At 43.5% G+C, this 144,179-nt stretch overlaps 1 protein-coding gene across 1 annotated transcript; it reads left to right on the top strand.

Moving 5' to 3' along the window:
- Positions 1–56,681: 56,681 nt before the first annotated feature.
- Positions 56,682–142,617, top strand: LOC141102895 (G-protein coupled receptor family C group 5 member D-like). Its single transcript, XM_073591931.1, has 2 exons — positions 56,682–56,712; positions 141,667–142,617. Exon 2 carries the CDS (start codon positions 141,691–141,693, stop codon positions 142,615–142,617), a length of 927 nt encoding a protein of 308 aa, XP_073448032.1. The 5' UTR covers positions 56,682–56,712; positions 141,667–141,690.
- Positions 142,618–144,179: the final 1,562 nt, after the last annotated feature.

Below are 144,179 nucleotides of genomic sequence, written 5' to 3'. Positions count from 1 at the left end.
ACTGTCTATAGTACTCAATGATACATTCCTAGAGGGTAAATTCAATTATATTTTTTACATTAGCTTTGGTTCTTGCCCCTTCCTTTACAAAACCAGTATGGGTATCGGGACAACTAGGTAGCCCACAAGTGTGCTTCAATTTTAGTTTTGGTAAAGGGGATAACTTTGTGGGAACCACCACCTGTAAGGAAGGTATAACCGTTAACCTTACCAATAAAACCCCCCAGCCTTTTTAATAACACCAATAGACCAGATTACATCTGTCGGAAGGAAGAGTGTGACGTTCAGACTGAGGGAATAATCCCCCAGTCTATCCTGTTACTACTTAGTGCACGTGACCGTCAGAGTTATTCCCCCTGTGTGACTCTAACTGGCCCTTACTAGTTCTTATGTGGTTCTACAGCTTATAAATTAATCCCCCCTAATGCAAGAGGTTCATGCATCCTGGTGAAACTCGTCCCAGCATCTCAGATTAAGACCCTTCTATTACAGGAAAAAATGGCTCTTGATTATCTGTTGGGGGGGGGGGGGGTCAAGGCAAAGCCAGAGCTATAGCTAGTGAAGGTTGGAATCCTTTTAAGGGTTTGGGAAACTTTGGGGATTTTTTATTTTCCATTGGATCTATTCCTTCTATATGCCGTGAGGTGCTCCTTTTGCCTGATTGGTCGAGTCAACAGAGCCCAAACAGATGACCACATCTTCCTCGCTGAAATGAGACACCCCGAAGGCCAACCCATGTACAAGACGCAGAGGATCCCAGACCGACTGGTCTTCCCTTTAGGTCATCCCTCCTAAAGAACAAAGTTTACAAGTTAAGCCATGTTTTTTTCTTTATGGACTGTAAAGACTGATTAATTTCCAGGTGTAAGAAGAAGATCAAGATTCATTGAGGAACACATGGGAGCATATGGCAAAAGAGGAGGGACTGTTGTAGAAATTTTATTAAGATGTATTCAATATGTATTGTCACAGTGCCTCCCAGTGTTAGTTCTACTTGCAGCTCGCTCATAAGAGCGAACCGGAGCGAACCGGCACCGGTGAAGGACCATTGGTAGTGAAAACCTCCCTGTGGATGGAGAGGTGTTTGCCCTGCAAAGATATGTCCACCGGAGAGGGCCCTTGCGTTATGCACAGATTAGATTGGTGAAGATTGCGGCTCGCTCATAAGAGCGAACCAGAGCGAACCGGCACTGGTAAAAGACCATTGGTAGTGAAAATCTCCCTGTGGATGGAGAAGTGTTCGCCCTGCAAAGATATGTCCACCAGCAAGATCCCCTGCATTATGCGCAGATTTGTTCCATTGGTGGGGATAGGTTCCCTCTGCAAAGACATTATCGGTTTGATACCTATCTGCTTTTATGCTTGTGTCTTTCTATGTGTCTGATCACCACGTGGAGAGACCATATCGTGTCCCTGCAGATAGCCTCACGTCCATAGGAACGGTAGTATAATCCAGCTACGCATTGTTCTCTGAACAATGCAGAATAAGGATTCACGCAAATGGTAGAAGCGGGAATGTGTGCGCAAGCTTGGTCGGAACAGCGTTCACGATTTCTTAGGTGCCAATCTCACTACATGTGGGTTTCTTTGTTGACTGTAGAAGCACAGTTTTTAAGTACAAATGGCGGGAAATTGTGAACACTGCTCTGCACAGACACGACCAGACACTCCCCTAGTCATTGTTCTGTTTGAATATACACATGTGTTTTCATTGGTTGACTTTATATATCACCTACTGTTTGAAGGAATACATGGGCTTTATTGGCTGAAGTTAATAGTCACCAAGCCCCTTTTGTACAGCTTGTACAACAGTGTAAATTTGCTGTCCCCTCAAAATAACTCAACACACAACCATTAATGTCTAAACCGCTGGCAACAAAAGTGAGTAAACCCCTAAGTGAAAATGTCCAAATTGGGCCCAAAGTGTCAAAGTGTGGTCACCATTATTTTCCAGCACTGCCTTAACTCTCCTGGGCATGGAGTTTACCAGAGCTTCACAGGTTGTCACTGGAGTCCTCTTCCACTCCTCCATGACGACATCACAGAGCTGGTGGATGTTAAAGACCTTGCACTCCTCCACCATCCGTTTGAGGATGCCCCACAGATGCTCAATAGGGTTTAGGTCTGAAGACATGCTTGGCCAGTCCATCACCTTTACCCTCAGCTTCTTTAACAAGGCAGTGGTCGTCTTGGAGGTGTGTTTGGGGTCGTTATCATGTTGGAATATTGGAATATTGCCCTGAGGCCCAGTCTCTGAAGGGAGGGGGTTAATGCTCTGCTTCAGTAAGTCACAGTACATGTTGGCATTCATGGTTCTCTCAATGAACTGTAGGTCCCCAGTTCCGGCAGCACTCATGAAGGCCCAGACCATGACACTCCCACCACCAAGCTTGATTATAGGCAATACACACTTGTCTTTGTACTCCTCATCTGGTTGCCACCACACACTCTTGACACCATCTGAACCAAATAAGTTTATCTTGGTCTCATCAGACCACAGGACATGGTTCCAGTAATCCATGTTTTTAGTCTGCTTGTCTTCAGCAAACTGTTTGCGGGCTTTCTTGTGCATCATCTTTAGAAGATGCTTTCTTCTGGGACGACAGCCATGCAGACCAATTTGATGCAGTGTGTGGCGTATGATCTGAGCAGTGATAGGCTGACCCCCCACCCCTTCAACCTCTGCAACAATGCTGGATATGACATGGAGCACGTGCACTCAACTTCTATGGTCGACCATGGCAAGGCCTGTTCTGAGTGGAACCTGTCCTGTTAAACCACAGTATGGTCTTGGCCACCATGCTGCAGCTCAGTTTCAGGGTCTTGGCAATCTTCTTATAGCCTAGGCCATCTTTATGTAGTGCAACAATTTTTTTTTTCAGATCCTCAGAGAGTTCTTTGCCATGAGGTGCCATTTTGAAATTCCAATGACCAGTATGAGAGAGTGAGAGTGATAACACCAAATTTAACACACCTGAGACCTTGTAACACTAATGAGTCACATGACACCGGGGAGGGAAAATGGCTAATTGGGCCCAATTTGGACATTTTGACTTAGGGGTGTACTCACTTTTGTTGCCAGTGGTTTAGACATTAATGGCTGTGTGTTGAGTTATTTTGAGGGGTCAGCAAATCTACACCGTTATACAAGCTGTACATTCACTACTTTACATTGTAGCAAAGTGTAATTTCTTCAGTGTTGTCACGTGAAAAGATATAATAAAATATTTACAAAAATGTGAGAGGTGTACTCACTTTTGTGGGATACTGTATATTGTGTTTTGACTTATATACCCATCTGCTCCATTTATCAAGTATCGCTCGATTATTTATTTTGGCTATTAATTGAAGGAAGGCTCCAATCAATTCTTATCTGTTATCTTTTAATGCACCCTATATTTAACTTGTAGGTTGTTCTAAGGCAGTTGTGGGTTCTGCTAACCAACTAGACCATACCCTTTCATATTTATTTGGACAACCCCTATTAAAATACATATCCTTATACAATGGTAAACTACTATTTACTAAATACTTCCAAAGGCCACTGAAGGAGGAGCTGGCTTTTTCCAGTTAAAATTATTGTAAAGCTTTGATTATAAAAAAATGAAAATAACAAACATGTCATACTTACCTTCACTGTGCAGCTCGTTTTGCACAGATTGGCCCCGAACACCGTCTTCTGGGGTCCCTCGACAGTTCTCGCAGCTCCTCCCCACATCAGATATGCCCTAGAAGAAGCGCTCTCCTGGGGGGTTACCTTGCGGGCGTGCTCCCGAGTCCATAATTTGGCGTCCATAGCCGCTAAATGTATAACTCGGCTCCGCCCCCCGGCACCCGTGTCATTGGGTTTGATTGACAGCAGCGGGAGCCAATGGCTGCGCTATTATTAATCTATCCAATCAAGAGCCGAGAACCCCGGGCAGAGGGACAGTGCGTCCCTGCCGGGTGAAATTCTGAGGCTCAGGAAGGTAAAACGGGGGGGGGGCGGTCACTGCCAGGTGTTTTGTGTTTTTTCACCTTAAGCACAGGATACATTAAGATGAAAAAACACAAGGGTTTACAATGTAATTGCCTTTCTAGCATAGAAAAGGAGCAAACTTATTTATGTTCTTTTTGCAATTGTGGGAATAATATTTCCAACTAGCCCCAACAAACAAATCTCCATATTTCATCTCAGAGTAACAGATGTGACTTCAGCAATCACCTTCAAAACCTCTAACCAAAACACAGCGATAGTGGGGCAAGTCCAAAATACATGAGTAAAATCTCCTGGGGAATAACCACATCACCAACACTCCTGAGAATGCATTGGACTCGTTTTATGTAACCTATATGGTGTGTAATACGCTCTATGAATTATTTTAAATTGTAGAATTCGATCTCTAAGAGAGACCAATACCTGAAAAGAAAACCCCCATACATCCTCCCATTCCCCTTCATCTAACTCCGGAATGTCTACCTTCTCATTTCAGGTAGCAACGCTGTAACAAGGTGATCATATAGACTTGAAATAGGTTTTTTTAAACAGCCTTGTTCTAAATTAGACTCTACAAATTAAAATGGGCCCTGAAAAAATTGACCATGAAGAGCATGAGAGCTGCATATATAAAAAAAATAACTCTCAGGAACAATACATTCTTTAAACGATTTCGTAAGTGATAATACCATTCCCTGGTGCATCACCTGGCCAACCGTTTTTACATTAAACTCAGCCCAGGCTCCTGCATCTGGGATAGAACCTAAGTGGGGCAACTGGGGATTACCCCACAAAGGGGTATCAAGAGATAGAGCCGACTTAGGATATTTTTCATAAATCAACCCCATCTTCCAGGCCCTAATAGTTGTTACCATCGAGGGAGTCAACTTATGTGATACTTTAAGCCCGCAGAATAAAAGTAATCGGATTACCTCAATAGAGTGGACTACCGCAGTTTTTAACATTGTAGAGGAATTATACTTATCTGGCTTTAGCATTTTGGCAACCATTGTGGGGAATTTCAAAATAAATATATACATTTTGGAAGAATCTTAATTTTTATTAAAAATATTCGACCCAATAATGATAAAGGCAATAAATAAAGAGACAATCCTATGAGACACCAATTCTTAGATGCTAAAACATAAATAAAATACTTAAAGCTGCTAGCGTTACACATGTCACATATATCGTGCAAAATAAATTATAAATATATATACGCTACGCTAAAAGGTATGTATAATGCCCCGTACACACGGTTGGACTTTGTTCGGACATTCCGACAACAAAATCCTAGGATTTTTTCCGAGGGATGTTGGCTCAAACTTGTTTTGCGTACACACGGTCGCACAAAGTTGTCGGAATTTCCGATCGCCAACCACGCGGTCACATACACCACGTACGACGAGACTAGAAAAGGCCAGTTCAGAACCAAGCGTGGCACCCTTTGGGCTCCTTTTGCTAATCCTGTGTTAGTAAAAGTTTGGTGAGAGACGATTCACGCTTTTTCAGACTCGTGGTTTTCAGATCGTTTTCTGCCGTTCAGTTTGTGCTTGTGGGTTTGTATCTGCTCTTCAGTGCGTGCAAGCAAGTACCATTGACTTGTCAGTGTGTTCTTGTGCGTTCGTTACTGTTTTTCAGGTCGCTCTTCACAGGCCTTGCTGTTCTTCAGTGCGTTCTGTTACTTCGTTCTGAGCAGCCGACCGTTTTCTAGCCATATTGCGTATGCGCACTCCTTGTAGAGTTCGTGCTGTGCAGGGGCTTGGTGTTGGGGTCCTGACCTTGACACAAGTCCAGTCCATGAACAGGGTGAGGAGGAGTTCATGGACCAAGAATTGGTTGCTTCAGCGTGACCAGTTCTCTCATATGCCTTTGCTCCGTGAGATCCGTGAGAATAATCCTGATGATTTCAGGAACTTTCTCAGGATGACGGACCCCGCATTTCACCGTCTGCTGGCTTTGCTGACCCCATATATCAGCAGGCAGGATACCTGCATGAGGCAAGCCATCACTCCGGAGCAGAGGCTTGTCGCTACCCTGCGGTACTTGGCGACGGGGAGAAGTCTGCAGGACTTGAAGTTCTCGACAGGCATCTCCCCCCAGGCTCTGGGTATCATTATCCCAGAGACCTGTTCTGCCATCATCCAGGTCCTGCAGAAGGAGTATATGAAGGTAAGATTTTAGTCCTTTAATATCACATTTTATTGTATTTAATGTTTGCTAATATCTTGTATTTCTTTCCTCATTCCCTAATTACCATGATTGGAATATGCTGTGAATGTCCCCTTTGTCCTCATGCATGCTGGATTTTTATGTAATTAATTTTTTAGGTCCTTCATACAGCTTGTCCTTCACTAACCTCCCCAGCATGCTCTACGGGCCCTATTTTCACCTCATGTAGTCACTTAAAACAATGTATTTTATCATCTCCATAGTAGTGCTTTACCCCAAACACCCCCTAAAATGTTTTGAAATGTTATTTTAACTTTAAATTCAGGCAGAGTGGCAGAGGCTTTTTTTTTGTGGTTTTCCCAAATCATTTTTAGTAACCCTCCCTCCCCCAACTGCTAAGTCAGCTGATCCCAATTCTCTATCTATCCTCAATCATCTATCTGATGACTTTGCCAAACCCATACACACTACACCCATCTCTTTAGTGGTCAGATTTATGGATGAATTCCCCAAAGCATGTAGTGCAAGGGCCTGCCTGTATACTTTCAAATGGTACTGTTTAAACTTTTTAGATCCTATTATTATCTTGATAGGTAATAGCAGAATGTCCAAATGTGCTCAAATGTGTACAGTGTGTATTTATATCTTTGTATTATGACATTTCTTACCTGTCCAGTGGGCTGCCAATAGTGTAACTAAGGAGGGGCTGTTCCAAGTAATACCCTGTATTTAGGCATTCATCTCTCAATGAAGTGGAGAGGGTTACCTGTCCAAGATTTCCCCACCCCCCATAATGTTAGAAATGGTCCATGAGAGGGGGGGGGGAATATGATAGGTGTACCTTATACTTTGGTGTTGTTAAATTCCCCTTAATAAATGCTATCTGGAGGTTGCCCCAGAATGTTTGTGCCTAATCTGCTTGCCATGTTTCTGAGCAAAAATATTAATTTTTATTTTTTTCCTCAACAGTTTCCTTCCATGCCACAGGAATGTGGCCTCCCACTTTGCCCAGAGGTGGGACTTTCCTAACTGCGGAGGGGAAATTGATGGGAAACACGTCCACATCATTCCACCACCCAACTCGGGGTCATACTATTTCAATTATAAGGGTTTCAATAATATTGTGATGTTGGCGGTGGTGTCGGCTAATTACGACTTCTTGTATGTGGATGTGGGGAAGAATGGCCAGATATCCGATGGTGGAGTCATCGCCCAGACGGAGTTCTACAGGCATCTCCAGAATGGTAGCTTGGACTTGCCAGCTCCAGAGGACAATGTGGAAGGACTCCCATTCGTGTTCGTTGCTGATGAAGCGTTTGCGCTGGGGGACCATCTTATGCGGCCATTCCCGATGAGGACCCTCACCCCGGAACAGAGGGTTTTTAACTACCGGCTGGCCAGAGCCCAAAGAGTGGTGGAGAACACATTTGGAATCCTGGCCAGCCGGTTCCGCCTATTTCTGACACCTATCCATATGGCAGAGTATAAACTTAATCATATAATCATGGCGTGCTGTATTCTCCATAATTTTTTACGGAAACATTTGGCCAACTATGCTGGCTCAGTTGGGCCTGAGGCCGGAGTGATACCTGAAACAACACTGACGGCGCTTGAAACCTGCCGTCCTGGCTTGCCCTCCCTGAGTGCCCGTGATGTCCGGTTACGATACCTGGAGTTCTTTGCGGGTAGGGGGGCCATCTATATGCCTGCAAATTTGTGAAGCCTTTTTCAAATAAAAAAGCAAAAAAAAGAAATTCTTTGTGGACATTTACTGCTTGTGTTTGTTTTAGCTGACCCTGACAGAAATGTGTTGAGTCCAGAAAATGGCGTGATTGTGTAATCTTATACAAAGCACTGTTGGCTGTTATTTACTAAAGGCGTATACACTTTTTATACTACAAGTGCTCTTGAAACTGCAATGAAAATGCTCTTGTAGTGCAAAGAGGATTTGCCCTTAGGAAATAACCACCATTTTCTCAGAAAACAGCAATTACATCACCACAAAAGTGTTGTAGCGTTGAGACAATAATCCACACATTCTTGATTAACAAACTTTTTAATACCTGCACAATCACATGTGCATTTAGAAACGTTTTTTAAAACAAACCAACATGATTGTTGTATAACAATTTTTGGGGTGGCATTATCAAAAATAGAAATGTCCATTTACGATAAAACAGGCCTGTGTAAAACCAACAAGAAAAACAAAAAACTTGAACTTACAAAGTTCACATTTGGTAAAACTTGAAGGCAATATCAGACATGAGTATTTAGGAACTGTGTTTGATATTGCGTTCAGATGGGGTCAAATCACCCCTTGAAAAGCCAAATTTTTAAGATGCACACCAATTTACGAATGTCAACATGTGCTAGCTGCCATCACGGGGGATCAAGGGATGTGTTTTGTGGGAGCAAGCCCTTCCTCACCGCTACTTTATTATTGAGGAAGGGGTTGCACCCCCAAAACGCGTCCATTGATCTCCCGTGATGGCAGATAGCACACGTTGGCACACTGTGTGCATCCTCCAAATTTGGCTTTTCGAAACATTGCTAAAAAATTTAAAACATTGTACCACACAAAAACAAAAGTGATTTTGTGGGGTTTTAAATTCACCCCAAAACATCAATGATGTTATTATTTTTTTGAATCACATCATTGATTTTTTTCTTGATGTTTTCCAATTCTAAATTACACCCTATGATCTCCCCGATCAGGATCTGGGCACTTTCTGATGTGAAAGGATCTTGATCCCTAACCTCACGATCACCTAAAAAGAGAGAAACCAAATAAAAACAGATATCAAAAATCTGCCAGCATCCATCTCTTACCTGAGTCTGTGGTCGCAGACACTCACCTGTTGTGGTGCCAATTTCCACCACATCTTCTTCCTCCTCCTGCTCCGCTTGTGTTGGGGGTATTTCACCTTCTTCCAGAGGTGGGGGGTCTCTGGTCTCCTTGGATGAGGGGTGTCCTCCGAGTCTTTTCTCCCCTATGTAAAACAAAAATGGTATAACTAGCACACAGATATTTGATGGCAGAACTATAAATAGGAAACATTGCTTGGAAGTGGGGTACAATTGTCAATTTTAGCAGAGTTCCAAGATGTCGCTTTTTTATTGTCCTTTGTCAAGTTTCAATACTTTACCTGTTTAGTACAAGCTTCACAGATGGAGCCCCCCCTATAGTATACACTGGAGCACCTGTGTGCCCCCCCTAATAAAAATGGTGTTCTTGTGTCCCACACTAGTGCTCCAGTGTCCAGATGTAAAAACAGCTGCTGAGTGTCCTCTCCTTACACAGAATCTAGTTTGCATTTCATTCTAGTAACAAACCCATCTACACAACCAAATATTTTGCATCCAAGTAGGCCCTAAAAAATGTAGGAAAATGCATATGGCCTAAACAATGGTGTTTTAGAGGGCGAAAAAAAAATGTTTGATACGAACGAATAATGGGCCCATGAACATTAAAATTGACATTTTAAACTGTACATTTAAGAAAAGCATATGGAGTAGCACGAACGTAATAAAGACAAAAAGAATAGGAACACAGCACAACTACTTACTTTTTTGCAGCACTCTCCGGATCTTTCGGTACTGCTCGGGCTCTCTTAATTTGAGGTCCGACCACCGCTTCCTTAGCTGATCTTTCGATCATCGTACCCCGAAATTCCTGTGCAGACTTTTGACCACTTTCGCCATGATCTTGGCCTTTCTGATATTGGGGTTGGGGTAAGGCCTATACTTTCCATCATAGTCGGCCCGCTTCAGGATGTCCACCATCTCCAACATCTCCCCAAAGGACATATTTGTGGCCTTAAATCTTCTCCTTCTGGATCGGGACGTTTCTGTCTCCGGGCTTTCCTCCTCCTCCTCCTCGTTGCTATAATTAGCACGCACCTGCTGTGACTCCGCCATGTGCTCTTCACCCACTGCGCCGAAAGAAAAGGGGCGGGGAATAGACTAGAAAGAACGTCAGGGGCAGGCGGAGTTACACGCATGCGCAGTGTGTATAAAGCGTAACACACGTGCGTATTACGTACGATCTGTGAGCGGAGGAAGGAGCATTGGATGCGCCGATCGTAAGAACAAAGGTAAGAGACAAACTTGTGCCTATACTGCTTCTAGATTGAGGCCTATATTGTAACAAGATTAGGAGAGTTTTGTCTGACATTAGGCTTTGTCTTGTGTTGTGTCTTGCAGTGAACATGGATATCTTATTACAAGATAATGACTTCATGTCAATATTCATTGACATGTTCAGGGAGCTGCCCTGTTTGTGGGAGATCAACCACCCACATTACAGGAACCAAAGAGGAAGGCAGCACTGGATCAATTGTTGGAAATTGTGAAGCAGGTGATCCCCACGGCAGACATCACATATTTGAAAATCTTAATTGGTGGCCTGAGGAGCACATATGTAAGGAAGCGCAAGAAAGTCCAGGATTCGCAGAGATCCGGAGCAGCAGATGACATCTATGTCCCCAGGATGTGGTACTATGACAGGCTGCATTTTCTGGCATGAATGAACCCAGGCCATCACTCTCCAGTCTTCCTTCCACGCTTCCTTCACCCCTGACTGAGGCTTCTGACGCCCAACCTGGGCCTTCCAGGCAACAACATGTGGAGGAGCCCAGCTTGAGCCAGGTATAGCATTCCTCTAAATAGTTCAGGTTGTCCAATCAATGATGTTAACTAGATGTTAGTTTGGAGTACTAATTTAGGATTGTGATTGATGATGCAAAAACTAAAACCATGTCCCTTTTTCATACACAGGGAAGTCTCAGCCAGGAGGTGGCCGGGCCGAGCCGGCTGCCTGATATGCCGGTCCCTCCCCAACACCTGGAAAGAGAAAGTGGCAGGAGGAGGAGTGCCCTAGAGGAGGCTGCCATAGGCCTCTTTTGGAGGGCTACAGAGGCCCTGGGAGCACCACACACCGTGGAGGAGGACATTGCTGCCATCATTGCCTCTAAAATGCAGAGGATGGAGGAGGGACAACAACTCATGTGTGAGTCGCTCATATTGGAGGCTCTTAATAAAGGTACGAGGGGCCAAATTACATCTCAGACACACCTTTGCGAACTCACAGATGGTCCTCCTCCTCCACCTGCAGGTCCTCCTCCTCCTCCTCCTTCTCCTCCAGGTCCTCCCAGTCCTCCTCCTCCTGCAGGTCCTACTCCACCTCCTGCCACATCTCCAAAAGCACAGCCACAGCCCGGAATGAAGCATGGAAGCAAGACCAGAAAGTGAGGACCCTGGATCCAGTTTGGTCGGCCAAAAGATGCAGCCTCTTGTGGTACCACAGCCTGGGGACACAGATGTCATCTGCTGCTTTCCGGATCTCTGGGACTTCTGGATCAGACTGGCCTCCCTTACATATGGACTCCTCAGGCCACCAATTTTGATGTTCAAGAATTGATGTCTGCCCTGGGGGTCCCAGGCTTCGCTAATTTCTCATGTTTATCCAGTGTTGCCTCTCTCTTTGTTTGGTTCTGAGCCCTTAATAAAGGAATTTTGGTTTGAATTATACTTGCCTATGTGTGTTTTACTTCAAAAAGGACAGTTGGTTTGTAAAGATTCAGGTACTTTTAAAAAATACAATGTGAAATTAACAAGGGACACCTACACCAAACAATCTCCTTGAGATTAAATAATAAAAGATATCAATGGTGTTGTGGTAACTTGACACACAAAACACACACAAAAATAGTCTGGAGTAAAACTAAAAATAACATTAAACAAAGATCAGCCTTGGAAAAAATACAAACATAAAATCTAAACCAAAAATGGCTTTAAATAAAAAAAAAGAAAACAAAAAAAAAAAAAAATTCTGTCAGATGTGACAAATAACAATATATTCAGGGAATCCCAAGAAAAAAACAAAAAAATAAGTTTGTGAGAAGTGTGTGTGAATATGAGCAGCAAAACTACTTAATTCTTGTCACATTATAAAGAAGAGAGTGCGCTGTATTAAACCATTTTTAACATTGCAGCGTGACGAAAGTGCTGTATCCAGTGCGAACGCTAATTTTACATGACCGAGCTGTTCCGTGTCGAAATTTCTTCTGAGCATGTGTGGCACTTTGTGCGTCGGAACAGGCCACACACGGTCGGAATTGACGCGATCGGATTTTGTTGTCGGAAAATTTTATATCCTGCTCTCAAACTTTGTGTGTCGAAAAATCCGATGGAAAATGTCTGATGGAGCCCACACACGGTCGGAATTTCCGACAACACGCTCCGATCGGACATTTTCCATCGGAAAATCCGACCGTGTGTACGGGGCATAAGAAGTGCACAGTAAATAATTGATCTCAAATTAAATAAATAATGAACCAGTGAATTATAAATATTAATACACATATATCATACTAGGGATATAGTTAAAGTGCCAAGTGCATAACTGTGTATTACAAGCCAAAAAATTAAATAAATAATAATAATAAAAAAAATTATATATATATATATCTATATATATATATATATAGATATATATATATAGATATATATATATCTATATATATATATATATAGATATATATATAGATATATGGATATATATGGATCTCAGGAAGGGCGTAAGCTGACTAGCCCGAAACGTAATCCATCCATCCATCCATATCTGAATCTACTCATGTCTGAAACTGTGTAAGCATTTGTTGCTTCTTGATATTGCTTGAAAGGATTATACTTGCTTTGTAAATCTCTCCTGAAGATATTGTGAAATAAAGCAAAGAAGTTTTTAAGTGCAGCAACCTCTTGGACTTTTTTTCTATATATAAGGTCGGTGGGAAGACCTGATTGCTGGCACTAAATTGTAAGCAGAGTGCGGTTCTCCTCTACAAGTGAATATATTTTCCCCTGGGAACAAGCACCAGCTACTATCAAGGAATCATTGCAAGGATGGCAACAGGTGGCTCGTACTCATTCTCTGAAACAGAGGCTTCAAGGATCTTCACTGACACCATGGGATCCAGGGATTTTCTGATCCAATCCTCCTCTATACAACTTACCAGCAAAATGGAGAAACTAATGCAAAGAGCCATCACCATGGAACTCCACGAGGTAACGTTAGCGGAATACTATAAGTTACAAATGATACCCAGAGGGCTGAGGGTTCTCTTTTCACAGAACAAGGACTTTAAAACCAAATTTGCCCAGATCCTCAATAAATGTTCCTTTGATATCATGACATTAACTGTGCAATTTTTGCAACAAGAGAGGACTCTCGTACAGCAGGAGATTGCTGAACTTGAAAGGCAGTTACAACAATGTTCTAATCAAGAGGAACTACAGGAATTCAAGAAAATTAATAATGATAAATTAGAAAGATTTCGCACCAATATTCAATTCCGTAAGCGTACAAAACTTGAACGAGATCGGGAAGATTATAAAAACGATCGTGTCTACAACTGGACTGATCCTACATATTACCATTCAAAGGGCTACAGAAAAATACAACGTAAAAATCTGGCTAGCTCAAACTCCTCTATGACTACTGGATCATCCACCAGTGTATCAACTACTCCTTTTTTACCAGGGAACCTGACCGAATCCGGACCAGGAGGGGCGGTCGGCGAACAAAGAAAAGACACAGCAGGGGGTGTAACCACCAGACGCCAGAACCGCCAGAGACACTAGATGAAAACCTGGTACATAACATTTCTTCTATTGTTTTGTCTAAAACTGAACTAAGTGTTTTGAATAAGGGTTTGGGCTTTTGCCCTAAAGAGAAAATGAATGATTTTGTACTTAAACAGGATTTATATAGATTTTTTAGACAACTAAGATTTAAAGCGTACTATTCAGATGTGTCCACTGCCACAACTAAAGAATTATCAAAATTATCAATCAAAAACATGGGTTTAAAACCAAAAAGCACTAAAGTACCACCCACTTCATGTGCTGCTGTAGAGGTATATATAGAGAAAGTGGAAAATGACATAAAAAAATTTTTGTGTGATAGAGATAAGAGAGACCATATACCTCACAATCTAAATAGAGATGAGATTGCAGCGTTAAACTCCTTGTCAGTCCGGCGTGATATCACTATCAAGCCGGCTGACAAGGGGGGAGCTATTGTGGTAATGGACACATCCATGTATGAAAATGAAGTTATGAAACATCTTAGTGATACTCTTACTACATAAAAACAACCTTAACTAAGGCAGTTAAACAAAAAATCATTGATGATGAAACTATGGAGTTTTTGATATGTGAATATCCGGTTACACCGGTACTATATATGTTACCAAAAATCCACAAAGACCCCAAAAATCCCCCGGGACGTCCCATTGTATCAGGGATGGAATCTGTGACAACACATCTAGCACAATACCTGGATAAGTGTCTGACACCATTGCTATTAAACACTAAATCATTTATAAGAGATACTACTGATTTTTTGTCAAAAATTCAAGATATAAACTTGTCACCGGATTCCATCCTGATATCATGGGACGTCTCTAGTTTATTTACTATTATTCCACATGATTTAGGAATAGAGGCAGGTCAGCGATTGTTAATTCAATCAGGCATCTATAAAACCGAACAAATTTAATTTCTGCTTGACCTTTTGAAAATTACTCTTGAGGAGAACTATTTTCTTTTCAGGGATACTCATTTCTTGCAACTGAACGGAGCAACGATGGGTTCAAATGTTGCACCCCCATATGCGAATTAATTTATGAATATGATAGAGACATCCTTTATTTATGTCAATGATTTATTTTTAAAACATTGCCAATGTTGATACAGATTTGTGGATGATATTTTCGCTATATGGGATGGTAACATGGAAAGCCTATACTTATTTGATAAATACATTAACTATTTAGTACCTGGATTAAAGTTTAACATTGAAATTGGTAAAAATTAGATCTCTTTTCTTGATACTCTACTTAAATTGAACAATGGGCAGATTACTACCGACTTATATGTGAAACCCACGGACCGTAACCAATTGCTACATTTTAATAGCTTTCATCCCCCAAACGTTTTTTCATCCATCCCAAAAAGTCAGATGATGAGGGTACAGCGGATCGTGAGCGACCCGCTGTGCCGTGATCAGAGACTTAATGAAATAAAAAACAAACTTACTAGTAGAAGATACCCACAAGCTTTAGTTAATATCGATTATCCTCATACAGATTATAAGAGACCACCCCAAAAGGAAAACAAGAGAATCCCCTTTATTATGCAGTACCATCCCTTCTCCAACAAAATCAACCAAATTGTCAAAAGATATTGGAATCTTTTAAGATCCAGTTACCCCATGGTACAGGAATTCTGGAATCCACCCATGCCCTCCTATAGAAAAGGTAGAACGATACGAGATCGATTGATTAAATCTGATCAACCTGTGGCTGCAGCAGCCAAACTAACCTTTCTAGGACCAAAAAATCTGGGATTGTATCCCTGTTTGTCATGCATACAATGTAACTCTATGATTAAAGGTAAATACTTTACACATCCACATAGGGGTTTTAATATCCCCATATGGGGTTACTATACATGCCAGTCTTCATATGTAATTTATGCCATAAAGTGCCCGTGCGGTTTAGTTTATGTAGGGGAGACTACACAAAAAATAAAAGACAGGATAGCGAGACATAAATACTCAATACGAGATAAATTAACCCAATTACCGTTGGCGAGACACTTTTTGGAATTTGGCCACAATGTATCACAATTAAAATATATGGTCCTAGAAGGGATTGAGAAAAATAGGAGGGGAGCAACCGTGAATTGAAAAAGAAAAAGAGAAGTATACTGGATACATTTTTTAAATACTATTGCTTCATATGGCTTAAATGTTGATTTGGATCTTTATTTATTTGTTTAATTGTTGGAATAAGCATTTAAAAGTAGCCAGATAAAATAACTTTATGATGGGGATATCTTTTTGTTTTTACTCATGAATGTACCATTTTCCTGCATTTTTATAGGTATTCTGAATATATTATAATGCGAGTGAGGAGAATGAGAGATTTGACACCTGCTGCTTATCCTTGCTTTAATGGCATGTTATAGAAACATATGCATATATAGATGTTAAATGGTATGCGATTTGAACTAATTAGCCATATTGATTCCATATGTGAAGTACTTCACTAAACCTGTATTTAAATGAATGATTGGAATGAAATCTTCAGATGTGTTTCAATGGATCTCAGGAAGGGCGTAAGCTGACTAGCCCGAAACGTAATCCATCCATCCATCCATATTTGAATCTACTCATGTCTGAAACTGTGTAAGCATTTGTTGCTTCTTGATATTGCTTGAAAGGATTATACTTGCTTTGTAAATCTCTCCTGAAGATATTGTGAAATAAAGCAAAGAAGTTTTTAAGTGCAGCAACCTCTTGGACTTTTTTTCTATATATAAGGTCGGTGGGAAGACCTGATTGCTGGCACTAAATTGTAAGCAGAGTGCGATTCTCCTCTACAAGTGAATATATATATATATATATATATATATATATATATATATATATATATATATATATATATATATATATTAATTAAAAAAGCAGCAATATATCAAAGTGCTTCTGTGCTTTCATATAGTGTCCAAATAAGTCAATAATGATCGCACTTTCATACAGTGTCCAAATATGTCAATGACCATGCTGAAAAACAATGCTGTAAGTGATTTAAATCATATAACAAAGTGCTCATGTGCATGTAAGTAGCGACCAGTTGCGTCACTAATCCAGTATTGATAAAGGTACGTGTAATCCAAAAGCTGTGATCCAAGCCGTGCTAAGGTGTCATCACTCAGGTGCCCCCCTTAGGTAATAAATGCTCACCTTGGAGCATGCGACTTTGCGATTAAGCTAAGTTAAAACACACATGTGAACCGCCTCTGGGCTCTATGATGGTATTGGGCTACTGGATTCCTCAGCATACACCAACCGGGATATGAAACAAGATGCCTGCCGTGCCGTCCTGACCCCTCCCCAACGCGTATCGATGCAGGGATTACTCATCTTCTTCAATCTGGAAAAAAAAGAAGCTTGGTATTTTCATATTGTAAATCTGACTTCACCCGGGATGTTAGAATGCGATCTCGGTCCTGATAATTTAACAGGCGAAGAAGAAAGGGATGGGGGGGGGGGCTGGTTTGGGGGCTGTTAAAGGGATTCTATGTGCTCATTCCACCACAAAGGTGGGTGACATATCTATAAGTTTCAACACGGTAATCAAAAGCTGTTCCGCAAATTCCACTGGTTTAGTACCCTCAACCAGCTCTGGCAAACCGAATATCCTAACGTTATTCCTCCTTAGGCGGCCCTCCGTATCCACTGCCTTCTCCTGCAATGCTCGAACCTGCATTTTGACTGTTGAAACACGGTCCTCCACCTCTGAAATCCTGCATCTAACTTTATCAAATTCCTGTTTTATTACATTAATTTCTATAACCAGAAGATCCATTTTAGTTGTAAGAGTCTCTTTCCATGCTTTAATGGCCTCAAGACTGTTTATTCTGGAAGGGGCACTCTCCAATCCATCCCCTGTTGCTGTCTGTGTACTAGCAGCCATGACTGCACGAGGAGACCTCGCTGTTTGTTTATTCCCTAAAGGAGAGGGACAGGGAGTACTTGCAGTTGTTCATGCAGAGCGCGGCTTACCTGGGGCCATCTAGAACTCCCAGCACAAGGATTCCCGGTCTCTACAACGATTGCAGGAGAGGATGGAGATGGTCAATGCTGCCTACTTCCACTCCATAGAGCCCCGCTCTCCTGGGATCTCGCCGCTCTGCCTACAGAGAGGCTCAGGACCAGCCGGAAGCCGAAGAGGAAAACCTCTGGGACACCTGACTGCGCCAGATCAAAGCCCGACCAGTCTAGTGTCTCTGCCACATGTGGGTCGGATCACCAGAGATCTCCCAGGGAGACCGACACTGTTCTCAGCCCTAAGGGAACAGGACAAACCTCCACAAAACCCCACTGGAAGTCAGGTACGAGCGGAGCTCCAGCTTTCAGGGTCCAACTTGCTCTCACATCTTAGTCATGCCCCCTATTTATTTCAACCATACTTACCTTGCAGCACATGTCTTTTGGAAGGGCAAATTACCATTTACTTTACCACTCATCATTGATCTTTAAAAGCTTAGTGTTATTTTCTTACTAATTTTCAACAAGTTTTTAATTTTCATGATTGAGAGTGTGAAGTTGATCTATTTTTTTTATATAACTCGCACTCTCAATTTCTCTCATTGAAAACATATTTCAACATAATATGTTCAAAGGTTGCCTACCCCTGCACTAGAGGGGGATCTTTTTTTGAATAAAGGAACACAAGAATACTTTCATAGTTTTACAATGTGCCCTAATTCACAAAATGATCTCGCTCTTATGCAATGTTACAAATTATTTACATTCCAGGGCTAAGGACATGACCTTTACACACTGAAACATTGTTCCCTAACTGCAAGTGTTTGGTCCCTTTCACACGAAGGGTCTGATGTGGTCCACCTGTCAGTTTTTTAGGAGGACCTGATCGGATGGTTTATTCACCTTTATAGACATAGAATGATAGATCCCTTTTTTTTTTTTTTTTTTAGTGAGCTGGATCGGACCGAAGGTAGGCAGGTGTAAACATACACAAGTCCATTTACACCCACTGGTCAGTGGAATCTATCCTTCTATGCCTAGGTGGATCAGATCGGAGGGCAGTTCAGCGTAAATGGACAATGGAGTCATTGAGTCTCTTTACTCCCCTTGTACTTTGCTAGTTTCCTGCTCTCTCCTAAGTGTAAACCAAATAGAAGGATACTAACGTCGCCTTGATCCACCTCCACCCATCTACTCTTTGCTAGTGCCTGCACCTCTTTGTCTCCACCCGCCTCTGTGCTGGCCCCTGCCGGCACCTGCCATGTACGTTCCTGGCTCTCCTTTAGTATGGAGGGACTTCTCAGTGCTGACAGTTGCTTCCCCAGATTCAGAACCTGGGCTTCCAGGGAAACAATGTGCTTAAATTTTGCACAACAGTATTCGCCCTCGATCGGATGATCAAGGAACGCATACATGCAGCAAGATGTACAAAGAGTCGCCTCTCCACACCCGCCGGGCATCGTACCTATTAAATTTAGTGAGGATTTGGGGATTTTACCCTGTCCAAATTACCTAACAGCTAGCTTCCTTGCACTAATACTCAAGACAATACACAGGTACACAACAAGACAATACACAGATGCACGTTGGCACCAATGACAAAGTCAGAGGCAGATGGAGTGTCCTAAAGAACGATTTTAGGGACTTATTAGCTAAATTGAGGAAAAGGACCTCCAAGGTAGTATTCTCAGGAATACTACCGGTACATCGAGCCAACCAGAAAGGCAGAGGGAGATTAGGGAAGTAAACAAGTGGCTGAAGAGCTGGTGTAGTAAGGAGGGGTTTGGGTTCCTGGAGGACTGGGCCGACTTCTCAGTCGGTAACTGGTACTATAGAAGGGACAGACTGCACCTAAATGAGGAGGGTGCAGATCTGCTGGGAATGAAGATGGCCAAAAAGTTAGAGGGGTTTTTAAACTAGGCGATGGGGGGGAGGGTCCAGAGACAGAGATAGCCAGCGCGGAAGATATTCCAGAGGGTAGTATTGGGGGCATTAGTGGTAGGTTAACCAAAGCACAAAAACACAAGTTGAGTATAGTAGGAAGTCCTAGTTGCAATCTCGAAACACCCAATACGAGGACAATATGCGACCGGTCTAAACTATGTGGCATGTTCACCAATGCCAGGAGCATGGCGGACAAGATGGGTGAACTAGAGATACTGTTGTACAAGGAGGATTTGGATTTTGTGGGAATTTCAGAGACCTGGTTCAACAGCTCTCATGATTGGCTGGCAAACATTCAAGGGTATACCCTATACCGCAAGGATAGAGAGGGTAAAAAAGGGGGAGGGGTATGCCTATATATCAAGAATAATGTACAAGTGAATGTGAGAGATGACATCACTGAGGGAGCTAGAGAGGAGGTGGAATCCTTATGGGTAGAGCTCCAAAGGGATGAAGCTAAGGGAAAATAATACTGGGAGTATGCTCTAGGCCCCCTAACCTGAGGGAGGAAGTGGAGACGGATCTCCTATCACAAATTGGATTAGCAGCAAGGATGGGAAGTGTTATCATAATGGGGGATTTTAATTATCCAGACATAGACTGGGCAGAGGGAACCGCGCATTCATTTAAGGCTCGCCAGTTCCTTAATGTCTTGCAGGACAATTTTATGGGTCAGATGGTAGATGCACCAACTAGAAATAAAACATTACTGGATCTACTGATTACCAACAATACAGACCTGATCACGGATGTGGAAATACGGGGCAATTTAGGTAACAGCGATCACAGTTCAATTAGTTTCAGTATAAATCACACAAATAGGAAACATAAAGGGAATACAAAGACACTGAATTTCAAGAGAGCCAACTTCCCTAAACTACAAACATTGCTAAAAGGCATAAATTGGGATAAAATATTAGGAACAAAGAATACGGAGGAGAGATGGGTTTGCTTTAAGAGCATATTAAATAAGGGCATTAGCCAATGTATCCCATTGGGTAATAAATTTAAAAGAGCGAACAAAAATCCTGGATGGCTTAACTCCAATGTAAAAATGCATATAAAAGCAAAGGAGAAGGCCTTCAAAAAATACAAGGTTGAGGGATCATCCTCAGCATTCAGACTTTATAAAGAATGCAACAAAAAATGTAAGGGTGCAATTAGGACGGCTAAGATAGAACATGAAAGACACATAGTGGAGGAGAGCAAAAAAAATCCCAAGAAATTCTTTAAGTATGTAAACAGTAAAAAAGGGAGGACAGACCATATTGGCCCCATAAAGAATGAGGAAGGACATCTGGTTACAAAGGATGGGGAGATGGCGAAGGTATTGAATTTATTCTTCTCCTCAGTCTTCACAAGTGAATCGGGGGGCTTCAGTAACCAAAACTGCAGTGTTTATCCTCATGACACAACACAGGAAGCACCTCCATGGTTAACAGAGGACAGAATTAAAATTAGACTTAAAATTAGACATTAATAAATCACCGGGACCAGATGGCTTGCATCCGAGGGTACTTAGGGAACTCAGTCAAGTGATTGCCAGACCGTTGTTCCTAATTTTTACAGAAAGTCTACTGACTGGAATGGTACCAGCTGATTGGAGAAAAGCCAATGTAGCACCAATATTTAAAGAGGGCCCAAAATACATCCCTGGGAATTACAGACCAGTTAGCCTAACATCAATAGTATGTAAACTCTTGGAGGGGATGATAAGGGACTATGTACAAGATTTTAGTAATAAGAACGGTATCATTAGCAGTAATCAGCATGGATTCAAGAAGAATCGTTCTTGCCAAACCAATCTATTAACCTTCTATGAGGAGGTGAGTTGCCATCTAGATAAAGGAAGGCCCGTAGACGTGGTGTATCTGGATTTTGCAAAAGCATTTGACACAGTTCCCCATAAACGTTTACTGTACAAAATAAGGTCCGTTGGCACGGACCATAAGGTGAGTACATGGATTGAAAACTGGCTACAAGGGCGAGTTCAGAGGGTGGTGATAAATGGGGAGTACTCAGAATGGTCAGGGGTTGGTAGTGGGGTTCCCCAGGGTTCTGTGCTGGGACCAATCCTATTTAATTTGTTCATAAACGACCTGGAGGATGGGATAAACAGTTCAATCTCTGTATTTGCAGACAATACTAAGCTAAGCAGGGCAATAACTTCTCCGCAGGATGTGGAAACCTTGCAAAAAGACCTGAACAAATTAATGGGGTGGGCGACTACATGGCAAATGAGGTTCAATGTAGAAAAATGTAAAATAATGCATTTGGGTGGCAAAAATGTGAATGCAATCTATACACTGGGGGGAGAACCTCTGGGGGAATCTAGGATGGAAAAGGACCTGGGGGTCCTAGTAGATGATAGGCTGAGCAATGGCATGCAATGCCAAGCTGCTGCTAACAAAGCAAACAGAATATTGGCATGCATTAAAAGGGGGATCAACTCCAGAGATAAAACGATAATTCTCCCACTCTACAAGGCTCTGGTCTGGCCGCACCTGGAGTATGCTGTCCAGTTCTGGGCACCAGTCCTCAGGAAGGATGTACTGGAAATGGAGCGAGTACAAAGAAGGGCAACAAAGCTAATAAAGGGTCTGGAGGATCTTAGTTATGAGGAAAGGTTGCGAGCACTGAACTTATTCTCTCTGGGGTAGAGACGCTTGAGAGGGGATATGATTTCAATTTACAAATACTGTACTGGTGACCCCACAATAGGGATAAAACTTTTTCGCAGAAGAGAGTTTAATAAGACTCGTGGCCACTCATTACAATTAGAAGAAAAGAGGTTTAAGCTTAAACTACGTAGAGGGTTCTTTACTGTAAGAGCGGCAAGGATGTGGAATTCCCTTCCACAGGTGGTGGTCTCAGCGGGGAGCATTGATAGCTTCAAGAAACTATTAGATAATCACCTGAATGACCGCAACATACAGGGATATACAATGTAATACTGACACATAATCACACACATAGGTTGGACTTGATGGACTTGTGTCTTTTTTCAACCTCACCTACTATGTAACTATGTAACTAACTACTGGTGATGGCCCACGTGGTGAATATAGAAGTTTTATGATACTCCTCATTACACAGTGGTGAATGTCAGGGGCAGATCCAGAGTCTAGTCTCGGGAGGGGCACTGCCAGAAAATACTTTTTTTTGCGGGCAATTTATCGGGGCAATGGCTGCTGTTGGCTCTTTCATCATCATTGCACCATGGTTGTTATGGTGTCAGGATGATTGAAGCGCATTATTTCTATTAATACATTGTAATGCAGAATCAGTGGGAGCCCCGAGTGCGTCACTTTCCACGTCAACCTGCCTTCAGATGCAGCTTATCACTTGCCACGTCCCTGCCACAAGCTGCGAATTGTCACTTGCCTGCCGCCAGATGCTGATTGTCACTTGCCACGTCACCTGCCACATGTTGCTGATTGTCACTTTCCACACATTGCAGATTACACTTGCCACGTCACCTGCCACACATTGCAGATCACACTTGCCATGTCACCTGCCACACATTGCGGATTATACTTGCCACGTCACCTGCCACACATTGGGGATTACACTTGTCACTTCACCTGCCACATGTTGCTGATTGTCACTTGCCACGTCACCTGCCACACATTGCGGATTACACTTGTCACATCACTTGCCACATGTTGCTGATTGTCACATCACCTGCCACATGTTGCTTATTGTCGTTTGCCTGCTAAGGTGCAGATTGTCAGAGTGAAAGCAGGCAGCAGAGAGATGAGATCTCTCTGCTGCCCATGGCTGTACAGTGAGGGCGGAACTGCAGTGATGCAGGGCGGGCAGTGAGATGATGTCATCTCTCTGCTCCCCACCCGTCGGCTCACTGACTGGCCAGTCTCTCCGCTCACCTGTGGACCGGCTCGCCCCCTCACTTGATGTCTGCCCTGCATGCCTGCACACCTGGTCGACCCCCCCTCACTCATCCATCGATCTGCCCGCTCAGGCTCTCTCTCACCTGCCGATCCCCACTGACTGGCCCGCCTGCTCGTTAACCACACTCGCCCTCCCGCCCGCGCACTCGTCCGCTGACTGGCCTGCCAATCACAAATTTCTCGGAGTGGGCAATTGCCCCATTGCCCCCCCTGGATCCGTCCCTGGTGGATGTCACCTTTTGATTGGGACTGTTGTTTTCATACATGCACATTTTAAATGGATTTATAATTTATATGTACTTTTTTCACATACGTTTTTCACTTTATCAGCCAGCGTGTTTTCCATTGTTTATGATTGTATGTATGTCGGCACAGTGCTGTATATGTTTTTGCAAACATATATTCATGTATATAAGCACAAGTGTTTATGTGATTTAATTGACATGTATATTTTTCACCTTGATAATTTATTTTCAGTTGATTTTTTTTAGAGCCACACACTTTTGTTTCCCAATTTGGTAAGGAGTATGCTTGAGATTTTTTGTCTTTTAGGATTCTTTCAGCTCCAAGATAATGCTTACTGCCTACTGAAAACAGATCTGTGGTGGATTGCTTTTCAGAGGGTGGTAGAGAAGCAGTTTACAGGCAATTCAGGAGGTGGTACTAGCACCTCCTGAACACATCTGAACACCTGTGTTGCTGTTATTTTTTTATTGCTGAATGACAATTTTACATTGCAGGACCACACCGCAACTGTGAGCTCAGTATTCAGTTCACGGTTGTGGTGTGACCTCATTATATACAATGGGCAAGTTTGACAATTCAGGTCCATGGCATGTGTACAGCCCTGCCCAGCTTTTATGTTACAGTTCAGGTGGGCAGCTGGGGGCAGTAAAACTGCAGCTCAGCTGTTCATTTTAAACGCTCCCTGGCCACCCTTCTGAAAGAGCTGTTACTTAATATTTAGTATCCCAACATAATTAGCTCCTCCCTAACATAGCTGCTCTGTCTCCCTCAGAGCTACACAGAGTTTCTTCGTCAAATGTACCCCACAGAGCCCCCACCCTTCCAGCTCTCCTCCTCCTTTCATACTACCACCAAATCAGTCCTTCTTAGATTTAGAAAGACACATAGGCATTTTTTTACTTCCAGTAACACCATGGATGCAGGGACAGGTTTTTCTTCCAGTGACAACACCGTGTACACAGTGGGGTCACTGGGGGGGCAGAGGGGGCCTGACCCCCCAACATTATACTGTGCCCCCCAATTAAAATGATTGGCACGGCAATTAGAAAGCGATGCTCTGTGTGTCTCTCCCTCCCCCTCCTGTAGGCTCTGCTAGAGGGATAGAGACACACAGAGCATTGCCCTGCCGATCATCCTCCCTGTCCTGTTGTGTAAACTTTGCAGTCCGGGTCTCCTGCTTGTCATAATGACAGCAGGCACAGCCAGCTTGAGCAGCAGCGCTTCCACACCTAAGCCTGCCCCTGTGTGTGTGCAAAACAACATCTCCAACCTGTGCAGGGCTGGAGGATGTTCCAGTGTCCCGACTCCCGACCATCAAAGGGAGGGGGGATATTTTAATCTCATCTCAGTGTTAGCCAATAATGCTTTGTCCATGCTGCCCCTCCAACCCTCCACATTTTGACTTCAGTTCCAGGAAGAAAAAGCCAGAATCCTCAGCTTGCTAGCACCCATGTGAGTTTTTTTTTCTTTATGTTTACTTCACAGAGGGGGAGAAGGAGGTTCTGCAGCAGCAGGGACACTGGCACAGGCACAGATTCGTACTTTTAGTGCAGGTGATGGAGGGAGAGGGGAACAGGACCAGCATTCTCTTATCTATTCATGTCATGTATTTACTCTGGCCAGAGGCGGCTCTAGACTTTGTGAGGCCTTAGGCAGAACGTAGACATGAGGCCCCACTAACTCCCATAATGGGAAAAATAATATATGTGATAAAAATTAACTGTATAAATGCATATATTAACAGCCTTAAATCCTACGAACTCACAGTTTCTATAATTTTCTCTGACCAATTATTCTTTATTCAAATATCATTAAACATAGGATATCTCTCATATACACACACACACACTTACTCATTATCCTCGGTGCTGTCTCTTAAATGTGAAATAAATTTGTCAACAAGGCCAACAGGGCCTAGGCCAACAGGGTCTGGGACCTGTTGGCCTAGGCCAAGACACAGCACTGAGACAGGGTACAGACCATAAGACAGACAGGGCACTGGGGACAGACCGTGAGACAGACAGGGTACTGGGGACAGACCGTGAGACAGACAGGGTACTGGGGACAGACCGTGAGACAGACAGGGTACTGGGGACAGACCGTGAGACAGACAGGGTACTGGGGACAGACCGTGAGACAGAGAGGGTGCTGGGGACAGACCGTGAGACAGACTGGGTGCTGGGGACAGACCGTGAGACAGACAGGGTACTGGGGACAGACCGTGAGACAGAGAGGGTACTGGGGATAGACAGGTTACTGGGGACAGACAGGGTACTGGGGATCGACAGGGTGCTGGGGACAGACCGTATGACAGACAGGGTGCTGGGGACAGACCGTGAGACAGACAGGGTGCTGGGGACAGACCGTGAAACAGACAGGGTGCTGGGGACAGACCGTGAGACAGACAGGGTACTGGGGACAGACAGGGTACTGGGGACAGACAGGGCACTGGGGACAGACAGGGTACTGGGGAGTGGGGATAGACAGGGTAAAGACCATGACCATGAGACCATAGAAGACAGGGTAACGTACAGACAGTATTTAGTAGAGATGTGAGTGTACAGTACACTATACCTGCTCCTCGGTCCCCTATCCTTCTAAAGGCAGCATGAGAAGCTGGACAGGTGATGTTTCTTTAAGCTCCCTGCAGGCTGCAGTGCAATCTGGGAGTTGTAGTCTCTGCACAGCACAGGCACCAGAGGGATAAGTCTGTTGTCTGCGCTGTGAAAAACTAAAAGTCCCGCCGCCATGCACTAGGGGGGACAGGCTAAGAGGACAGCGCCGCGGCGGTGGAGCATGCTATTGGAGGATGCAGCCTGAGCCGAGAGACTCAGAGTCATCAGCTCACACAGGCGGCGCCGGCGTCAGTCGTGCAGCGCTCGGCTCGCTCACCCCACTGGCTTGCATGTTCACAACACGGTCACGGGGGTTATTTCCTTGCACTCCCGAGTCCCATCTTGTCAGGCAAATTAGGCAGCCGTGGCCCACGAGGCCCTTGTGGGGGCGAGGCCTAAGGCAATCGCCTAATTTGCCTAATTAAAGAGCCGCCTCTGACTCTGGCATTATACCACCTAACTGGCACTACTGTATATCACCTAACCTGGCAGCTGGCACTACTTTATACCACCTAACCTGGCACTACTGTATATCACCTAACCTGGCAGCTGGCACTTCTGTATACCACCTAACCTGGCACTACTGTATATCGCCTGGCAGCTGGCACTACTGTATACCACCTAACCTGGCACTACTGTATACCACCTAGCCTGGCACTACTATATACCACCTAACCTGGCACTATTGTATACCACCTAACCTGGCACTACTGTATATCACCTAGCCTGCCAGCTAGCACTACTGTAAACCACCTAACCTGGCAACTGGCACTACTGTATATCACCTAGCCTGGCAGCTGGCACAACTATATACGACCTAATATGGAACTATTGTATACCACCTAACCTGGCACTACTGTATATCACCTAGCCTGGCACTACTGTATATCACCTAGCCTGGCACTACTGTATATCACCTAACCTAGCAGCTGGCACTACTGTATACCACCTAACCTGGCACTACTGTATATCACCTAACCTGGCACTACTGTATATCACCTAGCAGGGCACTGCTCTATACCACCTAACCTGGCACTACTGTATACCACCTAACCTGGCACTACTGTATACCACCTAACCTGGCACTACTGTATATCACCTAACCTGACACTGCTGTATATCACCTATACTGGTACTGCTGTATACCACCTAACGTGGCACTGCTGTATACCACCCAGCCTGGCACTGCTGTATATCACTTAACCTAGCACTACTGTATACCACCTAGCCTGGCACTACTGTATATCACCTAGCCTGGCACTACTGTATATCACCTAACCTGGCACTACCGTATATCACCTAACCTGGCTTTATAACACCTAACATGGCACTACTGTATATTACCTAACCTTGCTCTATATCACCTAGCCTGGCACTATATCACCTAACCTGACGCTACTGTATATCAGCTAACCTGGCACTGTATCACCCTAACCTACCAGTATACTACCCTAACATCACTTGACATTGACGCGCGTTGCGCTGCCTGTCCATCTGGGGGGGGGGTTGCCAGATATAGGATCCACTGCAGGTGCCAATTTTGAAAAACATTTATAATTTTCCTTCCACTTCACAATTATGTGCCACTTTATATAATGTGAAGAAATTAAACTAAAAAAACTGCGCCCTCCTTGAGTCCCCACCTACTGCGCTCAAAGCTGAAAAAAAGGGGATGTTATACCCCTGTGAGAGAAATTAGTGTAATTATAAAATATAAGTGATTCTATAAAGTTTATCCAAAGCAGCCACCTTAAATGTAAAAACTGGAAAAACTCTATTGATATACAGAAAACCAACAAAAGTCCCTGTCAATCAATATAAGTGGCGCTAATATCAGTGATGACACCACCTGGTGTTCAAAATATTGAACCCTATGTGCTATGATGTTCTAGTGATATTGCGATAATTAAATCAGTGTACCATACACAGAACAATCTATACCAAAAGTTAAATCAACAGTGGAAACATATTGCGTGATAATTGCATATACCATACACAGAACAATCTATACCAAAAATTGTATTAAAAGTGAAAGAATATAAAAAGAACTATAAACATTTCATCCATGAAGAGTCCATAGAAAGAACACCGTGAGAAAAGTGTGCGGTTTTCTGAAAATGTCCACCAGTTCACTCAGTGCTCACTCGGTGAGTGTTGATTTCAAAGGGAGAGGAATCACTGGCACTGAGTGAACTGGTGGACATTTTCAGAAAACCGCACACTTTTCTCACGGTGTTCTTTCTATGGACTCTTCATGGATGAAATGTTTATAGTTCTTTTTATATTCTTTCACTTTTGATACAATTTTTGGTATAGATTGTTCTGTGTATGGTATATGCAATTATCACGCAATCTGTTTCCACTGTTGATTTAACTTTTGGTATAGATTGTTCTGTGTATGGTACACTGATTTAATTATCACGCAATATCACTAGAACATCATAGCACATAGGGTTCAATATTTTGAACACCAGGTGGTGTTATCACTGATATTAGCCCCACTTATATTGATTGACAGGGACTTTTGTTGGGTTTCTGTATATCAATAGAGTTTTTCCATGTGCCACTTTATGTTGGTCTATCACATTAAATCCCAATAAAAGACATTTACTTGAGTGCGCATGCACGTGGCGCCATGATCAGTCATGCACTGACCGAGCTCCGCACATCTCCGGCCTAAAAGCTTCAGAAACAGCGATAAGGAACAATCGGTGCACCACCAGACCGGCAGCCTGTGGTTCGGGAGCGGACCATGCAGCGGAGGGCGGCGGGGAACAACACCAACAAGTGAAAGTCCTCCCAGCAAACCCGAATGACCCGCCCCTCCCAGGCCCAGCAGCAGTCTCCCCAGGCCAAGATGGCACCAGGGAAGGGAGACACGGTGCACGGCAGCTCGCAGACCCAGCAGCCGACTCCACAGACCGGGCGGGAAGAAGCAGGGAGGGGGAGAAACAGGCCGCGGCAGTCCACAAGCCCATCAACAGATCTCTTGGGCAGCTCAACAGTCTGGTTAAGGAGCCGTGGAGAAAGTCAGTCCCCTGAATCAGCAGCGGCCCCCTCAGACCAAGATGACATCTAGGACGGGAGACACAACACGAGGAGGAGGCCAGACCCAGGGAACCGCGCCACCCTGCCCAGGTATCACATTACAAGCTGATGTCCACAGGGACCCCTTCTCATCCCAGGAAGGGCCTCCCTCCCCACAGAGTGAGCATCCACAGCTGTCTCCCTTGTCAGGCTCCCCAGACAGGGCCTTGCTGTTCTCAGACTCCCCAGCCTCCTCCACAGACAGGCAAATATCTGAACTTGCTGAAATGGCCCTGAGTCAAAATAGCTCTGTGTTTTCTCAGCCACCTGCCCCTGCCCCTGCCACCACATACTCAGGAGACACAGTTCTTCTAGCTAGATTTTCTGCTCTGCTGCAACAGGAACTGTCCAAAGCCTGCACCATTATCACTACTGGCATTGAAGGATGACTTCCAAAACATAGGGGAGAGGTTGGACATAATTGAGTCCAAAATGGATGGTATGGTGAAACAAGTGAACCAAAATTCTATAATGATTATGTCCCTACAGCACCAACTAGACCAAGCGAATGCAAAGATTGAGCACTTGGAAAACAGGTCTAGGAGGTACAACTTTCGCGTACGGGGCCTCCCGGAGTCAGAAGTGGACCTGGAAGAATCGATACATGCCCTAATGACGCAATTGATACCGGACATCTCCCCTCACCAGCTAGAACTAGACAGGGTAAAAAAAAAAATCACAAAGAGTACCGCGCTGTCAAAAAAAACGTGAAAAAGTAGCCAACACGACAATGTAAATAAAATGGTCAAAAAAAGGAGGGGACAGTGACATAAATATACAGTAAATAAAGTGACATATGACCAGTATAAAGATAAAATACATGTCCATATGTGATGAAAAGGGACCACATATAATGGTCAATCCCTGTGGTGAGTGATCCAAAACAAGCATGTGACGATCATTAAAATCTTGAGCAGACATCAAAGTGAATGGGGAATAACCATGAAAAGACCACCACTGAAAGTACTAGTCTCTTACCAGAAAGATTGGACTTGTATAGTCAGATCAGATGCCTGATCAGATGGGGTCAGATGATGCCTGTTTAGGCGAAACGCGTAATTATTTCTTGCTGGTCCACAGTTATTGTCTCTTTTTCAAGCGCTTGTATTCCTATTGGCAAATATAAGTGTAATAGCTATGATTTTATCTGGAATAAATATCCTATACAGTATTACGCTATGCGCCCTATCTCTTTCCTTTATCTATGGTTTGGCTGATTTGCATCTGCATGTAAGCTTTGTCTACTCTGCTGAATTCAACGGAACATCCATTCAGACGCTGTATTGCATACATTGAATTGGTGCCTCATTGGTTACCTTCCAAGCTTGATTGGCTTGTCAGGTGTACACCTGTACAAGTCCAATCTTTCTGGACCAAAATGGCAAAGGCTTTTCAGCAATACAACAAAATGGGGACGACATCTTACTCTTACAGGAGACGCATTTTTCACGGACCTCAGCCCCAAAATATTTAAATGCAAGATACCCGACAGTTTGCCTGTCTAACGGACTAGATAAAAAATGGGGAGTAGCTATATGCATTGCCAAACGGGTCCCTTTCACACCCACTAATGTAATAAGGGATAAGGAGGGCCGTTGCATCATGGCAGCTGGGAAGATTAATGATAGTGCGGTCACCTTTCTCTCCTATTACGCCCCCAATGTGGGCCAATTACATTTTTTTTGCACGATGCTAGAAGTAATAATGCCTCACATTGTAGGTCATGTGGTGTTCGGTGGGGATAGCAACACCTCCCTAGACCAGATTTTGGATAGGTCTGATCCTGGGAGGTCGATCCTGAAACATACCCCAAAACAGAGTAGTGAAATAGCACGTTTACTACATAGCTATGATCGAATTGATCTCTGGAGAGACGCTCATCCCACCACTAGAGACTTCACGTTTTATTCGCACGTACACAAAACATACTCGCGCATTGACCGTCTGCTCACACTGCCCCCCTTGCTTCCGTATATTTAGTCGACTAAAATAGTTCCCATGGCATGGTCAGACCATTCCTCGATCCAAGTCGTTTTAACAGACCTATGGTCTAAACCACGACCGTCTTTTTTGGTGATTAAGCGAATACTTATTAAGCGACCCTATTATTGCCAAAGAAGTAGAAACGACCCTACAACAATATTTCCAGGACAACCCCTCCTCGGCCTCCCCTCCAACTATGGTTTGGGCAGCCCATAAGGCCACGATACGCGGTAAACTATTACAATTAGCTACTAGAGTCAAACAGGAACGAGAACAAACGATCCAACAACAGGAGGGAGAGCTACTCCGTCTCACGCGAGAACAAAATAACAACCCACATCTGGATCTTAGGAACCAGATTGATGTAGCGAGAATGGCCCTAAATCTGAGTCTCACAACAAAAGCGGAAAGATGGGCTAGCCATCGATATTACACATTGGGGGACAAGTCTAACAAACTATTAGCAAGGAAGCTCACTCCAAGACCATTTAACCCTGCACCCCCCAAATTGAGATTACAGAATGGCCAAACTAAATAAAATCCTCAGCTTATATTACAGGAATTCTTCACATTTTACTCTAAACTCTACGACTCCCCAAAAGACTTCAGTGCGAATAAGGCAGAGGAATTTTTGCAGGACATACACTATCTAGTGACCATGCAGAGATTATGGAAGCAGAGTTTACAGCAAATGAAATAGTAGCGGCTATTAAATCCCTAAATCCGTCAAAGTCACTGGGTCCGGATGGATTCTTTGGCCACTATTACTGCAAGTACACCGAAATTCTGGTTTTGCATCTCTGCTCCTTCTACAATGAACTGAGAAAGGGCTCCCCTTTACCACCACACGAGAACAGGGCCTTTATACATGTTATACCCAAGCCAAATAAGGACCACAGGGACTGCGCGAATTACCGCCCTATTTCGCTAATAAACATCGACCTTAAATTACTGACAAAGATATTAACCACTCGTTCTTATCTAAATATATCCATCCAGACCAGACAGGGTTCGTTCCCAATAGACAAGCCCCGGATCAGACCAGACGCATCATTGACATTATATCTGTTTTAAATTCAGGCTGGGATGGAGGAGGCCAGAGAGGTGCATTGCTGGTCTCATTAGACCTACATAAAGCGTTTGACTCCCTATCCTGGGACTATCTTTTGTTCATTCTAAATAAGTACGGGTTTGGTTCGCACTTCCTGACCATGCTTAAAACAATATATAGCGCTCCCACAGCAAACCTTGTAGTTAAGGGCTACCAGTCACAAAACATACGCAGAGGGACCATCAGGGCTGTCCTCCTTATTGTTCATTTTGGCTTTGGAGCCACTGGACATCAAAATTTGCGAACATCCAGATATATTGGGTGTTAACTGCGGAGGTCGCGAACATAAGTGCATGATGTTCACAGATGATATTTTGCTGCTCCTCTCCTCCCCAGTCACCTCTTTGCCTAACCTACATGTGGTACTAAGACACTTTACGGCATTTACAGGGTTGAGAGTAAATCACTCTAAATCTTAGGCACTTAATGTTTCCTTACAAACACATATAGTCCAAGTTCTGCAAAGCTCTTTCTCCTTTAAATGGCAGAATGAGATCTTACCATACTTGGGTATCTCTCTGACTCCCACCCTTACCACGCTATATAAACATAATTATCCCCCACTATTTAAAAAACTATTAGAGGATCTTAACAGATGGTCAAATAACCCCCCATCGTGGTTCGGCCGGTTGTACTCAGTCAAAATGACCGTTTTACCAAAAGTGCTGTATTTGTTCAGGACCCTTCCGATAACAATAGTAGGAAAAGATCTCCAGAAGTTTCAGGCAAAATTGTTAGGCTATATATGGGGACACAAGAGACCCAGGGTGAACAGACGAACATTGTATGCGCCGAAATTGAGAGGAGGCCTTGGAATGCCCGATTTGCTTAAGTATTACCACGCGGCACAATTATCCCAACTAATCTGATTTCAGACGCGACAGCCCAGACCAATCTGGATGTCATTGGAGTCCTCCCTATACTCAGATAGCGAGATTAGCCACTTGTGGATGTGGATGAAAGGGAAAGATAGACTGATCTTACTGTGCCCGACCTTATCCTTTTCTCTAAATTTATGGGATCTGCTAGTAACTACTTACAAATTTAAATCCCAGCACATCCCTTTGGCCCCACTGTTTAATAACCCCTTATTCACCCCGGGTCTCCATCCCCAAGACTTTTCATGGTGGACTAACAAAGGCTTGCTACGAATAGCGGATCTCTGTGATCACAGAGTTGCTTTGTCGAAATCAGCCCTACAGGAAAAACATAGCCTCCCAAATTTGGAATTCTTTCGCTACACTCAGCGCATTTCTTGGCGACACTGAATCGCACTTCCGACCTTACCAATTTCACTTCAATGGAAAACCTCTGTAGGACTTTCGACAAACACACCGGCCACATCTCACAGATTTATGGTATTTTATCCTCGGCTCCTCCAAAGTTGTTTTATATGCATAAATGGCACCAAGATATGGACACTAACTTAGAAATGGAGGAGTGGAGCAAAATAATACAAAACGCATCTAAATCACTTATTAATACTTCTCTGATAGAGGCAAACTATAAAGTTTTGATGAGGTGGTACATGATCCCAGCTCGGGTAGCAACCTTTGTCCCAGGGGCATTCCCGCGGTGCTCTAGAGGATGTAACACGGACGGCACCATGTATCATACTTGGTGGACGTATCCGAAAGTGAGACGGTTCTGGATACGCACGTATAACTTTATATACTCTTTGACCCAAGTGAACCTCCTTAAGTCACCTCTGCATGCATTGTTGGGACACCCAGTGAAGAGGACATCAAAACCAATGCAAAGACTTATAACCTTTATATTTGTCGTAGCAAGAATATCTATAGCCAAATCTTGGAGGTCCCCTACCATCCCTTTTTACCTACTGAAACATAAACTATCATGGATAATGGTGAATGAAGGCCTATCAGCAATTCTAAATGACAAGGTCACTTGGTTTAATAAAATATGGGACCTCTGGATCAAGTATCTCACAACTACATAACGAGTTGACCTGACCTGGCACTAGAGGATCTTCCTCCAGGACTGGAGTGCATCCCTTTCCCTACCTTCTACCCCTTGTTTTCTTTTTTTTTTTTTTTCATTTATTTCACTATCTCTGTTCCTTCCTCTTCTTTCTTTCTTTTTTTTTTTGCTACTTCAGCGAATTGATTGAGAGGTTTAAATCACCATTTATAGCTCATTTTTATCCCATCTCATTATCGTCACATCATAGTAGCATGGCCTTTACTTTTTTTTAATTTTACTATTTTAAAATTCTTTGTTTATTCTTTACAAAAATGCAAAACACTCAACCAAAGCTAACCCATAGTATGCTACTTAGGATCCCATCCCAACCCCCCCCCCCCTCATTCTGCAGTGATGTTTCGGATGAAAACATACATTCATTACAAGAACAGCTCTGCAAATCTCCCTGTTTTTTTAAAGAATATCCACTTCGCCCACTTATCTCTATCCGAGTCTGCTTCTACCTCTGGCCCAATATCTTCAACCTCAACCGCCTCTAAGATATAGGTTTCATTAACCCTTATTAACCAATCTCGAATGTTCTCTTCTTTCTTTCTGATTGAATTTGACATTGCGTGGATTCTTGTACCATATATGGTCCTTGAGCCCACATAGAAGTTCAGTTAGTGAGTTGCAAGTTTGGTTCAGTTTTGACCCTAATAGGTGAATGATGCAATATACAAACTTCAGTGTATAAAGGTTTAACAGTTATGTAACTGACCTTCAATGTCTTGTTTGTGTACAATTATTTTTTCACCTACAATGACAAATGCTATATATACATACTGTATTTAGCGGCGTATAACACGCACTTTTTTTCCCCTTAAAATCAGGGGAAAATCGCGGGTGCGTGTTATACGCCAATCCCCCCCGCTGATTGTGCGGAGTGAGCGCCGGCCGCCGATATACATACATAGCCGAGTGTACTCGGCTAGGCTCGGCTATCTCCGCTCACAGTCACGCCCAGTCCCGCCCTATGATGAACATAACACAGGGACTGGGCGTGACTGTGAGCGGAGCTAGCCGAACCTAGCCGAGTACACGCTCACAGTCGCGCCCAGTCCTGCCATTGGACCTGTGTTATGTCCATCATAGGGCGGGACTGGGCGGGACTACTAGAGGAGCCGAGAGGAGCCGAGGACCGGCTTTGTGTATCTCGGAGCTGGAGGCGCCATTTTCAAACTGCAGTGACACTGACAAGTCACTGAAGTTTAACTGCAGCCTGGGCAAGGCTGCAAATGTCACTAACAAGGCTGCAGATGGACACTGATAAGGCTGCAAATGACACTGGCAAGGCTGCAAAGGCTGCAAATGACACTTGCAAGGCTGTAAATGACACTGACAAGGCTGCAAATGACACTGGACAAGCATGAAGATGGACGCTGTGCAAGGCTGCAGATGGACACTGATAAGGCTGTATTGATGGACATTTAAATGTAAGTTTTTTTCCTTAAAAAGTTTTTTTCCTTAAAATTCCCTCCTAAACTTGGGGTGCGGGTTATACGCCGGCGCGTGTTATACGCCGATAAATACGGTATATAATTTTTATGGTTGGCCCCCCTACTTTTGTACCTGTCCCCCCATGTGCCCCCCCTAAATATGAAAGCTGGAGACACCACTGCACCTACACAGGGCTATTTTTCCTTACAGTGATACCACTGACACCAAAGGCACAAGGAAATTTTTTCCTTTTAGTAATACCACCGAGGCATGGACATTTTTTCCTTGCACTAATTTCAGGGCATTTTTTTCTACATCAATATCAGCCGCATATTTTACTGCGGGATAGAAGGCTACGTATGTTTTGGAGCAGAGTTCTACATTCTACACACTACCACATCCATATCATCAACTGCTCCCCTCAACTCCCCCCCAACAGAAAGAAGTGGCTGCTGGCTTTCCTCTCCCGCCAGCTACTGTGGGCACACAGGGCAATATTCAGGATGGAGAGCAGGGAAGGGGCCACCCTTATTTCAAGCCAAACCCAAACACTGTAGTGGCGTGTGGATTTTTTTTTTGTCTTATACAAAACAAATGGAAAAAAATGAAGTACAAAGAGATGTAAAACCTGTATAACCTTTTTAAAAATCTTGCTGCACCAAAACACATGGTGTTTTGTTACCATACGTTTTGCTGCAGGTGAATGAGTGCAAAAGCAAGCGGTGTGGTTGTGCCATTAAGACTTAAAGTTACCACTGCACACCTGCAAAAGGGCTGTGTGTGTGTTTGTGCATTGCAGGAATGCACACAATTATGCGCACATTCCTGCAACGCAAAAATTTCTACCTAGAGCAGTGGTAATAAGGGCCAGTTGTTAACATTTTCTTCCAGCTGAGGTCCTAATAATTGCTCTCTAATATAACATAAAAGTAGGCCAACCACATCCATATTTCAAGTACAAGAAAATAGAACCACCTTACATAAGGTGTCCCCATCAGAGTACCCCCCTTACATCTGGTGTCCCCATCAGTGTACCCCCCTTACATCTGATGTCCCCATCAGAGTACCCCCTTACATCTGGTGTCTCCATCAGAGTGCCTCCTTACATCTGGCGTCCCCATCAGAGTCCCCCCTTACATCTGGTGTCCATACTTACATCAGGTGTCCCCACTAGAGCCCCCCCTGGCATCAGGTGTCCCCACCAGAACCCTTCCTTACATCAGGTGTCCCCAGCAGAACCCTCCCTTACATGAGGTGTCCCCACCAGAACCCTCCCTTACATGAGGTGTCCCCACCAGAGCCCCCCTTACATGAGGTGTCCCCACCAGAGCCCCCTTTACATGAGGTGTCCCCACCAGAGCCCCCTTTACATGAGGTGTCCCTACCAGAGCCCCCTTTACATGAGGTGTCCCCACCAGAGTCCCTCCTTACATGAGGTGTCCCCACCAAAGCCCCCTTTTACATCGGATGTCCCAATCAGAGCCCCCCCGATATCAGGTGTCTCCACCAGCGCCCCCCCTTACATCTGTTGTCCCTCCTTGCATCAGGTGTCACCAGAGCCCCCCTTACATCAGGTGTCTCCACCAGAGCCCCCCTTACATCAGATGTGTCCAATAGATTGCTTCTTTAAATCAGATGTCCCCACCAGAGCCCCCCCTTACATGAAGTGTTCCCACCAGAGCTCCCCTTACATCAGACATCCCCACCAGAGCCCCCTTACATCAGGTGTCCCCACCAGAGCCCCCCGTACATCAGGTATCCACACCAGAGTCACCTTATATCAGGTGTCCCCACCAGAGCCCCTCTTACATCTGGTGTCCCCACCAGAGTCACCCCTTACATCAGATGTGCCCAATATATTGCTTCCTTACATTAGGTGTGCCTCCATGCATCAGAGTTGCCCCCTTTCCCCCTGTACTCACAGATCACTAACTATAAAGAAGCTCCTCATGTCTATCTCCAGTTTTCACACAGTTCATCCTCATTCCTCGGCAGTGCCGCTAAGAGTTCTTAGTTGGTGTTGGCTCTCTATTGCCCCCTGCAGGCTGGAGGGAGGAGAACACCTAATTCTCTCTCGAACTATGAGCCATGGTTTGGTGTGAATAATGTGTTCGGTTTTTAGACGGACTAAAAAACGGACACATGATTCAAAACCTGGACTGTCTGGGTGAATCTGGACAGGTGGCAACCCTATTTACCGGTCTCTTCCTTTAGTGAATAAACGCAGTGAGTGTTCAATTACTCACTGTGTTCGTCTATGACTGAAGCAAAGTAAACTGTGTTTACTATGCTTCAGTTTATGAAAAAACAGCAGTTTCTGTCTCCTGTTCATTCATCCTGCAGTGGAGTTGGGGCTGCAGAAAAAAGAATTAAAGATTCTGTGTCCTCAATTCCTTTATCTGTCTCAAAAGGTGAGATGTCAGGGGTCTGTTTATTTCACCCAAGCCCCCTTAACAGTGTTGTAAAAAAAAAAGAAAAAAAAAAAAAAAAAAACAAATTGTAAAAAAAAAAGTGTAAAAAATCATTTAAAAAAATTGTTTTTTAAAAAAATATAAACAATAATTTTAAAAATTAGGGGTCGTTTACATGGGTTCTCTGGTGAGGGCGAGTGCCCCCGAATACACACTGTCTGTGTTTGGGCTTGTACACCTGCACCAAAACACCTGTTAAATTAGGACCTGCGGCTGTGTTTATACAGCTGCTGCATCCCAAGTAGGGATGGGCAAACGGTTCGGCCCGAGCATAAGTTTTCGGCGAGTAGCCAAACAAACGGGTAGTTGGACCGTTTGTTTGCCCCCCTAACCGACCACATTGCATTGCGACACTGAACAGTGCATTGCAAGCCCTGATTGGCTGAAGCAGTGAAAGCTTCAGCCAATCAGGGCACAGAGCACTGTCAGAGTCATGATTGGACACTGTCATCATGACTTTATCCAATCAATGGCAGCCATTTTCAGTGTGATTTCGGCATGGAGAGAGATAGAACAGGGCTATGTTCAGTGCTATTAGTTAGTTAGTGTGCTATACTGTGCTATTTTGCTTCAATTGTCAGTGTAGAATATTAGTTTAGTGTCAGTCTAGGGATAGTGTGAGTGTAGTGAGGAGGACCATCTTTCAGCTTTGCATAGTGTGCATCTAGAGTAGGGACAGCTCAGATGGTTTCAGTGTAGTGTAGTGAGACCCTGTCATTCATACATACATTAGTGTAGAGTAGGGACAGCTCATATAGTTTCAGTGTAGTGTAGTGAGACCGTGTCAGTAATCTTTACATTAGTGTATAGCTAGAGTAGGGACAGTTCAGATAGCATCAGTGTTGTGATGGTTGAACAGCGTCTATTTGATTGCGTTTCTACCAGTTTAACGCCATTTACTTCTGTGTGCGTTACTGCCAGTTTAAAGCCATATAGTTGTGTGTGCGTTACTGCCAGTTTAACGCCATATAGCTTTGTGCATTACTGCCAGTTTAACGCCATATAGCTTTGTGCATTACTGCCAGTTTAAAGCCATTTACTTCTGTGTGTGTTACTGCCAGTTTAACGCCATATAGTTTTGTGCGATACTGGCAGTTTAATGCCATTTACTTCTGTGTGCATTTCTGCTAGTTTAACGCCATATAGTTCTGTGTGTGCGTTACTGTGTGCATTACTGCCAGTTTAACGCCATGTAGTTCTGTGTGTGTTACTGCTAGTTTAACGCCATGTAGTTCTGTGCATCACTGTATGTTTGGCACATTATATTGCAGTATATTATAGTGTATCTGTGGAGTGTGTCTGTGTAGTGTGAGTACTCAAATTAAAGTGCACCAATTAAAGTGCACCAAACACCTCTTTACATTGATTAAAGTGCATATACGTACAGATTTCAACTTCTTCTTTACATTTGCTTATAAGCACCGCCCCCTCCCTCCCAATAGTGTCTGGGAGGACAACAAGGAGAGGCAGACATTCCCTTGGCACTGTAAGGGGGCCAGCAACAAATGTGTCCACAGGCAAAGGTGGACGTGGTGGTCAGTCCTCAGGCAGGGTATAATTTCCTCTGTTTAGTGAGTTTGCCCATGCTATCCAGCCACAGCATACAGAGAAGGTTTTGGACTGGCTTACTAAACCTTCCTCATCCTCATCCTCTGTCATGCAAGCAGAGACAAGTGTGCAGTCCCCTGTAGTTGCCAGAGTGGATAAACCTGCCTCTTTGTCCACATCTATTCCTGGCATAGCCCCAACATCAGCCATTGAGGAGTCAGCTGAGTTATTTGATGACAGCATCAGCCACTTGCTCCTTGATGATGCCCAGCCATTACTGGATTCAGATTTTGGTTCTGAGGTTGAGGATGACAGGAACATGAGCCTAGAGAAGAACACTGGTAGACAAATTGGCATTCATGTTCCCTAAGCTGCAGCGTATTGCCAAGTTGTCTCCAGTGGTAATGAGGAAGATGGAAGAGATGGAGATGATGATGATGAGGTCAGTGATGTGACTTGGGTGCCAGATAGAGCAGAGGAGGAAACTGAAGGTGAGGAGGCACAACCCCATGGAGGCCGACATCAAGAAAGAGTAGAGAGCAGCTACCCTATTCCATCACATTCTGCAGCTGTTATCTCCCGGCCCACTCCCCAAAACTCAGCTGTCTGGGCCTTTTTCAACACATCTGCAGCAGATCGCACTGTTGCTATCTGCAAACTTTGTCTCAGGCACATCAAACGTGGCAAAAACACCAACCACTTGGGTACCACATGCATAACAAGGCATTTAACGTCCAACCACTCAGCCCATTGGCAAGAGCACCTAAAAGCCACACAAAAGGGGCACAAATCTGTCCCTCCTCCTCCTTACCCACTTCAGTCTGTCCCTGCTATACCGAGTTATTACTTCTCAACAGCCTCCACTGACAGGGATGATGGTATAGCACAGGGTGTCCCAGGTCCTAGCAGCACATCTGCCAGCAGCACACCACCAGCTGTAGACTGTAGCTGACAAATTTCTCTGCCCCATCTGCTGCAGTGGGAAAAAAATACAGTCCCCGCCACCCACATGCCCAGCGTCTAAATGCAAGCTTGTCAACTCTCCAACTTCTGCCTTTCAGCCTGGTGGCCCCCTTCTCTGAATTTGCACAATGTGCTGTACCACAATGGCAGGTTCCCAGTCGCTACTATATTTCACGCAAGGCTGTTCCATCTCTTTACCATCACGTGGAAGGGAATGCTCTGGCATCGTTGGGCAAGGCAGTCAGCTGTAAAATTTTCCTTACTGCTGACACATGGTCCAGCAAGCATGGGCAGGGATGATATATTTTTTTCACAGCACACAGGGTAACGCTGCTTGCAACTCGAAAGGATGCAGGACAGGGCTCGGTGCTGCAGCCAGACCTGTGAGCTCTACCCTCTCCTCCTCCTCAGCCACCTCTATGCCCTCCGCTGCAGAAATGTCCTATGAACATCAGGTACCCCCTAAGCGTTCAAAGGGCTATTCCCAGAGTCAGGCTAAAAGGTGCCATGCAGTGCTTCAGCTGGTGTTTTTAGGGGACAGGAACTACACCAGAGCAGAGATTTTTGCAGCTCTGCAGGGACAGGCCCAGAGGTGGTTCAAACCATGCCAACTGGAGCCAGGAATGGTGGTGTATGATAATTGTTCATATCTCCTGTCCGCCCTTAGACAGGGAAAGTCGACACATGTGCCATGCCTGGCACATGTCCTCAATTTGGTGGTGCAGCATTTCCTAAATACATACCCAGGATTGCAAGAGTGCTAAAGCTGGCCAGAAGAGCCTGTAGCCATTTCAGGTGGTCATACACAGCCAGTGCTCGGTTGGCTGAAATTCAGCGGGAAATCCACCTCCCTGTAAACCGCCTGATTTGTGACATGCCCACCAGGTGGAACTCGACTTTGTCAATGCTGCAGCGACTATACATGCAGCAGACGTCCCTCAATGAGTACCTGTGTGAATACGGTACGATGACAGGCTCAGGCCGCCTCGGCTTTTTTTCCCACACCAATGGCTGATCATTAAGGATGCATGCACTGTATTGTCATCATTTGAGGAGGCCACAGGGATGGTGAGCCATGACAGTGCATGCATCAGTGACACAATCCCTGTTGTGTTCCAGCTGGAGCAGACTTTGCATGGCATTATGGACAGGGCACTGGAGGCAGAGCAACAGGAGGAAGAGGAGGCCTTTTCTCTCAAGGCCCACTTCATCCAGACACCATCATTCCTATGTCACAGAACACACAGGAGGAGAAAGGGGAGGAGGATGAGGAGAAGTATTCTGGCACTTTCATAGGCTTCAAAGAAGAGGAAGACATGTGTCAACCTGTAAGCGATGCCTTTCCAAAAGCAGGACCCTTGGGAGTAGTATGTGGCTGGTAGGAGGAAGTTCCAGATGCTGTCATCCTGAGTGAACCCGAGGAGTCTGCTTCTCAAGCCTTGGCAAATTTCAGGCGCATGGGCATCCTCTTGCTTCAAAGCTTACGAAAAGAACCAAGAATACATGGCATAAAGGAGAAGGATGGCTACTGGTTGGCAACCCTCCTTGACCACTGTTATAAGGGGAAGGTCTCAGAACTCATCCCATCCCCACAGAGAGTGCAGAAGATAAAATCTCTTGAGGACACTTTAAAGAGGATTTTATTGAACGTATTTCCTGACTCCAAGTAGGTTACAGTGTCGTGGAAAACTTCCTCCTGAGTCTTCTGTTGGTCAAGAGAGGAGAGTTGGAGAAGGCATCTGCCTAAGTGAGGCATTTCAGAATTTTTTTAGTCCTCGTCGCCCAGGGCTGTCAGCTTCCACATCCCATCAGCAGCGTCTACATCACATCCTTTTGGGCAGGAGCACCCCTCATCAGTGCCTCTCATTAGCATCCACCTGTGTCATAGGTTGAGACCTTGAGTTCTCCCATATAGAGGAGTGTATGGCTCCCATGGTTCAGAGAAGCAGGATCTCCCAGTCTATGGATAGCATAGGACCCACTAAACATGGGGTACTTTGTCGCAATAAGTGGGCTTAAGCACCATATAGCAATATGGTGTGACCAAATCCCCATATTTTTTGATAATGTTTTTTGAAAAGTTCTAGGTGTTTTAAATAGCCTTGCAGGAGGTAAATGTATTTTTTGCATGTGTGCACTGTAATATTTTGTTCTGCATCACATGGTGGACGATTACCTCAGGGCCAAAACAGAGACGGAGAGCTTTCCAGCTGATGATCCACTGACTTACTGGGTCATGAGAATAGACCACTGGCCAGAACTTGCCCAGTATGCTATTGAGTTGTTGGGCTGCCCTGCATCCAGCGTGCTTTCAGAATGGGCATTCAGTGCTGCAGGAGGTTTTGTTACTGATCATAGAACGCGTCTGTCCACAGACTCCGTGGACCGTTTGACTTTTATAAAAATGAATCAGTCCTGGATTACCAGCTATGAAGCCCCTGATGCCAATGTCACTGATTAAGTCTTTTTGGGATGTGGAATCTCTGCAGGACTCCAAGGCTGCCTAGCTTTGAGGGTGTTCAATCATTTCATCTTGAAGAATGTTTTTGGTATAGGTTTCATGGGCACAATTAACACCCAAAAAACAATTTTTCAGCACCTGTTTGACAGGTGCATATCATTGCAATTTTTTTTTACTTCATCAAAAGCACCTCTATAGGGTTACGGTGGGAAGGCGCCCCCGACACCCAAAGAGTACATTTTCTGCACCTGTTTGACAGGTGCATATCATTGCAACTTCTTACAGCAAGGCCAATTCTTGCTTTCATTAAGATTACCTCTATAGGGTTACGGTGACTCACACCTATTCTAATGCCCCGTACACACGATCAGAAATGCCGCCAGCAAAACTCAGATGAGATCTTTTCGTCGGAAAATGCGACCGTGTGTATGCTCCATCGGCCTTTTGCTGGCGGAATTCTAGCCAGCAAAAGATTGTGAGCAGGTTCTCTACTCTTCAGTCGGAAAAAGTTCCTAGCCAAAAATGCGATTGTCTGTATGCAATTTCGACGCGCAAAAAACGATGCATGCTCAGAATCAAGTACGAGACAGAAGCACTCGGTCTGGTAAAACTAGCGTTCATAATGGAGAGCACATTCGTCACGCTGCAAATTATTGGATCTTTTAATGCAACGCATTCTTTTGTTCTTTATAATGCTAGAATAATTAATTTGTTTTGCTGCTTTCACACAGAGTTATGAGAAACGTATTTCTTTATTATTTCTCGTGATCTCATGAATAATCCTTTTTGTTTTTAAAGCCATATCTCCATAATAATGTTTAGAATTATTTTTTATAGTCATCTTTTTTATTTTTAATCAAGATCTCCTGTTTCTTGGATTATTTTTAAATTAGCTTCTAGTGATCTCCATAATTTTTTTTTTTTTGGTGTGTCAAGTTTCCACAACATTTATTATCTTGTATTTTTATAAGGTTCAAGGAGGTTGGTTGGTGTCCCTTGTTAATTTGACATTGTATTTTGGAAATGTACCTGCCTACTCACAAACAAACTGTCCTTTTTGAAGAAAAACACATAGGCAAGTATTTTCATATTAAAAAAATCTCCATTTATTCTGGCTCATAATAACAAAATAAAAAGGAAGGCAACGCTGGAGAAACTGCTTGTATTTGCAAAGCCTTTGGCCCCCAGGGCAGACATCAACTCTTTGTAAATTAAAATTGGTAGCCTGAGAAGTCCATATAATAGTGAGCACAATCTGGTCCAAGACTCGCAGAGATCAGGAACAGCAGCAGATGACATGTAGGAAGCGGGCGTAGGCCCACTGTGTTGCGTTTGTTACAATGTGATTTTTTTTTTTATTAATCAGACTTACGATACATGGGACATAACATTACACAATAGTGGTTGGTCAAAGAGATAGTCAGTTTTTGGCTTGTGTAGATTTCTCAAACAAATGCTGTTTTATACAATGGGGGTAAATGTCATTGTTGTATTCAATTGACAGTTCAATTAACAGGCTATTGTCTCTATAGCTACAGTAAACAAGTAAGAAATGTACTTTTCTGAGGTTCTTTCAGCTTTCAAACTGAAAGAATGACTGTTAGATTACTGTCAGGTGTTGGCTTGATTAGACAATGGGTACATAGATGCAGTTTTCAACAGTCCATTGTTTCTACAGCTACAGTAAACAGGCATGTTTTCTGTTGTTTGGTAACTATGGCAAACAGCCTGACACATAAAAGGGGGTGAGTAGGGACACACACACACCATCATGCTGTAACATCTGACGCCACTCATGATAGAAGAAACTTGCCTGATGCTCCAGGAGAATCGTTGCCAATGGAGATCATGAACATACAGTAACAGAAGATAAGTAACCTCTAAGTGTATTTGTACTATTATAGACGATAGGCTGTTCAGTTTGCTAGGCATTTTGCTTGTTATAGATATCTGTCAGTCTTGTATTGTATTCCTAATATTGTAATAGTTTTTGTATGTACAGCATCTTTATTAGGGATGAGCCGAACACCCCCCCGTTCGGTTCGCACCAGAACATGCGAACAGGAAAAAAGTTCGTTCGAACACGCGAACACCGTTAAAGTCTATGGGACACGAACATGAGTAATCAAAAGTGCTAATTTTAAAGGCTTATATGCAAGTTATTGTCATAAAAAGTATTTGGGGACCTGGGTCCTGCCCCAGGGGACATGGATCAATGCAAAAAAAAGTTTTAAAAACGGCTGTTTTTCGGGAGCAGTGATTTTAATAATGCTTAAAGTGAAACAATAAAAGTGTAATATCCCTTTAAATTTCGTACCTGGGGGGTGTCTATGGTATGCCTGTAAAGGGGCGCATGTTTCCCGTGTTTAGAACAGTCTGACAGCAAAATGACATTTCAAAGGAAAAAAAGTCATTTAAAACTACTCGCGGCTATTAATGCATTGCCGGTCTGACAACACACATAGAAGTTCATTGATAAAAACGGGGGGAATTCCCCACAGGGGAACCCCGAACCAAAATTAAAAAAAAAATGACGTGGGCGGTCCCCCTAAATTCCATACCAGGCCCTTCAGGTCTGGTATGGATATTAAGGGGAACCCCGGCCAAAATTTAAAAAAAAATGACGTGGGGGGTCCCCCTAAATTCCATACCAGACCCTTCAGGTCTGGTATAGATTTTAAGGGGAATCCCGCGCCAAAATTAAAAAAAAAAATGCATGGGGTCCCCCCAAAAATCCATACCAGACCCTTATCCGAGCACGCAACCTGGCAGGCTGCAGGAAAAGAGGGGGGGACGAGAGAGCGGCCCCCCTCCTGAACTGTACCAGGCCACATGCTCTCAACATTGGGAGGGTGCTTCGGGGTAGCCCCCCAAAACACCTTGTCCCCATGTTGATGAGGACAAGGGCCTCATCCCCACAACCCTGGCCGGTGGTTGTGGGGGTCTGCAGGCAGGGGGCTTATCGGAATCTGGAAGCCCCCTTTAACAAGGGGACCCCCAGATCCGCCCCCCCCGTGTGAAATGGTAAGGGCCTACCATTTCACTAAAAAACTGTCAAAGATGTTAAAAATGGCAAGAGACAGTTTTTGACAATTCCTTTATTTAAATGCTTCTTCTTTCTTCTATCTTCCTTCATCTTCTTCTTCTTCTTCTGGTTCTTCTGGTTCTTCCTCCGGTGTTCTCGTCCAGCATCTCCTCCGCGGCGTCTTCTTCCCTTCTTCTCCTCGGGCCGCTCCACATCCATGGCATGGAGGGAGGCTCCCGCTCTTCTCTTCATCTTCTTCTCTTCTTCATCTTCTTCTCTTCTTCATCTTCTTCTCCGGGCCGCTCCGCATCCATGGCATGGAGGGAGGCTCCTGCTGTGTGACGCTTCTCCTCTTCTGACGGTTCTTAAATAATGGGGGGCGGGGCCACCCGGTGACCCCGCCCCCCTCTGACGCACGGTGACATGACGGGACTTCCCTGTGATGTCACGGGGAATGCCACAGGGAAGTCCCGTCATGTCCCGTGCGTCAGAGGAGGGCGGGGTCACCAGGTGGCCCCGCCCCCCATTATTTAAGAACCGTCAGAAGAGGAGAAGCGTCACACAGCGGGAGCCTCCCATGCCATGGATGCGGAGCGGCCCAGAGAAGAAGATGAAAAAGAGAAGAAGATGAACAAGAGAAGAAGATGAAGAGAAGAGCGGGAGCCTCCCTTCATGCCATGGATGCGGAGCGGCCCGAGGAGAAGAAGGGAAAAAGACGCCACGGAGGAGATGCTGGATGAGAACACCGGAGGAAGAACCAGAAGAACCAGAAGAACCAGAAGAAGAAGAAGATGATAGAAGAAAGAAGAAAGAAGAAGCATTTAAATAAAGGAATTGTCAAAAACTGTCTCTTGTCATTTTTAACATTTTTGACAGTTTTTTAGTGAAATGGTAGTGGTACTTTTTTACCCCCTTACCATTTCACACAGGGGGGAGGGCCGGGATCTGGGGGTCCCCTTTTTAAAGGGGGCTTCCAGATTCCGATAAGCCCCCCGCCCGCAGACCCCCACAACCACCGGCCAGGGTTGTGGGGATGAGGCCCTTGTTTGGCTACCCCAAAGCACCCTCCCAATGTTCAGGGCATGTGGCCTGGTACGGTTAAGGAGGGGGGGCGCTCTCTCATCCCCCCTCTTTTCCTGCAGCCTGCCAGGTTGCGTGCTCGGATAAGGGTCTGGTATGGATTTTTGGGGGGACCCCAGGCCGTTTTATTTTAAATTTTGGCCGGGGTTCCCCTTAATATCCATACCAGACCTGAAGGGCCTGGTATGGAATTTAGGGGGAACCCCCACGTCATTTTTTTTTTTTTAATTTTGGCCGGGGTTCCCCTTAATATCCATACCAGACCTGAAGGGCCTGGTATGGAATTTAGGGGGACCCCCACGTCATTTTTTTTTAAATTTTGGTTCGGGGTTCCCCTGTGGGGAATTCCCATGCCGTTTTTATCAATGAACTTCTGTGTGGACCGGCAATGCATTAATAGCTGCGAGTAGTTTTAAATGACTTTTTTTCCTTTGAAATGTCATTTTGCTATCAGACTGTTCTAAACACGGGAAACATGCGCCCCTTTACAGGCATACTATAGACACTCCCCAGGTGTGAAATTTAAAGGGATATTACACTTTTATTGTTTCACTTTAAGCATTATTAAAATCACTGCTCCCGAAAAAACGGCCTATCTGATTTTTTTCCTGTTATCAGTAAGCGTAGTAAGTGCCTGCACTTTCTTTTCAAAACGCTGGTTTTGAGTTTGTTTCACGTATTCAGCCACAGTCCGGTCACAGGTCCTAGGCTATGACACGCATGCTTTTCCCACGGGGATGCGGGGCAAGGCACAGCAGGAGTATTTGGGGGTTGAGGGGGGTGGTGTTTTCATCATGGACTTAATAAGGCTGCTTATTTTATTTTAAATTTTGGCCGGGGTTCCCCTTAATATCCATACCAGACCTGAAGGGCCTGGTATGGAATTTAGGGGGAACCCCCACGTCATTTTTTTTTTTTTAATTTTGGCCGGGGTTCCCCTTAATATCCATACCAGACCTGAAGGGCCTGGTATGGAATTTAGGGGGACCCCCACGTCATTTTTTTTTAAATTTTGGTTCGGGGTTCCCCTGTGGGGAATTCCCATGCCGTTTTTATCAATGAACTTCTGTGTGGACCGGCAATGCATTAATAGCTGCGAGTAGTTTTAAATGACTTTTTTTCCTTTGAAATGTCATTTTGCTATCAGACTGTTCTAAACACGGGAAACATGCGCCCCTTTACAGGCATACTATAGACACTCCCCAGGTGTGAAATTTAAAGGGATATTACACTTTTATTGTTTCACTTTAAGCATTATTAAAATCACTGCTCCCGAAAAAACGGCCTATCTGATTTTTTTCCTGTTATCAGTAAGCGTAGTAAGTGCCTGCACTTTCTTTTCAAAACGCTGGTTTTGAGTTTGTTTCACGTATTCAGCCACAGTCCGGTCACAGGTCCTAGGCTATGACACGCATGCTTTTCCCACGGGGATGCGGGGCAAGGCACAGCAGGAGTATTTGGGGGTTGAGGGGGGTGGTGTTTTCATCATGGACTTAATAAGGCTGCTTAGTATCCAGGGCCACATGAGGGTTGGGTTGGCAGAGGGTTTCCCATACGCCTTTTTCACTTGGTTATTGTCACTTTGTTGCTCAACTGTTGGGCCTCTTCCTGTGTTTGTTCAGTCTAGACGGCTTCATTCACAGTTTGTGTCACCTATTGGCCCAGCTCGCATCCCGCCATGTTAGGTGGGAGGGACTCTCAAGGCAAATGCCAGGTTCCACCTGGACACCCCAAATTTTAGCTTGGCGGGGGGCACACAGTACACGGTGTCCGGACTTCCTTCACCAGGAGGTCCCTCATTGTCTGCTTCTACACAATCTCACTTGGCTCAGTTATGTGGCTGTTTCATTTCAGAAGCTGTTTTATACATCTCCTGGCTGTGTTCCGTAAGGGTAGTTTTGGTATGTTCATGTTCCTTTTTGTTCTTTAGTTTTGTTTCTGCATATCGCCAAGCTTTCTCTGCGTGACTATCAGGACCCGGGGTTTTCTTTTCTTCTTGGTTCCAGCGTGTTTGAGGTAGGTGTTGCTATTGTTACCTTGGGCTACACTGCAGTCACAACAGGGCTGGGTTCGTTTCACTCATAAGTTTCATGGCTTACTCCATCACTTGTTGCCTATCACGTTTATAGGTATGAACGGATTGAGACGATCGTTTTTAATTGACTTGTGCGGTGACAAGTCCCCTCATCCGTTACACACACGTCATACGTCTTGTCATTTCACTACTCTCATATCTTTCCTGACACGGTCTTCAGGTATCCGGGGCTTGAGAGTACATTTTTAATTACTGGCTACGCCTCAGGTGACTCGGCCTCTTTCCTTTTCACTTACTGACACCTTTTCAGTCCATTTTCTACATGTATGTCACAAGCTTATCTACTTGCACCAAAAAAAAAAAAAAGAAAAGGGGGTTATCTTTTCTTAGATTTATCACTCGCTCACCATTTCGGCGGGTCACAAACTGTTACTTTTGCAGTCCTGTCATGTTGTTTGACTAACCCTCAATCACTTATGTCAATTAGGTCATGTCTCGGGCGGCAGAAATAGAGGATTTTGCATCCGCCCCTTCTTCCCAGGCTGGAGGTTCCAAACACGGCAGCACACCCTCTCTGAAGTCCTGGACCATTCCCAGATTAATGGCTGAACTTCAGCGCATGGGTATCTCTTACCCGGCTTCAGCATGCAAGCTGGAACTTTTTAGACTCTTGTTTCCCAGTGCTTCAGGCACCACTCCTGAGCAGATTACCCTTCGTTCAGTCGGCATCCCTCACCCTTATCCACTCCTCTCTAAGTGTATTGGCAACATCTTTTCAGGAGTTACGAGCCAGGGTGGAGATCTTGGAAATCCCTCCTTGTCTGGCCCCAGTAGCACCTGCTGTTCCCGGCATGTCAGCAGTCCCCGTGTTACCCTTAGTGGTTCCGGTAGCCTCAGGTAAAACCACTAGATCACTATCAATCACTCCAGCCCATTTAATCCCTGCTAGTATCAAAAAAGACATTTTGGATGGTAAGGATGTTAATTTAGCCTCCCTTTTGATTGCAGCTCATGACAATAAGTCGTGTGCGTGTGGCGATGTCTCGGTGGTGGTCAAAACCAGGGACCACAGGCTCAGTCGCAAACTGCCCATTCCTGATTTCGTTCTGGCATTTAGCATCTTCAGGAATGTTATTTGCTCAGTTAGTCCTCAAAGGAGGGAGGAGCTTGATCTCTATCTGTATGCCGTAGTGGAGTTGGGTCAAAAATATAATTGGCCTTTTATGACTACCATTGGTCCTTTTCTGCTAAAGCTGCGGCTGTGTTTGCTCAGCACCAGGTGATAACCGACTGGAGTAACATCGATACCGAACTTTTTTGTCGCCATTTTGCCAGTTTAAGGTCTCCTGTTTGCACCACATGCCAGTCTTCTGTACATACATCTTACTGGTGCCCCCTCATGGGACCCCCTGCCCCCTCATGGCGCCCTCTAGTTTATTGCCAACCCCGGGCCTTTCAACTTCCTTCGATATACTTGTCCGCCCCATTCAATTTCTGGGTAAATCACAGATATGTAATAACTTCAACCAGGGTTCATGCAACTACAGCCAGTGTCGCCTCCTGCATGTCTATGCCAGCTGCTATAGGGCTCATCCCAAATCGGCTTGTTTACTTAAACAGGGAAAGTCTTCATGACTAAGCTGCGTCAATGTTTCTTTTTTACAGGCCTGTTTGGCGTCCCATGCTTCCCCCACACTATGTCAATTTTTGGTGGAGGGTTTCACGCAGGTTTTCATACAGGCTTCATCACGTTACCTCAGGGCACTTTTGAATGTAAGAATTTGTTATCCTCAGGCACAGACATGGAGGCTGTGGATCGGCTGCTCCAATCTGAGCTGGACAAGGGTTTTGTCATTGGGCCTTTCTCCACACCTCCTTTTCATAAGTGGAGGGTCAACCCCCTTGGCTTGGTCACAGGAAAATTTTCAAATAAATTACGATTGATCTACAATTTGTCAGCTCCTCATTGTTCACATGTGCCTAGTTTAATTTCTTTAGTTCCATCGGAGGAATTTTCGCTCAAGTATGCATCTGTGGATCTAGCTATCCAGCGCATCATCTGCATAGGTAGGAATGCTTGGCTGTCCAAAGCTGACAATTCGGAAGCTTACAATCTTCTCCCTATTCAGCCTGCTCTCTGGCAGTGGCATGGGACTAAGTGGAGGGGGCGTACTATTTTGCTACTAAACTCACATTTGGGTCTAAAAGTAGTCCTTGGCTTTTCAATGTGTTTGCTGATGCGCTCAATTGGATCCTCACACAGAGGGTACTTTGTCAGGAGGTCATACATTATCTAGATGATTACCTCCTGATTGAGAGTTCAGGCCCTGCACCCTCAGATCTACAGAAACTGGTGGCTGTGTTTTCTGGTCTTGACGTCCCATTGGCAAGCGAGAAGATGGAAGGCCCAGCTACCACTCTGACCTTTTTGGGAATCATGCTAGATTCTCGGACCATGCAGGCTAGCTTGCCAGCAGATAAGTTGGCCAGAATCCAGGAAAGATTTACAGTCACTTCTGGGCATGTTGAACTTAGCCATGAGGATCATTCCTCAGGGCAGGTCTTTCATTTCCGGTTGCTGGCTTTGCTACCCACAGCCCCTGACTCTGATTCCAGGGTTAAGTTAGATTGAGCAGCTTTGTCTGACCTATGCATGTGGGATGAGTCCCTCCACCATTGGAACAGCGTTTCCATGTTTATTCCAGCAGTTTCAATGTCTTCTCTACAGGTTGTCACTGATGCCGCAGCCTCCAGAGGCTATGCGGCCATCTTTGACACACATTGGCTGGCAGGTCCATGGCCGGACGAATGTCGTACGATTCCCAGGTTTTTTCAGACATGTGCGTTATTTGAGTTCTACCCCATAGTGGCTGCAGCCCAGGTGTGGGGGCATTTATGGGCAGGTAACACTGTAATATGTTTCACAGACAATCAGGCAATCTCAGAAATCATTAATAAGGGTAGATCTGGTTCATTGCACATAATGCCTTTCATACGCAGGCTCATCTGGTTATCACTACAGTTTAGGTTCCACATACACTGCAGTTTTATTAGTGGTGTGAAGAATTCAGCAGCAGACGCTCTATCCCGTTTTGATTTCTCATCCTTTTTCCATCAGGTTCCGGATGCAGACGTCTCTGCCCCGTCCTCGCATTTCTCGCTCCTGAGGATGGATTAAATACACATTAGGCAGGCACATTAGGGTTGATCGACAGGTCGATGTCTGTCAACACTAGGAGGGCTTACAGCACAGCCTGGAAAACTTTTCAGACTTTTCAAACTTTGTACCTTAGGTCGAATTGCTTTGATAGTCAATACATTTTGGCTTTTGTGGCGTACTGTCATTCTCAACTTAAACTATCTCACAGTACAATCAAGGGTTACTTGGCAGGTGTCCAACATTTCATTTCTCTACAATATCCCGGTAGACCTTCGATGTTTGCAGCTCATTCTGTCAAAGCTATCCTTAGGGGTATTCAGAAAAGCAACCATCCAGGCCCCAATAACAGGCTTCCTATCTCGGGGCACATTTTCCGAGCCTTGTCGGAAATGTTGTCTAGGTCTCCTTTTGGGCAGCTACCTAGTCTGGTCCTGAAAGCAGCAATATATTTAGCCTTTTATGGTTTTCTTAGACCGGGGGAGTTTGCTCGTACTGGAGCAAACTCGTACAAACTCGTACACTGTCCGGTCAGTTAGTCAGGTATCCTGACCATTTCCTGTTACACCTGGATGCATGTAAAATACAGCAAACTGGGGCTGGTACTGATATCAGGTATTTCAAGGTCAAGGCTGGTTGGTGCCCAGTTTCAGTCTTAGATCTACTCTTGGCCCAGTTGTCAGACCCAGGGATAGTCCTCTTTTGCCATTTAACGGGGCCCCTCTCACCTCGGCACTTTTCATTAAGCACTGCCGCACCCTCTTAGGAAATCTGGGGTTGAATCCCAAGTCCTACTCAGGTCATTCTTTCAGGATAGGGGCAGCTTCCGCGGCCTCGCGCCAGGGGATCCCTGTTCACGTCATCAAAATGTTAGGCAGGTGGAGGTCATCATGCAACTCCAGGTACATCCTGGAGCCACTCATGGAGATGTCTCAAGCATTTCTTCATTTGGCTGATTCATTTTTATTTTTGTTTCAATAAACTTCCTTTGCATATTCATCCTACTGTCTTTTGTTTTTGCTCCCTTTTAGGCATTACTGACCTCGTGACCACGGCACACCCCAGGTCACCTTTTCAGCTTTCTTCTGTTTCCTTTCCCCTAGTTACCACAAGAGTCTCTGAGTACAAATATGTCCCCAGGCTGTGGACATAGTGTAGTGTTGAGTTAGGCCCAGGGGTCGAGTCCTGTGGGAACGCATGGGAATGGCGTTCCTGTACTTTTTCCGTAGCATGAACGCCGTTCCCGTTAGCAGCCAGGTCCTGCAGGAGGGATGCAATCAGTGAGGTGCCACAGATTGCGGGGGCGTGTCAAGCTGGCACTGCTCAGGGGTGCCCACCGAGCCACACATCCCCACATGTGGAGAAAGCAGCTGGGCTGCTCCTTCAGTGAAAACTACCTAGCTGCCCTATGACCGTGAGGGGGGAAGGAGCTGCGATGGATCCCGATCTCATCGCCTGTTGCTGCCTTACCAGGAAAAAAGTGAGTGCTCGCCCGTGCAGCAGCCTCCCTGTGTGCCTGAATAGGAGGAGTGGCGGGGGCAGCGGCATATAGAGGAATTGATCTTTCCATATTCCTCCTGCAACCGGTGAATGCCTGCTTCTCCTCCTCTCCTTCTGGCAGGCATTCAGCGGCTGCAAGAGGAATTTGGAAAGATCAATTGCTCTATATGCCGCTGCCCCCGCATTTCCTCCTATCCATCTTCTTTTGCTGCCCCCCCATGCTCTTCAGCTCCCCCAGTGTTCTCTGCCCCCCTGAGCTCCCTTCCCCCCAGGGCTATCCAGTTCCCCCCAGTGCTCTCCACCCCCTGTGCTCCCTTTCCCCCCCCGTGCTCCCCCAAGTGCTATCCAGACCCCCCAACACTCTCCAGTTCCCCCAGTACCCTTCAGGCTCCACAGTGATCCCTCCCTCCCTGCTATCCTGTTCCTACCCCCAATGCTATCCTGTTCCTACCCCCCATGCTATCCCGTTCCCCCCCAGTGCTCTCCAGTTTCCCCCCCAGGTTCTCCAGTTCCCTCCAGTACTCTCCATCTTCTCCAGTGATCTTCGGTGCACCCGTGTTCTCCGCCCCCTGTGCTCCCTTTCCCCCCCATGCTCCCTCCCCCAGTGCTATCCAGTTCCCCCCAGTTCTATCCACCCCCTGCTCTCCACCCCCCCGCGCTCTCCAATCCCCGGTGCTCTCCAGCCACCGTATTGCTCTCCAGACCCCTCCAATGTTCTCCAGTTCCCCCAGTACCCTTCGGGCTCCTCCAGTGCTCTCCGATCCCCAGTGCTCTCCGATCCCCAGTGCTCTCCTCCAGCCCCTGTGGTGCTCTCCAGACCCCCCAGTGCTCTTCTATCATTTTTGTTTGCAGTCTCTGACCATCTCTTGTATCATGTCCGCACACTCTCTGAGCATCTCTTGTATCATGTCCGCACACTCTCTGAGCATCTCTTGTATCATGTCCGCACACTCTGACCATCTCATGTTCTATGTCTGCAGTCTCTGACCATCTCCTGTAGTATGTCCACAGTCTCTGACCATCTCCTGTACTATGTCTGCAGTCTTTGACCATCTCCTGTATCATGTCTGCAGTCTCTGACCTTCTCCTGTATCATGTCTGCAGTCTCTGACCATCTCCTGTATCATGTCTGAATTGTGAAAATGGATGAGGATGACTCTGGGTGGGGATGAGAGTTACATTGCAGAGAGCCTCTTCACTATGTACCTCTCATCCCCACTCATCCTCATCCATTTTCACAATGCAACTCCTTCATCCTCATCCCCACCCAGCAACATCCATCCATCTCCACAATGTATCCCCATCCCCACCCAGAATCATTCATCCCTCTCCAGGATTCTGGGTGGGGATGGGGATACATTGTAGAGAGGGATGGATGATGCTGGGCAGGGATGGGGATACATTGTGGAGAGGGATGGAGATAATTCTGGGTGGGGATGGGGATACATTGTGGAGAGGGATGGATGATGCTGGGCAGGGATGGGGATACATTGTGGAGAGGGATGTATGGTGCTGGGAGGGGATACATTGTGGAGAGGGTTGGATGTTGCTGGGTGTGGATGGGGATACATTGTGGAAAGGGATGTGGATAATTTTGGGCAGGGATGGGGATACATTTATTTTTTTAGAGGTGGGGGTGGAATCTTGGGTGAGTTCCCACACTTTTTTTCCCAGGACTTGACCCCTGGTTAGGCCTGTGCAGCTGCGCCCTTGCCCCCCACTTCAGGGCACACCATGCAGGGCTCTTAAAGAAACCTGGGGCTTCCATAGCATTGGGCCTGCGCGGCTCGGCCCTTTCACCTCAGGGCGCAAGCTGATGCATGGCCCTTCAAAGGCCCACCAAATTTCTCAGCACAAAGCCCATGATGCTCTTAATCCAGCCATGCTCACTGCTTGCTTTATTTATTCCTATGGCTAGGCCATGTGTATCTAGACATCTGGAACTGCCATGAGTATGGACCTACCCAAAAGATTGAATGGAGCAAGTTGATAAAGGATGCAGCCAGGCCTTGTTTGTGTTCCTGGGCAGTACCAGACAGCAAGGCTCTTTAGAGCAGAGCTACTGAGGAAACAGGGTGGATTACTAAAGCCCAGCTGAAGTTGTCCTTTCAATAGTGATTTAAAAAAAAAATTGAACATTAATGTTCAGTTATTTATTTATTTTTTTTTTATGTTTGAGTGTAATGACGCAGAAGCTGAGAATCTGTGATCCATTAAATCTATGTTTCGTACTTTCAACATTTCCTTCCCAATATTATGGAGCAGTCAGACAAGTCCAGGTGTGTCTCTTTTTTATTATTTTCATACACACCCTTTTTGTGTGACAGAATCTCTGCAACAGATTACTAGAATTATCATGTTAAGCAGAACAAAAGAATACTAACAAGGTGAGTGATATGATAGACAAGCTCTGGAATAAAAAAATGAGATAAGATGCTTTGGAACTGTACTTACAAAAAATGCATATACCGGTAGATGCATTACACATTTTTTTTAGCATGTTTGTATATGTATGTGTGTGTATATATATATATATATATATATATATATATATATATTTTACATATTCTATGTATGTATAGATGATTATGTACTGTTGTAATATTTACTCTACTCTAGCTTTAACAGGGCCTCTCCATATTAGGATCAGTGTATTAACCCCATCCTGTTCCAGACTGAATGACCTCCTAATATGCACCCCTGTCAGAAAACGTTAAATCGTTTCTACTGCAAAATGGTTTACTTAGTTTTAGATTGAACGATGAGCCCCTGTCAGGCTTTTTGTCAGACATAAATTGCTGTCTGTGGACCCCTGTCACTGAAAGTCACGTTAAATCCAAAATTTTGAGTTGTTACCCAAGCAAGTTTAGTAGGGAAATCGCTTAATGCCATGTACACACGGTCGGACTTTCCGACGGAACATGTGAGATCGGAGCTTGTTGTCGGAAATTCTGACCGTGTGTGGGCTCCATCTGACTCTTTCCATCGGAATTTCCGACACACAAAGTTTGAGAGCAGGCTATAAAATTTTCCGACAACAAAATCTGTTTGCGTAAATTTCGACCATGTGTGAACAATTCCGACACACAAAGTGCCACGCATGCTCAGAATAAATTAAGAGACGAAAGCTATTGGCAACTGCCCCGTTTATAGTCCAAACGTACATGTTTTACGTCACCGCGTTCAGAACGATCGGATTTTCCGACAACTTTGTGCGATCGTGTGTTTGCAAAACAACTTTGAGCCAACATCCGTCAGAAAAAATCCATGGATTTTGTTGTCGGAATGTCCAATCAATGTCCGATCGTGTGTTCAGGGCATTACTCTGGTGATAACTGTGCAACAGTTAATTTACCTCACTTTGAGGAGATTTCTTCTCATGTCCTGTTGTGGCTATATGACAGAATGTGAAGGGTAATCTCCCCAATAATTGACAGGTAGCAGAAAAAAACTGCCAGAGGTTTTCACCATCCCCTATTCTGTCTAAATAAAAATGTTTTAGCTTAGGTATACAGTACACAGTCTTTAGATATATATAGTTTATTTTTCAATCTGTGCATTCTACTACTGTATGTAATCTATATAATATATATAATTATATAATTTTGTTTTAAAATTTTTATTGTACATTTTGCAATGGCACAGAACAAAAAAGCAGTCGGTGAATACAAATGAGTATGGTATATTTGACAGTTAACCATTTATGCATGCAAAAACAAGCAAGCAATTGTGCTAAACCATAATCTTCTCTGTTGCATGTGCAGGAATCAAACTTGTGCATCACTTGTGGAGCTATATGTTAGGATATGTGCTAAGGTGCAATGGATATCTAATAGACTGGATTGGCAGAGATTAAAAAGAATGTAATGTCATAGTTTAGGATAGATGAATATTTTATAGCTAGTGCTGAAAGCATATAACTTAGGTCCTGTCACAACTGGTTGACAAACCACAAGTAAATATAGGAAGAAAAAAAAAACATAACAAAATTAGTGAGAACCTCTAATTATTGTGGCAGATAACACAATACTCTTTGGTGCGTCATTTTGCCAGGTATGGTCAGAAGTCTGTTTTTAATTTGCCCAGTGTGTTTGTGAAATTGGTTGTTCTATAACATTCAGTATATTTGAAAGTGGACATCAGTTGGGTAATTTTAGTAGTATATTGTGTTTTCTCCATTAACTTCTGTGGGTGGAATATGTCACAGTCTATTATAGTCTACTGAAGAAGCATCTAGTATAGGTACATTTTTAACCTCTACTACAGTAAGGAGCAGTGTTGCTTGTCAATTTCTTCATTATGGAATAATGAGCAGTCAAGAGACAAATATGAGACTATTTTTATGTAATTTGGACTGCTGTAGAATTGAAGTGTCCTTAATGCTAAAACATAGCAGGAAGATATCTTTCAAAATATTCTTATTATCCAAGGAATGTTATCACTTGATTCAGGAAAGCGAATATGGTGGGACAGGACCAAAGGCAGTGAGCTAGGGTTGGTTGGTTGAAAACACGTTTTGGCACTTGGAGTATAAAGCAGTGATGTTTTTAAGTAAGAGAAGGAAAGTAGGATTTCTGCAGGAGTCCTGAGTTTATTATTTTATTATAGCCATCTGGTAGCTTGTTCACAAGGTCATTGGTTGGGAAAATCTTATTTCAGTATGTAAATTGGAATTCGCTACTGACTTTGTAAAAAGGCTATTCAGTTGTGTATATAGTATAGAGATATAGAAAGTGTAGCTTTAGATCAAATGATCAAAGACGTTTGTTTTAAAGGTCTCCTGCCTCCCTCGTCCACAAGATTTCACATATACTACCTTCAGGTAACAGGTTAAGAAATACTGAAAAGGGATGATATACTCTTGAACAAGTGCTTGGAAAGTCTTGTGTATGTAGGTCTCATCACAAAAGAGATTAACAATTTTTGTAGAGCCTTTGTTACCTGATTGCTTATGCTACATGGTCCATACTTTGAGGAAACATAGGTTTGCCTTGAGTATAATAAACACTGAAAAGGGATGATATACTTTTGGACAAGTGCTTGCAAAGTCTTGCGTATGTTGGTCTCTTCACGAAAGAGATTAACAATTTTTGTAGAGCCTCTTTATTGCCTGATTGCTTATGCTACATGGTCCATACTTTGAGGAAACATAGGGTTGCCTTGAATCGCAAGTATCTAGAAATATGTGGTGGGAAACCCATTTTTCTTTTGGCATATGTAATGCACCTATTGTAGTGTCCCTGAAGATTAGATTGTTCTGACCAAGTCCTAGTGTGATGAACTGCAACTGATGGTGCTTTGGCTGTTGACGTAATTTCCGCTGTAGTGGAATGAATGCTGGTTCCTTGTGGGTAGCAGGTACAGCAGCGTTTCACTACAAGGTTACAGGCTGGTCATTCTGGGTGCTGGACAGGTAGTTTTAAATGTGAGTTTACATTTGTATGCTTTTAGAATTTTAATAAAAAGTTGGTAAGCGATGAGTCTTCTTCCTGGTCTGTATCTTCTCTTGGGTTCAGTGGAGCAAATGAGAGCTTCCTGGTGATCAGCTCTGTGAGTTTGTTGGTGCAATAGAGGAGGTGATCGACTGATGGAGCAGATGGTTTTCTTTCTTTCTAACTAAAGGTGGAGAATAACAGGCGGAGTATGATTGGAGAGTGTGAACACTATTCACAAAAGCTTAGTTAGACCTTCTTAACATTTCTGCTTTGTGAGTGAGCTTATCAATGGGAAGAGGTGCAAAAAGACAATAAAGTGTTCATTTTCTTTGGAAGAAGTTGGAATTGAATAAACACAATACTTTTGAATGGACAATTTTTGCACTTTGATATTAGGTAATTTTAGTGGTTGTTTAGCACTGAGTGGCACTTTTAACACTTTAGCACTTATTTGACAATAGCACAGTGATGAGGTTCATATTTGTTAGAAATTCTGTATATAGCCCTACAGAACAGACAGTGCACAGTCCACATGGGCTTTTTTGCTTAACTGCAGATAGGAAACAGGAACTTTATTATCACAGAAAGGACATAGGGTTTAACCCTAAAAACTTATAAACACTGCCATATACTGGTTGAAAAATGTATCTCTACTAAATACTGATGTACAGTAGTTGTTGCACAAAAATACATGAACAATGTTTTCCAACACCCCCACTCAACTTCTTATATTAGTCCCATTTCGGATCACAGTTTTACAAATCTGTTTCTTGTAAGCGTTTTTCTCAAAGCTTCTGATCCACTTTTGTTTCTCATCCCATGAATCTAGCTCTGGTTTTAATGCTATGCGAGCAACATAGGACAGACTTTTGGCTGGGATGACTTTATTGCTTCTGGTGGATTTCCTGATTGAAGCCTCTTGTGGCCTGGTTTCTTCTTTTACAGCATTTGGATTGTCTGCGTTAATTTATATTTCTGTGTCACTTTGTTGCTTATCTTGATGTTACACTGCTGTGGAATTTCCCTTAGTTTGAAGTGTTTGCGTTAGTTTATGAAATTTTTAACACATTGAAGTTCCATCGACAATTACACTTCTATTGATGGTTACCTTTTTTGTGTCTTGGTGTAGAATTCTCTATTCCTTTTGAGATTCACTGTACCCCACAAGTACACCTTCCTTTGCACAAACATCCCATTTTGTACATTTTTCTTTTGGGATGTGCACATAGGCTTTGCTTCCAAAAAGTTCAAGATGGTTCAAATTCAGGACCTTTGCATTCCACAGTTCATATGGAGTTTTCTCAGTTGATTTTCCTGGTAGTCAATTTTGGAAATACTGTAGAATGTGGTCATAATTGCCCCCCCCCCCCCCAGAATGTTGTTGGCTTATCTGCATCAAATAGCATGGTTCTTCCACTCTCACATAGGGTACGGTTCACTATTTCTGCAACCTCATTTTGTTCTGGGTTGTATGGTACAGTAGTTTGAAACATTATGCCATGCTTTCTGAGAATTCCCTGTGTGTTATCACCTCTATATTCAGTTCCATTGTCTGCGCAATACAGAAGGCAATTTGTCAAATTTGTTTCTTACTTGAGCCAAATACTGTTCACGTTTCTCTGGTGCTTTACTTTTCTTTCATAACAGATAAAATGTAGTATACCTGAAGTAATCTTCTATAAAAGCAAGAAAATACCTCTCAATTTTTCCATTGGACTGCAAAGATCTGAATGCATTAAGTCCAGAGGATTCTTAGCTCTGCTGTTACTCTGCTTTGGAAAGGCTTTAATTGCCATTTTTTATACAGCTGTTGCATTTCATTGTTTGATCACATGGACTAGTTTTCATTCCACTTGCATAGTCATTCTCAGTTTATTTCTTTACTGCTGTATGTCAGGACTTCTGTTCCCAAATCATCTGTGCCATGTGTGAATGCAGTTTGAATGTTTTTCCTTCTTGGCAGTATTAACCACCTCATTGCAGTTCAGCTGATACAGTTCATCTGTAATTTTAGCCTTTGCAAGTAAGAGCTCCCCTTTTATGATGGCACATCTGTCATCTTGGAAGGTCACTACGTTGCCTTGTTTTTGGAGCTTATTGACTGCCAAATGATTTGTTTCAAGAGCAGGGACACAGAGGACATTTTTCACAGGTATCTTTCAGGTGACACTCTGAGAAATAGGTTAGTAAAGAAATATGAGAGGAAACGTATGCGATACCACTTTAAATATTTAACAAAGATATCAAGGTGTTTAAGTAGCTGCTCACAAACGTTCTATGTGTCCTCACATGTACAGATTACATTTCAGTGTTTTAATGTGGAGCTTAAGTGTATAATAACTCAGCGGAACCGTATACTTAAATGTGTTATACTAATAATTCATACATATATACAGTGTAAATTCCAATGAATATACCACAAATATTATAAAATGGATATATCACAATTTTATATATATATATATATATATATATATATATATATATATATATATATATTACAAGATAAATAAAAACAAAAGTGCTCCTTATAACTTGTGCAATATTATTCTGTTACCAACCCTACTGGGGGTTGATACTGCTATTCCAGTGCTGCAAATTAAAGTGCAAAATGCTTATGTGCAAAATGACAAATAACTATGAATAAATAAAAAGCCCCGTTTTCCAATATTATCAGTATATTTAAATACAGTTGGGTCACTGAGAGTCCATCACCACGATTATCAACTTGCTTAGAGAAGAATATCCAACACAAGTGAACTCCTTATATCCAACAATAGTAAATATTCACCACACTGTGCTCTGCCCTTGTGCTAATGTGGCAGCTCGCCTCCAATATAGACCCACATTCTCATACAGGTCTATAACGCCTCTTAACAAAAATCCTCCTAGGTATTTGGATCTACCGTATGTACACCAGGTACCTCCACTCCTGCTCCTCTTCACTTTATATCCTGCAGCAGCATTCATACAAATGAGAAAAATGGTCACGTCTGATATTACTGAGTCAGCTGCATCACCCTCTCCCTGCAAACATCAGGGAAACGTCAGTTTGCAGGGAATAGGAGGACGCAGCTAATTCAGTAATATCAGATGTAAAATTTTTTTCCCATGTATATGAAAACTTCTACGGTGGAGAGGAGCAGGAGCGGAGGTACATACGGGAGATCAAAATACCCAGGAGGATTTTTTGTTACCAAATGTTATAGACCTGTATGAGAATATGTAGTGACCTTCTCTAAGCAAGTTGAAAATTGTGGTGATTGATACTCAGACACTGGGGGTAATTTACTATAGCGCCAATATATGATCCTGCAGTCCCGGATAATAGCACCCAATTAAGGCCAATTAGGACTTAAACTCTCAGAAACCTACATGCAAATGGAAAGTCGTGCTATTGCCTGTGAATATGCCTGTCGGATCAGCACATAAGGGAATAGTGGAAGTCAATGGGGCTCGAACCTGCAAAATCCAAAGTTCTCACTGAAGGCTTGTATGCAAGTTCTTTGCCATAAAAAGTGTATGGGGACCCGGGTACTGCCCCAGGGGACATGTAACAATTGACATTTGTTTTCTAAACAGCCATTTTTTCAGGAGCAGTGATTTTAATAATGCTTAAAAGTGAAACAATAAAAATGAAAAATTCCTTTAAATATCGTGCCTGGGGGTCCTCTTAGTCTGCCTGTAAAGTAATGCATCTGGACGATGTGCGGAACATTGCTGCAGCAAAATGACATTTCTAAAGGAAAAAATGTCATTCAAAATTGCTTGCAGATACAATGTATTGCCGGGTGCCGGCAATATAGATTAAAAATCAAGGAAAAAAAATGGTGTGCGCCCCCCCCCCCGGTTCATACCAGGCCCTTCTAAGGGGAACTCCACGCCAAAATTTAAAACAAAAATGGCGTGGGTCCCCCCCAAAATCCATACCAGACCCTTATCTGAGCAAGCAGCCATGGCAGGTCAGGAAAGGGGGGGGGGCGAGCGAGCACCCCCCCCTGAACCGTACCAGCCTGCTTGCCCTCAACATTGGGAGGGTACTTTGGGGTCCCCAAAGGGCCTCAACCCCACAACCACTTGCCCGGTGGTTGTGGGGGTCTGCGGGCGGGGGGCTTATCAGAATCTGTAAGCACCCTTTAACAAGGTTCTCGCCCCCCATGTGAATAGGTTTCGGGTACATTGTACCCCTACCCATTCACCAAAAACAGTAATGAAATGTGACAAAAGACAATAGCTGGTTTTTGACAATTCCTTTATTAAAAATGTCTTCTTCTTCCCCCCGCTTCTTCCTCCATCTTCCTGTGGTCTTCCTTCAGTCTTCTCCATCTTCCTCCGGTCTTCTCCATCGTCCTCTGGCTTCTTCTTTCCCCGCTTCGTCCTCTGGTCTTCTTTCTCCACCGCCGCTCCTGCTGAAGATTAAAAAAACGAACCTCCTCCGATGCCGCGATGATGTCATTCTGAGACACCGCTCCTTGTGACTTCACCGCCCGCGCCATGATGGGTCCGTGATGTCACTAAGGGGGGTCTCCGACTGATGTCATCCGGTGGCCATGCCCCATAGTTATATATGAAATCTGCGCTATGGAAGCAGACAGATCGGCTGGCCACAGCTTCACAGGAGGGTTGTTATTTTCATGTTCAGCGGGAGCGGCAGCGGAGGAATAAGAAGAAGACCGGAAGAAGAAGCGGGGGAAAAAGAAGCAGGAGGAAGATGGAGAAGACTGGAAGAAGAATCAATTCAAATGGGGGGAGCAGGATCTTCCAGATTCCGATAAGCCCTCCGCCCGCAGACCCCCACAACCACCGGGCAAGGATTGTGGGGATGAGGCCCTTGTCCCCATCAACATGGAGACAACGTGTTTTGGGGGGACCCCAAAGCACCCTCTCAATGTCGAGGGGAAGTGGCCTGGTATGGTTCAAGAGGGGGGGCGCTGGCTTGTCCCCCCCTTCCTGGCCTGCCATGGCTGCTTGCTCGGATAAGCATCTGGTATGGATTTTTTTTGGGGGGGGACCCAACGCCATTTTTTTTACATTTTGGCATGGGGTTCCCCTTAAAATCCTGACCAGACCTGAAGGACCTGTCATGTCATATTTCTATTACAAGGGATGTTTACATCCCTTGTAATAGGAATAAAAGTGAAAAAATGTAAAAAGAAAGCATCAGAAAAATTAAAGTAAAATTAACAATAATTTATTTTTTTAAGTGCCCATTGTCCCTGCGTGCTCGCTCGCAGAAGGGAACGCACACATAACTCGCGCCCGCATATGTAAATGGTGTTCAAACCACACATGTGAGGTATCGCTGCGAACGTTAGAGTGAGAGCAATACTTTTAGCACTAGACCTCCCCTGTAAATCAAAACATGTAACCTGTAAAAAAACGTAAAGCGTCACCTATGGGGAGTTTCAAGTACCGAAGTTTGGCGCCATTCCACGAGCGTAAGCAATTTTTAAGCGAGACATGCTAGATATCAATTTACTCTGCGTAACATCGTCTTTCACATTATACAAAAAAATTGGACTAACCTTACTATTTTTAGTTTTTTTTTTAAAAACGTGTTTGAAAAATTGCTGCGCAAATACCGGGCGAGATAAAAAGTTTCAACGACCGCCATTTTATTTTCTAGTGTCTCTGCTTAAAAAACATATAATGTTTGGCTGTTCTGTGTAATTTTCTAGCAAAAAAATTATAATTTTTACATGTAGGAGAGAAATGTAAAATTTGGCCTGGGTAGCAAGCGGTTAATCATTCACCTGGGGTGGCATCTTTATTTTTAACATAGTGTTCCATATTTCAATAAGCCCCTGTCCAAAGACCATGTTACCCACCACAACACATTTGTGGGGAAGAGACCCATGTGCTCCCAACATTGGAACAAGCTGCCTTGTCAATACAGGTGTTTGGAAGCTGGCAGTGCGTTGAGGATGTCAGGGGGTAGGGTGTTAGCAAGGTGGCAGTGGGGTGCCAGGTGTGATGAACATGAGGCTGACAGGGGGTAGGGTGCTGGCAAGGTTGCAAGGTGTGATGAACATGAGGCTGACAGGGGGTAGGGTGTTGGCAAGGTTTGATGAAGATGGGGATAAGGATGACAGGGGTGGGGTGTTAGCAAGGTTGCAGTGGAGAGAGTGAGAGAGAGAACACATTTTGGCCCAATCTGTATTATTTACAAATTTAGAAATTGGGAAACAAATGTATTGTTAAAAGTTTAGAACTATCTACTACCTCAATATGCATGTCTGCAGGCTGTAACTGATGCTATGGAGAGGTCAAAAAAGAACACTGCAAAAACATGTACAGTGTTATCTCATTTATGGGAATCACTGCCTTTTGAAATCCACTACAGTCCTCATGCTTTTATGGGAGGCAGATCATCCATCAATCAAGATGTGACATCCCACCTACTGTGTTCCTTTTTAGTTACTGGGCATGGAGGAGGAGGGAGGGAATGGACTGTCATTTAGGATCTATATACATGCCCAAATGTATAATGTCAATACCATGTGACCTGAACAGTTCAATTGAAACAGGAAATGTTCTCTACAGCAATAGAGACCAAACTGAGCATGTGCAGCAGGACTACCCTCACTGTGTCTTATCTGGACTTGTCCAGAGTGACAGTGCAGGAAGGGGAGGATCTGTGCATACAGGATCAAAGAGCCTTTTTACACAATGCAGAGGATTAACCACTTAAGTTCCACAGTGAGTATAACAAGCATGCTATTCTGCATATACAGACTGATTTTACTGTTGTGGATTTAGTAACACTTTAACCCCCCAGCACATTATATATTTTCTGAAAGCAGAGGCTCTTCAGAATAAGAAGATGATAGTTGCAAATTTTTATGTCACATGATATTTGCTCAACTCAACATTAATAAATGCAAATGTTCAGGAAAAAATATAATAAAATGAATTTTAGTGCAAACACACAATATAATACTCTTTTTGTAAAATTTAACAACAAAAGGTTGAGTAAATAAATACCAAACATGGCAAGTCTGAAAAACCGTGTGCGCCCATGATATTGCAAGAAACTACGGTAACCAAAAATCCCCAACCTTTTTGTTGCCAGAGCTGTTTTTGAATTTTTTGCACACATGCTTAAACAATCATTTTAGGCCTGACGATTACATAAAACCCCCAAAACAGTATATGTTTTCTGAATGCAGACACCCTAGAGAATAAAATAGCGGTAGTTCCAATTTTTTATGTCACACAATATTGCCCCAAAGATCTACGAAACACAAAATGTCGGTAAAAAATACACTAAAGTTAATTGTAGAGAACACTAAAGGAATAAATTACCAAATTTTTTGTAAATGATAAAAGATGAGGTTGCACCGAGTAAATAAATACCCAAAATGTCAAACCTTAAATTTGCATATGTCTGTGAAATGGCAACCAACTTCAGTACCCTAAATTTTCCCTAGGAGAAGTTTTAAAAGTCCCCTATAGGTTATCAATTTAGCATTACAGAGGAGGTCTGGTGCTAGAAATATTGCTCTTACTCCAGCGTGTGCGGTGATATGTAACATGTATATCACAATTGACCTTTTCATGCGTAGGCGCCTATGACGCATCTGTTTAAGTTTGCACGTGCATGTATGTGGGGGTGGGGGGTCCTCAAACATTTTTTAGGGAGGATTTTATGTGCTTGGGTGCAACTTTAACCACTTAAGCCCCGGACCATTTTGCTGGCCAAAGACCAGAGCACTTTTTGCGATTCGGCACTGTGTTGCTTTAACTGACAATTGCGCGGTTGTTCGACATGACTCCCAAACAAAATTGACGTCTTTTTTTTCCCACAAATAGAGCTTTCTTTTGGTGGTATTTGATCACCTCTGCGGTTTTTATTTTTTGCGCTATAAACAAAAGAATAGCGAGAATTTTGAAAAAAACGCATTATTTTTTGCTCTTTGCTATAATAAATATCCCCCAAAAATATATAAAAAAACATTTTTTTTCCTCAGTTTAGGCTGATACGTACTCTTCCACATATTTTTGTTTATTGATGGGTTTGCGCAAAAGTTATAGCGTCTACAAAATAGGGGATAGTTTTATGGCATTTTTATTAATATTTTTTTTTTTTACTAGTAATGACGGCGATCAGCGATTTTTATTGTGACTGGGACATTATGGCAGACACGTCGTACAATTTTGGTGAAGGGGTTAACACTAGGTGGTGCTGTAGGGGTTAAGTGTATCCTAGGGATGTGTTCTAACTGTAGGGGGGACGGGCTAGATGTGACACATCACTGATCATAGCTCCCGATCACAGCGAGCTAAGATCAGTGACACTGTCACTAGGAAGAACGGGGAGATGCTTGTTTACATTAGCATCTCCCCGTTCTTCCTCTCCGCGAGACGATCGCGGGTATCCACGCAGACATCCAGTCCGCCGGACCCGTGACCCGACTCACAGAGCTCCCGGCCAGCGCGCGCGATGGCACGGTGGCAAAATCAAAGGGACATACAGGTACGCCCATTTGCCAGCCGTGCCATTCTGCCATCGGCATGCGCCAGTCGGGAACCGGTTCATTTTTTACAATTTAAAAGGAAAACATTTTTTACTTTTTGCTGACAGGCTCCCTTTAATGAGAAATCCAGGGTCTAAAAAGACCCTGGATGTCTCCGCTGTGTGCCACTGAATGTAATGCAAATTGCATTGCATTACATTCTGTTGTGGATTAACAACTTCAATACAGGGCACTTAGACACCTTCCTGCCCAGACCAATTTTCAGCTTTCAGTGCTGTCGCAGTTTGAATGACAATTGCGCGGTCATGCTACACTGTACCCAAACTAAATTTTTATCATTTTATTCCCACAAATAGAGCTTTCTTTTGGTGGTATTTGATCACCTCTGCGGTTTTTATTTTTTGCTAAACAAATAAATAAAGACCGAAAATTTTGAAAAAAATAAAAGTTTTGCTTTTGTTTCTGTTAAAAAAAATTGTAAATAAGTAAGTTTTCTCTTTCACTGATGGGCACTGATAAGGTGGCACTGACAGGCACTGATATGGCGGCACCGATGAGGTGGCACCAATGAGCGGGCACTGACGATGGGCACTGGTAGGCGGCACTGATGGGTGGCACTCATATGCAGCACTGATGGGCACTGATAGGCGGCACTGATGGGCACTGATGGGTGGCACTGGTTGGCACTGATGGGCACTGATAGGCGACACTGATGGGCAATGAAAGGCGGCACTGCTGGGCACTGATAGGGTAGCGCTGATAGGCGGCACTGATGGGCACTGATATGTGGCACTGATGGGCACTGATATGTGGCACTGATACGCAATACCGATATGAGGCACTGATGGGCATCCCTGGTGGCAATGGCAGTGGTAGGCATTGAAGTGGGCACTGACTGGCAGCTGTCTGGGCACAGATTGGCAGCTACCAGGGCACACAGTGGCATTTCCCTGGTGGTCTAGGGGGCATACCTGGTGGTCCAGTGTGGATCGCTCCCCTGACACAGACCCCCCCCTGTCAGGAGAGCAGCCGATCGGCTCTCCTCTACTCGCGTCTGTCAGGCGCGAGTGAGGAAAAGCCGATCACCGGCTCTTCCTATTTACATCGTGATCAGCCGTGATTGGACACGGCTGATCACGTGGTAAAGAGTCTCCGTCAGAGACTCTTTACCTAGATCGGTGCTGCGGGGTGTCAGACTGACACCCCGCAACAACGATCGCCACGATGCGCGCCCCTGGGGGCGCAGCGGCTCAATATCCTGCGGACGTCATATGACGTCCAGTCAGGATTTTGAAACCACTTTGCCGCCGTCATTCTGCTATATGGCGGGCGGCACGTGGTTAAATAAAGCTTCTCCTATAAGCAAGTAATTCCATGCACTAATAAGCACAATCATAGCTTTCTTGAATAATAATGCCGGGAAAGCACACTTGTTTATCTCCAAGTAACACAGACAGATGCTGGTATCACGTTGAGCTTAGCAAAATCCTGCCATAGAATGCTCTACTGATTTTTATACTGTAAACATAAATAACAAAGGAAGGTGGTGGCTTCAGAATCAGCCAGACAATTGTATTCTTTCAAAAGAACCAATCACACACATGTATATATTCATAAAGAATTCCAGTAGTGACGTGTGCAGATGGTTGCGTGCAGAGCCATGCGGCAAGCGTCTTGTGAGACACAAAGGGGCTGATTTACTAAGAACAGTGCGTTGCGCCGGTTCATACCTTATTTGGTGCGCTGGATATATCATTGATTGGGAGTGTGAACCGGCGCACGCAGACGCACAACGCGATAATAAATATGTAAACGGCAACTGGTGGCAGGGTCACTGCTGTTTTCTCATTGATAATAGTGCACGCCCATCTCATTGGTGTGTCTTGTTAGGCAATTAGTAGGTGTTCTCACTTAATTAACCCTTTTGATGCTAATCTCATTCCTATTACTTCTAATATATCTTTGAAATGTTTTTTTTTCTATTTTTACACAAATATTTCAATACATTACAAAGAACAGAAAGGTGTTTCTAAACCCAAAAAAATAATATTTTTAGATCTTGATCTTTAAAAGTGACCATACACTGCAATCTTAAAAAAAATAGACACATTAGATTAGGCAAGAGCCTGTTTGATTTCCAAAAATTTGAATTAATTGTTCAAGTGCGTATACCTATTTTGCAGAAATATCAAGTTGTACAGAGATTGGACAATCAGATTGCATAGTGCATGACCATCTTAAGTGCCAAATTTGGAATGTAGATGTGCCATGACCCACTTGTATTTTCACAAGTGGACACAAGAACCTACATCTATAGTTACATATTTGTGCAGCACAGTGGTGTAGTGGTTAGCATTTTCACCTAGCAGCAAAAAGGGTTGCTGATTTAAACCCCGCCCGCGATACCATCTTACTGGAGTTTGCATGTTCTCCCTGTGCCTGCGTGGGTTTCCTCCAGGTACTCTGGTTTCCTCCCACAATCTAAACACATGCTGTAAATTGGATCCTGTCTAAATTGGCACTAATATGTATGAATGTGTGTTAGGCACCCACACAAACACCACCCCATGTTAAAAAATTTTTCTTAATGTGCAAATAAGGATCATCTCTTCCTCAGAGAACTTTGCAGCAGTACAAGCAACTTCCTGTAGGGGCGTGATGTCATTCTGGCCACCGCTTTCCGAGAACTACATATGCGCATACCTGTGCGCACACAGCAGTTGCGCATCTCACATACACAGCGGTCGCGCATCTAGATGCATTTGGCGCATCTAGCTGCAGAAACCCAATTTTTATGGAAATTAATAGTAAAGCAAATGCAGATTTCCAGGACTGGACTAACAAATGTTTCTAGTGAAAGGCAACTGGTGGCTTCTATTAAACAAGATCTAAATGGGCCATTGACATGCATCACAGTTGTACTTAGAAATGAGTTTTTGCAAAGTTAAACTAAATGAAATCCTCTTATTTTTGCTTGGGGATAGAGTGCAGAGGCATTAGAAGTCTTGTCAGTTTTTGGGGATGTCTGCACCCCTGATAGGGTGAAGACACCTCCCAAATGTTGCCACTTTATCCTTCAAATTTATTCACTTCCTGTCATATAGCCAAACCGAAAGTGAGGGTAAAACCCTACCAATGTCTTTCCTTGGGGACACACAAGTCAATATAAATAGCTTCCCTATTAGGTAAATTGCACTCTAGCATTTTGCTCTGTACATCCCAAATTATTAGGTATCTTGGACTTTGGGGTTTATTTACTAAAGGCAAATCCACTTTGCATTACAAGTGCGGTTTGGTGGAGATCCGAAGGGGGGCATGCAAGGAAAAAAAAAAAACACCATCTTTGCTTCTACATGATTGGGATGTTAAAATCACAAGTGCTTCACCTCAGATTTTCAATGACTAGACTTGTATTGCAGAGTGGATTTGCCTTTAATAAACACAAAAATACCTAAGAATTTGGGTGTACACAACAAAGTGCTAGACTGCAATTTGCCTAATGGGGACACTAGTTAGATTGACCTGTGTGTCCCCAAGGAAAAGCATTGGTAGGGTTTTACCCTCACTTCCTGTTTGGCCATGTGAGAGGAAGTGAAGCCAATTTTAAGAAAAGGGACACAATGCCCAACCTAAAAAAAAAAGACAAGCAGGGGTTCTAACACTCGGTTTCCCTCAAATACCCAAAATTAGAATAGGATTGGCTTGAGCTAGATTTTAGTTCAGTGCTCTAAATCAGTGCTTCTCAACCCTGTCCTCAAGTACCCCCAACAGGCCATGTTTACAGGTTTTCCTTCATCTTGCACAGGTGCTTTAAATCAGTCAATGGCTTGGTATTTTGGACAGCTATTTTAGCCAAGATAAAATTCCCAAAACGTGTCCTGTCAGGGGTACTTGAGAACTGAGACTGAGAACCACTGCGCTAAAATGAAAAATTGAATACTTACCTCTCTGTAATTTCTTTCCTGGTGCCTATCCATGCATATGCTACCATGAAGGCACTAGGAAAGTAACTTAGACAAATCACACATTTTTGGGATTTGCCATGCTAATCAGCCTAGTTAAGCTGCAGCTGGGAAATGTGTTGCATGAAAAGTAACAAAAAACACAAAACATAAAAATTTTATTGGTCAATAAAACAGGACTTGGAAAAGAGCAAGGAAAGAAAAAAAACAAAAAAAACACATGTATGTTAATTTGAGACACTAACAGAATATGGGTAACATGAGTTAAAAGGAGTGCGCCCACAAATGGATATTTATGAGCCCCCGTTCACACCTATGCGAATTAGATGCGGCTTACAATGCATCCAATTCGCAGGACATTTTAAAATACATTCATTTGAATGTATCTGGTTCACATATGTGCGTTGCATTCGCACTGTGCATTGCACAAAAAACGTGTGCGGTTTCTGGGCATTGTGCTACGAATTACAAGCCCATTATCTTCTATGGGAACGCATCTGATTCGCAGATGCATTCTGTTCTGAACATGAATTCTCTCCTTCTCCTCACTACACCTCCCCCCTCTCCCTGCTCACTGATCCGCAGCTAAAACACAGGAGGAACCTCTGAACAACTGATTTTTATCTTCCCAGTGAAACCTGAGCTTCAATTCGCACCGCACATGTGTGAACCCAGCCTTAAGGATTTAAACATTAGTCACATCTTGAGAACATTTTTGCAAAATAATGTAGCACAGACAATTAAATCAAAGGGAACGACCTACAAATGACACACATTGACAACAAATATATTTCATGGGAAAATATCACCCACCCAAAAAAATACAATAAATTAGAGTAAAAAAAAAACTTGCTTGAAAACACATCTGTTTTGCAAAGACATAACAAACAAAATACAAAGAGAAAATACACGTTGTTACAAACTCGATAAGGACACCCAAATGTACTCTTGCTGGCCACACACACAAAATCTTGCCTCTTTTCAGAGCAAGGTAAAGAATGCTATCTGCAAGCTTTATATAACATAGGTTTGTGTGCTAATGAGGCAATTTGAAACACATGCACAGTCCATGAAACACACAAAATGCAAGTTCACCCAATGTAGAGACAGAACTTCAAAGTGGGTACACCTGTTAAAGGATGTCCTTAAATTACTAACCCAAAAAACAGTCTCTGAGCATGCCTAGAAACATCCAAGTGCTGTTCACACACAAAAAGCACAAAAAAACCCCTAAAGTCCATGAGCATGCCCAGACCAAACCAAATGCATTTCACACACCAAAAGGCACAGGAAAATAAGCAAAGTCTGAGCATGCCCAGACCAACCCAAATGCAGCTAGCACAAAATAAGCCACCCCCCCCTGCCCAAAATTAAACACATCATAATTACGGTTAAGAAAAAAGAAGGTGGAAAAAAGTACTGAAAAATATGAAAAAATGGGAATCCGTCAGGATAGAAATTTAGTAGTACTCACCACACATATTAAAGGGGGTGTGATCAAAAAACTATATATGAAGGAAAAATAATAATAATAATAATAAAAAAAAATAAAAAACTAAATTACCAAGGCACACCAAACAGAGTAAACTACAAAAAGGTTTTATTAGCTATACAAAGCTGAACACAGAAAAATGTGTACACAACCACCCCTAAAAGGCAGATATGGTGGGAATACCGGTAAAGGGAATCCCACCAATCTGTCTAAACCCTCCCTGTAAACAGTATATGATCCCTCATAGAAAAGCGAGGAAGCCCGCAGGCGGGGGAGGTTCCTCCCTACTCCAATAAGTAGCACACCCCTATAGCACCTATGAAACCCCTTACTACCTGAGATTACAGGCTAAACCATACAGTTCCTGAGGGGACAGCGTGATAATGCAAATGCACTGTTTACTTCCGCGATGCACGCTCCCGCGAGCTCGCATCGGGGAAATTCTGCGCTGGCCGTGTCCCTTGGACACAGCCAGTCACAGATCGCCGTAAACAGCTAATCACAGCAGCCGTTTACAGCGCAATCGTAGCTTCCAATGAGAGATGATCTCAAGTGTAAACATATGAGATCATCTCTCATTGCCGGCTCTCTCTCCTCACACAGAGACAGTGTGTGAGGAGAGAGAGGATCTGTGATAAATCGTGAGTGCCAACCTTTAGTAGAAACACACATCAGAGCCCAACAGTGCCCATACAGTGCCACATCAGTGCCACAGTGCTCATTACTGTTGGTGTCACAGTGCCATCTGTCAGTGCCATCTGTCATCAGTGCCATCTGTCAGTGCCATCTGTCGTCAGTGCCATCTGTCAGTGTCACCTGCCACATCAGTGCCACCTGTCAGTGTCACCTGCCACATCAGTGCCACGTTTCATCAGTGCCACATCAGTGCCATGTGTCATCAGTGCCACATCTGTGCCATGTGTCATCAGTGCCACATCAGTGCCACGTATCAGTGCCATCCATCAGTGCCATCTGTCACCAGTGCCATCTGCCATTGTCACCTGTCATCAGTGCCACGTATCAGTGCCATCTGTCGTCAGTGCCATCTGTCATCAGTGCCACCTGTCAGTGTCACCTGCCACATCAGTGCCATCTGTCTGTCACCTGCCACATCAGTGTCACCTGTCAGTGTCACCTACCACATCAGTGTCACGTGTCATCAGTGCCATCTATCACCAGTGCAATCTGCCAGTGTCACGTGTCATCAGTGCCACATATCAGTGCCATTTGTCATCACTAAGAATGTCACAAAGATTATTTTTAGCCGAGGAGGCATACAATATTCTTGCGGCCGACGAGAGCAACGGGGAGCCCTCCCTGCTTTGGATTCCTATTCAGATTCTGAGTCTAATGTGGACTACGAGCCTGTCCTAAGCAGTGGTACACTGACAGCCTCAGAGGAGGAGGATGAGAGTCCGCCCGCCAGACGAAGGCGTACTGGTGAGGAGGCAGTCCCATCCACCAGCACTGCAATGCCATCCACCAGTACTGCAATGCCATCCACCAGCACCGCAGTGCCATGCACCAGCACCGCAGTGCCATCCACCAGCACCGCAGTACCTCGGCAAAGGCCACATACCAGTGGGGTGTCACCTCAGTCCCAAATGGTTAGGTCCCATGCCAGCCTTCCCTATTCCGTTCAGAACCCCTTATGGCTTCCTCCTAATTCAGGAGAAGCTAAAATTCCCCCTTTCGCTGCCCAGCCAGGAGTCCAGGTGGACACAGAAAATTTTTCATCAATAGATTTTTTCAACCTTATTTTTACTGAGGACATGCTTGCATCAATTGTGGCCCAGTGCAACCTATATGCCCAACAATTTATAGCAAGTAACCCAACGTCCTATTATGCCCGTCCTTACGAGTGGAGAGCCCTAACAGTGGAGGAGTTTAACATTTTTTTGGGTCTCACATTCTGTATGGGACTGACCAAAAAAAAGTGTTACGTTCCTATTGGTCTACTCTCCCCATCCACCACATGCCCATCTTTTCCTAAGTGATGCCCAGGACCAGATATCTCATGATTATGAGATTCCTACACTACAATGATAATACCCAGTGCCCTCCCCGAAACGACCCAAATTTTGACAAGCTTTATAAAATTTGGCCACTACTAAAATATTTTTCTGATATCTTCCCCCGGTTGTTTACCCCAAACCAACACATATGCGTGGATGAGTCCCTTGTCAAATTTACTGGCAGGTTGGGCATAAAACAATTTATTCCCACCAAAAGGGCACGCTATGGGGTGAAAATGTATAAATTGTGCGACAGCTACAGGGTATACCTATGCCTTCATGGTATATGAAGGGAAGGACACCCAGCTACATCCCTCTAATTGCCCAGAATACATTGGATCGAGTGGGAAAGTCGTTTGGGTACTCATAAACCCACTCCTAGAAAAAGGCTACCATTTGTATGTGGACAATTTTTACACTAGTTTGCCCCTGTTCCGCAACCTTCACAGCAAGAAGACTCCAGCATGTGGCACCGTAAGGAGGAACCACAAGGGCTTTCCTCAAAGCCTCGTCAACAAGAAGCTAAGAAGAGGGGAGACGGCGAGTTTACAGAATGAGGAAATTCTGGCAGTGAAGTGGAGGGACAGAAGGGACGTCTACGTGCTTTCATCAATCCACAATAATACCATCGTGGAGATAACAAGGAGGAATGACCGAATCCAAAAGCCAACATGTATCCACGAATACAACATGTTTATGGGGGGTGTCGACTTCAGCGACCAGATGCTCGAACCCTACCTTTCCACGAGACGAACATACCAGTGGTATAAAAAAGTCTCAATTTATTTATTTAATTTGGCCATATACAACAGCTATGTTATTTATCACAAATCCACTGCAAGCCCCAAATCCTTCCTTGGCTACTAGGAGGAAATCATCACTGCCCTTGTATTCCCAAATGGCCCACCAGAAACCATTCGATCCGATGTGATTAGTAGACTCTCCGAACGCCACTTTCCCAAAAAAATCCCCCCCAGACCAACAGGCCAAAATGGCAGAAGAATGCCGGGTGTGCACCAAAAGAGGAGTGAGAAGAGTCACCACTTTTTATTGTCCCCAATGTCCTTCCCAACCAGGCCTCTGCATAGTTGACTGTTTCCGCCGTTACCATACTTCACTAAATTATTAGTGAAGTATGGTAAACATAACCCTCACTTCCTGCCATTTATGTTCACACCCCATATGCCTCTACTTGCTCTGTAACTGACCCTGGCTTGTTATTCGACCACGCTTCTGCCTACCGATTCTGTTCATATCTCTGCCTGATCTGGAACTGACCCTGGCTTGTTATTCGACCACGCTTCTGCCTACCGATTCTGTACATACCTCTGCCTGATCTGGAACTGACCCTGGACTGTTTGACCATCCTTTTTGCCTGCCTCTTGGACTGATTTTGTACCCTGCCACTGGTCTAGTGGGATTCATAACACAGGGGTCTCACATATGTGAGGGGCTCCAGAATTGTTTTTCTAGATGAAGAAAACCTTTTTTTTTGTTTTCTCATTCCTAGATTAGGGTCTGGAGACTCGGAGGCTTCAAAGAGATTTCGGTGGGAGAAGCCTCTACCCCTGTCCCCATTCTGTCCTGAACGAGGCCCTACTTCTGCCTGCTGCCTGTCGCATGAACTGACCACACCACATGGATGAACCATGTTCCTGCCTACTACCAGGATCAATATTTTGGCACTGCTGACAATCTCTGCCTGCACTGACCCTGGAATGTATATGGACAGTATCCCTGCGTGCTGCCTGTACTGACTATGGACAGTGTTCCTGCCTGTTGCCTGGACAATTGTGTTCGCTTTTGCTGACCAAGTCCCTGCCTGCTGCTTGGACCAGTGCTATGCTCCTGTGGACAACTGTGCTACTAAAACCACAGGTAATCTTTTTTTTACCCTTTGCTCAGCAGAATGTATTTTGGGGTGTAATTCTTGGTATATGCATGCTATGTGTCCCTAGAACACCTGACAGTGTTCCTTGTATGTGGCCAGGCTGTGTAAAAGTCTCACACATGTGGTATCGCCATACTCAGGAGGAGTAGCAGAATGTATTTTGGGGTGTCATTTTTGCTATGTACATGCTACGTGTTGGAAATATCTTATAAATGGACAACTTTGTGTAAAAAAAAAATGCGTTTTCATTTTTTTCCACATTTTCCAAAAACTTCTGGAAAAAAATGAACCGTTCAAAAGACTCATTATGCCTCATAGATTATACGTTGGGGTGTTAGCTTTCCAAAATGGGGTCATTTTGTGGGCGTTTCCATTGTCCTGGTGCTCCAGGGCCTTCAAAAGTGTAATAGGTGGTTAACAAGTTAGATGTGTCATTTATGCTCCTAGAACACTTGATGGTGCTCCCTGCATGTTGGGCCTCTCTATGTGGCTAGGCTGTGAAAAAGCCCCACATATGTGGTATTGTAATACTCAGGAGGAGTAGAAGAATGTAAATGTATTTTGGGGCATCATTTGTGGTATACACATGCCATGTGAGAGAAATAGCCTATTACAATGACAATTTTGTGGGAGGAAAAAAAAAAAATCTTCATTTTGTAAAGAATTGTGGGAAAAAATCTAAATCCTCACCATGCATCTTACTGAATACCTTGGAATGTCTAATTTCAAAAAAGGGGTCATTTGGGGGGTATTTGTACTGTCCTGAGTTGTTCAGGTCACAAGAAATGAGATAGGCCACCAGTACATCAGCTGTGATCAATTTTTTATGATTTGCACCACAACTTGTAGACTCTATAACTTTCACACAGATCAAATAATATCCACTAATTTTGGTTATTTTTACCAAAGATATGTAGCAGTATAAATTGTGGGCAAAATTTATGAAGAAAAATTAATAATTTGCAAAATTTTATCACAGAAACAAAGAAAAATTTGTTTTTTTTTCAAAATTTTCAGTCTTATTTCATTTATAGCGCAAAAAATAAAAAACCCAGAGGTGATCAAATACCACCAAAAGAAAGCTCTATTTGTATGAAAAAAAGGACACAAAAATCATTTGGGTACAGTATTACATGACTGAGTAATTGTCATTCAAATTGTGAGAGCACTGAAAGATGAAAATTGGTCTGGTCACGAGGGGGGTTTAAGTGCCCCCTAATTAAGTGTAATTAAAACCAGGTGCTACCCACCCTTCAACCAAGTAACTATGTGATAAACATAGACAGACCTATTTTAAAAAAAAGATTCCTCTGAAGTGATGTGCCACTCATACATACAAATAACATAATATCATTTCTAAATCCCTTGGAATATGATAGAAGCAAGAGTAATGAATAAAAAGATTGAAATCATGAATGATGCCTAGAAAGATCCCAGAGAAACAGTGTCTGTATAAAGACATAAACATTATGTTCTTACTGACTACAATGATAGTTGAATGTGGAGAGATATAGCTATACGTGGGACAAATGGGAAACATGTGGATTGATTCTGAGATGCTGGATCCTCCACCTACATCAGCCCTAGCTAATAAATCACAGAGGTTCCCTAGTTCCCTAGTTTTACTAATAACAAATACCTACAGATGATTTTGGAGGCAACTACAGATGATATAAGAACCATTAGATGGGACAAGATAGAACCAACTACTGACAATCTCTCACTCAATGATAGGAAGGCTCTTCAAGAGTTAAAAACCCTACCTAACTGTATTATAAAACCTAGTGACAAGGGGATTATGATAGAAACAAGAGTAATGAATAGTTCCAATCGAAGCAAATCACCCATTGCAATGTATGGGTGAATGCATATTCAATCTTCACAAAGAGGGGAGTGTCCAGCTGCACAAAAACGCTCACTGATACCCAAATGGATTCCAATGCATGTAATGTGCGACTATAGGCACCCCGATCTCCTGTGATTCGATTGTAAGCAAACGATTGGAAAACTATGGGGTGTTCCAGACAGATTCTACACATCATTGGATAGCTATGTACTGACGGACCGACATACAGATAGATGCTGATATATCACCTATATACGCCGACCATTTCTCCCACCAAGGCATTTAACTTTCACTACCATTAATGCATATAGTATCATCAAAATGTGTGTGCACTTTTAAAGAGTATCAATAGTTTAGCTAAACCCTTATCTGCTATTCCCGTTATACATCCACTTAGTTAGCCCGAAAGGGCACATATTTCTGTAATCACTATTGTAGACACGTGCCCATCAATACACAGATAGTGTTGTACAATCCAGGACAGATCAATACATTTATTCAATCTATGCAGCTAGTTCTTAGTAGGGAGAATAGGGGTATAGCTACCATTGATAGAATGCAGAAACGAAAAACAGAGAACAGGTAAAAAGACAAACAGAGAGTACAGTGATGAGGGGGGGCTGTAGTTTAAAGAATCCCTAAAGAAAGCACTGTAAGGACATATCTATATTTACCCCCCTAGGGGTCATTGAATTTAATAAGAAGATCCATTTGGCCTCTTTTTGCAATAGCATTTTATCCCAGTCTCCTATCCTATTTGATATCTCAAGTTTGTGGATAATCATACATTTGAGACCCATTGGTTTGGCTCCATGGTGGTCTCTAAAGTGAATTGCTACCGGAGATTTATCATCCTTGGTACATATGCTGGAGATATGTTCACCCAGTCTTTTTCTAAACTCTCTTATTGTTTTCCCTACGTAAATCTTCCCGCAGGGACAAACAATTTAGTAAACAACATACATTGCGGAACAATTCACAAATGGTTTTATCTTGAATTCTTGTTTTCCAGTGGAATCCCTAAATGTGTTAGTTTTCATAACAAATTTGCATACCGAGCAATGCCCACAGGCATACATGCCTTCCATTTGTGGGATGAACGATAATTTGGATTGACTTTTAATTTTGTTCTTCTGAGTGTACTCACTATGAACCAACGCATCACCTATTGTAGGTGCTCGTTTTGCTATCAGATTAGGTCAGGGCCCCAAAATGTGTTTTAACTTATTGTCAAGCATAAGCAAATGCCAATGCCTGCCTAGTAGATTTTTCAAATGATTCCAGTGGGTGCCATATGTAGTCACCAGTCCTATTCTCTCTTGTGGGGTTCTGTTGGTTTCTTCCTCGTCCTGCTCTAGTCCCAAAATGGTTTCCCTCCGCTTTCTCTGCGCTTTAAATTTAGCTTGTTTGATAATGGAGTTGGGGTATCCCCTTCTCCTAAATCTAAGGGTCAAGTCCTTGCTTTCCGTTTGGAAATCCCTGTAATTGGAGCAGTTCCTGCGAATCCGCAGGAACTGACCCACTGGGATCCCCCTAATAAGGGGCCAGGGATGATGGCTGGTGGCATGGAGGAGGGTATTCCCGGCTGTAGGTTTTCTGAATGTGCTTGTCACAATTCTACCATTCTTCTTGCGAATCAGTAGGTCCAAAAATTCAATTTGATTTCTGTCATTCTTATAGGTGACAAAGATATTTCTGGTGTTGTTATTGAGTTCATTGATAAATGTCTCAAACTCCAAGACAGTACCCCTCCACACACCAGAACATCATCAATAAATCTTACTCAAAGGGCAACATGTTTAAGGAAGGCTGGGTGCTGATAAACCTCTTCTTTCTCCCACCAGCCTAAATGTAAGCATGCATAAGATGGGGCGCAGGATGCTCCCATTGCTACTCTGTGTTTTTGTCGGTAAAATTTTCCTTCAAAGATGAAATAATTATTATTAAGGACCAACTCCAATAATTCTATTAGAAATTCATTATGGGGACCTGCCAGTGGGTGTCTAGTATCCAACCATTGGGATACTGCATGTATCCCCACTGAGTGGGGAATCGATGAATATAAGGATTCCACATCTATACCTACCAATAAACAATCATCAGAGATCTCCATATTATTTAATTTTTGTAGTATATCAGCGGAGCCCTGTACGAAAGAGGGTAATTCCCTAACCAGATGTTTAATTCTCTGGTCAATATATCTACCAACTTTTTCAGGGGGTCCCCCTACCCCCGATACAATGGGTCTCCCGGGGGGGTTTTTAAGATGTTTGTGAACTTTTGGTGTGATATAAAAAGTTGGTATATTATATTAAATAATTTGCAAAATAAAGAATTCTTTTTGGTTAAGTAACCCAACTTCCTGAGCGTTGCTTAAGCGATAGTTGATTTCATCAACCAATATAGGGAAGGGATTGTCTGGCCATCTCTCATAGCAACTATTATCATTTAGTTGCCTATAAACTTCCTCCAAATAATCACTTTCAGACCATAAAACTACATTTCCACCCTTGTCACTAGGTTTTATAATACAGTTAGGTAGGGTTTTTAACTCTTGAAGAGCCTTCCTATCATTGAGTGAGAGATTGCCAGTAGTTGGTTCTATCTTGTCCCATCTAATGGTTCGTATATCATCTGTAGTTGCCTCCAAAATCATCTGTAGGTATTTGTTATTAGTGAAACTAGGGAACCTCTGTGATTTATTAACTATGCCTGATGTAGGTGGAGGATCAGGCATCTCAGAATCAATCCACATGTTTCCCATTTGTCCCACGTATAGCTATATCTCTCCACATTCAACTATCATTGTAGTCAGTAAGAACATAATGTTTATGTCTTTATACAGACACTGTATCTCTGGGATCTTTCTAGGCATCATTCATGATGTCAATCTTTTTATTCATTACTCTTGTTTCTATCATATTCCAAGGGATTTAGAAATTATATTATGTTATTTGTATGTATGAGCGGCACATGGTTACTTGGTTGAAGGGTGGGTAGCACCTGGTTTTAATTACACTTAATCATGGGTGATCTTGTAGCTCCCTTATTTAAACAGACAATGACTGACCAATCCCCAAGCTCTGAAGAAGTTCCATGAAGTAAGGGAACATAACATGTAAGCTGTTTTATGCTGGGAGAGCACCTCCGCCATGCACCCCCCCCCCCCCCCCCCCGCAGCCTACACTGATATATGGAATCGGGGTACTGAACCGCTACCTGACGTATCTATTTGGACACAAATCCATATTTTTCTCAACTAATTGCCATGGATCAGACCAGCAGCAGGTGTCACGGAATGGAACATAGCCCAGTTGATCAGCTAAGCAGCTCAGGTGAGGAGGCACCTATGCTTTGCTTTTAAATATGGACATATTGGAACGTTGTTTGGATATACATACCATACAGATCTGCATCAAGGTCATTTATCTCGGAGGGACATCCATGTTAATCTACCATCAGTGAGTAACCCTGGCTTTTTTGAATATACCCTTGTCTGCACTTATGCTAGCTACAATATAAGGAGGACATACAGCTATCAATTGTTTAATGGAATTGTGTCCTCATCTAGCATCCATTCAGCTGTGAAGACATACTGTCTTATAATAGACTCCTCAGCATATGGGTATAGTGCATATCTATTTACTCACATGTCCCCATTTGTGTGGTTACACATTGTTTTCATATCCAGCGGCAAACGTTATGCTGGACATCTGTTATATCCTTGTCTAAAATAACACAGGAAGAGAACTTTGGATTGACTTACATCTCAGGATACTAATTTCTACCAGGCGGAATCAGGCCCCTCTGTTTTCTCCTATATTATAGCATTTCATCATACATTTTTTTTGTCCTTCCATTGTGTTTTTTTTTGTTTCTGTCCAGTTTGTTCCTATTTTTTACCACCCATCTCTCCTTTTGACTGACTGATGGGCTGCTGATACCATGGCTAGCTATTGAGCTGTTTGTGTCTGGGAACAGCGTGAACACTTAGTGCATTTGCATTATCACCCTGTCCCCTCAGGAACTGTATGGTTTAGCCTGTAATCTCAGGTAGTAGGGGGTTTCATAGGTGCTATAGGGGTGTGCTACTTATTGGGGTAGGGAGGAACCTCCCCCGCATGCGGGCTTCCTCGCTTTTCTATGAGGGACCATATACTGTTTACAGGGAGGGTTTAGACAGATTGGTGGGATTCCCTTTACCGGTATTCCCACCATATCTGCCTTTTAGGGGTGGTTGTGTACACATTTTTCTGTGTTTAGCTTTGTATAGCTAATAAAACCATTTAGTAGTTTACTCTGTTTGATGTGCCTTGGTCATTTAGTTTTTTATTTTTTCTTCGGAAAAAAGTTCTGGACTGCATCAAAAACACATCAAAAACTTATCATAAACGCACTGGATAGCATCAAAAATGCACATGCATCTGGACTGCGTTTCTATGGAGTGAACTAGCTCTAAAGCTAGTTACTTGGGGGGGGGGGGGGTGTTACTCTGCCTGTAAAGTGGTGCATCTGTAGCATGCATCCAAAATGCTGTTTCAAAGATGTATGGCTTTAGAGAAAACATAAAAATCAACATTGCAGCTGCAAGATTTTAACACAAAACCAAAAATAGCCTGCCCCCCAATACATACAAGGCCATTTGGGGCTGTAAAGGCTTAAAATGAGAACCCCCACATGAAAAATACCACCTCGAAATCAAAAACTATTATGCCCCTCCCATGCACTAACAAACCCCTAGCCAAACACACAGCAAGCCAGCCCATGAAAGGGGGTGTATGCTTGGGAGCAGAAGGGGCTCAGGCACCCCAAAAGTCAACCACCTTGTTCCCATATTCAGGGGGACAATGGCCTCTTCGACACAACCCTAGGCTGGGGTTGTGGGGGGCTGCAGACAGGGGGGCTTTACAGAATGTAGAAAGCCCCTTTAAACTAGTGTGTACAAGGTGCTTTGTGGTTGGTATTGGGCTGAGCCCAACATGCCCCAAAGGCAGCCAGCTATGTTGAGTGCATGTGGTCTTGAATGGTTTGGGAGGGAGTTGGGCGATCGCTCTTCTATCCCCTTTCCTAGCTGGCCCCGTTGTTTGCTCTGAAAGATGTGGTTTGGATTGGTGAAGGCAGCTCACAGCCTTTGGAGATTGGAGAATGGAGTGTGGAGTTCCCCTTTAAAAGCAAAAGCTAGCTACAAAGAATTATATGCATTAGAAGGGGGAGACAAGAGCATTGGAGTGTAGAGTTCCCCTTTAAAAGCAAAAGCTAGCTACAAAGAATTATATGCATTAGAAGGGGGAGACAAGAGCATTGGAGTGTAGAGTTCCCCTTTAAAAGCAAAAGCTAGCCCAAGGAAATCATATGCATTACAGGGGGAAGGTTAAATGCCCTTTTAGGCAGAGCTAGAGGGGCGAGAGTCTTTTTTCATAATTTTAACAAGGTACATGTCACATGTTGGCAACATACCATGCTAACATGACCTGTGTGCAAATATCCTTAAAAAAAAAAAAACACATAAAAGTGAACCAGCATAAAAAAAAAAAATGTCAAGTTTAGACGTGTGACCGTTCAACCCACGCAAATGCATTTACGTTGCTTGACATTTACTAAGATTTTGCCGGCGCAGTGAGCCAACGCATTTGAACAAGCACAAATGCCCCTTGCGCATGCGCAGTGCATAAATTGACCTCACACAGTTCTAAACGTACTTGCAGGCACAGCAGGCGAACGATATGGGCCGTTTGCCCCAAATTCATGTGGTGCGTCACGGCCCATAATTAACTGTGGCCTCACAGTGCATTGCTGGCTGATGATTGGCCAAGCATGCACTATGACCCGCATGCTTGGCCAATCACAGCGCCGTCAGTAGAGAGAGCTGTAATTGCCCGAAGCCAGGGTGGATTTGGCCAATTATGGCTCAGGGAGTTTAGAACACGCCCCACACTATATAAGGCCGCCTGCATGGCGGCCCTGTGTAGTGTGTTCCGGCGTGCTGAGAGATAGAGAGAGAGAGAGACAGTGTCATTTCATTTGAGTTAGCTAGATTAGGCAGGACAGTCAGTCAGTTAGCTGCACTTACAGTGTATATATGTGCATCCCAGGTGTTGTGTGTGTGTATATATATATATATATATATATATATATATATATATATATATATATATACACACTGTATTCAGTTTAGCTAGATCCGTTCCTGTTATCTTCCTACCGACAGGCAGGCTTGTCTTGTTACAGTATTTACAGCTACCTGAAGAAAATTGCTGGTGTTCTTTTGATCCTATTAGTACCACAGTCAGGCAGCTACTAAAGCTACATGTTAGTTTAGTGCGACCTCTGCACAGTGTTCAGCTAAAGCTACAAGTTAGTGTAGTGCATCCTCTGAACAGCGTTCATCTAAAGCTACATGTTAGTGTAGTGCGTCCTCCTCACAGTGTTCAGCTAAAACTACAAGTTAGTGTAGTGCGTCCTCCTCACAGTGTTCATCTAAAGCTACAAGTTAGTGTAGTGCGTCCTCCTCACAGTGTTCAGCTAAAACTACAAGTTAGTGTAGTGCGTCCTCCTCACAGTGTTCATCTAAAGCTACAAGTTAGTGTAGTGCGTCCTCCTCACAGTGTTCAGCTAAAACTACAAGTTATTGTAGTGCGTCCTCTGAACAGTGTTCAGCTAAAGCTACAAGTTAGTTTAGTGCGACCTCTGCACAGTGTTCAGCTAAAGCTACAAGTTAGTGTAATGTGTCCTCTGAACAGTGTTCAGCTAAAGCTACCTGTAGAAGGTCGGTGGTGTTTTCCTGATCCTATCACTACCGCAGGCAGCTAAAATATTTACACGTTAGTGTAGTGCGACCTCTGCACAGTGTTCAGCTAAAGCTACCTGTAGAAGGTTGGTGGTGTTTTTCTGATCCTATCACTACTGCAGGCAGCTAAAATATTTACACGTTAGTACAGTGCGACCTCTGCACAGTGTTCAGCTAAAGCTACCTGTAGAAGGTTGGTGGTGTTCTCATACTGTAGGCAGGCAGTTGATTTTGCTAGCTGCAGTATCAATATAAATATATATATATATATATATATATATATATATATATATATATATATATATATATATATATATATATATATATATCCCAGCTTAGTGCAGCTACAGGCCATTAGTATGTCTGGAAGGCCAACAAGGAGAGGCAGACAGTCACAAGCCGATAAAAGAGGGCAAGCAGGCTCTGTGTCTATAGGCAACGGTGCTGGTCATGGAGACGGTGCATCCTCATCAGCACATGGCCGTGGGACACGCTTGGCCTTTTTTTCGGCAGCTGGCCGTGTTGAGCCGCAACATGCGGAAGACTTGGTTGAGTGGATGACCAAGCTGTCCTCAACCTCCTCATCCTCCCTCACCCATGCTCAGGGTACTTTGGCAAAGCGGCTGCCAACACGGCCTCTTCCCTTGGCTCAATGGCATCAGTGACTCCTTCCCTAGCCCCACCATGTCCTCCTGGGGAGTCCCTTGAACTGTTTGACCACAGTGTTGGGTACATGCTCCAGGAGGATGCCCAGCGTTTAGAAGGCTCTGATGATGATACTGAGCTAGATGAAGGCAGTAACGTGAGCACGGACAGAGGGGGTGTCCAAGAAGGACAGCAATCTGGTAGTCATGCTCCCCCTGCTGCAGCATACTGCCAGGTTTGCTCCCTCCAGTGATGAGGAGGGAGGGGATGATGAGGTCACTGACTCAACGTGGGTGCCTGATAGGAGAGAGGAGGAGGAGGCACATCACCAACGAGGCAGGATGCCCTCCAGGGGCCAGCCTAAGGGCAGCACACTGACTGCATCACACCGCAAAGCTCCGCATGTACAGGGCTCTGCTGTCTCTGCGCATTATTCCAAAAGTTCTTTGGTGTGGGCCTTTTTTGAGACGAGTGCATCATATCGCACCGCTGCTATTTGCAACATATGTCTCAAGTGTATCTCGCTTGGCCAAAACTTCTCCCGCTTGGGCACCACATGCTTGACCAGACATATGTTGACCTACCATGCAGTTCGTTGGCAAGCGTATCTAAAAGACCCACACCAAAGAATAAAGAGGACCTCTCCTTGCTCCTCATCAGCTGAGATCTCCAACCCCACTATACCTTCAATCCTCTGAGACCTGCACTGAGAGGAATGAAGGTGTAGAATTAGGTGTGTCACAGTCAAGTACTTGTGGGCAATCTGCTTTCGGTACACCGACGTCAGATTGTACAAGGCAAATTTCCCTGCCCCAGCTGCTGCACCGCCGAAAGAAGTTCGCTCCCAGCCATCCACATGCCCAGCGGTTGAATTCTAGCTTGGCAAAATTGCTAGCACTTCAACTGCTACCTTTTCAGTTGGTAGACTCTGCCCCCTTCCGTGAGTTTGTGGAATGTGCGTTTCCTCAGTGGCAAGTACCCAAACGCCACTTTTTCTCACAGAAGGTGATTCCGGCTCTCTACCAGCATGTGGAAGGCAATGTCTTGGCCTCGCTGGACAGGGCGGTCAGCGGTAAGGTGCATATTACTGCTGACTCATGGTCCAGCAGCCATGGACAGGGACGTTACCTAAGTTTCATGGCGCATTGGATCACTCTGCTGGCAGCTGGGAAGGATGCAGGACAAGGTGCAGTAGTGTTGGAGGTTGTTCCGCCACCACACCTCCAAAATGCCACTACTAATGATTGTGACACACCTCTCTCCTCCACCCCCTCCTCTTCTTCTTCCTCCATGGCCTCTTCCTGTGCTTTGTCCTCGGAACCAGCGGTGCTCCGTAGCCATTCAAAGGGCTACGCAAGTACACAGGCCAAAAGATGCCATGCGGTGCTTGAGCTGGTGTGCTTGAGGGACAGGAGCCACACTGGGGCAGAGGTTCTGTCAGCTCTGCAGGGGCAGGTTCAGAGGTGGTTGACGCCATGCTAACTTAAGGCAGGAATGGTGGTTTGCGACAATGGCACCAACCTCCTCTCCGCCCGCCGACAGGGACAACTGACCCATGTGCCCTGTTTGGCTCATGTCCTTAACTTGGTGGTGCAGCGGTTCTTGGGCAGGTACCCGGGCTTACAGGATGTCCTGAGGCAGGCCAGGAAAGTCTGTGTGCATTTCCGCCGGTCATATAATGCCAGTGCTCGGCTGGCAGACCTCCAAAAGGGATTTAACCTGCCCAAGAACCGCCTAATCTGTGACATGCCCACCAGGTGGAACTCAACGTTGGCCATGCTGCAGCGGCTGCACATGCAGCAGAGGGCCATCAATGAGTACCTGTGCGACTATGGCACAGGACAGGGTCAGGGGAGCTTGGTTTTTTTCCCCACGCCAGTGGGCCATGATCAGGGATGCATGCCCTGTCCTGTCACCATTTGAGGAGGCCACGAGGATGGTGAGCTGTGACAGTGCATGCATCAGTGACACTGTCCCCCTTGTCCACCTGTTGGAGCACAGGCTGCGTGGAATAATGGACAGGGCACTTGAGGCAGAACAGAGGCAGGAAGAGGAGGACTTCCTTCGCTCTCAAGGCCCCCTTTATCCAGACAGTGTTCCTGTGTGCCCGACGATCACACAGGAAGTGGAGGAGGAGGATTGTGTCAGTATGGAGGTGGAGCCTGGCACTCAGCATCAGCAACAGTCTTTAAGGGATCATTTAGAGTCCCAAGAAACACATGGACTTGTACGTGGCTGGGAGGAGGTGGCTGTGGATCATATCGTCCTTAGTGACCCAGAGGACTCCGGACCGAATGCCTCAGCAAACCTACGCTGCATGGCCTCCCTGATCCTGCAAAGCCTGCGGAAGGATCCTTGTATTCGTGGTATCAAGGAGAAGGACCAATACTGGCTGGCAACCCTCCTTGATCCACGTTACAAGGGTAAGGTTGCAGACCTTATCTTGCTGTCGCAGAGGGAGCAGAGGATGAAACATCTTCGGGAGGCCTTGCAGAAAGGTCTGTGCAACGCGTTCCCAGAGACTGGGAGGTTACAAACTCCTGTTTCTGGACAACGTGTTGCTGAGGCTTCAGTCAGGGTCAGTCAAAGAAGGAGCGGTGGAGAAGGTGGCCGTCTGACCGATGCGTTCAGCCATTTTTTTAGTCCGCAGCCCCAAGGTATGATCGGTTCCAGCAGCCATCGCCAGTGTCTGTTTTACATGGTGCAGGAATACCTAGGGGCAAGATCTGACTTGGACACCTTTCTCACCGAAAATCCTCTGGGTTACTGGGTCTTGAGGATGGATCACTGGCCAGAGCTTGCACAGTATGCAATTGAGCTACTGGGCTGTCCTGCATCCAACGTTCTTTTGGAACGCACATTCAGTGCTGCTGGAGGCTTTGTAACCGATCACAGGGTGCATCTGTCCACAGACTTGGTCAATCGACTAACCTTCATAAAAATGAATCAGTCTTGGATCACCACCAGATACCAAGCATCTGATGCTGATGTAACCGAATAATTTTTTTTGGAAATGTCAGATCCCTTCAAAGACTGCCTATGCTGATGCTGAGTGACTATCCTGAGTAATTATCCTCTTCCTCCTCAATGATCATGCTGATAGCTTGTAAGGACATTTTTGGTTCTGGGCGCCGCCACCAGTGCCTGTTTAACAGGGGCGTGTAATTACAATTTTTGATGCAATACTTTGCAGCAGGGCTCGTTCCTGCGTTCCAACTAGAGTATCTGTGAGGGGCACCAGCACCAGTGCCTAAAGCCCAATTTTTCAGCCCCTGTTTAACAGGGGCGTGTAATTACAATTTTTGATCTAATATTTCACAGCAGGGCCCGTTTCTGCACCCACAAAGATTAACTGTGAGGACTTACAGTGTTGTGCCACAGCACCACCATCACCACCAAAGGCCCAATTTTTCTGGCCCTGTTCAACAGGGGCATGTAATTACAATTTTTGATGCAATACTTTGCAGCAGGGCTCATTCCTGCGTTCCAACTAGAGTATCTGTGAGGGGTTGCAGTGTTGTGGCACCAGCCCCAGTGCCTAAGGCCCAATTTTTCAGCCCCTGTGTTGTGCCGCCAGCACCATCATCATCACCAAAGGCCCAATTTTTCTGGCCCTGTTCAACAGGGGCATGTAATTACAATTTTTGATCTAATATTTCACAGCAGGGCCCTGTGAGGGCTTACAGTGTTGAGGCCACAAAAACACCTAAGGCGTAAATTTCTGCTGAGTATATAGGGCAGGCCCCTACTTTCAAACATCCAACTTACAAACAACTCCTACTTGCAAACGGAAGGAGACAACAGGAAGTGAGATGAAATCTACCCCATAGGAAGGGAAGTTCTCTCCTGTAAGAGTTACTATGGGAAAAACTTTTCTCCTTTCCACTGATGCTTTATCACTAATCCTTGTTTCACTAAAAACCCCAAATTTTCAAAAAACATTTTTTGTCATTGGGACAAAAAGTGAGGTGAAATCTTCTGAAGAGGAGCACAGACAGCAAAACAAATGTCACAGGGATGATAACTGTTCCCTATGTTTTCCAAAAAGCTTAAAAACAGATTTTTTGGCTGGAGCTACACTTTAAAAATGTACCAGTTCAAAATTACAAACAGATTCTACTTAACAACAAACCTACAGTCCCTGTCTTGTTTGCACTGCCTGCATACTGCTGTTCAGAGTATATAGGGCCTGGGGGCCCCACGCCTTTCCTTTTTTTAATTTGGGTGCGGGGTTCCCCTTAATATCCATACAGGACCCAAAGGGCCTGGTAATGGACTGGAGGGTACCCATGCCGTTTGTCTCACTGATTTTCATCCATATAGCCGGGACCCGACATTACATTAAAGCCGCAAGCAGTTTTTAAATGACTTTTTTCCTTTAAAAATGTCATTTTGTGCAGGGACTGTTCTAAGCACTGGAAACATGCGCCACTTTACAGGCATACTATAGACACCCCCCAGGTACGATATTTAAAGGAATATTTCACTTTTTTTTTTTTTTTTTACTTTAAGCATCATTAAAATCACTGCTCCCAAAAAAACGACCATTTTTCAAAGTTTTTTTTGCATTGATCCATGTCCCCTGGGGCATGACCCGGGTCCCCAAACCCTTTTTAGGACAATACCATGCAAATTAGCCTTTAAAATGAGCACTTTTGATTTCAAACGTTCGAGTCCCATAGACGTCAATGGGGTTCTAATGTTCGTGCGAATTTTCAGTCCGTTCGCAGGTTCTGGTGCGAATCGAACCGGGGGGTGTTCGGCTCATCCCTAATGTAGGATAATTGCAGCAAAATCTATAGTGTTCACAACAACACAAACATGGTGAAAAAGGAAAAGAAAAGTGATTTCGCGCAATAGCCTATTGCCTGAGGACTAATCCTCTGAATATCGTGCTATCTAAACAATGATAACAGGAATAAAATATTAAAGTGCAATAATTGCATGTGAATAATGTATCATTGTGAAGTAAATATTAATATCTCATAGAAAATTATGACTGGTAAAACTAAACATTTCAAATAATCACATATAACAATAAAAATGCCTAATGTGAAATGCCAAAAACCTATTAATAGGTAATATGACAAAACCAACAACAGTGAAGAAGTGCACATAAAGTGTTAATAGTCCAAATGGTTATAAATAAAAATGCTATGCCCATATGGTAAGATGGACTGTTCTAAAGAATCACAGATATAAAAGATATAAAGATGATCCAGTAGGTGGCTCATTAATAATGTGATTTAGGGATGTTGCCCATACATAACTCCATGCAATTTTTCCTGGATGTGGTCTCCCAGAACTCTCACCTTAAAGCTGATGAATAATTGCATCTGTGAGTTCAGGTTTATAGGTGTTATCACTGTTGAATGCTGTTAGTGAGGCCTGTTGTGAATTTCTCCTTTAAATTCCTCCGCCAGTGTGTCCTAAAGGGCTCCGGTATCGCCACAGCAGTGGCAGGGGGAAAAAGGAGAGAAAGAAAGGCCTCCACTAGTGTAGTATGTTTGAACATAGGGGGATATTTATTAAGTGTCTAAAATGGACTCTTACATTGTAACAAACGTTTAAAAGCAAATGGAAAAAATAGTGACTATGTGGCGTTCTCAGCACCCTCTCACTTTTCCTCCTGGTGTACGTCTCGCTCCGGCCACTCCCTACGCTTTACGACACGATCACGTGTCTTCATCTGGGGAACCAGATTGGTTGTTCTGTTTTAAAAAAAAACAGAAGTATTAAAACGGCCATCTTAGTTGTGGTCAATGTTGTATTTGCATGGCGGACATTTTGCCATAGGTCAATAGGTTATATATGTTGTCCATTTTGTTGTAGGTGAACAAGATTGCTCTTGTGTATGTGTATATTAATGGACGCGGCCATCTTTTTAGTAGGGAACGTCTAAATGTACATAGACGTATTTCGCAGATGCCACATGAGAATCAATATAAAAATGGACTATAACGGTAATCTTAAGGATTCATAAGTGGAATAATGAATATGAAATGAAAACAGATCTTGCTAAATACTGAAGGTATTAAATTATGAAAAAAACGCTGCAACAATATATATATAGAAAAATTGGATAATTACTATTGTCATGTTGGGGATGTATTCTTAGTGAAAGGCTGCAGGCCTTACATATACTCTGAATCGGGCTAGCTCAGTCGTACAAGTAGAAAGAAATCTGAGAGTGCCCTAAAAATCTACCGATATATCAAATGTTAAAAATATTTCAAATATTTTACATAATTAATATATTATTAAAATTAGAATTACAATAAGAATTGACAATAAGGAGTATTCTTTATAGGGACAATTGGTATAGCATAAATAGAATAAAAACCATCTAAAATTCTTACTTGTAAGAAAAGATGTATAAGTGTATAGGGCTTTTTTTCTCAGAGAAAAGGTGCAGGAACTCACCCTCCATCCAATTCTCCGCCCCAACCATGCCCAAACTCCGCCCCAGCCACACCCAAACCCCACCCCAGACACACCTTCCTTAGAGGAGAGAATTACAGCTGCGCCAAAAAATTGTAATGAGTTAAGGCTTAGAACTGTGTATCACATAAGGCAAATTCTCCAAAATCCCCCCCAGCTCTCTTCATTACAAATCCCCTCCTAGCTCTCCTCTCATCACAAATCCCCCCAGCTTCCCTCTCATCACAAATCCCTCCAGCTCTCCTCTCATCACAAATCCCCTCCTAACTCTCCTCTCATCACAAATTCCCTCCTAGCTCTCCTCTCATCACAAATCCCCCCAGCTCTCCTCTGATCACAAATCCCCTCCTAGCTCTCCTCTCCACAAATCCCCCCAGCTCTCCTCTCATCACAAGTCTATAAAAGAGCACCAACTATTAGAGACCTTATTGTGAAATCTGTAGTTGAACCTCCCCTTACACCCGCATACACATTCTTTTCTGGCAAAGGATTTTATGCTTGCCGGAACTGCTATGCGTGTCGACATTCACAGAAATTCCAAGGAAACGCAAAGAATTTACAGCTACCAATACAGGACAAACTTTCAACAAAGATTTTATAGGATGCCACACAGAGGGAGTAGTCTATGTTTTACAGTATAGCTGCAATCTCCAATATGTAGGTCGAACAAAAAGGTCACCCAAAGTAAGAATATAGGAACATGTCCAAAATATTAAATTAGGCTTCCCCAAACACGATGTTTCGAGACACTTCGCCCAGGTACACAATAAAGACCCCACACATCTCCAATTTTGGGGTACAGAAAAATATAAAAAGGCATGGAGGGGAAGCAATATGGTTAGGACTATAAACCAAAAAGAATCCAAATGGATTCATACCATGCGGATCCTTGTACCTGGAGGCCTGAACGTGGAGTTCGACCTGAACTGTTTCTTGAGTAATTTTTAACCACTATCTAACTATACAGCCATTTTAGGTCCACTTCACTCATATTTTTTATGTCTTCTCTCATCTTATTATTTTTGATTACTATTATTTTTTATGTCTACTCTCATTAAAATTTTTTAGGATATATTGTTTAGGATATACACTATACATTTTTTCTTACAAGTAAGAATTTTAGATGTTTTTATTCTATTTATGCTATACCAATTGTCCCGATAAGAATACTCCTTATTGTCAATTCTTATTGTAATTCTAATTTTAATATTATATTAATTATGTAAAATATTTGAAATATTTTTAACATTTGATATATCGGTAGATTTTTAGGGCACTCTCAGATTTCTTTCTACTTGTACGACTGAGCTAGCCCGATTCAGAGTATATGTAAGGCCTGCAGCCTTTCACTAAGAATACATCCCCAACATGACAATAGTAATTATCCAATTTTTCTATATATATATTGTTGCAGCATTTTTTTCATAATTTAATACCTTCAATATTTAGCAAGATCTGTTTTCATTTCATATTCATTATTCCACTTATGAATCCTTAAGATTAACGTTATAGTCCGTTTTTATTTTTATTTTGATTCTCATGTGGCATCTACGAAATACGTCCATGTACATTTAGACGTTCCCTACCAAAAAGATGGCCACGTCCATTAATATACACATACACAAGAGGAATCTTGTTCACCTACAACAAAATGGACAACATATATAACCTATTGGCCTATGGCAAAATGTCCGCCATGCAAATACAACATTGACCACAACTAAGATGGCCGTTTTAATACTTTTCTCTATTTAAAACAGAACAGCACAACCAATCCGGTTCCCCAGATGAAGACACGTGATGGTGTCGTAACGCATAGAGAGTGGCCAGAGCGAGACGTACACCAGGAGGAAAAGTGAGAGGGCGCTGAGAACGCCACACAGTCACTATTTTTTCCATTTGCTTTTAAACGTTTGTTACAATGTAAGAGTCCATTTTAGACACTTAATAAATATCCCCCTATTGTTCAAACATACTACACTAATGGAGGCCTTTCTTTCTCTCCTTTTTCCCTTTAGGACACACTGGCGGAGGAATTTAAAGGAGAAATTCACAACAGGCCCCACTGACAGCATTCAACAGTGATAACACCTATAAACCTGAACTCACAGATGCAATTATTCATCAGCTTTAAGGTGAGAATTCTGGGAGACCACATCCAGGAAAAATTGCATGGAGTTATGTATGTGCAACATCACTGAATCACATTATTAATGAGCCACCTACTGGATCATCTTTATATCTTTTATATCTATGACTCTTTAGAACAGTCCATGTTACCATATGGGCATAGCATTTTTATTTATTACCATTTGGACTATTAAAACTTTATGTGCACTTCTTCACTGTTGTTGGTATTGTCATATTACCTATTAGGTTTTTGGCATTTCACATTAGGCATTTTTATTGTTATATGTGATTATTTGAAATGTTTAGTTTTACCAGTCATAATTTTGAGATATTAATATTTACTTCACAATGATACATTATTCACATGCAATTATTGCACTTTAATATTTTATTCCTGTAATCATTGTTTAGATAGCACGATATTCAGAGGATTAGTCCTCAAGCAATAGGCTATTGTGCAAAATCACTTTTCTTTTCCCTTTTTACCCCCATAATATTGGCACTTCCAGCTTCTTTTAATTTTGAGTTGAAGATGCCCTGCGCCATGTCCATAGTGGTGCACTGATCGCCTCCTCCCGTGCGCCGAGATTACTATAGTAAATGGGGAATAGGGCTGTGTTACCGGCGCAATTGTTTCATAATTACCAAAACGTACATTGCACCTCGCCGTGCGCCTCAACTCATTGCGCAAACGGTTCGTAAATCAGCCCCAAAGTGTCTCACAATTTGAACACTACTTACATGGCTATGAAAACGATTGTGTGCACATTCCCACTGCTACCAATGACGCGAGCCATACTCTATCATGGCTCAGTGGGCCATAATTTTGTATGGTTATGCTATGTTTCCTGTGTGCACGGATCTGCTTGCTTGAAGCGTTAATGCAGTCGCCATGATGTGGCCAGTCCCCTGGTGAGGCATACACGAACATCCCTAAAAGAGCAAACAGATCTGCCGTGTCCATGGGAAGGTTTCCGCAGCCAATGGTCCTCCACCAACGTCTGTATGTGCGAATACGCTCGCATGAGCGTATTACAGCAAACCTGACACCGGGGGGACATCTGACAACATACATTAATAAAAATATCTACAACAGTCCCTCCTCTTTGTCATATGCTTCCATATGTCCATCGATGAATCTTGATCTTCTTCGTACACCTGAAAATGAATCAGTCATTACAGTCCATATGAGTTCATAACACAGCTTGACTTGTAGACTCCGTTCTTCAGGAGGGATGACTTAGAGGAGGACATGAAAGCCGGTCAGTCTGGGATCCTCTGTGTCTTGTACGTGGGTTGGGCTTCGGGGCGTCTCATCTCAGAGAGAAAGATGTGGTCATCTGCTCGGGCTCTGTTCACTCGTTCAATCAGGCAACAGTAGCACCTCATCACGACATATAGAAGGAATAGAAACAAAAAACATGAGTATATATATATACCACTACTTCCTTCAACCATGATCCGCTGAAAAATAAAAAAATCCCCAAAGATTCCCAGACCCTTAAAAGGATTCCAACCTTCACTAGCTATAGCTCTGGCTTTACCTTGCAGGGATCTAACCTTATCCATATGGGCCTGAACTTTGTCACTAGTATCCCCAATCCAGGTACAACAATCTTTACTTATGAATTCACAGAAACCCCCCTCGGATGCCAACAGATAATCATGGGCCATCTTTTAATAAAAGGATCTTGATCTGCCGTTGTTCCTGTGGGATCTTCCTTGTAGCTTCAACAGTTACATTGAACATCCCATCCACACTGGATGAGAAATTGTTTAATTGTTTCATAATCTCAAGCCCTCACCATGTACAAGCAGGAAACCATGCTCAGACCTGGTCGGGGTTGGTGAACAATTCCCTTCTAGCTGTTCCTGCCATTCTTACCTTCTCTTGCGCCATCAGATCCTCATGATTGGCCGTGACATAAGATGCTTGGACAAGTTTCGCCCGGGCGCATGAACCTCTTGCATTAGGGGGAATTACCTTATAAGCTGTAGACCCGTATAAATACTAAACTATAGTTGAAGCACACTTGTGGGCTACCTAGTTGTTCCAATATCCAAACTGGCAAGAACCAGAGCTATTGTTAAAACTATAACTCATTTTACCCTGTAGAAATGTATCGTTAAGTTCTATTGACAAGTGTCTGGAGTTTTTACTAATTTGTCAAAACTCCTCATACCAATATGAACATCATATATAGCATGTACCACTGTCATTGCTGGGGTACTAAAGCTCGGTGGAGATTCAGATTAGACCCAGCAATTGGTCCTGTTCACTTTCTTAGCTAGCTTTCTTAGCTAGCTAAATATATAAATTAACAAAAATACTCCTCATCCTTTGGTGTAGTTGAGCAGCTTCTTGCAGTGGCTGGAATGGATCCAGTTGTCTCGTCCCTCAAGCTTCTTTACAATGACCCAGTCACCTGGTTGGAAAGAATGTAAACCGGTTATTGTGTCAGGGTCCAGGAGGGACTCATGAACCCTGTGGAGGACCTTTTGAAGTTCATGTTACAGTGACTGCCCCTACCCCATCAGCTGAGAATGTAGGCGACAGCTGCTCAGGAAAGTACAACCCTTTTTTTGGTTGACCTCCAAACAAACCTCATATGGCGATAACCCAGACATGTGGGAACTCAATGACTGTGGTGATTGAATAACCTGTGCGTGGCTTACCATCTGGGGTGTAATACCTGGAACCATTGACAAAAAGGTTCTTAGCATCTGGGATGGGAGCCTCCTTTACTGGACTGCTGCTTGCTGATTCAAATTCCATCAAAGAAAAACAGTCGTGGAACATGTCATCCTACTAGGTCACAAATTTGGTTAGAATTAGAGTGGTAAGTATTATTAGTTAGAAAATTGTCATTCTTACCTTTATCTTCCCATTTTCTTCCTCATTACAAACCAGAGGAAGAGAGGCAGGGTTTAGAATGGTGCAGAAAAAAAAAAAACCAATGAAACAGCCTATTATACTTTTACCTTCTTTTAGGCGTGTGTATTTATGCATGTGTACAGCTATCTTCATACACCTGCTTTCTATGTACATACACTTTCAGAAACTCCCTGGACCTGAAAAAAATGGTTATAAACAAAAGATATTACTCTATCTTTCATCTTTAACCTGCAAAGAATGGCAAACAATACAACATTCATGTACATTGGTAAATTGTCACTGACATTCCTCAAAACCGACAACAACGAAACCCTCTGTAACTCTTAGTTTCACGTTCCTGCAAAAATACAACAGCTGCGACACATAGGAGGGCTGCCGTGGTGGGTTCTAACATATTCATGTTACTACATTCAAACAATGAGAAGACTAAGACATTAGACAAACATTTAGATACAAATGTGAGGGAGATTATTCATAGTTTCCAAAACAAAAATAAAAACAAAACAACCAGACCGAATGCTGCCTTCACTCTTTTAGCAATATAAAAAAAAATACAATGGGAATAACACGAGAGCATCTCAAAAACCTTGCATGGACCAGCCACACAAAGTTGAAAAACAGGCGTGAGAATTTTAACCACACAAACATGTACTACACATCCATCAACACACTCATCATTACAGATTTCTGAAGCCACAGCTAAGCTACATCCAAGGTTTTTGCTGCCCAGAGCCTGGGTTTAAACTCAGTTATGAATTTCTCCTACCTCCAGGCATCAAATGTCCCCTTCAGAGGGATACCCCATGTAGTATCCTTGGACCACCTATGTCATTCCTTAAGGGGTTTAATGGCCCTAGCCCAAAAACTAGACTTCATGTACTGTGTAGCCGTCTGTCTGTGGGAAGCCTCACATTCCTTCCCTTGCACGGATTGCCCATTACCCATGGCGATTCGAATTGGCTTATAGTCTTACCCCTGCATCCAGGGAAACCCTTGCACACATTTAGGGGAGCACCGCCCGGTGCCTTTTTCTGCGGTGGATTGACGGACTACAACCACTATCTGGTCCAGTCCCCCAACTAGAAACCCTAACCGCGGCGTTATTTAACTCTATGGCTTGTTGTCCCAACACTTTTGACACAGAACTACAGAGTACCACTCTTTTACACTGCAATACCCACAATAACAACCAACTATTAACTATGCCAAATGATTGCTCAACAACCACAGATCACCCCCGAATTATGTCTCTACCCCTCACAGTGTATGCATACACAAGCGTTTCTGCTGTACAACCATACACTGCGTCGCCAGACTAAACTGTACAGCACACTTACACCCGCTTTCTCTACAGAACAATGTGGCTTCTCTCGGTACCTAGATGTTACAACAATAACATGGATGACTCCCATTTACTCTTTACCCAAAACTGTATTAAAGTATAAAACTTAACAAAACAACTGGAATTTAATTTAAAAAACCAAAGTGATTTCCAGCGTCCTTCCAAATACAAGTCCCTTTGTCCACATGCTTGTTTCTAAAGACCCCAAGCTCCTCCCACCAACTTCCTGTTGATACATCACATCCTGCAAAGAACTTCCTGTTGCCTGTTCTCTGTTGATCTCTAAAAACCCATCTAACTAGTTTTTTTTACATATCAATGGACAGTAAGGGGGGAGGGAAAGCCTGGAATAGCTATGGCAACCCCCTTTGGTCTTTATAACATCATATAGGAAACTTCAACATGTCTAAAAACCCTTTGTCCAGGAAAGGGTGGAATAAACCCCCATATTGCAAATGGGAGGGAATCCCCCTTGACTCCCATATCACCTGGGCAGTCAGACTACTGAAACTCCTGCAAAAAGATGACTCAACCTCACTAAACACTGAAACCTGGCCCAAAAGCAGAGACATTCCATCCAAAACCAAAACCCAGCAGACACAAAATGGCAGTTGAAACAAACGAAAATCAGGCCATGACAAAATGGTGGAAGAAATCCGGACTACAGCAAAATGGCCGACAAAAGGCGTTCCATGACAAAATGGTGGCATTAACACATGAAATGCAGTAGCTGATCCCGCCAAAACCAGCACAAACCGAAATTTCTTCACTAGAAATCCAAAATTTCTCCCACAAAAACTGACTACACAATTGAGACACCAAATGAACACTTAACCGTAGACAACCACTTTAGGCTACATCAACTAGGGCCCATAGGAACACAGGCTGTCCAACCAAACAACACATTCAAAAATGCCAAAGTTACCTAAAACAAAAAATGACACGGCTCAAACATACTCTCCTGTTCAATACTTCACTCTGAAAGTTGGAAGGTCAACAGATACACAGGACCAAGACAATGATGTTTGCATGCTTGGTCTTTTCATCTCAAAACAAAAGAACTCCCCCCATGCTATTGCCTAGAATCCTGTAAAACATGTCCCAACAATGCATGGCCGCCCTTCCCCCTCAACCACATGGCCACTTGAATATGCGGCAGCCATTTTTTTTCCAACCAAACCTTTTTTAAACGATATCAAAGTTCACTAAACCATTTGTAGGTGAAAAATATTATTACATTTTTGGGGTTTTGCATCAGTTAAACAATATACGCAACTGGCTTGTTGGTCCCATACATAGGTAATAATCACAATTCATACATTTCTATTTCTCATATACATCACAAACTCATTACACAACATACAGTTTCTTATCAACCTACTCAGTCATACACAGCATACAGTTTCTTATCAGCCTGCTCAGTCATACACAGCATTCATTTTAGGTATGTATTAAATGGGACCTATAGAGGATTTAAATATAGGTGCTCCCCAATTAATAGCCCTACTTACAATGACAAAAATATACAGTGGGGACAGAAAGTATTCAGACCCCCTTACATTTTTCACTCTTTGTTATATTGCAGCCATTTGCTAAAATCATTTAAGTTCATTTTTTTCCTCATTAATGCACACACAGCACCCCATATTGACAGAAAAACACAGAATTGTTGACATTGTTGTAGATTTATTAAAAAAGCAAAACTGAAATATCACATGGTCCTAAGTATTCAGACCCTTTGCTGTGACACTCATATATTTAACTCAGGTGCTGTCCATTTCTTCTGATCATCCTTGAGATGGTTCTACACCTTCATCTGAGTCCAGCTGTGTTTGATTATACTGATTGGACTTGATTAGGAAAGCCACACACCTGTCTATATAAGACCTTACAGCTCACAGTGCATGTCAGAGCAAATGAGAATCATGAGGTCAAAGGAACTGCCTGAAGAGCTCAGAGACAGAATTGTGGCAAGTCACAGATCTGGCCAAGGTTACAAAAAATTTCTGCTGCACTTAAGGTTCCTAAGAGCACAGTGGCCTCCATAATCCTTAAATGTCCCCCCAACAGTCGGGGCTTAATGGCAGAGTGGCCCGACGGAAGCCTCTCGTCAGTGCAAGACACATGAAAGCCTGCATGGAGTTTGCTAAAAAACACCTGAAGGACTCCAAGATCTGCTTGCTTGGAGTGTTAATGCAGTCGCCATGAGGTGGCCAGTGTGCAGGTGAGGCATACACGAACATCCCTAAAAGAGCAAACAGATCTGCCGTTTCCACTGGAAGGTTTCCGCAGCCAACGGTCTTCCTCCAATGTCTGTATGTGCAAATACGCTCGCATGAGAGTATTACAGCAAAACTGACACTGGGGGACAACTGACAACATACATTAATAATTTCCACAACAATTCTTTCCTGGCATTCTGCCTAAGGACACTGACAGGCGGACCCGGAAGTGACGTGTTTGATGTCACCAAAAAGGGGAAGAGAGCAGATGTGTGTCTGCTCTTCTCCCTCCCCTCTACCTGGCGACACCCTCCATGCCGGTCCCAGGCTCGTAGATAGACAATCAGAGCCCAGGATACATGGCGGGGGGCATGTTACCAGGGGTGTGTGGAAGCAATTGGGTGGCAGCGCAGCTGCCAAAATGCTTTCACCTGACAGGCAGGAGTCTGCTTGTCAGATTTGCATACAATGAGGGTCATTCACTCAGGAGAAGGAGCTGCACCAGTTCATACATTAGCACTTAAGGTTCCTAAGAGCACAGTGGCCTCCATAATCCTTAAATGGAAGACGTTTGGGATGACCAGAACCTTTCCTAGAGCTGGCCGTCCGGCTAAACTGAGCTATCGGAGGAAAAGAACCTTGGTGAGAGAGGTAAAGAAGAACCCAAAGATCACTGTGGCTGAGTTCCAGAGATGCAGTCGGGAGAATGTTGTAGAAAGTCAACCATCACTGCAGCCCTCCACCAGTCAGGGCTTTATGGGAGAGTGGCCCGACGGAAGCCTCTCCTCAGTGCAAGACACATGAAATCCCGCATGGAGTTTGCTAAAAAAACACCTGAAGGACTCCAAGATGGTGAGAAATAAGATTCTTTGGTCTGATGAGACCAAGATAGAACTTTTGGCCTTAATTATAAGCAGCGATATGTGTGGAGAAAACCAGGCACTGCTCATCACCTGTCCAATACAGTCCCAGCAGTTAAGCATGGTGGTGGCAGCATCATGCTGTAGGGGTTTTTTCAGTTGCAGGGACAAGACGACTGGTTGCAATCGAGGAAAAGATGAATGCGGCCAAGTACAGGGATATCCTGGACGAAAACCTTCTCCAGAGTGCTCAGGACCTCAGACTGGGCCGAAAGTTTACCTTCCAACAAGACAATGACCCTAAGCACACAGCTAAAATAACAAAGGAGTGGCTTCACAACAACTCCGTGACTGTTCTTGAATGACCCAGCCAGAGCCCTGACTTAAACCCAATTGAGCATCTCTGGAGAGACCTAAAAATGGCTGTTCACCAACGTTTACCATCCAACCTGACAGAACTGGAGAGGATCTGCAAGGAGGAATGGCAGAGGATCCCCAAATCCAGGTGTGAAAAACTTGTTGCACTTGTTTCCCAAAAAGACTCATGGCTGTATTAGATCAAAAGGGTGCTTCTACTAAAAAATACTGAGCAAATGGTCTGAATACTTAGGACCATGTGATATTTCAGTTTTTCTTTTTTAATAAATCTGCAAAAATGTCAACAATTCTGTGTTTTTCTGTCAATATAGGGTGCTGTGTGTACATTAATGAGGAAAAAAAATTAACTTAAATGATTTTAGCAAATGGCTGCAATATAACAAAGAGTGAAAAAGGTGTGTCTGCTCTTCTCCCTCCCCTCTACCTGGCGACACCCTCCATTCCGGTCCCAGGCTCGTAGATAGACAATCAGAGCCCAGGATACATGGCGGGGGCATGTTACCGGGGGTGTATGGAATCAATTGGGTGGCAGTGCAGGAGTCTGCTTGTCAGATTTGCATACAATGAGGGTCATTCACTAAGGAGAAGGCGCTGCACTAGTTCATACATTAGTTGGTGAGCCGGAAAATCATTAATTGAACATTTGAACTGACACGGGTTGAAGCACAAATAGCGATAATACCCGTATATGTAAACTGCAACTGGCGCTAGGGTAACTGCGGTTTTCTGGTTGATAATAGCGCACGCTCAATACAATTGGTTTATTTCATCTAATTGGGTGTGTCTTGTTAGGCAATTAGTAGGTGTTCAAAGTTAATTAACCCTTTTGATGCTAATCTCATTCCTATTACTTCTAATATACCTTTGAAATATGTTTTTTTCATTTTTTCACCCAAATCTTTCAATACATTACAAAGAACAGAGAAGTGTTTCTAAACCCAATAAATTAATATTTTCAGATCTTGATTGTTAAAGGTGACCATATCAGACATCCCAACCTGCAAAAACTAATTTCAGGGAAGTGCCAAGCTCATTTCAGGGAGGTGGCACCCCCCCGGTGGCAAAATGTGGGCATGGCTTAAATTGTGCTACAATGGGGGTGTGGTTTAATAGTCTGAGATGACTTACAGTGCAGAATGCAGTAATGTTAAATAGAGAATGTACGGTGCGGAGTGTACGTCAGTGAGTAGTATGTGTAGGAGAGGAGTGTGGAGTGTATGGAGGTGGGTAGTATGTGCAAGAGATGATAAATATAAATATTTTTATTACTGTTTTTTTACAATTTTATTTTTTTGTATTTTTTTTTTCATTTTTTCAAAATGCTTTTTAGGGGCCAGTGGATGGTGTCAGTGGGCAGTGTACAGTGTCAGAATTTATTTTATTTTTATTATTTTTTTACAACTTTATTTTTTAAATTATTTTTTACAATTTTATTTTTGGCGGTGGGGGGTAGCGGACGGTGTCAGTACAGCAGTGGATGGTATCAGTAGTGTCTAGTACAGCAGTGGATGGTATCAGTAGTGTCTTATTTTTTTACAATTTAATTTGTTTTAAATTTTTTTCACAATGCTTTATGGTTGGAGGGGGTTGGGGCAGTGTTGGTAGAGCAGGGTGAAGTGGTGTCGCTAATTTTTCATTTTATATTTTTTTACAATTTTATTTTTTATAATTTGTTTACAGTTTAATTATTTAATATTTATTGCATTTTTTTGTATCTGTTGGGGGACTTTTTGGTGAGAAATCAGGGGTCTAAACAGACCCCTGACATCTCCCATTTGAGACAGAGAAAGGGACTGAGGACACATATTGCCCAGTCCCTTTCAGCACTGAAGATGAATGAAGAGGAGACAGAGTCTCCTCTCCATTCATAAACTGAGCAGAGTAAACACAGGTTACTCTGCTCAGTTTTCACAGAACACAGGAGCGATCTCACTCACTGTGTCCCATTCAGAAAAGGAAGGGACCAGTAAATGACACATCTACTGGTCCCTTCCTCCGCTCTCCATCCTGACATCCCCCACAGCAGCCAGCGGGAGAGGAGAGGAGGGAGCGGCTGCGGGGGAGGGGGGGTGGAGGACATGGAGCCGGAGGAGGAGGACATGGGGGTGGAGGACATGGAGCCGGAGGAGGAGGACATAGAGCCGGAGGAGGAGGACATAGAGCCGGAGGAGGAGGACACGGGGACCGGAGGAGGACAGGAAACAGCCGGGAATGATCGGGAGGGACAGCTGTGAGCACCGATCTCCCTGTGTAGCCACAGGAGGGAGAGGAGACGATAATGCTGTCAGCAGAAAAGCTATACAGGGAGATACGGTTCTCACAGCTGTCCTCTGTCATATCGATCATCCCCGGCTGTGAAGCTGGGGAGCATTCCATGTGTGCAGGGTGGGGATGATACCCCACTGCCGTCCAGGATCGGCCCTGCACTCGGGAGATCGCCTGGCATTTGCGGGTGTGCGGGAGCCGCAGCCAAAATGTGAGAGTCTCCCGCACTTCGCGGGAGACTTGGGAGGTCTGCCATACACTGCAAGCAGTTAGATCCTAAATACATGTATGCAATCAGATTGCATAGTGCATGACCATCTTAAGTGCAAAATTTGGAATGTAGATGTGCCATGACCCAGTTGTATTTTCCAAACAATATTTTTTGGGGATTATACAAGGCACATGAGAACACACCTTTTTTTCAAGACATGCTAAAGTGACCAGGAATCTTCAAACTATGGCCCTCCAGCTGTTGCAGAACTACATGTCCCATGAGGCATTGAAAAACTCTGACATTCACAGACATGACTAGGCAAGATGGGCATTGTAGTTCCTGATCAACTGGAGGGCCGTAGTTTAAAGACCCCTGTGCTAGACCATTATTAGGCCTCCAGAATTTCAAGTGTGGCATCTACCCAACTGGTGGACAAAAGAACCTACATCTTTAGAATATATATATATATATATATATATATATATATATATATATATATATATATATATATATACACACATAAAAGCAATATACATTGGTCCGGAAGTGAATCTGTACACAGGAAGTAGGTATGTGTTCTAAGGCCAAATTATTTAGACATACACACATGACCCACACAAACACCGCCCCATGTAAAAAAAAAATTTTAAAAAATTTTAATTTGCAAATAAGGATCATCTCTTCCTCAGAGAACAGTGAGCGGGGCATCATGGTGGGAATTAGTAGCAGTATAAGCAACTTTCTGGAGGGGCGTGATGTCATTCCTGTGTGTTGGTCACTGCTTCCGGAAACCAGATATGCGCCACATGCACACAACGGTCGCACATCTAGGTGCAGGGCAGGCCCATAACTTTATTTGTGAATAGGTAAGCAGATGCAGATTTCCAGAACTGGACTAACAGATGTTTCTAGTGAAAGGCAACTGGTGTTTTCTATTAAACAAAGTCTAAATGGGCCATTGACATGCATCGCAGTTGAACTTAGGAATGTGTTTTTGCAAAGTTAAACTAAATTAAATCCTTTCTTATTTTTGCTTGGGTATGGAGTTCAGAGGTATTTGAAGTCTTGTCAGTTTTTGGGGATGTATGCACCCTTGATTAGGATGAAGACACCTTCCAAATTTTGCTGGTTTCTCCTTCAAATGTATTAACTTCCTGTTACATATCCAATCAGAAATTGAGAGGGTAAAACCCTACCAATATCTTTCCTTGGGGACACACAGGTCAATCTAACTAGTGTCCCCATTAGGCAAATTGCAAACAAGATATTTGGGGGGCACACCCTAAAAGATGCATTAAAGATGGTGCAGTCATAAGACCATACAGTAGAAGAAAATATTACAGCGCACACATGCAAAAAAGACATTTACCTCCAGCAAGGCTAGTTTAAAAACACCTAAACATTTTCAAAAAACATTATCAAAAAATATGGGGATTTGGTCACACCATATTGCTATATGGTGCTAAGCCACTTACTGTGACAAAGTACCCCATAATCAGTGGGTCCTACACTATCCATGGACTGGGAGATCCTGCATCTCTGAACCATGAGAGCATTACACTCTTCTAAATGGGAGAATCTTAAGGTCTCCACCCATGACACAGGTACTTAGGTATTAGGCAAATTGCACTCTAGAACTTTGCTGTGTACACCCCTAATTATTATTAGGTATCTTGGACTTTTGGGTTTATTTACTAAAGGCAAATCCACTTTGCACTACAAGTGCACTTGGAAGTGCAGTCGCTAGAGATCCGAGGGGGACATGCAAGGAAAATAAAAAACAGCATTTTTGCTTCTACATGATTGGATGATAAAATCAGCAGAGCTTCGCCTCAGATTTACAGCGAGTGCACTTGTAGTGCAGAGTGGATTTGCCTTTAGTAAATAAACCCCTAGCCAAACACACAGCAAGCCAGCCCATGAAAGGAGGGGTGGATGCTTGGGGGCAGGAGGGGCTCGGGCACCCCAAAAGTCAACCACTTGTTCCCATATTCAGGGGGACAAGGGCCTCTTGCACATGACCCTAGGCTTGGGTTGTGGGGGGCTGCAGACAGGGGGCTTTACAGAATGTGGAAAGCCCCCTTTAAAATAGTGGCTACAAGGTGCTTTGTGGTTGGTATTGGGCTGAGCCCAACATGCCCCGAAGGCAGACAGCTATATTGAGTGCATGTGGCCTTGTATGGTTCAGAAGGGGGTTGGGCGCTCGCTCTTCTCGTCCCTTTTCTAGCTGGCCCTATTGTATACTCTGGAAAAGGATGTGGTTCTTATTGGTGAATGCAGCTCACGGCCTTTTGAGAATGGAGTGGAGTGTGGAGTTCCTCTTTAAAAGCAAAAGCTAGCCCAAGAAAATCAGAATGGAGTGGAGGGTGGAGTTCCCCTTTAAAAGCAAAATCTAGCCCAAGGAAATCAAAGGGATTAGAGGGGGAGACAAGAGCATTGGAAAATGGAGTGGAGTGTGGAGTTCTCCTTTAAAAACAAAAGCTAGCCAAAGGAAATCATATGCATTAGAGGGGGAGCTCATGCCCTTTTAGGCCTTAAAAAAGGAGCTAGAGGAGTGAGAGTCTTTTTACATAATTTTAACAAGGTACGTGTCACATGTTGGCAAAGTAACATGCTCATATGACCTGTGTGCAAATCTTCTAAAAAAAAAAAACATAAAGGTGAACCAGCTTAAAAAAAGTTAGTCAAGATTAGATGTGCGCCCTTACAACGCATGCAACTGTACGCTGCTTAACATTTACTAAGATTTTGGGCGCGCAATGAAAAAACTCAACATTGATCTCACGCAGTCCTAAACGTACTTGCAGGCGCATCAGGTTATCTCTGAAAAAGTTACTTTCTCATTCTACTTTGGGCATATCTGTTACTTGGCAATTGTTACTAAACTTCCTCACATCACCCCATAATATTGGCACCTCCATCTTATGTTAATATTGAATTGCAGATGCTGTGCACCATGTCCATAGAGGCCCACAGATTGCATTCTCCCATGCGCCGAGATCGCAATAGTAAATGGTGTATTCGAGCTCTGTTACCGGCGCACCATGTCGTAAATATGGAAACGTGTATTGCGCCTCTACTGATGGTGCACTGCTTTAGTAAATCAACCCCAATGCGTGTCAAACCCAGCGCTGTCAGGAATATGGATCTGGCAGTGAAAGGGTTAAAAGCCTTTACAGCTCATCATTCTAGAGCTAACCAGGAGCTTTTATACTAGAATTTATTGCTCTCACTCTGACATTCGCAGTGATATGGGGGGTTACTGCATTTTTAAAATACATTTTATTATAATTAGATTTATTTATTGTTTTTTACTTGATTGCTATCACAAAGGGTTAATAAACTCCCATTGGGAAGGTGACACCCAGTGTCATCCCTGTCCTTCACAGCATCTAACCAAGCACAGATGTTATATGGTTGTGTCCCCTGGCTGTACTGGCCAGTAAATGGACTATATGAAACTGGAAGCGCCATAAGCTCAGTGAAAGTGATTGGTGGCTGTAAGCCTTTAAGTAATTGTAAATCCCCCCCCCCCCATATTTTTTTAAAATAATAAATTACACTTACTTGCTCTGTGCAATAAAGTTGTACAGAGCGACCCTAAACCTCCTCTTTTTCGGTCCCACACTCGTGCAGGCTCACTCCTGAGCTGCGCTGCCTCTGTCTGGGATATTGCATTGAGATATTTTTGTCCTATTTAGAATTCCTTATAATCTACAGTATATACAGTGCCTTGCAAAACTTTTCATACCCCTTGAAATTTTCCACATTTCGCCATGCTACAATCAAAAACGTAAATGTATTTTATTGGGATTTTATGTGATAGACCAACACAAAATGGCACATAATTGTGAAGTGGAAGGAAAATTATAAATGGTTTTCAAAATTTTTTTACAAATAAATATCTGAAAAGTGTGGCGTGCATTTGTATTCAGCCACCCCCCCCACCGAGTTAATACAGTTTGTAGAACCACCTTTCGCTGCAATTACAACTGCAAGTCTTTTTGGGTATGTCTCTACCAGCTTTGCACATCTAGAGAGTGACATTTTTGCCCATTCTTCTTTGCAAAATAGCTCAAGCTATGTCAGATTGGATGGAGAGCGTCTGTAAACAGCAATTTTCAAGTCTTGCCACAGATTCTCAGTTGGATTTAGGTCTGGACTTTGACTGGGTCATTCTAAAGACCCATACACATGATAGGACTTTGTACAAACTTTCCCCTTGGATTTTTGTTTGTTGTCAAAAAGTCCTATCGTGTATGGGCCTTTACACATGAATATGCTTTGATCTAAACCATTCCATTGTAGAGGCCCGTACACATGATCAGACTTTTTGACAACAAACATGCAAATTAGCTGTTTTGGAGCAACATCCAACCGTGTGTACGCTCCATCGGACAAACTTTTTCTGTTTCCATCGGACTTTTGTTGACTGTGCAAACACACAAACTTTCCGGCAACAAAAGTCCGATGGAGCAAAGTCCGATCGTGTGTACACAAAACCATCGGACTTTTGTACAAACTACAGTACGCAGCCGCGAGAATGTTTCCAGCGTGATCCCATTGCGCTGGTTCTCGGCGACAGGGTACTGTACATCTCGCGCTGGCTGCAATAGGAAAAAACACATTTTCCTACTGTGGCGGGCGCGAGAGGGAATTCCCCTCTGGGGGAATACCAGGCCCTTAGGTCTGGTATGGATTTTAAGGGGAATGGCGTGGGGGCCCCCCAAAATCCATACCAGACCCTTATCCGAGCACGCAGCCGGCCGGTCAGGAAAGGGGGTGGGGACGAGCGAGCGCCCCCCTTCCTGAACCGTACCAGGCCGCATGCCCTCAACATTGAGGGTGGGTGCTTTGGGGGAGGGGGGTGCCCTGCGGCCCCCCCACCCCAAAGCACCTTGTCCCCATGTTGATGAGGACAAGGGCTTCTTCCCGACAACCCTGGCCGTTGGTTGACGGGGTCTGCGGGCGAGGGGCTTATCGGAATCCGGGAGATCCCAGATCCCGGCCCCCCACCCTATGTGCACTCAGACAACATTACAGCGGGAGAGAGCGTCGTGTCAACAACAGAAGAAGAGAAGAGGGAAGAAGACAAACGCAGAAGTCCGGGCCACCGCTAGCAAAAGAGCGGCAGAAGATAGCGGAGGAGCCGGACACCGGGAGAAGAGGTCGAACACCGGGAGAAGAGGCCGGGGAGCGGGAGACGAAACGGACAACGGGAGAAGAGGCCGGAGAGAGCGGCAAAGTCGGAAGAAGACCTCTGAAGTCGGAAGAAGACCACCAGGAGCTGTCTCCGATAAGCCCCCCGCCCGCAGACCCCGATAACCAACAGCCAGGGTTGTCGGGAATAGGCCCTTGTCCTCATCAACATGGGTACAAGGTGCTTTGGGGTGGGGGGCCGCAGGACGCCCCCCTCCCCCAAAGCACCCACCCCCCATGTTGAGGGCATGCGGCCTGGTACGGCTCAGGAGGGGGGCCCTCGCTCATCCCCACCCCCTTTCCTGTCCGGCCGGGCTGCGTGCTCAGATACGGGTCTGGTATGGATTTGGGGGGGACCCCCATGCCGTTTTTTCGGCGTCGGGGTTCCCCTTAAAATCCATACCAGATCTAAGGGCCTGGCATCCCCTTGGAGGGGAACCCATGCTGGTTTTTTATTTAAAATTTGGCGTGGAGTTCCCCCTCAAGATTCATACCAAACACAGTGCCTGGCATTGGCGGGGATCCAAGTCGGAGCCCCGCACCAGTGTGAACCCGGCTCGCAAGGTGTCAATCTCACCGATAATAGCGGCGAGATTGACACAATATCAGACAACAATACAGAAGTTGACCAAAGGGTGGTGGTAAAGAGCTGAAAAACCACGTGATTTGGTGAAAGTTGGCTGGAAAAGTCCTGTCGTCTGTATGCAATACAAACTTATGGCCAACTGTGGCCAAGGTGCTTTGGGGTGGGGGGGGACTGCAGGGCGCCCCCTCCCCCAAAGCACCCACCCCCCATGTTGAGGGCATGCGGCCTGGTACAGTTCAGGAGGGGGGGGAGGCGCTCGCTCGTCCCCACCCCTTTTCCTGACCGGCCGGGCTGCTTGCTCAGATAAGGGTCTGGTATGGATTTTAGGGGCCCCCACACTGTTTTTTTCGGAGTAGGAAGCTCCCCTTAAAATCCATACCAGACCTGAGGGCCTGGTATGCCCCCAAAGGGGAATTCCCTCTCGCGCTCGCCGCAATAGGAAAATGTGTTTTTCCTATTGCAGCCAGCGTGAGATGTACAGTACCCTGTCGGCGAAAAACAGCGCGATGGGTTCGCGTTGGAAACATTTTCTCGGCTGCATACTGTAGTTTGTACAAAAGTCCTATGCTTTTGCGTACACACGATCGGACTTTGCTCCATCTGATTTTTGTTGCTGGAAAGTTTGTGCATTCGCACAGTCAACAAAAGTCTGATGGAAACAGAAAAAGTTTGTCCGATGAAGCATACACACGGTCGGATGTTGCTCCAAAACAGCTAATTTGCATGTTTGTTGTCAAAAAGTCTGATCGTGTGTACGGGCCTTTAAGGCAAATACACATGATAGGACTTTTTGACAACAAACATGCAAATGAGCTGTTTTAAGGAAACATCCTACCGTGTGTACACTCCATCGGACAAACTTTTTTGGTTTTCATGGAACAAATGTTGGCTGTGCAAACACACAAACTTTCCGGCAACAAAAGTCCTATGGTGCAAAATCCTATCGTGTGTACACAAGTCCAGAGGACTTTAGTCCAAAGTACAAACATGCATGCTCAGAACCAATGCAAAAGATCAGACAACAATACAGAAGTTGACCAAAGGGTGGCAGTAAAGAGCTGAAAAACCACGTGATTTGGTGAAAGTTGGCTGAAAAAGTCCTGCCGTGTGTATGCTTAATTCGTTTACGGCCGACGCCCTTTGTACAAAAATCCCCGGGAAAGTTTGTACAAAATCCTATCGTGTGTTTAACAGGTTTTCTTCTAAAACCTCATACACACGATAGGACTTTGTACAAACTTTCCAGTGGATTTTTGTAAAAAGGGCGTTGGCCATAAGTTTGTATTGCATACACACGGCAGAACTTTTTCAGCCAACTTTCACCAAATCACATGGTTTTTCAGCTCTTTACCACCACCCTTTTGTCAACTTCTGTATTGTCTGATATTGTGTCAATCTCGCCGCTTTTATCGGCGAGATTGACACCTTGAGAGCCAGGTTCACACACTGGTGCGGGGATCTGACTTGGATCCCCGCCAATGCCAGGCACTGTGTTTGGTATGAATCATGAGGGGGAACTCCACGCCAAATTTTAAATAAAAAAACAGCATGGGTTCCCCTCCAGGGGCATACCAGGCCCTTAGGTCTGGCATGGATTTTAAGGGGAACCCCCTACACCGAAAAAAACTGCGTGGGGGTCCCCACAAAATCCATACCAGACCCTTATCTGAGCACTCAGCCCGGCCGGTCAGGAAAGGGGGTGGGGATGAGCAAGCCCCCCCTCCTGAACCGTACCAGACCGCATGCCCTCAGCATGGGGGGTAGGTGCTTTGGGGGAGGGGGCCCTGCGCCCCCCCTCCCCCAAAGCACCTTGTACCCATGTTGATGAGGACAAGGGCTTCTCCCCGACAACCCTGGCCGTTGGTTGTCGGGGTCTGTGGGCGGGGGGCTTATCGGAATCCGGGAGCCCCCTTTAACCACTTACCAACCGGCCCATAGCCGAATGACGGCTGCAGGGCGGTTTGATAACTCTGGGAGGGCGTACTATGACGTCCTCCCGGAGAAACGGTCCCGCGCGCCCACCCGGGCGCGCACACGGGAACATCCGTGTTCGCCGGGTTCACGGGGCAACACGGATCGCGGTAAAGGGCCAATGACAGCGGCCCTTTACCATGTGATCGCTCCGTCCAATGACGGAGTGATCACAAATGTCAACAAAGGCTGTGCTGCAGGGTCAGCACAAGTTCATCGCTCTCCTCTCCTCACACCGATGCAGCGTGAGAGGAGAGGAGAGCTTCATAGTGCCAAACAGTGAGTTTTTTTCTATTACCAGTGCCCAGCAGTGCCCCAACAATGCCCCAACAGTGCCCCAACAGTGCCACAATAGTGCCCTCTGTGCCACATCTGTGCCATCTGTGCCACCTCTGTGCCACCAGAGCCACACCAGTACCACCAGTGCACACCAGTGCCACACCAGTGCCCATCAATGCCACCTGTGCCCATCAGTGCCACTTGTGCTCATCTGCGCCACTGCAGTACCACATCAGTGCCGCCAGTGCCCACCATTGCTTCCTGTGCCCACCAGTGCCGCCTGAGCCCACCAGTGCCACCTCTCTGCCACCAGAGCCACACCAGTGCAACCAGAGCCACACCAGTGCCACTACAGTGCACACCAGTGCCACCTGTGCCCAACCAGTACCACCTGTGCCCAACCAGTACCACCTGTGCCCAACCAGTACCACCTGTGCCACATCAGTGCCGCCTGTGCCCACCAGTGCTGCCTGTGCCCACCAGAGCCAACTCTGTGCCCACCAGAGCCACCTCTGTGCCCACCAGAGCAAAACCAGTGCAGCCAGAGCCACACCAGTGCAGCCAGAGCCACACCAGTGCCACCTGTGCCCATCAGTGCTCATCTGCGCCACATCAACCTCACCAGCTACCAGTATGGCAAAAAAATTATTTACGGCCGAGGAGGCCTACCAGCGTCTCAGCATGACCGATGAGAGCAGCGGGGAGCTCTCTGAATCTCTGTCAGATTCGGATTCGGCCTATGAACCCATGACAAGCAGCGGGTCCGATACAGAATCAGAGGAGGAACGTGTGCCCGTGAAAAGAAGGCATTCTGGCATGGAGCAGCAGCCTACTACCACCTCGAGAGCAGTGCCGTCCACCTCCAGGGCAGTGCCGTCCACCTCCAGGGCAGTGCCGTCCACCTCAAGTGAAGAGCCACTGCAACAAAGGCCAGGCACCAGTAGGGTGTCATCTCAGCCCCAAAGGGATAGAGGCCATGCCAGCCTACCCTATGCCCTTCAAAAACCCCTGTGGCTTCCCCCTAATTCCGGAGCAGCAAATATCCCCCCCTTTTACCGCCCAGCCAGGTGAACACCGATAATTTTGTCATGCTTGATTTTTTTTATTTGATTTTCACCGAAGACTTTCTATCGTCCATTGTGGCCCAGTGCAACCTTTACGCACAGCAGTACATCATAAGCAACCCTGGCTCTAGTTATGCCCGTCCCTTTGAGTGGAGAGAGCTTACCATAGCGGAATTTAAAATTTTCTTAGGCCTAACTTTTACAATGGGTCTCACAAAAAAAACGAATTGTACTCATATTGGTCAACTAACCCCGTCCATCACATGCCACTCTTCTTTTCAATAATGCCAAGATCAAGATACCTTATGATTTTGCGCTTCCTTCACTACAATGACAACACCCAGTGCCCTCCCCGAAATGACCCAGCATTTGACAAATTATTCAAACTTCGGCCACTCCTAAATTATTTCTCTGAAAAATTTCCCCAGCTATATACCCCCGACCAGAATATTTCTGTTGATGAGTCCCTTGTAAAATTTACAGGCAGGCTTGGCATCAAACAGTTTATCCCCAGCAAAAGGGCCCGATATGGGGTTAAAATGTATAAACTTTGCGACCGAGCCACGGGGTACATTTACGCCTTCCGGGTGTACGAAGGGAAGGACACCCAACTGCATCCCCCTGAATGTCCAGAATATATTGGAACCAGCGGCAAAGTTGTCTGGTCAATGAAAGGCTACGCCGAGGGGATACGGTGGCTTTGCGGAACCAGGAGCTATTGGCTGTCAAGTGGAGGGACAGACGAAACGTCCACATGCTCACAACAATCCATAATGACACCTACGTGGAAGTCCCAAGAAGAAACGGCCCAGTCCAGAAACCTGCTTGTATTTATGATTACAATTTATTTATGGGGGGAGTGGACTTCAACGATCAGATGATTGAACCCTACCTTCACACAAGAAAATCCCGTCATTGGTATAAAAAAGTGTCCATTTATTTTTTCAGTTTGGCCATGTATAACACTTACGTAATTTACCAAAAATCTACTGAGACCCCCGTATCCTATCTGCAATACCAGGAACAAGTAATCTCCTCCCTTTTGTACCCTGAAAGCCCACCAGAAAATATTCGCTCTGATTCCGTGAGCAGACTCCACGAACGCCACTTTCCTGACAAAACCTCCCCCCCGTGAAACAGGCCACAGACGTCAGAAGAAATGCCGGGTGTGCTCCAGAAGAGGAATTAGAAGAGACACCACGTATTATTGTCCTGATTGTCCTTCCCAACCAGGCCTCTGTATAAGTGAATGTTTCCGCCGTTACCATACTTCTCTACATTATTAGGGAAGTATGGTAAACGTAATTCTCATTTCCTGTAATTTTCCTCCACACCCCTTATGCCACTGCACTGAACCTGACTTACCTCAGCCTTGTCTGGAACCGACCCTGGCCTGTTATACGACCAAGCTTCTGCCTAACACTAAAACTGTACCTACCTCTGCCTTCTCCGGAACTGACCCTGGCCTGTTATACAACCAAGCTTCTGCCTAACGATAAACATACCTCTGCCTTCTGACCCTGGCCTGTTATACGACCAAGCTTATGCCTAACGCTGAATTGTACCTACCTCTGCCTGCTCTGGAACTGACCCTGGACTGTTTGACCACGTTTTTTGCCTGCCTCTTGGACTGATCATTTACCCTGCTATGCTAGTGGGAACACAGGGGTCTCACATATGTGAGGGGCTCCAGAAATGTTTTTCTGGATGAAGAAATCTAATTTTTTAGTTTTCTCATTCCCAGATTTAGGGTCTGGAGACTCGGAGGCTTCAAAGAGATTTGGGTGGGAGAAGCCTCTACCCCTGTCCCCATTCTTTCCTGGTCTGCTACTTGGACCATGTTCCTGCTTACTACCAGGACCAATATTTTGGCACTGCTGGTAATGTCTCTACTTGCACTGACCCTGGACTGTATAAGGACAGTATCCCTGCCTGTACTATGGACAATATTCTTGCCTGCTGCCTGGACTATTCCATTCACTGTGGCTGACCAGGTCCCTGCCTGCTGCCTGGATCAGGGCTCTCCTCCTGTGGACAACTGCACTATTAAAACCACAGGTAATCTTTTGTTTACCCTTTGCTCAGCAGAATGTATTTTAGGGTGTAATTCTTGATATGTTCATGCTATGTGTTAGAAATATGAAGGGCCTTCAAAAATGTGATAGATTGTAAGGAAATTAGATGTGTAATTTATGCTCCTAGAACGCCTGAATGTGCTACTTCAATGTTGGGCTCTGTATGTGGCCAGGCTGTGTAAAAGTCTCACACATGTGGTATCGCCATACTCAGGAGGAGTAGCGGAATATATTTTAGGGTGTCATTTTTGCTATGTACATGCTATGTGTCGGAAATATCTTAGAAATGAACAACTTTGTGTAAAAAAAATGCGTTTTCATTTTTTTTCCACATTTTCCAAAAACTTCTGGAAAAAAATGAACCATTCAAAAGACTCATTATGCCTCATAGATTATACGTTGGGGTGTTTGCTTTCCAAAATGGGGTCACTTTGTGGGCGTTTCCATTGTCCTGGTGCTCCAGGGCCTTCAAAAGTGTAATAGGTGGTTGAGAGATTAGATGTGTAATTTATGCTCCTAGAACGCCTGAATGTGCTACTTCAATGTTGCGCCTCTGTATGTGGCCAGGTTGTGTAAAAGTCTCACACATGTGGTATCGCCATACTCAGAAGGAGTAGCAGAATATATTTTGGGGTGTCATTTTTGCTATGTACATGCTATGTGTCGGAAATATCTTAGAAATGAACAACTTTGTGTAAAAAAAATGCGTTTTCATTTTTTTTCCACATTTTCCAAAAACTTCTGGAAAAAAATGAACCATTCAAAAGACTCATTATGCCTCATAGATTATACGTTGGGGTGTTTGCTTTCCAAAATGGGGTCACTTTGTGGGCGTTTCCATTGTCCTGGTGCTCCAGGGCCTTCAAAAGTGTAATAGGTGGTTGAGAGATTAGATGTGTAATTTATGCTCCTAGAACGCCTGAATGCGCTACTTCAATGTTGCGCCTCTGTATGTGGCCAGGTTGTGTAAAAGTCTCACACATGTGGTATCACCATACTCGGAAGGAGTAGCAGAATATATTTTGGGGTGTCATTTTTGCTATGTACATGCTATGTGTCGGAAATATCTTAGAAATGGACAACTTTGTGTAAAAAAAAATGCGTTTTCATTTTTTTCCACATTTTCCACAAACTTCTGGAAAAAAATGAACCATTCAAAAGACTCATTATGCCTCATAGATTATACGTTGGGGTGTTTGCTTTCCAAAATGGGGTCACTTTGTGGGCGTTTCCATTGTCCTGGTGCTCCAGGGCCTTCAAAAGTGTAATAGGTGGTTGAGAGATTAGATGTGTAATTTATGCTCCTAGAACGCCTGAATGTGCTACTTCAATGTTGCGCCTCTTTATGTGGCCAGGTTGTGTAAAAGTCTCACACATGTGGTATCCCCATACTCAGGAGGAGTAGCAGAGTATATTTTGGGGTGTCATTTGTGTAATGTACATGCCATGTGAGAGAAATAACCTGTTATGATGACAATTTGGTGTGAAAAAAAAAAAAAATAAAAAAAAATCTTCATTTTGCAAAGAATTGTGGAAAAAAATAACAACTTCAAAAAACTCACCATGCCTCTTACTAAATACCTTGGAATGTCTACTTTCCAAAAAGGGGTCATTTTGTAGGTATTTGTACTTTCCTGGCTTGTTAGGGTCTCAAGAAATGAGATAGGCCTCAGTACATCAGGTGTGATCAGATGTGATCAATTTTCAGTGATTGGCACCATAGCTTGTAGACTCTATAACTTTCACACAGACTAAATAATATCCGCTAATTTGGGTTATTTTTACCAAAGATGTGTAGCAGTATAAATTTTAGCCCAAATTTATGAAGAAAAATTACTTATTTGCAAAATTTTATAATACAAATGAAGAAAAATGCATTTTTTTACAAAATTTTCGGTCTTTTTTCATTTATAGCACAGAAGATAAAAAACCCAGAGGTGATCAAATACCACCAAAAGAAAGCTCTATTTGTGTGAAAAAAAGGACCAAAATTTCATATGGGTACAGTGTTGCATGACTGAGTAATTGTCATTCAAAATGTGAGAGCACCAAAAGCTGAAAATTGGTCTGGTTAGGAAGGGGGTTTAAGTGCCCAGTTGTCAAGTGGTTAATAAGGAGGCCCCCAGATCCCGGCCCCCCACCCTATGTGAATGAGTATGGGGTACATCGTACCCCTACCCATTCACCTAGGGAAAAAAGTGTCAATAAAAAATACACACTACACAGGTTTTTAAAGTAATTTAATCTTCTTACGACTACGGAGGTCTCTCTGGCCTCTTCTCCCGGTGTCCGGTTCTTCTCCACTCTCTCTGGCCTCATCTCCCGGTTCCGGTTCTCCTCCGCTATTTTCTGCTCTTTTGCCGCTCTCTTGCTAGCGGTGGCCTGGTCTTCTTCGTCGTCTTCTCCCATCTTATCTTCTTCCGGTGTTGACATGACGCTCTCTCCCGCTGTAATGCTGTGTGAGTGCCTCGCAATGACTTATATAGGCATAGGGCGTGGTCACCGGGTGATGTCATCCAGTGACACCGCCCCCTTATGGTGTCACAGTCCTGGGGCATGTTTCACGGTGGTGGTGTTGTGTTCAGGGTGATGTGCGGCTTCAGCTTTCCACCACACATAGCGTTTTGCTTTTAGGCCTCATGTACACTGCTGCTGCTAAGTGCTTGGTCTCCCCGCTCCTCCCGGTCTCCGTACACTCTACACGCGAACAGTGTGTACGGAGACCAGGAGGAGCAGGAAGACCGGGCACTTAGAGTGTAGCGCATCCTTTCTGTTATAAAGTACCCTCTTGGAAGAGTTTTTTGAGGAACCATCCTACACATCCCCAGATCAATAGATCACTGCCTTTTTGACCCCAGACTGCGAAACTGAGGGTCCATTGTTTCTGGTGAGTGGGGTCACCGAAGGGGGAGTCACCTCACACTTTACAAAGTTTGGTGCACCATTGCACTTTTTTTCCTATAAGCACTAAGCACATAGATTTGTGCATATTATATTATAATTTTGTTGCATTTTGATTTTGTATGGCACAAACACATTGTTGTATATGGCACTAATCACCATGATGTTTATTGAATAACATATGCTGCTAGTGCTGTTTCATATTTTCTAACACTTTTAAGGTTACAGGACTTTAGCACAGCGGCTGCAGTTCTGTGTTTATTATTTTTTTTATATATTTTATTTGATTTAGCACTTTTGCACGAGTTTTGAATAGTTTTATTGTGTCCCCCGCATGGCTTCTCGCAAACTGCACTTCTTATGGCTTTCTTTCAACAATGGCTTTCTTCTTGCCACTCTTCCATAAAGGCCAGATTTGTGGAGTAAACTACCAATAGTTGTCCTGTGGACAGATTCTCCCACCTGACCTGTGGATCTCTGCAGCTCCTCCAGAGTTACCATAGGCTTCTTGGCTGCTTCTCTGATAAATGCTTTCCTTGCCCGGCCATGTCTTGGTAGGTTTGCAGCTGTGCCATACTCTTTCCATTTTCAGATGATAGATTGAACAGTGCTCCACGAGATGTTCAAAGCTTGGCATATTTTTATATAAACTAACCCTGTTTTAAACTTCTCTACAACTTTATGACCTGTCTGGTATGTGTCTTGGCCTTCATGATGCTGTTTGTTCACAATGATTCTCTAACAGACCTCTGAGAGCTTCACAGAACTGCTGTATTTATACTGAGATTACATTACACAGATGGATGCTATTTACTAATTAGGTGACTTCTGAAGGCAATTGGTTCCACTAGATTTTAGTTAGGGGTATCAGAGTAATGGAGTCTGAATAAAAATGCATACCATCACAATTATATGCCACTTTGTGTTGGTCTATCACATAAAATCCCAATTAAATACATTTATATTTTTGGTTGTAACATAACAAAATGTGGAAAATTTTCAAGGGGTATGAATACTTCTGGAAGGCACTGTATGTGTGTAGCACTCTCTAGTGTGTGCACTAGAGTGAGAGTAGGCAAACTATACTCTGGGGATCATTTACTAAGATGAATGCACTGTGCTGGTTCAGACCTTAATTGGTGTGCCAGATAGATCCTTAATCCAGCGTGTGAACCAGCGCACACACAGGAGTACCTGCAAGCGAGAATGTTTCCAGCGCGATGGATTTGCGCTGGTTCTCGGCGAGGTACATCTCGCACTCACTGCAATAGGAAAAATACATCTTCCTATTAAAGCAGCGTGAGAAAAACCGGCATGGGTTCCCCCTGTGGGTGCATGCCAGGCCCTTCGGTCTGGTATGGATATTAAGGGAAACCCCCTACGCCGAAACAACGGCGTGGGGATACCCCCAAAAATCCATACTAGACCCTTATCTGAGCACGCAGCCCAGCCGGTCAGGAAAGGGGGTGGGGACGAGCGAGCGCCCCCCCTCCTGAACAGTACCAGGCCGCATGCCCTCAACATGGGGGATGGGTGCTTTGGGGAAGGGGGCGCGCTGCGTACCCCATACTCATTCACATAGGGTGGGGGGCTGGGATCTGGGGGCTTCCAGATTCCGATAAGCCCCCTGCCTGCAGACCCCTACAACCACCAGGCAAGGGTTGTCAGGAAGAGGCCCTTGTCCCCATCAACATGGGGGCAAGGTGCTTTGGGGTGGGGGGAACAGAGCCCCCCCGCCCCATAACACCCATCCCCCCATGTTGAAGGCATGTGGCCTGGTATGGTTCAGGAGGGGGGGCGCTCGCTCGTCTCCTCCCTTTCCTGACGTGCCAGGCTGCGTGCTCAGATAAGGGTCTGGCATGGATTTTGGGGGGACCCCCACGCCATTTTTTAAAAAAAATTGGCATTTGGGTCCCCTCTGAATCAATACTAGACCCAAGGGCCTGGTATGGACCTGGGGGGGACCCCACGCTGTTTTTTTTCACAGTTATTTTTTTTAGCCGGTTGAGCGGGAAGCCAGCTGACAGCTGATGACTCATAGGTTAAGGACGCGGCGGCTGGTTTCTGCAAAACGCAGTACTTGCGTTTTGGATGCAGGTCCATTGAAATCTATTACAAGCAAAACGCTGCATTTTGCGGGGAAAAAAAGTCCCCGACCCTTTCCAAAAACGCAGAGGCACAAAAATGCATTGATGTGAACATGTTCCATAGGAACCCATATTAAAGAATTCCCATGCATTTCTGCAAAATGCATCAAAAAATGCATTAGTGTTAATAGAGCCTAAGGCCCCTTTCATTCTGGGGCGGGGGGGGCGTCTGCGGTAAAGCGTCGCTATTTTTAGTGCCGCTTTACTGTCGTTTTAGTGGCGTTATTCGGCTGCTAGCAGGGCGGTTTTAACCCCCCTCGGGGCGGTTTTAACCCCTCTGCTAGCGGCCGAAAAGGGGTTAAATCCACCCGCAAAATGCCACTGGATTGGCATTTTGCCGGCGGTATCACAGCGCTGCCCCATTGATTTTAATGGGGAGGAGTAGTGAGTTCCCTGCTCCAAAGAAGCTGCTGGCAGGACTTTTTGTGATGCCCTGCCAGCGCACTGCTCCAGTGTGAAAGCCCTCACTGGAGTGAACGGAGCCGCTTCTTTAGGGCGTTTTTCAGGCGTTATTTTTAGTGCCGTAGCGCCTAAAAACGTCCCAGTGTGAAAGGGGCCTAAAAAAAGTCCTGCTAGCAGCATCTTTGGAGCTCCTGCCTGCGGCGGTGGCGTCTGGCGAACGGATTCAACCCCTTTTCGGGCGCTAGCGGGGGTTAAAACTGCTAGTGCAAAAAATAGCGCAGTTTTAGCGCTGCTGCCCGCACCACCCCGGTGTCAAAGGGGCCTGAGGCTCTCCTCACACGGACGGACCTTTCAGGTCCGCCTCAGACCTGAATGGACACTCCATAGACCTCTATGGAGGGTCGGATGTCAGTGGTGACATGTCCGCTGACATCCAATCCACTCCAATCCTAAAAAGTGTAACGGAGGAAAAACCTATTTTTCCATCCATCTGCGGATCGGATCGGGTGACGACAGACTCTATGGTCCGTCACCATCCGATCCCCCATAGAGGAGAGCGGCACTCTGACAGGTCTGTCCCTGCACAGTGTGCATAGACAGACCTGTCATCTGCCTGCCCAGCGGGGATCGACGGAGCGATCCCCCGCTGAGCAGAGCGGGCTCCGTACATGGGGTACAAAGTCCCATCGTGTGTATGAGGCTTAAACACCAGAAATTCAAGTTTTCATATCTATAAAGGTCACCATACACTGGCCAATCAGTTAGATCTTCCATAAATTAGATTTAGTGCAAGAGCCTGTTTGATTTTCTACAATTAGAAGTAATTCTTACAGTGCATCTTCCTATTACCGCTTTAGCCTAATGCTCTCTTTCCACTATTTCAACCCCAAAGTTGCGTGATTTACAATGTGCTTTTTCAGCTTGTTTTCCACTATTGCAACTTGTCATGCCACTAGGGACTGAAAAGTTGCATCACAAGTTCTACCCCATGATTTACAATAAATACCGTTCATATGTGTGCTACTTCAAGTCGCAGCAACTTCAAAGTAGTCCCTGCACTACTTTGGTCCCACTTTGATGCGACTTGAGGTCCATAGACCTCAAAAATACACAGTTGCACGGCAAAAAACACGCAACTTTGGGCTTGCAATAGTGGAAACTGAGCCTTAATGCCGTGTCATGTGACTAATTCAAAACATCTGAGAAAAAGTCGCACTGAAGTTGGAACAAAGTAGTGCAAGAACTTTTTTTGGAGTTGCACCAATTGGAACGGGGGAACATTGAAATACATGTGTTTTGACTTGTCCTGCGACTTCACATGTGTCAAGTCGCACAACAACTCACAGTAGTGGAAAGAGAGCCTAAGGCCACTTGGGACTGAAAAGTTGCATCACAAGTTGTACCCCATGATTTACAATGAGTACCCTTCATATGTCTGCGACTTGCTTACGCACATGCCATATACACAGTGGGCACACATCTTTATTACAGAAATCCATATTTGGCATGGAAATTAACCACTTGCTTATTACTTGCTTATTACTTAAACCCCCCTGCTGTCCTGACCAATTTTCAGCACTGATCCATTTTAAATGACAATTGCGCGGTCATACTTAGCCAAATGTTTTTTTTTTAAGTTCCCACAAATAGAGCATTCTTTTGGTGGTATTTGATCACCTGTGTGGTTTTTTACTTTTGTTCAAACAAAAGAAAAGACAGATTTTTATAAATATTTTTGTATATTTTTGGATATTTTGATATACAATTTTGCAAACAGGTAATATTTCTCCTTTATTGATGTACGCTTATGAGGCGGCACTGATTGGTTACACTGATAGGCAGCACTGCTTGGGATCACTGGTGGGCATTGATAGGTGGCACTGGAAGGTAGTACTGGTGGGCACAGATGAGGCAGAATTGCCTCTTCGGGATCAATGTCCCTTGCACCTAAGCTGGTGATCAGAAAAAATAAACAGATCGGCCATTACTTCGATCTGTGATCACCCGAGTCTCAGTGCGCGCTGCGTGCGCAGCAGGGAGCATACGGGGAGCCCGTCCTATGACAGCCTCCCAGAAATTCAGGTCCACGCTGTGGCCGTTGTTTGGCTATAGCACAGACACCAAGTGGTTAATAGAAATATATATATATATATCTAAAGGGCAAATATCTGACAATAATGTAAACAAAATAATGTCCTGAAAAGTCAAATAAAATAAAGTGAACAAAAAATAATTTTAGTAAATCCCAGTATGGGAATAAAAAGTCCCAAAGAACCCAGATGGTATCCAATAGTAAGTGCAATGAAGCTCATTCAGATAACACCAAGTGAAAAATCCACCACCAGAAGCAATACACGCTTACCAGAGGCAAGCTGCAAATCAGCTTGTAATGGAATTAGATGTCCGTTCAATGGAGGCGTCCTGATCCAACCTCACCGTGGGAGGGAGAAAGGCAGGAAGGCTCCGTCCAGTGGATAAGGACAATCAACAAGGAGGACCCAGAAGAATGAAAAAATGGATCTCCATAGTATAAATCAGTTAACACAGATTTTATTTGCAAAAAGGTTTACACTTGCGCAAACAACATAGATATAGGCATAAAACGAAGATAAAATAGTAGCCGGCCGGCCTGCAGACACCTGTTCAAGACGAGATGACACCGATGACGTCAGCGCGTCAAATAATCACTATAATTTGGCACAGTACCAGACAAAAAATTATTATGAATAAAAATATATAAATAATGGTATTAATAACAATATAAGAATAGAGAAAAAGCACAGACTAAAGCTAAACTAATCCAGAATTAACCAACGATATTAGAATTAAATTCAGAAAAACATAAACTCAGATAAAATTAATATTAAAGTATAGCCACCAAAGGTTCACATCGAGTTTACAGAAATGGGAATAGGATACTCATGAATTGTCCATAAAGGCATTGAGATCTACCTGAGGTATCCTATTCCCATTTCTGTAAATTGATGTGAACCTTTGGTGGCTATACTTATTAATTTCATCTGAGTTTATGTCTTTCTGAATTTAATTCTAATATCGTTGGTTAATTCTGGATTAGTTTAGCTTTAGTACTTGCTTTTTCTCTATTCTTATGTTATTCATACCATTATTTATATATTTTTATTCATAATAATTTTTTGTCTGGTACTGTGCCAAATTATAGTGCTTATTACTTTTTTTATTAGTGTATGCATGACATTTTTTTCCATCCACTTACTGTTATTCTAGGTAGTTAATCAATTTTTTATATATTTACCTACTATGGATGTCCTTTTTTACTTTTCCACTAGATGGCGTAGCAGAATATCTATCTATTTATTTGGCTGGTTTCTTATGAATGCCACATTTTATATCATTTTTTAGATATATTTATTTATGTCCCTTTGAGCTTTCATCTTAGTCCCCCTTTGTATTATTTTTCTAGTCTCCCCGCTCATTATTATTTTTTATCATTAATTTTTAACATATCTATTATGCTTTTATTTATTTCCTGCTTCCGAATAGGAGTTTTGGTGCTGCCACTTGAGCTTCACAACAAGGCATGGTTTCTGTATGTTATATATAGCGATGAGTCAGTGCGTCACCCGTTCCCTAGACGATGTCTTTCTAAGACGAAACGTACATCGGATGGTTGACGCGCTGACGTCATCGGTGTCATCTCGTCTTGAACGGGTGTCTGCAGGCCGGCCGGCTACTATTTTATCTTCGTTTTATGCCTATATCTACGTTGTTTGCGTAAGTGTAAACCTTTTTTCAAATAAAATCTGTGTTAACTGATATACACTATAGAGATCCATTTTTTCATTCTTCTGGGTCCTCCTTGTTGTTTGTCCTTATCCACTGGACGGAGCCTTCCTGCCTTTCTCCCTCCCACGGTGAGGTCGGATCAGGACGCCTCCATCGAACGGACATCTAATTCCATTACAAGCTGATATGCAGCTTGCCTCTGGTAAGCGTGTATTGCTTCTGGTGGTGAATTTTTCACTTGGTGTTATCTGAATGAGCTTCATTGCACTTATTATTGGATACTACCTGGGTTTTTGGGACTTTTTATTCCCATACTGGGATTTACTAAAATTATTTTTTGTTCACTTTATTTTATCTGACTTTTCAGGACATTATTTTGTTTACATTATTGTCAGATATTTGCCCTTTAGAGATATTGGTTGTTATATATTTCATTGCACATTACAATTTGTTTATTTGTGTATGCCTCACAAATTAGGACTGCAGCTCTTGATTTTTTTGGTTTGTGAAGCACGGTAATTTATTGTCTTTTCTGGTTAATAGAAAAACAGATGCAGATTTCTAGGACTGGCCAAAAATAATGTTTAGAGTCAAAGGAAACTGATGACTTTCTATTAAAGGTCTAAATGGGCCATTAACATGCATCACAATTGAACTTAGGAATATGTATTTGCAACGTTAAACTCATTAAAATCCTTTCTTATTTTTGCTTGGGGATAGAGTGCAGAGGGATTATAAGTTTTGGGGGATGTCTACACCCCTGATAGGGTGAAGACACCTCCCAAATTTTGCCAATTTCTCATTCACTTCCTGTCACATAGCCAAACAGGAAGTGAGGGTAAAACCCTATCAATGTATGTCCCTGGGGACACTGGGGTCAATCTAAATAGTTTCCCCATTCGGGAAATTGCACTCTAGCATTTTGCCATGTACATCCCAAATTATTATGTATCTTGGGGTTTATTTACTAGAAGGTAAATCCACTTTTGCACTTAGAAGTGCAGTTGCTGGAGATCCGAGGGGGTCATGCAAGGAAAAGAAAAAAAACAGCATCTTTGCCGCTACATGATTGGATGATAAAAATCACCAATGCTACCCCTCTGATTTTCATCAACTACACTTGTATTGCAGAAAGGATTTGCCTTTAATAAACCCCAAAATACCTAATAATTTGGGGTGTACACAACAAAGTGCTAGAGTGCAATTTGCATAATGGGGGCACTAGTTAGATTGACCTGTGTGTCCCCAAGGAAATTTATTATTAGGGTTTTACCCTCACTTCCTGTTTGGCTATGTGACAGGAAGTGAAGCCAGTTTTAAGAAAAAGGACACAAAGCCCAACCTTAAAAAAAAAAAAAAAAAAAAAAAAAAAAATCTTGATTTCCCTCAAATGTCCACAATTAGAATAGGATTGTCTCCAGCTTGATTTTAGTTCAGTGCTCTAAATCAGTGCTTCTCAACCCTGTCCTCAAGTACCCCCCAACAGGCCATGTTTGCAGGTTTTCCTTCATCTTGCACAGGTGCTTTAAATCAAAGTCAACGGCTCTGTATTTTGGACAGCTATTTTAGATAGGAGGGGGGGGGCACTTGAGGACTGAGGCTGAAAACCACTGCTCAAAAAGAAAATTGAATACTTACCACTCTGAAATGTTACTTTCCTGGTCACTATCTATGACAGCATACGCACAATCCATGCATGTGCTACCATGAAGGCACCAGGAAATTAACTTAAAAAAACAAAAACACAGGACTTGGAAAAGAAGGAAAGCAAAATACACGCATGTATGTTAATTTGAGACACTAACAGAATAGGTTTGAGGGTTGACCCTTTTGCAGTGTAAATTAACAGGAGTTAAAAGGAGTGCACCCACAAATGGATGTCTACTAAGGATTAAAACAACATTAGGCACAACATCTTGAGAAAGAATTTTAAAAATAAGGCAGCACAGACAGTTAAATCAAAGTTATAAAAGAATAAATCCGCGCTTAGGACAGAGTAAGAGCTGCTGCCTATCTCTAATTAGTACCCCTAAGGGTCTAATTGCATAGTAGATAAGTGAGATGAGACCATAAACGGCGCTGCCCTCTATAATATTAATGGGTACCAGGTAAAAATATCACAAGATCCACACTGAATCCAGATGACTCCGATACATAAAAACTCCACCAATATCAAAACATACTACGGTTTAGACCAAAAATGAACCATATATTTGGAGGTGAGCAAAATTGCAAAAAACACCAATACTTAAAAATTGCTAAATAGGATGTGTTCCCCCAGCGGGATATAAGTGTCATCCAGAGTGAAATATATAATACCTGAGTGAAAAAATATAATACCTGAGTGAAGAAAATTTAGGTTGGACAGTGCAAACCAAAGAACAGTGTAAAAAAGGGGACAAGTTAAAAAAATTGTTTTAAAAAACTTAAAAGTATTGGGACAAGATGGCGCCAAAGGAAACCTATTAGGTGTTATAAGGATATATGTGCTTAATATTATCAGTGTGGTGTCTGTGTGTCCCCTTCCATATTTATATGCAAAAAATATTAAGTAGAGTTGTGTTTGACCCCATGTTCAAAAGTATTGGGACACTATTAGGTATAAATAGGTATTATACGGATATGTGTGCTTAATATTATCAGTGTGGTGTCTGTGTGTCCCCTTCCATATTTATATGCAAAAAATATTTAGTATGGTTGTGTTTGATCCCAATGTTCAAAAGTATTGGGACATTATGGCGCTTAAGAAACGTGAGATGTGAAATATCCTTTTGTGCGAAACGTGAATTGTCCTTCTATGTGATAAGCAAATAATAATAAAATCACTCCCTATATTTAAATTACAGTTAATAAAAAATATATACAATTAATACAAATTTCTTTTGTTTGAAACAAGTAGTATAGTTAATTTCTAAAAAGTTCATATATATAATCCATGCAGAACAAATATTGTTAACCAGGTGGGGAGAACAGAGTTCAGCTGAAAATGCTGTTTATTTCACCCAAGAGGGTACCCCCCTGTGCTACCCCACTCACCAGAAATAATCACCCCTGCAGGGGTACCAAGCGACAAAGTGGGTGCCTCAGGGCGAATGATGTTCACTTCAAAAATGCTTCCATTCCTCTGCTCTGTGTTATGGCTGTTCCAGGTAAAATGTGTGCTCTGACATGACCATGCTACTCCAGCAGTGTACCACCTTAAGCTGTTAAACACTCCTTGCTGCAGTGTTTCTCCACACCGATCCCTTTCACGTGTGTGTGGTTTGGCTGTGCTCACCTATATTTACCTGGAACAGCCATAAGGATCGCACAGAGCAGAGGAATGGAAGCATTTTTGAAGTGAACATCATTCGCCCTGAGGCACCCACTTTGTCGCTTGGTACCCCTGCAGGGGTGATTATTTCTGGTGAGTGGGGTAGCACAGGGGGGCGAGCACTTCAAGTCACCTTATGAAAAAAATCGCACAGAAGTCACTACGGTGTACCCTCTTGGGTGAAATAAACAGCATTTTCAGCTGAACTCTGTTCTCCCCACCTGGTTAACAATATTTGTTCTGCATGGATTATATATATGAACTTTTTAGAAATTAGCTATACTACTTGTTTCAAACAAAAGAAATTTGTATTAATTGTATATATTTTTTATTAACTGTAATTTAAATATAGGGAGTGATTTTATTATTATTTGCTTATCACATAGAAGGACAATTCACGTTTCGCACAAAAGGATATTTCACATCTCACGTTTCTTAAGCGCCATATTGTCCCAATACTTTTGAACATTGGGGTCAAACACAACTCTACTTAATATTTTTTGCATATAAATATGGAAGGGGACACACAGACACCACACTGATAATATTAAGCACATATATCCTTATAATACCTAATAGGTTTCCTTTGGCGCCATCTTGTCCCAATACTTTTAAAGTTTTTTAAAACAATTTTTTTAACTTGTCCCCTTTTTTACACTGTCCAACCTAAATTTTCTTCACTCAGGTATTATATATTTTTTCACTCAGGTATTATATATTTCACTCTGGATGACACTTATATCCCGCTGGGGGAACACATCCTATTTAGCAATCTTTACGTATTGGTGTTTTTTGCAATTTTGCTCACCTCCAAATATATGGTTCATTTTTGGCCTAAACCGTAGTATGTTTTGATATTGGTGGAGTTTTTATGTATCGGAGTCATCTGGATTCAGTGTGGATCTTGTGATATTTTTACCTGGTACCCATTAATATTATAGAGGGCAGCGCCGTTTATGGTCTCATCTCACTTATCAGTTAAATCAAAGTGAACATAAAAACAACAAAAATTGCCAACATAAAAAAGATTTCATGGTAAAATAACCACCACCCAAAAAAACCAACAACAAACCAAAGTAACAAATAAATTGCATAAAAACACATCTGTTTTGCAACAACATAACAAACAAAATACAAATAGAAAATACATGTGTTAGAAACTCGATAAGGACACCCAAATGTACTCTCTTGCTGGCCCCCCCACACACACACAATCTTGGCTCTTTTCAGGGCAAAGTAAAGATTGCTATCTGCAAGCTTTATATAACATAGGTTTATGTGCTAATGAGGCAATTGCAAACACATGGACAGTCCATGAAACACAAAATGCAAGTTCACCCAATGTAGAGACTGAACTTCAAAGTGGGTACACCTGTTAAGGATGTCCTTAAATTACTAACCCAAAAAACACACTCTGAGCATGCCCAGAAACATCCAAGTGCTGTTCACACACAAAAAGCACCACCAAAAAAAAAAAAAACAAGTCCCTGAGCATGCCCAGAACAACCCAAATGCAGCTAGCACAAAATAAGCCACCGCAAGCACCAAAATTACAGATGGGACAAAACACCCCCCAGTCCAGGGGGGCAACTAAAGAGCCTAACATGTGCAAAATTTATACAACAAATACCATTGCAGTCTAAGGGAACTGACTTGGTAATTTTACTAGTCCCCACTTGGCTGGCTTATCTTCTAGTTATTGGCCTTAAAATGGGTATGGGGCCCAGGTCCCACCCTAAGGGACATATATCAATGTCACCAATTGGACAACCCCAAAAACGAAACAAGGAGAAATGCCTTTAAATATGCCAAATTGCTTAAGGGTCAGTTCACACAAATGCAGTCCAGTGCATATATTATGCATCAAAAATGCATGGAAATTCGATTATATGGTTTGCAATGGCATAGTTCACACCAGTGCTTGCCGTTCCAGTGCGTTCCAGTTCCAGAAAAGAAAGTAGAACATGCTGCATTTTTTCTGCACTGGACTGTACTGGAAAGCTGTAAAACGCATCAAAAACGCACTGGAACGCACTTGTCCTTATTTAAGGTTAAGAAAAAAGAGGGGGGGGGGAAGCACTGGACTGCATCAAAAATGCACCAAAAATGCACTGAGATACATAAAAAACTGTCTCTTGTCATTTAACTTTTTGACACTTTTTTTGTGAAATGGTAGGGGTACCCCCTTACCATTTCACACAGGGGGGAGGGCCGGGATCTGGGGGTCCCCTTGTTAAAGGGGGCTTCCAGATTCCGATAAGCCCCCGCCCGCAGACCCCCACAACCACCGGCCAAGGTTTGTGGGGATGAGGCCCTTGTCCTCATCAACATGGGGACAAGGTGTTTTGGGGGCTACCCCAAAGCACCCTCCCAATGTTGAGGGCATGTGGCATGGGGTTCCCCTTAATATCCATACCAGACCTGAAGGGCCTGGTATTGAATTTCGGGGGAACCCCACGCATTTTTTTTCCTGAATTTTGTATGTTTTCTTAATGCTGTTTTTATCAATGAACTTTCATGTGTTTTGCCGGACCGACATTTCATTAGAGCCGCACGAAGTGAACCAGCGTTAAAAAAAAAAAAGGGGGGGCAGGAGGCGGAGCCTAGCGGAGCAGACATGCATTGTTAGAGCTCCACACCGCTGAGGAGAGAAGAGAAGGACAAAGCGGAGCCTGCAGGCTCAAAAGGTATCCATTTGAACCTTTTTGCCCCAGGGAACAAACTGTGAAAGTTTGGGCAGGAAATATGGTACTGGAAGGAAACCGTGGCAGAAATAAAAATCACCTCACAAAGAGCTCACAGGCACTCACTGCAACTAAAGCAGCTCCAGTCACCTCACAAGATACAGCATCAGGGCACTCTCTCAGACAGAAAATGTCACAGCAAGACTCTCCATTTGAGTCAGATACAGAACAAATCCTCTCACAAACTTCTCCACAAGCCTCCTCAGTATCCCCAGTAATATTATTACAATTTGAAAAGATGCTTCATAAGGCTTTAAAACAAACCTCAGACCAAATAACAAACAGCCTAACCAAAGAAATAAGAGAGCTGGGAAACTGCACCGCAGCCTTAGAAATAAAAATGGATGAAATTAAAATTACAAACCCAAGAAAATATAACAGAATTGGAACAATTAAAAAAAGAGAATTTAATACTTCAAACTAAGCTCGAAGATTACGAAAATAGAGCCAGACATTCAAACTTGCGCATAAGGGGAATACCTGAAACTGTGACAGACCTGCAATCTACTATTACTGCTCTATTACAAGAACTAAAGCCAGATATCCCTATTGAACGTTTAGAACTGGACAGAGTACACAGAGCCCTCACAGCCAAAAAGAAAGATGGACCCCCACGTGATATAATCACAAAATGTCATTATTACAGAACAAAAGAACAAATACTAATTGCTGCAAGAGAAAAAAAGGAACTTAATATTCAAGGACACAATTATCAAATTTTTGCTGACCTATCCCAACTTACTATTACTAAAAGACGATCCATGAAACCCCAACTAATGGAACTGCAACGCCACAACATTATGTATCAATGGGGCTTCCCCTTTTCAGTCAGATTTAACTACCAAGGTACAATTTACAGAAGCAGATCAGCAGATGAACTACAACAAACCCTTTTAAAATTAAATCTGACAGAACCCACAAGCAGCAACACTCCCACACGCAGAAGAATGGCATCATCTTCACCTTCAGGCAGCACCCAGAAAATTTCAGAACAAAATGGGAATCATCATTCTCACAAAAGAGGCCGTTATGCCACATCATCCATGGACCAAGAAGATTCAATGGACTGACATCCTAATTCCTGATATCTCTTCATTTATTATACTAAGAGATGGTTCTCTATAAAAAACCTATATTTATAACTGAATGTAACTGCATTCTGATAGTCACACACTGTGTGGGATCATGTTACATTCCAGTTATATTTCTTATTACTTCGGATTCATATAGCCTTAGAATATATAAGTGAAATAAGGAAATTCTTGTTCAGTTATATATTATCAGGTAATAACAATAGATTTATTACTTTTTAGGACAAATATGTTCAATAATCCAGAAGTAATGGAAGCTTTTTCTTTCTTTTCTTAAAACAAATATATTATTACCTAACTAGTTCCTAGAACTATGTTTTTGTTTATTCTAATCTGAAGCAATACAACCTCAATTTTATGAGTTAACATATCTAAACAGTTACATATGAATAAAATATGTAATTGTTTACTCTAAAAGGGTTAAAATCCCAAAATAATTCAAACTATCTTCATCAATACCAAAGTTATTAACAGTACCTTTCTAACTGAATTATTTAGCCTACGGCAAGACTAACCATATACAACCACCCTGGAATAAATAATTTCAACAAAAACTATATTCTGCACTCCAATTAATAAAACATCATTTTGATGTCTTTTGACATAGCACTTCTCTCCTGTAAGCGGAAGATCCGTGTACCCCCATTAGCCCTCCTCATTCTCCCAACCATATTATGTGGGAGTGTGACGAAGGCACTTATTCCCCTGAGAGAGATATTTATTCTCTTTCACGGGTAAATTGTGATTACTTGCAAAAAATAATTTATACAATGTATCATCTAATCTCATATGTTTTTTGTTTACTCTTTACTCCAGAATTCACTGGTTTCTTTTCTATCTTTTCATCTCTTCAGTCCACACAGGTTGATCTGCGCAGTCAGCTCTGCATAACAAAAAGTAAGTCAAAACTATTTGATCTATTGCCATGGCACCACTGAATATACTTTCCCTGAATGTTCAGGGAATAAATGTCCCTCAAAAAAGGACCAAAGCCTTCCGTACTTTCCATAACAAGAAGGCTCACATAGTATGCCTCCAAGAAACACACTTCACCAAAGATTCTACTCCAAAATATATTTCTCCTTTTTATCAACAAATTTACACGGCTTCTGCCTGTACCAAGCAAAGGGGAACTCTAATTGCATTTCACCGATCCACACCATTCACCTTATCATCAGAAATTAAAGACCCAGAAGGTAGATACCTAATACTCATGGGTTATATAATGGATACAGCAATCACGGTGATTTCCTACTACGCTCCTAACAAACAACCTACACCATTCCTCTCACATATATTACAAGTGATTAATACACACAAAATAGGAACAGTGATAATGTGTAGGGATTCGAACCAGGTCCTCCTCCCATTTCTAGATAAATCACCTTTTACACCATCCAAAATAACCTCTAGATTACCTTTTTCTCAACTTCTTTCCAAATACAATCTGGTAGATTCGTGGAGAGAAAGTAACCCAATGAAAAAGAAATTCACTTATTTCTCGCACCCTCATCAAACCTTCACCAGAATAGATCATATTTTTCTAACAATAGGAATGATACCAGAAATTATTGCATCAGATATAATTCTGATTCCGTGGTCTGACCATAATGCAGTATACACTACTATAGCCTCAGCCATACCAAAAGCGCATGACCCAACGTGGTACTTACCGGACATAATGCTCAAACACCCACTACATCAGATGGCCATTGAACAAGCTTTGAAGGAATACATATCAATTAATAATACAACAGACATCTCCCCAATAACACTGTGGGAAGCTCATAAGCCTGTCTTGCGTGGTACACTACAAAGACAAATGGCACTATTTAAACGGGAACGCAAAAATCTAGCAAAAAAACTAGAACTCAATTTTAATGCAGCCTACATATCATTTCAAGATAATCCATCTCAGAGTACAAAATCTCATCTGGAAAAATCTAGATTGGAATACGATCTATTTCTCACTGAGTCAGTTGATAAATCCCTCAAACGCTCCAAACACAAATTCTACATGAATACAAACAAACCAGGTACATATTTGGCTCGGGCATTAAATTCAACTAACAAATCTTTCAAACCAATACGTTTGAAATTATCAAAAAATGTTTACACTTGTAATCCAGTTAAAATAGTCCATAAATTTCACTCACATCTCGCAACTTTATACAAGACAAACAATGAATTTAATCCTACAGAGACTGAATCCTTCTTCTCAAAAATAACCTTACCTGAGTTATCTCAGAATCAAAAAAGCAGTTTGGATGAGCCTATAACTATAGATGAAGTTGCTAACGCCATAAAAGACCTAAAACTTAACAAAAGACCAGGCCCAGACGGCTACTCGGCTTTATACTATAAAACATTCTCAGAAATACTCTCTCCCATTCTCATTGAAACTTTTAACAAACTTCTAGATGGACATTCTTTTCGGCAAGAAACACTAATGGCAATTGTTTGTATGATCCCAAAACCCCTTTCTGATGATACTTCCTGTGTGAATTATCGGCCTATCTCTCTGTTAAACCTCGATATTAAATTATTAGCAAAAATAATAGCAAAACGCCTCAATAGCATTATAGGAAAACTAATACATAGAGATCAAGTAGGCTTCATGCCAAATAGACAGGCAGGCGATAATATACGCAGGGCAGTGTTATTGGCACATATTGCTAAAAAACGGAAAATCCCTTTATGTTTTCTATCTCTCGATATTAAGAGGGCATTTGACACAGTATCCTGGCAATATATGCAATATTCATTACAAAAATGGGGTTTTGGACCCCACTTTTTAACATGGATCAAAGCATTATATAATAAACCCAAAGCCTATATAAAATATGCTGGATACAAATCTGAAGCCTTTAATATCGAAAGAGGTACCCGACAGGGTTGCCCATTATCTCCCTTATTATTTGCCCTTATACTCAAACCCATGGCCCAATACATCAGAACAAACCAAACTATAACTGGCATTGAAGTAGGAGGTATTACACACAAACTATGTATATTTGCAGACGATATATTACTTTTTCTATCATCACCACAGGTCTCTGGTCCTAACTTAATACCAACTCTTGATGGATTTGCAGCCCTATCCGGCCTTATGATTAATCCTAAGAAATGCCTAGTGCTTAATATTTCACTCACAAACATGGAATTGATCCCGGCTAGGGCTGCACTCCCATTCACATGGGCAGAAAAATCAATCCCATATCTTGGAATTCATTTAACAGCATCTCATTCTGACTTATTCTCAACCAATTATCCTCCTGTATTAAGACAGATCACAAATCTAATAAAACAATGGTCGCAACTTCCTTTATCCTAGATAGGGAAGATTAATGCAATCAAAATGACTATTCTACCCAAATTGCTTTATCTATTCAGAGTCCTCCCTATTCCAATTCCTTCCTATTTTTTGAGAATAGTACAAAAAAGAGCAACTTCATTTATATGGGGCTCTTCTAAACCACGTATACCTATACACACACTACATCTTCCCAAAAATAAAGGAGGCCTGGGATACCCTAATTTTACTAACTACTACAGAGCAGCACATTTGGCCAGTCTGTCCAAATACCATGCAAAACAGGAAATCCCATTATGGGTATTTATAGAGGCTTCAGAAAATGACCCTCTATTAATATCAAATTTATTATGGCTTGATCCTAAAGACCGCTTTAAAATTCATAATCCCATAACTAAACACTTCTTATCTCTCTGGGATAAACTAAAAACCAAATATCAGTTACAATCTCCACACAATCCTCTCCTTTCTTTTATCAGAAATCCGGCCTTTTATCCGGCATGGATCTACCCAAATTCTTTTAAAGCTTGGACAACATCAGGCATTCAGACACTAAATGACTTCATAGCATCTAAATCATTCCTTTCATTCCCATCGCTTAGAGAAAAATATGATCTACCAAACTCTGAGATATTTAGATATCTCCAAATCAAAAATTTCTATACACCATTCCTAAAGGGGGATACACCATTATCCCAATTATCCATTTTTGAATCAATCTGTACAAAAGATCCATTTGCTAAAGGTACAATTTCATCGCTTTATAATCAATTATATGGAGTAGCAAATCTTAATAGACCCTCTTACGTTCAGAGGTGGGAGGAGGACCTGGGACGAACTTTAGAAGACACGGACTGGTCTAACATATGGCTCACATCTAAGTCATCTTCACCCAACATCTTAGCACTGGAGACAAATTATAAAGTCCTAACTCGCTGGTACCTTGTATCCGCTAGAGTGGCAAAATATTCACCTAATACCTCAGCTCTTTGTTTTCGAGGATGCCCAGAAATAGGCACATATTTACACATATGGTGGACGTGCCCAGTAATCCAAACCTTCTGGAAGGAAGTCTTCGTGATTGCATCTAAAATATTTAAAAAAATAATACAACCAGATCCATATTTAACTTTACTTAATCTAAAACCGGAATGGTTAACACTCTCTCAATTCAAACTTATGATCCAACTAATAACGGCTGCAAAACAAACAGTGGCCAAGGCATGGAAATCTCCTACATTGGTACTAGCAGAAACAATTCACAGAATGAATAATACAATGTCCCATGCTAAGATGGTAGCCATCGATCAAAATCAAATTCCAAAATTTGAAAAACTTTGGCGTCCTTGGATAAAACAACAGTTCCTGTCAAACTTCAATGACTCTGTCCTGTTGCCATGGTAACAGATTAAATGACTTACAGAGACACCCATTCTAAGGCTTCAAAGAGAACTAAAAAGAATAAGAAACTGACGAGCGGGACAACCTTGTGGACCATACCTCTACCTTTCAACCCTTTTTCTTCTTTCTCTTTCCTTTTCTCCACCTTACGATTAAAGCTCATTATCAGAATTTATTTGACCTATATACACTTTACCTGTAAACAATATGTATAGTAGGTATAAATCATTTAAATACCTACAAAAGTAACTAAGGAAATGATATATATCTTTAATTTAGGTTTACATGAACCCAATGTTTAATATTTGAAATTTCATGATATTTACCTATATAAACCCTACTGTAAAACAATGAGCTTACTTTATAGATCCTTGTAAACTTACTTTATGTATCTTTATAACATTGTATACTCAATAAACTTCTTTTGACAAGGAAAAAAAAAAAAAAGAAAAAGTCTAGAGGTGCGTCAGTTCAACCTTTGCAAATGCTTTTACATTGCCTGGCATTTACTAATATTTTGGTGGCGCAGTGAACCAAAGTATTTGAACAAGTGCAAATGCTGTTTGAGCATGCGCAGTGTATAAATTCACCTCCCGCAGTTTAACCTCCTGCAGCTTAATTGAGGATTTATTTAAATGAGCTTTTAGGGATATATATCAGGGAGTTACTTAGAATATATAGAAAACGTGGTAAAAAGATCATTTTAAAAATATTTATTCTACCCAATAGTGTCAAAGGAAGACTGGCCCATGTCTTAAGAGCACTTTCACACTGGGGTGGGCAGGCGTCGGCGGTAAAGCACTTTACCGTTGTTTTACGGCGCTTTCTGGCCGCTAGCGGGGAGCTTTTAACCCCCAATAAGGGCCGAAAAAGGGTTAAAAATGCCGGCAAAGTGCATCTGTAGAGGCGCTTTGCCGGTGCTGCCCATTGTCGCACCAGATACTCAAACATCAGTGAACATTTGACTTTGGAGTTAAGCCCCCTAACATTCCAGGAGATTAAACATAATTTAGACATAACCATGCAGTGTATACCATGATGAAGGGTGTTCCCTATATTGCATTAAGGATAACCAAATCCTGAAAATCTCATCTACATGTTGTTTATATCAACTTATGCTATAATGGGGTTACCCCATTATAGCATAAGTTGATATAAACAACATGTAAATGAGAAGGAACAGTGGTTCTGCTGCAGTTGAAGACTGAATACCAAGGTGGCCGATCAGGCCAAAACCCAGAGAAAAAAAAAAGGCAAAAAAGAGAAAAAAAAAAACCATAACCCAAAAACAAGGAAAACAGGTGAAACCCCTAAACCCAAACACTTGAGGGTTTTGTTCCCAAAACCAAAACTGCAAAGCAGGGGGGACATGGTGTAGTCCCACAACCAACAAACAGAGTTCCATCCGTGCCTGCAAGGGAGAATATACTGGGTAACCCGGGCCCTATAGAGATATTCTATAGACCACAGCAGGATATGACCAGGATAACGGCTTCTGCATTCATCCAGGAGTAATAGTGCCAGGATATTAGAGAACAATGTGTGGTAAAGGCTCACTAGCCTCTTGGGTGAGAAATACCAGAAAGGGAACATGAAGAAGCTTGTGTTCTCTGCTGATAACCAGGTGGAGTGGTGTGGATGAGAAATTGAAAGCTTGGAAGAAGGATAATCACAGTTAGCGAGGAGGAGATCTCTGGTTTTGGTGTCGTGGATCAGAAGGTCCCAGAGTGTCCACCCAGTGGGCCGCATCTTTCGGATCTGTGAAAAAATAGGCTTTGCCCTTATGAATTATCCTCAGTCATGCAGGATATAGCATGCTCCAAGGTAGTTGGAGGTCCCACAGCCTCCTTTTAATGGCCAGGAAAGTAGCCCTCTGTTTCTGTGTAGCCACTGAAAAATCTGGGAAAATAGTGATCCCATTGCCATTAAAGGATATAAGGCCCTTTACTCGAGCAGCCCTGAGAACCGCTTCCCTGTCTCTGAAGTGCAGCAGTTTGAAAAGCATGACATGTGGAGGTGCCCCCAAAGGTAAAGGGCACAGGGGAACTCTATGCGCTCGGTTTATGGGGAATAACGGAGAGAAGGTGGAGGTGCCAAAGGTAGATACTAACCACCGCTCCATGAAAGCCTCAGGGGCTGTGCCCTCTGAACCCCTTCCGGGAATCCCAAGAAATGCAGATATTTTATGCCTCAAGTGATCCTCCATATCGGTTAGCTTATTAGTGGTGTAATCTTGGGTTTGATGTAATTCCCTGACAGAGGCCTGAAGAGGACGGGTGTCATCTTCTAAATCCCTTATGCGTTGTTCTGCATTGGTCACTCTGTGACGGAGATTATGTACATCTTGTTTCAGAAAGGATAAGTCTGTTTTTATAGTTTATTTGAGTGGTAAGGGAAGCATGGCTGTGCTGAATAGCCTTTATTATCTGTGCCAGCATGGGTTCTGCAGGACCTGTGTCAGTATGATCAGTGCTGGGGGAGAGGGCAGCTGTGTCCTTAGGCTGAGAGAGCAATAGGGGGTCATCAGGGCTAGAAGCAGGGGGGTTTTGTGACTCACCCTTCCCTGAGACATGCTGCGCCGCTGCATAGGCAGAGGATAACTGGTTGTGTCCCCGTCCATGAGGCTGGCCGGTGCCATTTTGCTGTGGCTGGCATGGAGAGAGCAGCAGCGGGAATTCCACAATATCCTCCAGAGCAAGGCTGTATTTCACCATCTCCGGGGGGTCTCAGGGGTCTCAAGAGGCTGAGGAGGCTGGAGGGTCCTTGCAGAAGTGATCGGGTCAGCAGGATCAAGCAAGGATTTAAGCGGGATGGACGGAGCTCAGACGATCTGCTTCCTCACATCCCGCATCCCGTTGGCCACGCCCGCTATTATTAATTAGTTATTATTACGGATTTTTGAATTTTTGGGTTTTTGAATAATTTGATTTTCATTCTTCTTTTGGGATTTTCGTTCTTTTGAATTTTCAGATTTTTGTTCTTATTTTTGGATATTCAAATTTCCGAATTTTTGTTTTTCGGAAAAATGTAATAGATAAGATTTATGCAGGAGGAAGAAGTGGAAGCTCTAAATAGGAAGGACGTTGTCCCTGTAATTTTCTGTTACTGGTAAATTGGGCATCCCATAATCCCTAACCCCATCCAAGTTATCATCCCTTCAATAAAACAACAAAAACAAAGCTCAAGGACTGTTTTTTCTGTCTGGATGCAAGTTGAAAATGCTAAGTTACTGGCTGTGCAGCAGTAGGAAACCCTGACATTTGCAACTCCTACGGGGGTAGTGCTACATGTGTATGTTTTATTTGTTGCAAATGCAGAGGTTTGGTCGAGATATAATTAGCACTAGTTTTCCAGCACGCAGGGGAATTTTTTAAAATGTATTTACTTTAATTTGTTTTTAAAGCAGCACTGTACTTTATTTAAAAACATATAATTACCTTTTCCATGCCGTACATTTTCATTATATTAGACAGACTGAACAATTTGCTCAATAGATCTCCTCCCTTTGCTTACATTCATAAAATAAAGTGTTATATTCTCCTGCATGATAAATCATGTTCAATCATCTTGGCTGCTATTAACTGACACTTTGCTAATACCAGTGTCGAGTGAGTATGTGCGCCTACATGCACACTGCTTAACATGCACATTATTACATTTTCACCTGTGTACTAACACATGACTGGCAGTAACTGTATATTAAAATATTTTTTACAGTAGTAATCTTAAATAACAAGTCTTTCTAATTACACACTCAAATATTAATGCAATGTCATATTTATTTTTTGGCAGATCTTGGTGCAAGCATCACCCAAAATGTCCTGTATTTATGATGACTACAGATTTTTATGTAGTGCAGAAGATGCATGGGGCATCGTTTTAGAAACTTTGGCTGCTGTTGGGATTGTGTTTTCAAGTGCTTTATTGTTGGCACTTCTGATTATTGTCCCTCGGATTTGTGGTAATGCCAAAAGGGCAATTGTTCCTATTCAATTCATCTTCCTTCTGGGCACACTTGGAATCTTTGGCCTTACATTTGCCTTCATCGTTAAATTGAATCGACAGACCTGTGTAACACGTTTTTTTCTTTTTGGAGTCCTGTTTGCCATCTGCTTTTCATGCCTCTTGGTTCATGCCATCAAGCTACTAAGAATGGTCAGAGGTGGACTGAGTATGTCATGGTGGCTGATGCTACTTACAATCACTGCCCTATCCCTCGTGCAAATAATAATAGCCATTTTGTATGTTGCACTTTACCTGGCAAGGAATATGTCAGAATGTGATTTTAACACAGCCGATGAAAATGCACGTAACCTTGATTTTGTGCTCATACTGATATATGTTTTTTTGCTTATGGCCATTACTTTTCTAGTCTCAATGATTAGTATGTGTGGATCTTGCAAATATTTGAAGAGACATTGCGCACATATTTATGTAACCATATTTTTCTCTATTGGCATTTGGGTAACATGGATTGTTATGTTGCTCAGAGGTAACAAATCCCTAGATAAAAGTAATCAGTGGGATGACCCAGTGAGAGCCATTGCTTTGGTGGCCAATGGTTGGGTTTTCCTTATATTTTACATGGTTCCAGAACTTTGCTTGATGACAACACACCAGTCAGGTTGTGACCAAACAAAAAATCAGTCTCAACCACATCATCTTCGACAAATCGTGGGAGTAAACAATCAAGTTTTTACACAAGAAGATTCCTCCCAAGGTAATGAAACCTCATTATGTTGACCCAAAATGTTTTGACCTTTATGTTTTACCTAAATGTCAAATGGAAGTAAAACATTTATCTAAACGGTTTGAAAAGGCATCTTTCGGATACAGTATATTATAAGTGTCTTATTGAATTAATATATATATATATATATATATATATATATATATATATATAAAAAAAATATATATATATACCAGCAGCCAGTATATGAGTGCTGTTTTCTAATATTAAAAGTGCATACTTTCCAACTGTCCCGAATTTCCCGGGACATTCCTGGGATTTAGACCCTTTTCCCGATTTAATGATTTCCCGAGGGTTGTCCCGGGAAACTTGCTTTTTCCCAATTTTCCCCGCCGAGGTTCGCCGAGGGCCGCCTACAATAGAGATTGAGCTGCGGTGCTGCCCACCCCCGGCCCGCTCTGCCCTGCTGCCAGTCTCTGTGACCTGTTATGGAAAGGGGCGGGGCATGGGCGGCGCCGCAGCTCAATCTCTATTGTAACCATGCGGTTGACCAACTTTGGGGCCGTATAGCCTGGATGTCACGGGGGGGGGGGCCAGTCTGGAAGTCACGGGGGGGCCAGTCTGGATGTCACGGGGGGGCCAGTCTGGAAGTCACGGGGGGGCCAGTCTGGAAGTCACGGGGGGGCCAGTCTGGATGTCACGGGGGGGCCAGTCTGGATGTCACAGGGGGGGCCAGTCTGGATGTCACAGGGGGGGCAGTCTGGATGCCACAGGGGGGGCAGTCTGGATGGGGCTGTATAGTCTGGAGGTCACAGGGGGGACCGTATAGTCTGGATGTCACAGGGGGGGCTGTATAGTCTGGATGTCATCTGGGGACACAGATGTAAAGAGGACTGATGGGGACACAGATGTAAGGAGGACTGATGGGGACACAGATGTAAGGAGGACTGAGGGGGAAAGAGATGTAAGGAGGACTGAGGGGGAAAGAGATGTAAGGAGGACTGATGGGGACACTTATGTAAGGAGGACTGATGGGGACACAGATGTAAGGAGGACTGATGGGGACACCACGACATGGAAGGAGGACTGATGGGGACACCATGACATGTAAGGAGGACTGATGGGGACACAGATGTAAGGAGGACTGATGGGGACACCACGACATGGAAGGAGGACTGATGGGGACACAGATGTAAGGAAGACTGATGGGGACACAGACGTAAGGAGGACTGATGGGGACACAGTAGGTAATGAAACCTCATTATGTTGACCTAAAATGTTTTGAACTTTATGTTTTACCTAAATGTCAAATGGAAGTAAAATATTTATCTAAACGGTTTGAAAAGGCATCTTTCAGATACAGTGTATATAAGTGTTTTATTGAGTTACCCAGATTTTAAATATTTAGTTTATATATATAAAAAAAAATATATATACCAGCATTTTCAAGAAGACTGTAAAAGTAGGTTGGCCAGATGGCTACAATAGAGATTGAGCTGCGGCGCCGCCCACCCCCACGGCCCGCTCCACCCCGCTGCTAGTCTCTGTGACCTGTTATGGAAAGGGGTGGGAGATGGGCGGCGCCGCAGCTCAATCTCTATTGTAACCATGCGGC

This window comes from Aquarana catesbeiana, linkage group LG07 (genome assembly GCF_042186555.1).
Source record: "Aquarana catesbeiana isolate 2022-GZ linkage group LG07, ASM4218655v1, whole genome shotgun sequence".
In the NCBI taxonomy this organism is placed as follows: Eukaryota; Metazoa; Chordata; class Amphibia; order Anura; family Ranidae; genus Aquarana; species Aquarana catesbeiana.
This window is presented reverse-complemented; position numbering and strand designations above follow the sequence as displayed.

Bases quoted from the DNA above. Each gene is read 5' to 3' on its own strand.
- LOC141102895 (XM_073591931.1), top strand. From the start codon at position 141,691: ATGTCCTGTATTTATGATGACTACAGATTTTTATGTAGTGCAGAAGAT.